This window comes from Phoca vitulina, unplaced genomic scaffold, assembly GCF_004348235.1.
Source record: "Phoca vitulina isolate PV1807 unplaced genomic scaffold, GSC_HSeal_1.0 scaffold5, whole genome shotgun sequence".
Taxonomy (NCBI): Eukaryota; Metazoa; Chordata; class Mammalia; order Carnivora; family Phocidae; genus Phoca; species Phoca vitulina.
The window spans coordinates 71,951,523-72,095,701 of record NW_022589708.1 but is presented as its reverse complement, the minus strand read 5'-3'; the positions used below and the strand labels follow the sequence as shown (position 1 = coordinate 72,095,701).

Genomic DNA, 144,179 nt, shown 5'->3' with positions numbered 1-144,179 from the left:
CACTGGGATGTACTTGGTACCCTGGGTTGCTTCGGTTGCCCACTGAATGTGCCATGGGGCTGCCAATTTGGGGTGGGGACAGCTACTGCCTTGCTCTGCCCCAAGATGCCATGAGGCTGTATCTAACCTTCCACATGTGTGCACCTGGGCCCCTCCCAAGAATGGAAGGTGATAGCAGAACATGGGCCTCCTGCTTTCATCTCCCTGCATGGAGGGCAGGAGCCATAGTGGGGCAAGGGTCGGGAGAGGGAGTTAGGCAGGGCCAGGCACCATGACATAGGAAATAGGTTGCTGAGAACATATTCTAGAAGGTATCAAGAGTTGGGGCCACACATGAGCAGAGGCTCCAAGCTCCTGACATGCTCCACTGTCCCGTTCAACTTCACCTACAAAAAACACATTCAAACAGAATTCTTAAGAATTTTAATATAGCAACTACAGGAGCATTTAACTCCAACCACCCAAGTACACATCCTGTGCAATTGCACTGGCCCCATCTGTCCATGATGTCAGCTCTTCCTCTTCCCTCCTCTCCTTAAAATCCTTCAGTAGCTCACATTCTTTTTTTTTTTTTAATAAGGAAAAAAAGTCCAAATGCTTTAACCTGAATTTTATCATTAGGCTTTCTGACATACCGTGCTCAGTATTTGGAACACATTTACCCCATTCCCATGTCCCTTGGCCTAACTAAGTCTTGTTCATCACTGAGATCTTGGTTTTAACACCACTTTCTCTGTGAAACTTTCCATGACCCTCTTGTTTAAGTGCTTCATTTGTTTGACCTCACAGCACCAGAATCAAACACAGAAGGAACTTCACATGGAAAGACCAGTCAAACACGTCATAGAACAAGGACTGAAATAAGCACACACTCGGAAATGGGACTATAGGCCTTGACTCAAAAATGGGTGGGGTTGCCTCTTGGACTTGGCAGGGCCTGGGATAGAAGGCTTTATGACTCTGCCATTATTAACCTGTTCCTCTCCCTGAGATTGTACTTATCATGAAGGGACAATTGCCTATAGGTCCAAGTCACATCTGTTACTTGTCATGTGTGACCTCTGTGGAGGTTGGGATGTTATTCTCATTGCCTCACACAATGCTTATGACCTGCTAAGAGCTTGAGAAATATTTTCTGGCTAAAGCAATGAATGAAAGAATTGAATATGTACCCTCAGGTTACTGTAGCATCCTAAGACTGAAAATCCTGCATTTTAATACTTGAGTTTTCCCAAATAATACAACCTGCCTCTAAAGGTCCTTAGGGATTCCCAGAGCATGCATGGATTAATCTGGGTGGAAGGACTGTAGATCCTGAAGATTGAATGCAAAATTTTATGTACTACTGTAGTTTGGGGAAGGAGATGATCAATACTTTTTATCAGAAACTCAAAGTAGCTTTCTGCCCAAAGTTAACAAATCTTTTCTGAAACAGTGGTTCTTAAAGTGTGGTCCCTACAGGAGTGTCTACAGCAACATTTGGAGACTTTATTAGAAATGCAAATTCTTGGAGCTCCTGGGTGGCTCAGTCAGTTTTAAGCATCTGACTCTTGATTTCAGCTCAGTTCATGATCTCAGGGTCATGAGTGTGAGCCCCACATTGGGCTCCATCCTCAATGGGTAGTCTGCTTGAGATTCTCTCTCTCTCTCCCTCTCCGTCTGCCCCTCCCCACCGCTCTCTCTCTCTCAAAAATAAATAAATCTTAAAGAAAAAAAAAAGAAATTGAATTCTCTGGCCAATGGGCCTAATCAACAGGTGCCTCCTAAAGTGAAGTCTTGAATCTGATCACCAGGAAAATCAGCCAAATTCAAACTGGGGACAGTCTACAAACTCATTGGCCTATACTCCTAAAAAAGATCAATGTCATGGACTACAAAGGCAGACTCAGGAACAGTTGTAGATTAAAAGGAGACTAAAGAAACATGACAATTAAATGCCTTGGATATTCTTTTGCTGTAACATATATTATTGAGCCAATTGACTAAATATGTATAAGGTTTGTAGATTAGAGAATATTTTATCGATGTTAATTTGCGGTTTTGATAATTGTCCTGCGGTTTTGTAAGAAAATTCCTTGAGTTGAGACAATATACTCTGAAATATTTAAGAATGATGAAACACCATGTTTGTGCCTTACTCTTAAATGATCCAGGAAAATAATGAGAGAGAGAGAGAGAAGGGGGAGAAAGAGGAGGCTTTCTTCATGAACAAAATCATGATTCTGCTAGCAAGGAGGATAGGAAGAATGGATGTTGGACCTCACAATAAGCACACAGATCTTAGTAAGTTGGTCTCTTATTGCTGAAAAAATAACTTGGGTAAATTCTACTCTAAACTATTAAAACATGCAATTATATGTAACAGAACATCCAGTGAAATTTTTCCCATGTCCTGGAACTAACCAGAGGCATTAAGCACCCCACATTCAGAGAGCTGCCAACAGCTGGGGTTATCTCTTCACCTCAGAGCCTATAAGAGGCACAAGTTCAGAGACAATCCTACTTTCCCACCCCACCCCACACCCAGTGACTATAAGAAAAAGTTTAAGAGGTAAAGGAGTCTTCTGCTTTTTGACTAATACAGTGTTTATGAAAAGAAGCTATTTCCTTCCATTCTCTAAAACCAAGGGTAAGACCCCAAGAGAGAATCAGCTATAAAGGCTTGGGAAGACTACAAGAGGAGGAGAGTTGTATTTTATTCCCTGGTTGAACATCAGCTTATCTAGTAGAGTTCTAATCTGCCCCTCTTAGTTGAGGAAGAGGAAGAGAAACTTCAAGATGATGGCAAGATGGAGAGAGGTCTCCGCAGTGGAACAGCCACACCCACCATCTGACTAGACAAAGATGTGTATGTTTCCAGCAGGTCAAACAGACTCCAGTGAAAATAACTAGGCTTGGGTCACATGGCTGATACCAGATCAAAGACAGTTAACCTGAAGGGAATAATAATCCCAGGATCAAGAGGTATGAGATGGAACATCTTTGGTATGGACAGGGGCAGTGAGATGGGGGGAGCGGGGAGGAGAAAGAAGCCAGCACAACTTACAGAGCCATGTGGTCTGGAATGTTGCCTATTAAATCAAATCTGATCCTGTCAGGGGAATCAAACCTGCTCTCAATCACACTTGTACAAACCACATTTAACCTCATAAGCCCCAAGAACCAAGACAGGTCTAGTTGGTACTGGGTAGATGAGGGGGAAAAACCTTGGAATGACTTTTGAGGTACAAGTTTGGAAATGAATGGGAGTGAATGAGTCTTAAATATTCAAAATGAGACTGTTCTAAGACAAGAATGCCTAAGAATTATAAAATTTGACAAAGGTATAAATAATGAATGAGCTACTCGTTGGTAAAGTTTGACAAGGCTGGTTGGACAAAATTATTAGAAAACAATTTTAAACATTTTCTGTTTTAAACACATGAGTTTAGACTCCTAAATAAACTGGTAATATATAGAAAGTAAAATAGGATAAAACATTGGTCTTGAGTCATAATCCACCCCGACGTACCTCATACCCCTCCCTTTCACCAGCCCTGCCCTGTGGTTAATCAACCACAGTGGAGAAATGCCAAGAGACCCTTCAGCTGTGATGGTAACAGGACAGCCACATTTTCCCAGGAAATTTCAAGGAAGTGAAGTCATAAAACCATCATCAAGTGGCCTCTGAGGATGTGTTCTCCAGTGTCTGCCACTGCCAAGACACCCTGATCAGGAGTAGCTGTCATTGAGCTGCTGGCAAAGCTGACCTTCTGTTCACTGTGTGACATGATCCCTGTGATCCCACTTTCATGGGGCTGCCATCTTATTCCAAATCTATTATTGGGGAAAAAAGGAAGGAAGGTAGGAAAAAGTAAACTAAATCTAACAACAGTCAGAATATGATTTCATTTGCCTTGGGCCTCCTTATCTAAATTTGAGTGAGAGGAGTGACACAAGTATTAACATATTTTTTGGTTGCAATTGTAATTACCATATTATACCTATTGTTTTCAGAGATGACATCGCACAGGAGAAGGGATGGAAGGAGAGTGCCTGGGTTCAAATGTCAGCAATCCCATCCATTAGCATTATGACCATGGGAAAATTATTTTATCTCTCTATGCTTCAGTTTCCTTATCATAAAAAGATTGTGGGGCACCTGCGTGGCTCAGTTGGTTAAACATCTGACTCTTGATTTCAGCTCAGGTCATGATCTCAGGGTTGTGAGATCGAGCCCTGCATTGGGCTCCCAGTGTGGAGCCTGCTGTGGAGCCTGCTTGAGATTCTCTTTCTCCCTCTCCCTCTCTAAAAAAAAAGGAAGGAAGGAAGGAAGGAAGGAAGGAAGGAAGGAAGGAAAATGCAAATTCTCAGGCCCCATCTTAGACCTGCTAAATCAGAAGTGTGGGATGAGGAGCCCAGTGGTCTTTTTTGGGAAGTCTTCCAGGAGATTCTGGTGCACACTCAAGTTTGAGAACCACTAAAGAATTAGAAGTAGAATGTTGTGTTTCCAAAGTTGCAGAGGTAAAAAGTGGGGATAAAAAATCAAAGGCAGAGAGAGCCCAGAAATAAGCCCTCGTGTATATGGTCAAATAATTGTTGACAAGAGTGTTAAGACCATTCAATGGAGGAAAAGATAGTCTTTTCAACAAATGGTGCTCGGAAAATTGGATATCCATCCATCCATGGAAAAGAATGAAGCTGGACCCTTACCTGACACCACAGGCAAAAATTAACTTACAATGGATCAAGGACCTAAATGTAAGACCTAAAACTCTTAGAAGAAAACATAGGACGAAAGCTTCACAATATTGGATTTGGCAATGATTTGTTGGTCATGACACCAAAGGCCCAAGTAACAAAAGTGTCAAAGTGACTGACCCCCAACAAAAACCCTGGACACCAAGACTCATGTGAGTTTCCCTAGTTAGCACTCCCCTCTGCGTGTGTCACACATTGTTGCTGGGAGAACAGGATGCCGTGAGCATGAATCCTCTGGGAGAAGACAGCTGGAGGCTTGTGCTTGGTCCTTCTGGACTCCACTCATGTGCCTTTTGCCACTGCTGATTTTAATCTGTATCCTTCCTCTGTAAAGACCATAACTGTGAGTATTACAGCTTTTCTGAGTTAAACAAACAAACAAACAAACTTTTCATTAATTAAAAACAGAGATAGGGAGGAAGCATGGCAAATAGAAAACAAAAATAGGGTAGTAGAAATAAGTCCAAATAGATCAGTTACCAAAATACATGTGAATATACTAAAGTCACCAGTGAAAAGATAGAGAGGCTGGCTGGATTGGTTAAAAACAAGGGGTAGGTCCAGAAAGGAAAAAGTGTTTAACAATTACAAAGTTACAAAGAGCCCTCCTTTTATATCCTGTAAGTTCTGTGAGGTCACGGGCTGGTCCAAAGTGCTAAGCCAGTGAGGAGCGGGGGGGGAGCCCCACACTCTTTCCTTCCCCCCAGCGGGGCTGGGACGCCTCTCTGCCATCAGTCCCTTCTCCAGGGGCAGCAGGGTTTAGACGTGTGTGCCTGATTACCATCCGGTATCCCTAGGCCAGCATATTAGTGCTCATTATGCCATAAAATTAATTCCCTTTTTTATGTGTGATTACTCATCAAAGGCATTTGGTTTCCTCTAACAGGTTTTTAACATAACCTCAAGTTACTGTTCGTTTATTTGTTTGTTTTTTAATAGCTTCAGTCTCCAGAAGCAAGCCAAGTGGAGAAAGGTCAAGGGGCCTCTTGTTACGAGCACAAGATAGGCAGCAGGATGTGCCAAAGGGGCGGCTCACGGAGCCCGGGGAATGCAGGGCAGTGGGCGGCGGGAGGTGCTACCTCCCTCTGGCCTGGTCCGTAGACAGAGATGTCAGCCGCGGCTGGAAAAACGGACGCACAAGTAGAGGCTGCTTTGACAATGAAAAGAAAGTGTTTGACCTAAGAACAGATGAGGTAACATCCCCAGGGGACTTTGAAGTTTGGTCTCTTTCCTGTGGCTGAAATGAGCTGGGATTTCTCCAGCAGCTCCGGGAGATGTGCAGGCTGCAGAAGATCTGACGCCAAGGGGAGGGCCTGCCTTAAAGCTGAAAACGAAGCAGATCCAGCTCTTTGAAGTCATGGAGACCAGACTTCACATTCGAGGGATGCTGAGTAATTGTTTAATTTCTCTGAGACGAAATTTCCTCGTCTTTCAAATGATTGTAACAAAACCACCTCACCGAGTTGCTGGGACGATGACATAAAGTGGAAAAGGACAGAATAGGAACTCCATACATACTATTTCTTCTCCCCAGGGTGGAGCAACATGGGTTCAAATTCATTTTATATTTCTAGATCTCCAGCAAACGCATTTAGTGTGGCACTATTTCGCTGGAAAAGAAAGCCTCACCTTGCATTGCAGTTGTCACGATATAATCTACTTGGTATCCTCTGAACTCAAAAACTCAGAAACATTTGGGGTGCGCCTCTCCCTCTGCACTGCTCTGGGATGTCCTGATTTTTTTTCTCACCCGCTTTCCCTTCAGTGGATCAGATATCCTCTTCATATTTCTGTCTCCAAAGTTCTTTCCCTAGGCCTGAGTTTTCTCCAAAGTTCTAGTGGCCCAGATCCAAACAGCCTGCAGGCATGTCCCCTTGGAGGGCTCGCCCTTACCTCACTGAAGACTCCGTGTTTGTTTTTCTAGCAAATATGTATGGAATGTAGCGAAGTGCCAAATCCTGGGGTGGGGGGGGGAGGACCCACCGTTTTCAGCTGAATTAGAAACAGTTCAACCCTCAAGGGGCTCCCCTCCAGGGGGAGAGGCTGATTGGATTCTGCAATGTGGGTAATATGGGACGTGCTGCATTCCAGGTGCCTGGGGGACGGAGCGGGCCAGGCTCTGCCTGAGAGGCGGAGGAAAAGCAATCCAGGGGAAAATGCGGCACCCAACGTGCTGAGGGCCTCGGCCACATCAGAGGGCCTGCCTGGCTGGTGAGTCCCCAGGAATGCCTGGCGGCCCCGGGCGCGGGCCATCCACTCCACAGGCAGCAAGTGAAGCAATCACAGCCCTGAGCAATCTGAGAGGCAGACGCGGGTTTCGGCCGCAATCCTGCGCTCGGGAACGGCGGGAAGCGCACTGAGTGCAGGATCAGGGCCACCTCAAGGCCTCGCAGACTTGCTTGGGAAAAGAAGGAAAGGTTTTGTGGACTGACACTCCCCAGGGATGGTCAGTGTGCACAGGGACACGTGGTATCTAGCACTTTCAGTTAAGTAAACGCTGTCCTGTGATAGGACTTGGCGGAGGGGAAAGCTGTTCACACTCAGACCCCCTGGCCAGGCAATCTGGAGGACCCAGACTCTGCCGCGCAGTGACATTGCAGAAACCAAAGTATTGAGAAGTCCTAAAAGAATGAATGGACTAGACATGGAAATAAACAGATATAATAGAACAGCAGCTCTGTAAAACCCTCAGAAATCACCGTTCTCGCCGTCACTTGGCAACACGATGGAGGGAAGGAAACATGGCCTTGGGTCAGACATGCCAGGTTAAGCCCCAGTTCTGACGTGCAGTAGCTGGGCCTCAATGTCCTAATCTGTAAACCAGGGCCGGTGTGTGTGTGTGCGGCGGGGGGTTCCTTAGAATTAATGGGTGAAAAGCCAAGTGCCTGGTACATATTAAGTGGTCAGCATATGGCTGTTGCTATGACAATTATTATTATCGAGAGCCGAGCAAGTGAGTTTTGCCCCCTGCCTCTTCTCATTCTGCACCAGATCCTAGACAAGTCCTTTGTAATCTCCCTTCTCTGTGTCTTCTGTCTTCTCCCTTCCCTCCTCTCCCGTCCCCTTCCCTTCCCAATGGGACAGCAGGTGCTGTGGGCTCCTGGTGGCCTCTCTCCCTGTTCCACTCTGCCAGATAACACGGCTGCGCCCTGCAGAGCTGGCTTCCTCGCCCCAGCTGAAGGGGGCCTCTCCCACCCTGAACTCCCTACCACACGTCGCGCACATGCTTCTCATGCCACGTGACACATTCTGCCTGGCACTGTGGTGTCCCAGCACCCGCCATTGCCTCCGTCCATACTGGACCAGGTGCCCTGAGTGTAGAGACCAGGCCATTTTGGCTGGTTCCCATTCAGCACCTACAGATTGCCCTGCGTCCACAAGTGCTCTTTATGTATGGAGTAGAACTAAAAAAACACAGTCGACTCCTACTGACTATGTTAACAAACAAATCTAAGTACTTTTACCCTACATGGTTTCAAGAGATGGGCGAATAAAGTTTCTGTAAGCCCATTTCCCATGGACAGTATCCCCAAATAGCATGTAGTTAGCATGTAAGCACCCATGCCACTTTTCCAAGCAGGCCACCAAAACCATATATTGGGGTCTTCAGTTTCCTGGAATTTGTAAGATAAATGGGACCTGATGCCACATTCCAGGGCTATTACGATTCAAATCCCAATACTACAAACTCAAAGAGATCATAAAATGCATCATAACAAAGATGACTTCCAATAAAAGAGTCTGGCTAGGTAGGGTTTGGAGAGGTCTTGGTTTGTTGAATAGATGTTATAATATAATTTCACTGGTGGCATTACCAACAAACTTTATAAATACCAAGGACGTTGTTGGCTGGGGAGGCAGATGGAATTGTTGGAAATGCTGTGGGGTGGAAAACTCACTGGAGATTAAGGAAGAATGTACAAAGGAACTGAGGAAAGGCGAGTCAAAATTGGGAACTGGATGAAGTTTTGGTGGAGCAGATCTCTGTCCTGTGCCTGAAGCCTTTCTTCCTCTTGGCTTCGTTCTTTACCCTGGCCTTGACAGACCCTAAAGAAGACAGGGTGATATGAAACATCTAGGACATGGAGCAGGCTGGTTGGGGAAATATTTGTTTATTGCCCCCTTGTGAGATTATTCCTATTCTAAAGAACTTGGAAAAGGTAGGACCTACTGATCTAAAGGAGGATTAACATCAGAAAAGGGTTTTCCTTTCCTGCCCATTTCTACTCATCTCAGTCTCTACTGAGATTCCTCCAAATCTCAACTAGTGATAAGCACATAGTAGTTTCTCAATAAAATACCTTTGAACTGATTAAAGTCATGTATGATCGCTTGTGGCTTTGGTTCCAGCTCTCGCCACATTAAACTGTGTGTCGTATGATGGAGAGTGAGATTAGTTTTACTTTCCAGATTGTTACGTGAGATGACGTGAGGACCAGCTCTGTAGGATCTGCATAGTTTCATGATAGAGAGGTTCCAACAGGCCATTATGTGTTTCTTGCAGCCATCCTGCTACAGGTCTGCTAAAAGAGAAAGATAAGCAGACAAAATTTTGCTCATTTTACCTTTAAAAAAAAAAAGGCCTTGATGCCCCAGGGCACAAGGGGACAGTCAATAAAATAACAAATACCAGTGAACCGCCAGGACACAGATAGAAACATATTTACGCCTAATAAACAAGGGATGATGAACCCGGTTCTATAGGAAATAGTGAGTAAGAGGTCGGAATGGAACACGGGCAGTGAAGAATATCTGCTTTTTAAATAACTCTTGTGGTTTAGGAAAGGTAGGTTATAATTACAAAGCTTGGCTTTCTGAAGGTCTGTTAAAGCTTTGCAGACACACACACACGCAAATCCTGTAACAAGCCTGCAACAGTTGGATGTGCTCGTATGTTAACAGAGTAGCGTGGGTGGGGGGATTTATGTAGGAACATTTGACACATTAAACTTCCGCCTCTGTCAAAACACACATTCTGATTAAAATGTTCATATCGAGTATTTTTGCCATACATGTTTATGAAGCTCTTTGATGATTCTTTTTACATGCTTCGTGAAGGGAACCATATTTAGCATGAGATACTGTGCTTTTCATACAGCTGGAAAACACCACGGTCCCCCACTGAACTAGATTCCATGTTGCTGATACCATCAGGTTTTCTGGCCACAGAGAGGCCCCTGCCGGGCACCTGGGGATTCCCTGGGACGTCAGCAAGTGCCTCAAGGCACAGGAGAAAACTAGAATCTGACCTAGTGGGATCATCGCTCCTGGGGCCTTAGCTGTTTATTTTCACATTCCTCCTGCCCACCACCTTATAACTCATCGTCTTCCCTCTTCTCTGACACTTTTGACACAAAGCAGAACTGGCAGAAATGAATAGAAAGTTACCAATGAAACGGACTGAGGGAAGGTTTGGGGACTAAGCCCTCCGCTAGGCGAGGCCAGAGCAACCCTGGCCTTATTGAAGTCCAGAGGTGGGACGGCTGAGCGGTATTTAATAACAGTCCCTGGGGCAGAAGAGGGGACACAGGGAGCATTGTCCACAGGTAAGGGAACAAGAGAGGTAGGTTTACATTCCAAGAGGAGTTAGATTCGACCAAGGAAAGGTTCACCCATCTTCCGGAAGTCTTTGGCAAAAGATGAGCAATAGGTTCTAGCAATCATGCCATATTGAAAGGCAGCCTCACCTGTTTGAGGACATCCACACATGTATTTCCTTGAAAAGCATTTTATCAAAAATGACCACTTGGACATGGAAGGTAATATGATGCACTCCCCTTCCTCCTTACACACACACACACACACACACACACACACATACACACACTAAATATTCCTCACTGAGGATCTCTCTCCACAGGTCTAGCCATGATTGCACACTGGCTTTCTGAGAAGGCAGAGGAAGACTGCTTTATGGAAGAAAGTATGTAAAATCATTTTAAAAGATTTCTAATACCTATCATTTCATCATTACAACTTCATTCCTTTGGATCTTTAAAGTTCCTATTTAAAACTTAAACACCGTTGGATCAGAAGTGGAAGGTACTCTGTAAGCCCATCAGTAAGTAAAGAGTAGTTGGTTGTTCTAGAGGTTGGCTTGGTAGTCTTTAGTTCTGAATTCTTTGAACATCTCAGATACCCTGGCCTGAACTTGTACTGTCCAGGGCCCCAGGCCTGCTGTTGCTGGGACTTAGATTTCACTGAGCTGAACTTTTCCTTCTGGCTGGCTTAGGTTCCAAGACATGAGCCTGGCTAGAGACTTACAGGACCTCAGGACCTAATTTAACCAAAATTAAAAAGCAAATAATATATTGGGAAAATACTTGCAATTGGTAACAAAGGTCAACCACCTTACTATAAAAAGAGCTCTTGAAAATCAATAAAAGATGAATACTACAATAGAAAATCAGCAACAAAACCAAACAGACCCAACAAAAAAATCGAAGAGAACATTCATAAGGGAAGAAGTACAACATGATAGAAAAGCAAAGAAAAATAGTTCACATTTACAAGCAGATAAAGGAATGCAAAATAAAGCAATGAGATAGTTCTTCACTTATCACATCAGCAAAAAAATGTTGTTTTGTTCTATTAGTGATAAAATTCATTATTGGCAGGGTTCAGGAAAATGCATCTCTTTTACACTGTTGGTAGGAGTGTGAATTGGCACAGCCTTTCTGGAGGGAAATTTAGGATATTTATCAGGACCCAGCATTCCTTAGTATGCGCACCACAGGAAATTGGTTAAATAGAATACGGTACATCCACATGTCACCATTTAAAAATGATGTAGGAGAAACATCTGTGTCACTGATGAAAGAGTAGATAACAAAAGAACATTCAATACAAACATAATTTTTGATTAAAAAAATATATATAGGCATGAAGAACCAGATTCTCTATGATATAATTATTAAGGCTATAAAACCTACTTATAAAATTTATATAAAATTACCATTATAATATGGTGCAAATATAATATAATGTAAATTATAATTATTTTACAATTATATACAATTATTAAGTTTGACATTTATTTTGCTTCCAGGAACGTGGAGGATGTGGAAAAGAGGGACCCCTCATACACTGTTGAGAGGACTGTAAATTGGTGCAGCCACTGTGTAAAACAGTATGTGATCCCTCAAAACATTTAAATTAGAACTACCGTATGACCCAGTAATTCCACTACTGGCTATTTATCCAAAGAAAACGAAAACACTAATATAAAAAGACACATGTTCCCCTGTATTTATTGAAGCATTATTTACAATAGCGAAGATATGGAAGCAGCCCATAGATGAATGGATAAAGAAGATGTTTTATATACATACAATGGAATGTTACTCAGCCATATAAAAAGATGAGATCTCGTCATTGGTGACAACGTGGGTAAACCTAGAGGATAATGCTAAGTGAAATAAATCAGACAGAGAAAGACAAATACCATATGATTTCACTTATATGTGGAATCTGAAAAACAAAACAAATGAATAAACAAACAGAAAGCAGAAACAGACCCATAAATACAGAGAACACACTGACGGTTGACAGAGGGAAGGGGGGGAGGGATGGGCAAAATCGGTGAAGGGGAGTGGGAGGTACAATTCATTCCAGTTGTGGAATGAATAAGTCACTAGAATAAAAGGTACAGGGTAGGGAATATAGTCAATGGTGTTGTAATAGTGCTGTATGATAACAGATGGGAGATCCGCTTGTAGGGAGCATGGCATAACACACAGACTTGTCCAATCACTGTGTTGTGCACCTGAAACTAATACAATGTTATATGTAAAAATATATAGATAGATTTGAAGAACCAGATTCTTTGTGATATAAAATTATTGTTTCAAATTTATTTTGCTTCCATGAATGTAGCTACTTAAAAATCTAACACAAAGAATCTCCCTAGCAGTAAACAGTTTCTTCTACAAATACTTATTAAACTCCTCCTATGAGCCAGGCACCATTCTAGGTGAGAGATACAAAAATATATAAGACAAAATTCTATTCTTTATCTGCCTTTTGGTAGGGAACATAGACAATAAGTAAAACATACATAAACAAGAGAGTGATAATTTCATAAAGAAAATAAAATCGGTTACCATAATAGAGACCATCAACAGGTCAGGGAACAACATTAGCTATGATGATCAACTGAATTATATTTCAGTTGAGACCAGTGTGGGGTGAAGGATTGAGCCACGTGTGAAGCATCACAGGCAGGAGGGAGAACAATCGCAAAGGCCCTGAACTGGGAACAATATTGGAATGCTTAAGGAACAGAATTCAGTGTGATAAGAATCTGCATGAAAGAGAGCAAGAGGGTGCTAAGAAATGAGGTCAGAGAATTAGGCAGGGACATCACATGGACTCTGAGGCCAGGTAAGGAGTTTGAGTTTTATTGCATGGCAATGGGAAGCCATGGAGGGGAGTTCAATTTATCGACAATTTTACAAATTGTGTCTTTTAAGGATAAAAAAAAAAGATGTAAAGGTTTGGTAATATGCAATTAATAAATTAACTTCATATACATGGTTTTATTTAATAAGACAATTCTGTAGGGTAGGTGTTATTTATTCTCATCACAGATCTTCTACAGAGGCTCAGAGGAGTTGAGCGACTCAGCCATGGTCATACAACTAGTAGGTGGCATGACTGGGATGAAAAGCAGGGGCCCCTGCATTCTAGGTAATCTACCAGGAAGGAAACTAAACAATAGTCTACAACACTGAATGTCAGGCAGTTGGTATGGCGGCTAAAATTCATACATTGCCATCACCACATGCACATGAGTACACTGAATTAGCAAGTGAACTCACCTGTCACCACCTCCCCCTAGTATAGGCTTTTAAGGAAGTAACTAAGGAACTCAGTCTGGGCCACCCCATGTTATTGCACCGGGATTGGAAAATCTGAGACATCGGCTGCAACATTTGGCACCTTGACTTCAGATCATCTTCAAGCCTCTTGAATGGCCTCAGTGCGCTAGATGCCGCCTGTCCTTTGAAGTGGCCTCCTAGCCCCGCCTCCCCGGGGTACAGGGCTGGAGGAGGGCTGAGTCCTTATTCCCAAGCTGGCTGGAGTCCGCTCCAAGTGAGGCTGGGTAGAAACATTTGTTCTGGACCTCACCCCGCTCTTCCACCATTCGGTCTTTGAGAAGAGGGGCTGATTTGGCAGAGTCCTCACTCTGAGCCTCATGCAGCTGTTGCTGACGGCACCCTGCATCTTTCTGCTCCCTAATGGTGTCACCACAGCCATCCCCGCTGCCTCTCTCCACGTGCGGCATTGGAATCTTCCTCCTCTCCCCATCCATCCTCAGCTCACGCCGGCTCATTCCTTAGGCAGCTGCAGGCTGTGGAAGCATCCCACCCACTCAGTGGTCTCTCTTTTATCTCTGGATTCCCAAAATGCTGCTCTGGGTTAGCTGCTGTTGCCCTCATCTGGGACTTGCTAGCCTGTGCTTGCATCTTCCCTGTGCAGTCCGGACAGTTTCTGTAGGGTCCTCCACACACATATCTAGCTCTCTGGGATCTGAGTTCAGCCTTCTTAAACAGGCAGGTAACTGATAGGGGATAGCTAGAGCAGTCAAATTCATAGAGACAGAAGGTAGAATGGTGGCTGCCAGTGGCTGGGAGGAGAGGGGATGGGGAGTTGTTGTTTACTAGGGACAGAGTTTTAGTTCTGCAAGATGACATAATTCTGGAAATCTGTTGCACAACAATGTGCATACACTTAATACTACTGAATTGTATGCTGCAAAATGACTAAGAAGCTATGTATTTTTTTTTACCATAATTAAAAAAAAAATAAGCAGATAAGCAGTGAGCTTGGTGTGCCCCTAGTCTGCTGTCCCCTTCTAGCTCCAAGCTGTTCACTCAAATATGGTGCTCTGCTTCCTTGTTTGGGGGTCTGGCCTTTGGTAATGAGACTCCTTGGCCTCTCATCTGGTGGCACGGCTGGAACCCACTATTCTGCAATCTCCATGAAGACACAGTCCATCTCCTCAGTCCACTCCATTGATGCCTCCATCCCCATCAATCCTCAGCAAACTTTCTTGTCCAAGTCACAATGATTTTCACTTTGCCAAATCCAAGGGTCACTTTTTTGTCCTTCTCTCTCTTAACCTTTCTCTTTGACACAACTTACCTCCTTGAAGTACACTTTTCTCTTGGTTTCAAAACTACCTTAATATCCTGGTTTCTTCCTAATTCACTAAGCATTTTAGATTCCTTTGGTGGTTTCACCTCCTCTCAGTGGTTAAATGTCAGCATACCCCAGGCTCTGGCATCGACTTTCTCTTTCCTCTCAGCATTTTCTTTCTAGATCATCTCATCCATCTTTAGATTTACATATAAGTCTATGTGGATAACTCCCAAATCAGTGCATTCAGCCTGGATTTTCTCCCTAAGCTCTAAAATTATGCCTCCAACTGCCTCCTTGACCCCTCCACTTGGACGTCTATACATTTATTGAGAATTTTCAATTCATTGGGGGCATACACATGAAATAATTTTATGTTTTCCCATGGCTACCCAATTATGCTGTTCTGGATAGTCAAGAATCTTGGAATAGTTCGGTCCAATTGTACAATATTGAGATTACTAAAGCTGTCTCATTCTAGATTTTAAAATCTCAGTACTGCCATACTTAAATATTATTCCAATGGCCAATTCTCTGTCTGGGACAGGAAATGTGTAAGAGAAGCCTCAAATATCTTAGAACACCAGAAAGCAAGGAATCAATCAAAGAATTCTGGGGCCATGCCAAAATAATTCGGGAGCCAACTTGAAGAGTCTAAAGGTGGAAACGTTTGATCAATACTAAAAAATAATAACTGTAGTAGATTAAACACATAAAAATTATTAAATCTGTTAGTTCATAGTGAAACTCAAAAAAAAAAAAACTCAACTCATTTGTCTTATTTTGAGGATGGTAGGGAACTAAGACATCGTTTTGATAACTTGTAAGTAGAGAGAAAGAACACATTTTCATGTTTAAAATGAGGCTTAGGGTAATAAAGTAGCGGATGAGGAGAAACTTCTCTTCATAGAAGCATTCCAGCTGATAAATGAAGAAGAACAGAATTGGAATATTGGAACCTCTGATGAAATAGTTATCTTGGCAATGATCATCAATGATGACTAAAAGAAAGAAGAAAATGGGGGAAAGCTGTACGACGTTGGATTCGGCAAGGATTTCTTGGATAAGACAAAATGCACAGGTAACGAAGGTAAAAATAAAGAAATTGGACTACATCAAAATCAAAAACCTCTGTGCATCAAAGGACACAATAAACAGAGTGAAAGGACAACTTAGGGAATGGGGGAGATATTTGTAAATCACATCGCTGACAAGACTTGAATAGACATTGAAAGATGGCATGCAGATGGCCAACAAGCACATGAAAAGATGCTCAACATCACTAAATCAGGGAAATACCAATCAAAACCACAATGAGATATCACTGCACACCCATTACATTAGAATGACTACAGCCAAAAATAATAATAATAAAAAGGAAGAGGAGGAAAATGAGGAGGAGGAGAATGAAAGAAAAGAAAAGAAAAAAGAAAAACCAGAGAATGACAAGTGTTGGCAAGGATGTGGACACATTGGAACCCTTCTGCACTGTTGGTGGGAAAGGAAAACAGTATGGCAGTTCCTCAAAAAAAATTAAAAATTGAATATCCATATGATCCAACAATTCCTCTTCTCGGTATATACCCCAAAGAATTGAAAGCAGGGTCTCAAAGTGTTATTTGTATACACATGTTCATAGCAGCACTATTCCCAGTAGCCAAAAGGTGGATGCAACTTAAGTGTCCGTTGACAGATGAATGGTTAAACAGAATGTGTACAATGGAATATTATTCAGCCTAAAAAAGGAAGGAAACTTGCACACATGCTACAACATGGATGAAACTTGAAGACATGATGCTAAGTGAAATAAGACAGCCACAAAAAGACAAATATGGTATGATTCCATTTATATGAGGTATCCAGAGTGGTCAGATTTATAGAGACAATTACCAAGAGCTGAGGGGAGGGAGAAGTGGGGAGTTGGTGTTTAATGGGCATAGACTTTCAGTTTTGTAAGATGAAAAAGCCTTGAAGATTGGCTACACAACAATGTGAATGTGCTTAACACTAGTAAACTGTACACTTAAAAATGGCTAAGATGGGAAATTATATATACATATATATGATTTTACCACAATTAAAAAAGACAGAGGCCAGGACAATTGGATATTACATTCCTCTCAGGGAAGAACATAGCATCACCTACAAAATAGTCTTGCCAAAAAAATCACAATAATTTAAACTTGACCAAGCCACTGGATCTAACTACCAATCTACAGAAAATGCAGGGACAGAAGAACATGTTCAACAACATCACATGGAAGCAATCAGCAAAATCCAGACTGTGGGAAACTACAGGAAAACAACAGAGTTTCTTCAATAAATAAGTTGCAAGAGAAAAAAGTAGTAGTAGGAGGAAACCATAGATTAAAAGTCTTAAAAGACATAAAAACCAATTGCAGCGTATGGAATTATTTGGGTCCTGATTCAAATAAACCATAAAAAAGTATGACGCACTCAGGGAATATGTGATAACATTCAGGGATCTAATGGTTGTTTTTAAGTTCTTATCTTCTAGAGACTTATACTAAAATATTTATGGGTGGAATAGTATAATATCTAGGACTTGCTTCATATATAATTGGGGGTGAAGAAGTTGGAGGGCATAGATGAAATGTGCTTGGCTGAGTTCCTAATTACTGAAGCTGATTGGTAGAAGCTACTACACTATTCTATCTTTACATTTGATATTTTGCACAATTAAATGTTTTCTTTAGAAAATACTAACCTTACATTCCATTCCAAGTCCTTCTCCTCTTCCCCCCGCAGTTCAGCATAAGGGATGGGAAGGCAGTCTGCAAACACTTTCACTCACACTCATCCAGTGACTTGGCCTATTCAGTGGGCAGGCAGGAGGTGGAGCAGAGTGCATAGGAGCAGCTCCTTGCTGGGCTGTCCAGAGTGAAAGGCAATCTCCTCTCTCTGGATTGCCATAGCTTCTTCACACAGTCTGACTTTCGTATGGTAGGGTCTGCATGCCAGGTCTCTGCTGGGACACATCTGTGGGTTCCCTGGATGAGTCTTCAGATGGCCTTCTCTGCCGTGTAGTTCCCTGGCATGGAGGTCTGGCTCAGGCTCAAGCTTGAGCTCTTTCTACCCACAGTCCCCAACACAGCACATAGAGTTGCCCCTGCCTGGAGGACACATCTCTGGGTGGGGTACCTGAAGATAGTTTAAGTCCAGCCATTTTCTGAACTGTATACAAAACCCACAGGAAATCCATGTGTCCCTTCCATGTCAAATGGAGGAAACACTGGCTGCCCAAGTGGCACGCCTTCTCTTGGCTTCTCTTCTACTCCTTTTTCCACATCCAGGGTGGCATCAGACAAAGTGTAGGCAACTTGTAGACAAAAGACAGAACTGGGGCTGGGACTGGGGTTGGATTGGGCCTGTTCACCCTTGACAATTGATTAGTTTGGGGTCTTTCTCTTTCATTTATTGAATGAATGAATAAATGATAAGAAACTCCAAGAAAATTATGGCCAGACTGAGCCTGCCATTAAGTTCTACTAGACCAAGTATTCCAAATAGGGAAGAGTCTGGATTTCACGTGACATATAGTATTGGCAACAACTTCTTGATTTTTTTTTTAATGACCCTGTGTCTCAGGTGAGAATCTCTATTACTTAATTGAATATCTCAACTTCTTTTGGGTTTACTTCACAGATAGAAAGAGCTATAATCATGCCTAGAAACAGAAAGTTAATGTTAGACAATCATTGCAAAGTGCAATACTTGAATAAATTTCTTGCTATGGAAACATCTTCCCTGGCACAAAACAAATGCACGATATGGAAGGGTCAAGAAACACATATAGCTTATCCAAACAAAGAAGATAATGGCAGATACCACTGACTCGCATAAGTACAATGCTAGGTACTTTATTATATGTTATGTCATATAATCCCCACATGGTGCATATTATTATCTCCATTGAGAGATGAGGCAGCCAAAGCTCAGAGAAATTACTTCAGTAAACGATGGAGCCATGATTCAACTCCAGCTCCATTTGACTCTAAAAGTTGGGTTCTTAATCTCCATGTACTACCTATAATAAAACACTAAAAATATTTACCTGGTTAGGAGATAGATATAGATATGATATAGATATAGATTATATATATTTAATATTCAAGTTAAAATTCATTGACCTTCTAAGATAGAGGATTTGCAAAAAGCTTAATCTATATAGTTATTAAATCCTTACATATTTAACACTGCTTCTAAATTGTCATAGAAATTACTTTCCAAAAAATGTTAGTTGCACCTGGACTGAAAGAGCGTTCGGGAAGTGTGACAATGTTGTTTATAGAAGTATACTATGTTGTAGGTCTACTGGAGATCCAATATCTACGTTTGTGGAATCTGAAACAAAGGAACAAGCAGCAAAACCTATTGAGATAAGCCCAGATTTAAAAAGAAAGAAAAAAAAAACACCAAAAAATTTAGCAAATGTGAAAAATAGTAAGAAACTTCTTGGCAACCATGTCAGTTACTTTACCCACCATAAGAGGCACCAAGAAAACCTGACATAGTCCCTAAGACAGCAAAAATCAACTCTTTCCTGCCCTAAGAGTAGCTGGTGAGTTATTTATTTAATATTTAAGTAGATGTAGCTGGATTGAAATGAAACTTGTGATAACACTATTACAGGAGAAAAGAAAAAGAAGAAGAAAGCCTGAGTGAAGAGGAATATGAATGAATGAAGAATTATGTTGGGGCCAAAGAGTTGAATAAGGACACAAGCAGCCGGAGCACCTATAAAACAAAAAGGCCCAGGACCATGTCTGAGGACTCTGAAGTAGGAATTGCTGGACCCCAAAATGCATCCTCAAAGCAAAAACAAAAATGAGAAAGAGTTGAAGTATCCAGCTTACCTGAAGGCAGAATGGAAAAGGAGGAAGAGAAATAGCTTTGAAAATGCACAATGCCTAGCTCTCAGATCAAAAGTCAAGAAAAGGGCCCAGAAAAACAATATTTAAAAGGAAGCTTCAGAAGCACCCAAAAAAGACAAAGATAGGACTACTCTAAGGTTAGGATTAGATAAACAAGGTTATATTCCATTCATTATATAGCCACAAATGTCTTAACTGGATTTTTAATTTCTCAAGATTTAGAAGTCTTTACTAAAGAGGAAACAGGATACTGGATATAAAACATGGAAACCACTGAAAAGCAAAAAGGAAACATGAAAAAAAACCCAGAAGAGAAACAAAATGAGAGAAGAGGTTATACAATTAAGAGTACTATCAAAGTAAGTCTGTGGTATAAATTCTATCGCTGGCAACTGACATACACTCCATGGTTAGGCTATTTTTAAAAAGTTTTTATTTAAATTCCAGTTAGTTAACATACAGTGTAATATTAGCTTCAAGTGTACAATATAGTGATTCAACACTTCCATACAACACCTGGTGCTCATCACAAGTGCCCTCCTTCATCCCCATCACCTATTTCACACATCCCCCCAACCACCTCCCCTCTGGTAACCATCAGTTTGTTCTCTATAGTTAAGAGTCTGTTTATTGGTTTGCCTCTCTCTTTCCTTTCCCCTGCCCCTTGCTCATTGGTTTTGCTTCCTAAATTCCACAAATGGGTGAAATCATATGGTATTTGTCTTTCTCTGACTTATTTTGCCTAGCATAATACTCGCTAACTCCATCCATACTGTTGCAAATGGCACAATTTCATTCTTTTTTTATGGCTGAATAATATTCCATTGTATATATACACCACATCTTCTTTTTTCTTTTTTTCTCAGATCCAGGGTTAGGGTTAGGGGCAGGGTGAGGGTATGTGCTTGGTATCCTGCAGTTCAGAGACCTCTCCAGAGAATAAAACCCCAAACTTCTGCTGGGGAGAGGACACGACAGTCATCTACTGTGCTGAGGTAAGGAGGGTATTTGGGGCCCTAAATATAGTTTAAATAAATATTCAATTGTTCCTTCTGTTTTTATTTCTACCTTCACACCCATTTTCAGAAATATTACCAATTCTTTTTTTTTTTTTTTTTAAGATTTTATTTATTTGACAGAGAGAGACACAGCAAGATAGGGAACACAAGCAGGGGGAGTGGGAGAGAGAGAAGCAGGTTTCCCGCCGAGCAGGGAGCCCGATGCAGGGCTTGATCCCAGGACCCTGAGATCATGACCTGAGCCGAAGGCAGATGCTTAACGACTGAGCCACCCAGGCGCCCCAGAAATATTACCAATTCTTAAATGTTTGGGGTCTTCTCCAGAATAACTAGGCTACTTCTCAACTTGTCATGTGTTCATGAACCCACTTTCTCAGATCGAGGGTTAGGATGCAGGTATATGAGGTTAGGCTATGTTTTAATAGCTATGATCATTAGCTTTGAAAGCCTGAGTTTTTAATATATGGGCAGATTTGATCATTCTGAAGACCATTTGCATTTGTATGCATTTCCTGGCATTATAAAAGAAGGCAGAGAGAAGTGGAAGGAAAAGCAACACAACACTGTATTGCCTAAATCTCGAATGACTCAATGCTATGTACTGAGAGCACATAATGTACCAAGCAGTAAAGTAGGATTTAGGGGAATTCCCAAGGGAATCTCCACAAACCATTTTTATATCTAGGATTTGTTTGAAGAAAATTTAGAAGTCCCCATGGACAAGCTGTTTAGCTAAATTCCTTAGCTCAGTATACTTTAAAATGTTTAAAAATATATCTCTTTTGCATAAAAATCAAAGTAAAGATTTGTTAGTTTCATTTGCTACAGGGAACTATACATTTCATGATGGTAGATATGTTTGGCTCAAAATATAAAATTTGCTTATTCATTTATTTCTTATTTTAAAATTTTTATATAGGGGTGCCTAGGTGGCTCAGTTGGTTAAACGACTGCTGTCAGCTCAGGTCATGATCCCAGGGTCCTGGGATCGAGCCCTGCATTGGGCTCCCTGCTCAGTGGAGAGCCTACTTCTCTCTCTCCCTCTGTCCCTCCCCCACTGCTTGTGCTTGCGTGCTCACACTCTCTCTCTCTCTCTCTTTTGCTTGCTCACTTGCCCTCAATCTCTCTATCTCAAATAAATAAATAAAATCTTTAAAAAAAAAAAAGAAAAAACATTTTTATATAAAAGGCAAATTACATTTCACCTCTAGGGAAAACATTTAGATTTGGTATTGAAGACAAATATATTTAATTTTTCTATGTAACCAAATATGACATATTAATTAATCCTTTGATCTCTTTCCTAAATGAAATTAGTAGGTAATTGTATTAGTTACCTACTGTTGCATTACACATTATCTCAAAGCTCAGTGGCTTAAAACAATAATAAATATTTACTATCTCAGACTTGCTGTGGGTCAGGAATTTGGGAATGGCTTCAGGGGTGGTTCTGGTTCAGGGTCTCTCATCAGGTTGCAATCAAGATGTTGGCTATGGCTGCAGTTGCATCTGAAGACTTAAGTGGGGCTGGAGGGTCTGCTTCTAAGATGACTCATTCATGTGACTGATAAGTTAATATTGGCTGTGGTCCAAGTATGGTCCAGTATGGCAAGTGGTCCAAGTAAGCAAGGCAAAAGCTGTAATGTTCTTTATGACCTTGCCTCTGAAGTCACATGGTGTCATTTTCACAATAACTTATTGGTTGCACAGGTCACCCTATTCAACATGGGAGGAGAGTACCTAGGGATATAAAAACCAGGTAGCCAGAATCATTGGAGACCATCTTCCAGACTGGCTATAACAGAAAACAAGGCACTCTAAGAACCCATAGTTCCAAAATAAAAAGCTGCACATGTGGGGAGCATGAAACATAAATAGCATATATTCTATAAAGTATGGTATGGTAGATTGTTATAGAAATACCAACACCTCCCTAAATTCATGCCATTGCATAGTTCCCTTTCACATTGACTCTGAGGCTGGCCATACAACTTGCTTGGGCCAACGGGATATTGGCAATGTGATGCAAGCAATGGTATGAAAAGCAAACATACATTGGGACTTGCCCTTTTATGCCCCTGGAGATTCTTCCTTCACCATGTGAACAAGTATAGGAGTATAGGAGGTAAAATTGATTACATGTCAAAATGATAATATTTGGAATATAGGAGGTTAAATAAAGTATATTATTATTTTTTAAAGGTTTTATTTATTTGAGAGAGAGAGAGCACAAGCAGTGGGGGAGAGGCAGAGGGAGAGGAACAAGCAGACTCCCCGCTGAGCAAGGAGCCTGATGCGGTGCTCAGTCCCAGAACCCTGAGGTCATGATCTGAGCCAAAGGCAGACGCTTAATCGACTGAGCCGCCCAGGTGCCCCCAAATAAAGTATATTATTAAATTTAGTTTCACCTGCTTCTTTTTAACAATGTTAAAAATGTTTTTAAAATGTGGCTCCTAGAAAACTTAAAATTACACACATGGTTTATGTTTATGGCTCACATTGTATGTCCATTGGACTATGTCTTTCCCAGCTACTGGGAGAACTTTCAACCACTGCCATTGTTCTGTGGCAAGTTCTGTCCCCACAAATCAAGAGAAACAGAAGCTCCAGACAACAAGGCTACTTTCTAAATCCCAGCTCCACCACCTCCACTCCCCACCCACATACACGCATTATACAGTCCTGTCCCTGGCCCCACCCTGCTGATCTCCTATCAAAACATCCTCTCAAGAAATGGTCTAAATTCATTCACACTGCTTGTAAAATGTAATGGTCGCTTTAATGTTTCATATAGTTTTCATTTTAAAATAAAAAGTAGATGTATAAAAATGTGAAGATCCAAGGGTGAAATCATCAGGAATAGGTCAAAAGAGTTGTTCTGTTTTCCCTTCCATGTCTTACCCCTCATCTCTCCACTCTCCAAGTAGTGGTTGAGAGGGAAATAGGCCTAGGAGGAAAAGACGAGACAGATGATAGACATAGCCTCATCTGGAATAAGCTACACTCCACCTGCATGCCCTGATGGTGTTCTCATAATCAGTTGCTCGTAGTTGGGGGGCAAAAAAGCCTTTCACTTCGCCTTAGTGGAATCTTCCCTAAGACCCTTTCCACTCTCCTGGACACTACCTGGATCCACTGCTACAGACTGCAAAAAATTTTACAAGCCCAGAAATGTGTAGAGAAAGGGACCCTTTAATGGATTTTTAGTCCATACATAGTAGCCTCTTATCCATCCCCAGAGCAATCCATTCTTACCATCATGCAGGCAAGAATTGGGTCACAAACTTATTCTTATGATCCATATGGCTTTTCTCTATGAAAATTCTACTTAGAACAATCACAAGGGGGGAAAAATGGAATGTCTACACATACTTCATTGTATTTTCTGTCTTTCTCGTACCTAAATGAAACTACTCACCCATCATCAGTACAATACATATATTGGATAAATTGTGTAGAATAGATGGATTTTCACTGCCATCCTCCCTCCCTTGTGATCAATGTATGCACTGAGAAAGCTCTGAGGCTCTGTCTTCTAAACAAGTATGGTGAATAGTACTACTTGCCATATATACTTAAGGAGGCCACAGGAACAGAGAAATTTGCACAGACATGAATTTGCATATTGGTTCTGGAACTTATGGTTTGATTTCAGGTGCACTATTGAACCTCTGAACTTTATCTAGAAAGTGACAACAATGATACTTTCCTCACTGGGTTCAGGTGAGAATCCCTAAGGTGCTATGTTTAAAGCAGGAAACACAGGGCAGGGCACATGAAAAAGGGTCTTAATGAATGTTGGTCTCACTCAGCTTTGCATTCCCTTCCTCTAGTTAACATGTGTGCTATGGGAGCGAACAGTATCACTTCAGTTCTGCGGTCTCGAGGGACTACAGGCAAGAACCTGAATCAAATCTCTCTGGTCTGAAAACAGAATATTTTATTTTATTTTATGTTATTTAGAGAGCACAAGCAGGGGGAGGGGCAGAAGGAGAGAGAATCTCAAACAGACTCCCAGCTAAGCACAAAGCCCGATGTGGGGCTTGATCTCACGATCCTGAGATCATAATCTGAGCCGAAATCAAGAGTGGGATGCTCAACCGTCTGAGCCACCCAAGCACCCAGAAAGCAGAACATTCTTATTAGTAGCTGTAACCAAGAATGAAAAGCCCCTTTCTTCTAGAAGTTCACAATGTAAGGTAGAACTCACTGATTCAAACTAACAGCTATGACCGGGCAAACCAGCCCCAGACAAATAACAAATGTGTTAGTGAAATGAAATGAACATAGGAATGGTGCAAGAGTTTTTGGTGTGGTTGTGTGGATGGCAAGTTCAGGCAAGATGGGTTTTGGTGGGGGGTGGAAAAGGGTAAGAAGTCACCATCTTGGTCCAGCTTATTGGGAAAGGTTTGGTGAGAAAAGTCTGATTTTAGGATTATTTGAATATCAGAAGAAGAGGGGTTTTGAGCTAGCCATGAAGGGGTGTTTCAGGTACAGGGTGTGGCCTGAGAGAGAGTTCAAAGGTCAGACAGAGAGGATCTCACTATAGAGGAGAGGAGATACCCAACTACAGCCAACATTATTCAGAATCGGTAGGGAAGGACTAAATCACTGACCTATAATGAGAGGCAGGTGGGATCCTTCGGTGAAGCTTCTGCAAAGTTGGCAGCAAAAGTGAGTCTTTCAGAAATGCACAAAGATGTTTCCATGGGTATTGGCTCAATTAGAGTGAGGTGCAGGAACTTGGAGCCATTCCAAAGGGGGCTGGGTTGAAGCCCTCATGAGGAAAAGCCAAAGGGACTGGGTACTAGTTAACTTGGACAGCAGATGGTTTAGGAGAGACTTAAATTCCCTTCATTTTTTTAAAGACTCCTGAACAGAAACTTCTCTAAAGAAGATATACATAAATGGCCAATAAGCAATGAAAAAAATGTTCAAAATCATTAGTCATAGGGAAATGCAAATCAAAAACACAGTGAGATACCATTTCACATCCACTAGGATGACTAAAATAAAACAGGTATGGGTGCCTAGGTGGCTCAGTTAAGCATCTGCCTTTGGCTCAGGTCATGATCCCGGGGTCCTGGGATTGAGCCCCAAGTCAGGCTCTCTGCTCAGCGGGAAGCCTGCTTCTCCTCTCCCTCTGTCCCTCCACCCCCCTGCTTGTGCTCTTTCTCTCTCAAATAAATAAATAAAATCTTAAAAAAAAAAGACAGATAATAGTGTGTTAGCAAGGATATGGAGAGTTAGAACCTCTTCCAAGGCTGGTGTCAATGTAAACTGGTGCAGCCACTTTGGAAAACAGTTTAGCAGTCCCTCAAATGGTTAAACATAGAGTCTCCATGTGACTCAGAAATTCTACTTCTCAGTATGTGTATACCCAAGAGAATTGAAAACATATAATGGGCACCTGGGTGGCTCAGTCCGTTAAGTGGCCGACTCTCGGTTTTGGATCAGGTCATGATCTCAGGGTCATGATCTTGGGGTCCTGGGATCGAGCCCTATGTCGGGCTCCATGCTCAGCAGCTCCTTCCCCTGCTTGCACTCTCTCTCTCAAATAAATACATCTTAAAAAGAGAGAGAGAATTGAAAGCGTACATCCACAGAAGATCTTGTACATGAATGACCATAGCAGCCTTATTCATAGTAACCAGAAAGTGAAAACAATCCAAATATCCAACTATTGATGGAAGGATATATTTATGTAGTATATCCACACAATGGGGTATTACTCAGGAATGAAGGACTGATACATGGCACAGCATGGATAAACCTTGAAAACATTATGCTATGTGGACAAAGCCAGTCAAAAAAAGGCCACCTAGTGTACGGTGCCATTTATATGAAATGTCCAGGTAAACAAATCTATAGAGACAGAAAGGAAATTGGTGGGTGCCTAGGGCTTGGAGGGGAAAGAGAAGACTAGGGGAAGTAAGGACTGACTTCTAATGGGCACAGGGTCTCTTTGGGAGTGATATATCTTCTAAAATTGATTGTGCTAGTTGTACAACTCTGTGAATATACTAAAAATCATTGAACTGCATACTTAAGTGGTATTTGAATTATATTCTATCATATAATTATATACTTCCAACTACAGAATGATGTTTTGCCCCAGTACAGAACAACCAGGCTGCTAGGAATAGACCCAATATTATGGTCCAGCAAACATTGCTCAGGATCTCTGTCTTATCCTCAGAGATCACTCAGTTGGGCTGCACATAGCACCCCAAGGCCTATGGAAACTTAAGCAAGTCTATTCCTAAGAGATTTCAGAAGGTCCCTTATGGTGGTACGCTAGTAAATGTTTAATAACTGACTCTCTGGTGGGAAAAAATTTCTAGCGCTGCCAATTTCCCTGGTGTAAACACTCCCACCGTGGGCAATTTTAAGCTAATATAGAAAGGAGAAGAGAAAGATGGTAATATACCATCATATATTATTTCCAGCATTCCAATACAATAGATGTAAATAACCTTAAAAGCATAAGAAATAGCAAGATGTAGTAAAATAATTAGGGAGTTACGAGTTTATATCATTTAATACCTTCTATAAACAAATAGTTTATCAAATTGTAAGCTTGTATAATTAATTTTAATAATGGACGTCAACTTGGCAAAATTTCCGAAAATTTAGCAACTGGCTCTCAAGAACTTGTCCAGTTGGCTCCAGCAGCCACTGGTCCCTTCATGTGTCTCAGTCTGTGGCTGGTCAGAGGAAGAGAAAGTCAGGTGGACAGTTTCCCCTCTCACCACTCCTATCCCCACCTGCCCCCACTGTTAACTAAACAGGATGCCCTGCCTCTTTAACCCAGAATCAGACAGTTCCTGGAAAAGTGTCAATCAATTGGGAGTTTTCTTTTTCTTCCTATTTAAATAAAATGTCCAGCTTTGACCATATTCACCGACACCCCCACCTAATATCCTGCCCATGCTCCCAGAAATAACAAGGGAACGAGAAGAAGGCAAGAAGGGACAGCAGCAGGTGTAATGCTCAGGTCTCTTCTGTTCACAATGAGTGAATTTCGAAGTCGGAAGAAATTTGGTTTGAGTCAACCACTGCCACCCTAGAGACCAGTGAAGCCCATCAGAATGGAATTTACATGGAAAATGCTATAGACATTTTCAGGCTGACAGCTTGAGGTAATATGTTTAGAACAGAATCCAGGCTTGTTTTGTTGGTCTCTTTTATTTATTCGTCAAAACAAATAGAACCTTAAAGATAAGAGTGTGGGCTGCCCAGGGCCTCCTAGGAAGGCAGGGGTAAGGGTGCTCTTCTTCCCTCTTCCCCTAGTGAGCTGGGAGTCCTCCTGGCCCCTCCTCCACCCCCTGCAGGACCCATCAGCTCCTCCTCTGTGCTTCCACGCCGTCGTCAAGTATGTACTGAGCACCCAGTATGTTCTAGGCTACTAGAGCTACAGTCATGAAATGCCCAACTCAGTCTCTGTCTTCAGGGACCTTAGAAATGTGTTGGAAGAATTCATCACCTTATTATGGCTCCTCCCGCACGTGTCCGTGCCCAGGACACCAGGAGCCCATATAGGACACCAGCACCAGTTCTCAGGTGCCGTAGATACTCAATAAAACTTGTCCAATGAAGAAACAGGTCCGTAGAGCCCCGACTATTCCATAGGCCCAGGCCTCTGAAAGCTTCTCATGAACATCTAGCCTAAAGAAAGCTGAAACTCTTCCATCTCTCAGAATTGGGACACAAATTCCCAACTGAACTGTCACTTCCCCCTGACTTAACTAACGTGTCCTTCAGCCATGAATTGCCTTCGTAGTCACAGTTGAATGAATGAATACATGAATCAGTAATTTACAAGCAGCTTCAATTTCTGGGTCAGAAATACCCTGAAGAGAAAGCAGAAGGATTATGCAAAAGATGTTTTAAGATTCCTGGAAGTTGCCTCTGATGACTGCCACGAGGGAGTCTATTTTTAACCAGACATTGCATAAAAATTTAAGAAATTCTTTTTTTTTTTTTACAAAATTGAACAAAGACAAAAGGGGAACCAAGGAACAGATGGGAATTTTCCAAAGGCTTTCAGCTATGCCTCTGCATCATGTGCGTCGCTGTAAATACACGGCACACAAAAACAAACATGCAGCAAGGGAAGCATAAACATTCCGCACCTAAGCACACACTCACAGATGTGCACAGCCACCGATGGCCAGGAGGACAACCGATTTCTTTTGATTTTAACAAATGAGCTCTTGAAAAGTGAAAAGTATTTCTTAAGTTACGCCGAATAATAATTCTATAGGCATAGCTCGTGTAAACCAACCGGGCTTTTGTTAATTAGATACATTCTCCTGTGGTATCTCCTTGATGACTGATTTTACACAAATTAAAGCCCCCTCCCCCCCATTTTGGAACATAGCTTATCTGATGCAGTGAACGCCTCCTTTCATCCGTAGAGAAATAAGATGGAAAAGTCAACTGTTTATATCCTTTCCCAAATAGCTCTACACCCAATAGGAAAAATAATCAGAAAACGTAGATACGAATTGATTTACATAACCCCGTGCACAATTCCATAAACTACTGTCCAACCCCAGATAGTCGATAGCAGTAACAATTGCCTTACCTGTAAGAAGTGTCACCTTTGTGGTCATTCAGAGATATGGCCTTAGATTCTGCACCCCAGGGTCCATGGGATCACAGAATGAGCTAGAAGGGCCCTCGCAGATCTCTCTCATTTCTTAGGTAAGAAACTGAGGCCTGGCAAAGGTTGTGACATTAATCAGTCCAGCATCACCTTTAATTAAAGTAAACAGGCTGTTTGCCTTTCCAGATCTCCTCTCCATCTGTCTTCCTGTTTGTTGTGAGAGGCTGACCAAATATGAGTTGCATTTCAAGATGTAGTCCCCAGACCAGCAACATCAGCATCACCTGGGAACTTGTTAAACATGCAAGTTCTCTGCCCCTGCCTTAGACCTACTGAATCAGAAACTTCGAGGCGGGGCTCCAGTGTACTGTGTTTGACTAAGGCTTCCAGGGGAGGCTGATGTTCATTCAAGGAGACACTGGATCACATCGGACTGGTTCCTTAAACCCCTGGCTTCCAGCTGGGCCTTGGTCAGGGGAGAATCCTGGCAGGAGATCCCAGAAAGAAGGAGGAGGGAGTGAGGGCATTCCCCCCACCCCAGGTCACCTCCCTGTGGGATTGTCTAGGACAGGCTGCATCCCCGCATCAAAGGTCACTGTAACTCTCAGGAGAGCCTCTGATCCCCAGGACTCATTCCTTATTGAGCCAGTAAGTGCTTCCTCCTCTCACCCGACAGGTCTAGGGATGGTAACAGTCCCCATTCCCTACAGATTCTGCTCTATTTTTTGAGATTCCCCACCCACATCCTCGTAAAGGGCTGTTTTATTCAGCCGCCCTCCAATTATCCTGATTTAGACCTGCCTCCTGAGATACTCACCTGATACAGATATAAAGGTGCTTGTCTGAGGGAGGAGTAAGGAATGTTGTGCGGCTCTATGGGACTTCGCTAATGTGGGATAAGAATCTATCTGCCTCTCTTCAGGTTCAATAGCAAGAATGAAGCTGCAGTAGTTCCAAATACCGTATTTACAGCAAAAGAGCATAAAACTTATTGATACCCAACATGACCATGACGTTCACCATGCCATTTTCAAGACAAAGTTTATTTCTACCCATCGATCACCTACTTTCCTGTCCTCTCCCTTCTTATTTCATATGACATGTAGCACAAGATTTGGCCTGACCTGACTCAAGACCTGATCTGCCTTTATCTGCTGATACATCTTTTAAGCCCTTTGCTCACAGACTCTTTATTTCTTTTAAATCTACTCTGCCTGTTTTTTTTTTTTTTTTTTTTTTTTGGGGGGGCTTTTTTTTGATAAAATACACATAACATAAAACTTACCACCTTGGGGTGCCTGGGTGGCTTAGTCGGTTAAGTGTCTGACTCTTGATTTCAGCTCAGGTCATGATCTCAGGGTCGTGGGATGAGCCCCGTGTTGAGCTCTACATCGGGCTCCATGCTGAGCATGGAGCCTGCTTAAGATTCTCTCTCTGTCCCTCCTCTCTCTCTCTCTCTCTCTCTCTAAAGAAAAAATTTAAAAAAATCTTACCACCTTATAACCATTTTTAAGTGTGCAGCTCAGTGGCATCAAGTACATTCACACTGTTGTGCAACCATAACCATCATCCATCCACAGAACTCTTTCATCTTGTAAAATTGGAACTGTCCCCACTGAACAATAACCCCCTATCCCTGACCTCTAGCCCCTGGCAACCACCATTCTACTTCCTGTATCTGTGAATCTGATGACTACTCTATGTATCTAATTTGAATCACACAGAATTTATCTTTTTGTGATTGGCTAATTTCACTTAGCATAATGTCCTCAAGATTTATCCATGTTGTAAGCATGGGTCAGGATTTCCTTCCTTTTTTAGGCAAAATAAAATGTCATTGTATGCATAGACTGCATTTTGCTTATCCATTCATCCATCAGTGGATGCTTGGGTTGCTTCCACCTTCTGACTATTGTGAATAATGCTGCTATGAACAAGAATGTACAACTGTCTGTTCAAGTTGCTGTTTTCAATGCTTTCAGGTATATACCCAGAAGTGGAATTGCTGGATCACATGGTAATTCTGTTTCATTTTTTTAAGGAACTGCCAGATGGTTTTCCAAAGCAGCAGCACCATTATCCATTTCTAGCAAGAGTGCACGAGGGCTCCAATTTTCCACATCCTCACCAACTCTTGGTATTTTCTGGAGTTTTTTTTGATAGTAGCCATCGTAATGGGTGTGAAGTGGTATCTCATCGTGGGGTTTTTCTTATGCTCTTTCCTTTACCTAGAATGCCCCCCCATATGCTTATTTAATATCTTGCCCAGTTGAAATTGATCTCTTCCTTTGTACTTTGTACTTTTATGTAGCACCCATGATGCCCTCCCTTCTGCTCTCGGGTTTTTTTATCTCCTCAACGCAGATGCAAGTTCCTGCAGGACTGATGCCTTGGACTGTTCATCTTTCTCTCTCTTATTGTGGTTAGACCAAGGAACTGCACCCTGTAGGCTCTAACATCCTGAATTATTTGAAATGCCAGCGGTCACCTAGTTAGTGGCAAAACCACAGCCAGCCCTAGGTTTCCTAACCCTCTGCCAGATGCTCTCTCTGCTGCCGAAGGAGAATGGAACCACATTCACAAAAAAACCCACAAAAAACAAAGAAAAAACATTGTGTTGTGTTTGGAAACAAGATCTGGCTTCCTGACATTAACGACTGTCTCTCAATTTCTAACTTAACATATTTACAATTATAAAAACCAACATTGTGTTCTGAAATACACAGAATTCATGCTGTGGTTCATGGAGACCAGTGACTGGATTCCTGGCAGTCGGCTCCAAATTACAGGGCCACGCGCTGCACTAACCGCCCGGCCTTTAGACCAGATAGAGGCAGATGTTGTTGTTTTCCCCATGATAGCTTGTTCTGGTGTGTTCTGTCTTGATCCTGATGGGTTTTAACGGGCTCTCTCTTTTCTGAGGAATTGGTGCTCATGCATCCCTCTTTCTTGATAAAGACATCAATGTTCTCACAGAAAACCCAGAAAGTTAAAGGGCAGGAAGGACATTTGATCTGGTGTTCTGAATTCTTTTGTGATGCTGTAAGGGTCTGGCCTAAGCATCTTTCGTGCGTCTGCTCATTTTCCTCCAATCTGGGGGATAGACTCACCCATTGTTTTGCCCACATGTCAACTCTTCACAGTTTTAGCCACAGGAGATTCCTAGAGATTATGACCTAGGCCCCTTGTCCTGTTAACAAGACTGCCATAGGCTCCAATGACCACTGATATCTTCAAGCAAGCAGTTCTTCTTATCACTTCAAGGAAGAGGCCCCCCTTTGGGCACTGCAGCACCAAGTGGGATGTAGTGAGATCACAGGATAAAAGCCACTTCCTGGCTTTAGTCTCTTTGATTTCTTCTTTAGAGAATCTCAAGAGGGAAGCAGATAGAGATGGGAAAGTCCACACCACTCCTTTAAAGGTCTTCTTGGGGAACTCGCCACTCTTAGCGGGGCTTGAGTTAGTCATCCTGAATTCCATAGTCTCTTTGAATTGGGTTGTAGTAGTGTTAGAGGTTACTTAGAGAAATCTAATGAACTTCCACTCAACCATTTCCTTCCTAATTCACATTGTGGGACCTGTATAGTGAGGCTCAGCATCAACAGCCAAAACATCTCCATTGTGTCCTTTCCATTATAAGCGAATGAATCATTAGCTGTTGTTTTTGGAGGCACATCTTGATCCCTATGGTGGGTGCTGCTGTCCTCCCTAGCACCAGAATTCCTGTCAGTTCTTGTCCCAGTGGGAGCATCACACATCTCATCTGTGTCTTGGAGAGATAGAGCATGACAGGGTTTTTCCAGAACTTGCCTGCCATTTTTCATGAAAATCTCCAGATGTTCCCTTGTTAGGAAAACTTCCTTTTACCACCAGGTTCCCTCTTAGTGAGGTGTACTGTCCTCAGTCAGTTTGAAGCCTCATGGGACACAGATTCCTTGTCAAAGTCTTCTCTCTAACTGTAGTTGGTTCTTGCACTCATCTCTATAGGCTCGACCCCAACCCAGAAAACAAACAAAACAAAACCATGGGGCAACTGCTGTCATTTGATTTGAAAATACACTGATTTGGGGTCAAGTGTAACTCAGATCTGAGGTTTAGTTTCTGTCCCTTCATTTGGCTGCAAGTCTCTACCACAATAATATCATCTCACCATGATGGGGCAGGAGGAGGAAGGAGGTATTTATGGTACAGGGGTTAAGAGTGAAGCCTTTGGAATCCTATCACTTGAGTTCACTGCTTGTGGGATCATGGGCAGGTTACTTGACCCTCCAAGTGTCAGTTTGTTCATCTGTAAAATGGAGACATCATCTCAAATAATCTCCATAACAGTCATGCTAAGCTAATCCAGGGAAAACATTCAGTGCAGTATCAAACATGTAGTAAGGAGAGGATACTGGATTGATCCGACATGACATTACTAGTGACTTAAAGAGTGCAGCTTTAATGATGTGACATGGTATGAGAGGCCATTTCTAAAGCACTGTCCCATGGTCAGCTTTGATCCCTGGAGCACCAAGCAGAACCCTCAGGTTGGTTCTCAATCGCTCAACCCTTTCCTGTTCTTGTTTTATTTATCTAGTTCCTCCATTACCCAGACCTGCCCTTGTCCAAGCTCAATATCCTCCTCTCTGTCTATCCCATTCAGGACCTGATGGGTGAAGCCATCAGATGGTGAAGCCATCAGATGGGGAAGCTGTCCCAAGAAGTGAGTTCATGCAGTACCTTGACAGCATGTGCCAGCTTCCATGCTAGATATTGTGGAATACCGCACTGAGCCAGGTAGATGTGATCTCTCACCGGATGGAGCTTACAGCTTGGATTAAAGGCTGACATGGTCACTCTGCTCTAGCCACATCACCTCCTGCTTCTTCAATGTCCTGAATATGTCAAGTACATTCTTGGCTCAGCGCCTTTGCACTGTTTCTGGAATATGTGTCCCCAGACATCTTCATGGCTTATTCCCCTGATTCCTTTGAGCTGATGATAAAATGTTCCCTTATCAGGATGCCCTTCTGGATCGCTTCATCTAAAATAACCTTCCCACCCCTATTTCCCTCTGTCTTCCCTGCTTCATTTTTCTTTATAGGACTTAACATGTGACCTATTATATAGCTGTGTCTCCACTTGTTAATTGCTCATCTCTTTCCACTAAAATGTAATTTTAAGACAGGGATTTTGCCTATTTTGTTCACTACCAGGTCCCTGGTACCTAAAATAGTGCCTGAGATATCATGGATGCACAATAAATATTGATTGATGAATAAGTAAATGAACACAAGTACTTAAAAATGCAATTCCAGGTTAATGAGCTAAGCATGAAATCAGAGATATACAGGATAGGATTCCCGGTAAAGGGTGCTAAACTCAGATGTGGGTGTCAAAGGCAGGGGCAGGAAGGAAGACAGATGAAACAGATGTGCAAACACCAGGAGGCAAAAGAGAGTGAACATAGTGCACTCAAGAGTCTGAAAGGTCTTCAGGTCAGTTGGAACATGTCACAAAGGGGTGAGAAGTGAAGCTGGAGGGACCAGATCATCCAGGGCTGAAGGGGTAAACTTTCTAGTTCTGGACTTTTACCTGCCATATCAGTCTCTCCTGGCAGCTGAAGCAGATAAAAAACAATCAAGGAGTGACCCGAAGTGCTGGGATTAGCATAGAAGCCATGGGTCTAAGCTAGAATGTAATGTAATGGAAAAAACAGGAGAATGATTAGTAGTTTAATCTTGTGTTAGACTAAGCTAGTAAATTCTATTTGTTCATTTCTTCTTTAATATTCATTTGTTCTTTTAATTTATCAAATATTCATTAAATGCCTACTATGTGCCAGTCACTGTGTGGTCACAGGGGTGATTAACCTGGACATATGACCTACTTCCTACCCACATAGAGCTCATTGCTCAGGGGGTAAAAGAAAACAAAGAGATAAAATCACTGCAAGTTGTAATAAAATCTGAAGACCGAGGGCACCTACCTGCAGCAAAAGGATATGAATCCAGTGAAAGGTACACTTAATCAAAGATGACAGGGTGTGTAGTGAAGGGTGGTCGAGGGGGTCATGAAAATGGTCAGGGTTGTGCCTCTCTCATCTTCGTTCCCAGTGCTGATGACAATTACCTAGAAATGCTTCGGTGAGGACCTGACCAGAGAATCATCATTGGTATGTTATCTGGGGGACATCCATTTTATTCTAAAACTTCTCCTGCCTTCCATCTAATCACTGACCATTCTCCTTCCAAGAGGTGCCAAGAGCCTCTCCTTCTGTGTCCAGGCCTTTCGCTGGGCAGCTCTGGGCTGCCTAAACTGTCCCAGCCTACTTTTCAATGTCACCTCTCTGTTCCTTTGCCTTCAGTTCACTTAGGGCAGTAGGTATAAATGTGCTATCTTCACAGACTGTGCAATGCAGAGGAGAGAGCCCTCCAAAATGAGGGGGCTCCCCTCTCCTGGGGTTAGATAAATACAGTCAGCTAACATCCACCTATTGAGGGCCTACCATCTCTGACACTGTTCTAAGCTCACCCTAAAATTCCCACAGGTCACTTTACAATGAAGAAGTCAGTCATGGGACCCCAAGATAAATGGGCCCCCTCATGAGTTGTGCTATTGCTCTGGTTAGGTTACCTCTCAGGCTGCACCTGTGTCTGGAATGTGCTTCCTCCCCCACACTGCACAAACGTCTCTTCTGCCACTGAAACAACCTCTGAAATTTTCCTTCCTTCCCTGGAATCTCTTCTGTAAGAAAGGTTCTTTCCCTTTCACTCCACCCTGTCCAAGTATGTTCCTCCCACGACCTGTTCCCTCAAATACACCTGCCTTGTGACTGACATCGAGCGAATTGTCTGCTGTTTGTCCTTGAGTTCCTCTGAATACCTGTGGGTGGGCTTATCAGTAAGCTTCCAGAGGTCAAGAACTGTCTGTTTATTTGCACAATTTTTATTACAAGGTAAATGTATGAATAAAGCAAATGGGAAAACATAGCACCTGTCCCAGAGAAGGGACAATAGAAAGTACTGATCAGCACTGAAGAATAGAAGAACAGATGGTTTAAAACTCTATTTACCTTTTTGGAGAAGGAATATATGAATACGATATGAAAGGGCGTATGGCAAATTCTCCTTCCCAGCCACACATTTCCCCTCTGCAGGTAGCCACTGTTGCCTGTGGCCTGTCCATCCTTCCAGAGGTTTCATGAACAGCCTCTTAATAAGTGAGGCTTCTCTATAGAGAACTAAGTACTAGAATCCAGCTTTAGTTACATGTGGAGATGGTCGTCTATCCTTCCCGTGTGCTTCCAGCCCATCCCTGGTGTCACCCTGACATTCTCATTGAGCGATTCCACCTTGAAAGAGAAAATGAATCAAAGTCACCAAAAGGGTTTGAATGAATGTAGACTGGCCACTGTGAGCAATGTTAGTGGGGAGCTGTGCTCAGCCCAACTGGTGGGGCTCTACCTGCTGCCCAGCTCTCAGCCCGAAGCTACTGGCCCGACGATGCAGTTGTTCACTCTAATTGTTTGCTAATGACAAGGCGTTCAGAGTTAGAACAGTGATAGGATAGTTATGTATTTTAAAGCCTACTGATAGAAAGAATAAATATACTAATGCTAGTATACCAGCAGAAACTGATAGATGGGAAGGTGGTGAGACTATTAGTGAATTGTTTTCTTTCTTTCTTTTTTCCTATTTTTCGAAATACTCTTTAATGTGCTTTATAATAAAAATATACACACTTTACAATTTACAATATGTTATTGGATCTCATTGTCTCTTTCTGGCATTCAGTCCACATGTGTATTTAAATATTGAATATTAGGTAATTAATAATATTCAATACATTAATAACATTAAAAGGGGAAAGGTAGTAAGCGCTTCCATTAATACAAATACACTGAGCAAATGAAATTCGATTCCATTCTTGCCTATATGCTCATTTCTTGAGAACACACAGAGCATCATATGAAGCGATGATTCTCTGCCTTGCCCGAATACTGGGATCACCTACTGATCTTTTGAAGAAAACTGGAGCTTAGTTCCTAACTAGAGACTGTGATGTGGGCCTGCTTTGGGGTTTTTACAAGCTTCCCAAGTAATTCCAATGTGCATCAAACGGTAAAAAATCTGATTTGAAAAAAGAAAACAGGAACACACTACACCAAAAACTAATGATGTACTGTATGTTGGCTGATTGAATTTAAATAAAAGAAAAAATATATATATATATAAAAGAAAGCAGGAATAAATCCCATTGAGAATTTATCAAAATAAAGCATCGAAGACTGTATAAATTATAACCCATCTTGTTCGAATCTAGAGAAAAATATAGTATGTTTGCAGTTCAAGAATGAAAAATATTCTAGTATTTAAATAGTTTATTAGAAATAATAACAATCCCCACTATTGAGCATATGCCTGGAATTTTATGTATATCACCTCTAATCTTCATAAGAGCTCTGAAAGAGAAGTAGCATGACACCCATTTGAAAGGTGAGACTCAAAGAAGTTATGTAATTTGCCTCAAAACACACAGACAGTAATAGTAGGGACTGGGGGCTTAAGCACCACTCTGATGCCCTGTACCGATCTATTAACCCACATTACTTCCATTCGCAAATAAAGATGTAATGTCACACAGAACAATGCACGGAGTGTGATGTAACTTCTGTTAAAACAAACACACAGCCCTCAGCGTGCATTCTGGGAAGAGGCCTGAGTGGATGTCCCTCAAACCGCTAAACCCCTTCTGGGGAGGCAGTCCTATCACTTTCTGCTTTAACTACTTTCGGTGTTTCTGTTGTTTGGACTTTTTCACAATGAACATGAATTATATTTGTAATTGATAATTTACAAAGGCCAATGCTGAGGTAACCATCACAGTAGTGTGGGTGCTAAGGGCAAAACCTCTAGAGCCTGACGGAGGGGGCGGCGTTCCCATCTCCCTCTGACTTGTCCTCCCTAAACATCTGTCCCCTCCTCTGTCAAGTGGGAATAATAATAGTACCTAACTCGGGGGTCGGGGGAGGGGGTTGAGGATTCTCACAAAAAGAATATCATGTATACTGTACCTATATTATATTATCTATAATCATTGTAATAATCATTACCTCGATCATTCTTTATACTCTTTACACAAATATTGTGAAATTTCTTCCTTATTTAAACCTGGCAGCCAACTCATGGTAACTCTCGTTCTTGTGGATGGGGAACAAGGTCCCAAATCACACAATACTTTAGCGTCTGTTCAACACAGCTCCAGAGGTCCCGAATTCCAAACCCCCTTCCCTCAGTGCCAGGCCGGCTTTGACTCCGTGCTCCCTGGAGGTTGGTGATTTCCCATGAAGTAACATTGGACAAACATGAGGTCATTTTAAAGATTTGTTTCTTCTTTTTAGCATGAGGGCATTAAAAAAAAAAAAATCAAAATTAGTCAAACAAAAACAGCAACCATATGTGTCCAGAGAGGTCTGTGGAGCAGCTAAAGATAAACAAGCCGCCATCCTGCACATCCTAACAGCGGTTTGCCTCGACGGGCTCAACAGCCACGGGGTGCCAAGCCCCAGGTTTTATCAAATCTCCTTTCTAAACCCTCCTCATCCAGCCCCCTGGTTCTACCAGGGCTCACTGCAGGGGACCAATAGCCCATCTTGCAGTCTCTAAATGTCAGGGCGGGCCTCGGTCAGAAACATGTTTTTGCATTTAGTATGAGAGAGAGAGTGAGCAAAAAAGCTCTGCAGACTGCTTTATCCTGGGTAGAGCTGATGAGGAGACACGCTGCAAACCACACAGACACCTGTATCTATCTGTCTATCTATCTGTCTGTCTATCTATCTATCTATCATCTATCTATCTATATCTATCATCTATCTATCTATCTATCATCTATCTATCATCTATCTATCTATCTATCTATCTATCATCATCATCTATCTATTTAAAATGTTAGGTAGTTAACATACAGTGCAATATTGGTTTCTGAAACACAGACACCTTTTTTTCAGATTTTTAAAAATTTATTCATTTGAGAGAGATACAGAGACAGAGACAGAGAGCACAAGCAGGGGGAGAGGCAGAGGGAGAGGGAGAAGCAGACTCCCCGCTGAGCTGGGAGCCCGACATGGGGCTCGATCCCAGGACCCTGAGATCCTGACCTGAGCCAAAGGCAGATGCTCAACCATCTGAGCCACCCAGGCGCCCCCCAACAGACACCTTTTAAATTAACAGGACCTACAGAAGCCAGACATAATTATACGGGCAGGACCGAAGAAAGAGTACCTGCTTCGGAAGACTTTTAAAACCCTTTGGCTTCTCAAATTAGAAGCCCAACATGTAATGGTCGGCCTGACTTCCCGAAGGAAGTGGACTGAAAGTCAAGGGGAAGGAGAGACTGACCTTATCTCCGCAGGAAGCAGGGGGATCCTCCGTGTCTCCATTGCCCTTTCATTGGAACACGTAGCTGTGGAGACGGGGCTTCAGTCTGAGTTAATGAACAGTGCGTACGAGGAGAAAGTTCCGGAGCAGGATATGGAGGTGGAAGGAGGGGCCCACCAGAGCACGTAGCACTGAACCGTCCTGCTGGGTCACTGACGACAAATGGCACGCAGGGTTCTAGATTAAAAAGTGGTTCTGGCATTTAAGAGGGAAAAACAGACGCGTTTGGGAAAATATACTTGCTTTCGCTCTAACACACACAGAGGACAAATGACCCTTCCGTGTAGCCCAGATCCATTAATGGTAGGAAGCATGAAGGAAAAGATCTGTGTCCCAACAGGAGCAAGATGGGAAAATGCTGAAGTGCTAGCCATCCAGTCACATACACTCAAGGCATTGGGGACAGCTGACATGAAGGGGCCAAAGAGAGAAAAATAATGGATGACGGGGAGTGTGTGTGAAGCTGGGAAGGTGAAATTCGCATCAACAGAGGAGGTTGTTTATCAGAGTCTGTGAGTGTGTGTGCGGACGGGAGTGCCCATGAACGCAAGTACTCATCAAAGAAAGAGGTCAAGGCCTAAGAGCAGGTTCTTGGATTTAGAAAGAATGAAGCAAGACTCGGAATCAGGGGAAATGAGAAGGTGACACAGGGAGGGGTTGGAGCAATAAGTGACACTTGGGGAGCAGCTCCTGTGGCTCAGGCAGTGTACCAGACCCTTCGGCTGCACCGTCTCTCTTCTTTCCATGAACTTGAAGGGCTTCTAGGGTTCTCCTCTACGGACAGGAATCCTGAGGCTCAGAAAGGTGAAGTAACACACTCAGCTCACACGGCCACTAAAGGAATGGAGATGAGATTTCAACTCATTCCACTTGATACCAAAGCCCCTTGCCCCATCCCCTCCACCATGTTATCATTCAAGGTGGGACAGACCACAGAATGCCTTCAAAAAACAACCTAAGAAAGGCGAGAGCAATAAGAAAGTATCACATCTAGTCTGACTGACCCTCTCAAGAGCCCTGACATCTTAAGAGGGACTGGCCTGTCCCGGGCCATGCGTGTTCTACGTGACCTAGTGCCTGAGTAGGATATTTTAATATTTTGGCATATTGTCTGTCTGGGTGTGGCACACTATTGTTACAGGCCGCACACCCAGACAACATTGTATGAGGGTTGCTGCTTACCTGGAAACTCCGGGCACGGGGATTTTAACTGCAAGAGTCAGAAGGCGTCCACCCTGTGCAGGTATCTTGCTATAATAATAGCTGGTGGCTGTCTGTGACCCAGGACTTCACGAAGATGACAAAAGGAAGTATCAAGAGAGCTTGAACCCATGCTATGAAATAAGGCCAATCCAGTTACTTCCGGTTAACTTATAATCTCATGCAGCGAGCTGTAGGTGATAGAGAAACGCACTTTGGCATCAACTTCCAAATCCTTCTAAGGAGTAAGAAAAAATCTTAGCCAGGGATGGCTAAGAGAATGTTCCAGTCTGGTTTGAATTCCTCTAGGTCTTGGATTTCCAAGTTCTGGTGATTCTCCTAAGAATATTCCATGTTGATCTTGTCATAGACCTCCAGTAAAGTCTATGTCTCTACAGTGGAACTTGTTCAAATTTCACGTTATGCCCTAAATATGTAGTAATAAGATTCCTAAGGAGGTTTGTTCTCTCCCATAGGCTCACCTGAATGCCTGTTGCTCATCACTTCTGCTTTGCAAAGGGCTTCTCTATATTTTCGAGGCCCTGCAAGTCTGCAAACCCAGTGTTCTGGCCAGTTGCATTTGAATTCTGCCCTTTCGTGTGGTCAGAAATGATTATATTCAGTTTCTTTTGGTGGTAATAGTGACATCTTCATTTGGGACCTTCCTCTGATCAAAAACAGAGATGCTGAGATCTTCTTGTTTAATTCCATTACAAATCTTTTGGGCCTAGCAGCTCAGGGGTGTTACTATTAACTGTTTCATCCTCAGTATTGTGTGGGCTGCACTGTGATAGGCTGCTAAAGGCTGAAATAGGTCTAGATCCTTAAAAGAAAACCATTCATGGGGCGCCTGGGTGGCTCAGTTGGTTAAGCGTCTGCCTTTGGCCCAGGTCATGGTCCCAGGGTCCTGGGATTGAGCCTTGAACCGGGCTCCCTGCTTAGTAGGGAGCCTGCTTCTTCCTCTCCCTCTGCCTGCCATTCCCCCAGAGAGCTTGTGCTCTCTCTCTCTCTCTCTCTCTCTCTGTCAAATAAATGAATAAAATCTTAAAAAAAAAAAGAAAACCATTCAGGTATTAATAATAAGGAACTAAATTTAGTGTATTTCATTTAATTAAAATGTGACTACCTCTTCTGGGCTAGTGGTATGTTAGGAGCTTCATATACTTCCTTTCATTTAATCCTTAGAATATCTCTATGAGGTGCATATTCTATGCCCATCCTACAGGATTTTTTTTTTTTTTTGATGGTGGTCGTGGTAAAAAGCATATAAAATTTCCCACCTTAACCATTTTTAAGGCTGTAATACAGTAGTGTTAACTCTACTCAAACTATACGTAGCACATTATGCAACAGATCTCTAGGAAGTTTTTCATCTTGCAAAACTGTAACTCTATACCCACTGAATGAGAACTTCCCATCCAGCCTCCCTCCAGCCCCTGGCAACCACCATTCAACTTTCTGTTTCTATGAGTTGACTACTCTAGGTACGTCATGTAAGTGGAATCATATGGATGGCATTTATCTTCTTGTGACTGGCTTATTTCACAGAGCACAATGTCCCCAAGGTTCTTCCAAGATGTACCACATGTCAGAATTCCTTTCTTTTTTAAGGTTCAATAATATTCCATTATATGTGTATACTACATTGGCTTTCAGATCTAGGATTTTAATCCAAGTCTTGGGAGGACGCAAGTCCCATGCTCTTTTCTTGTGAGTAACCATGTTGCCTTGTCAGCATCATAAGTTAAAGAGAATCGCAAACTTCTCCTTATACGTGAAATGAAAGTGAAATGAGATAGTGGTGTCCTGGCTCTGTTCTTAGCCTTCCAAGCTCAGAGATGGAGGGACAGAGGGCTGACAGGGCCCTTGGCTGACGTACACACTGGAGTCCCCGTCTTTCTCCCGGGCGAGAGCCCAGCTCCCCACTCCTCTGCTCACCTGGCACCACCCGGTACTGCCTCCCACCACCCTCCTACCCCAGCACATACCCTGGCCTTTCCTCTTCCCCAAGTCACGTACCAAGGGCTCCGGGACGTCTCCAGCTGAATGTAAACAGCCCTGAGACCTCAAACTCCCCACCCTTCCTCACCCCGCCTTCCCTGTTGCCCAACCTCGTCCTATGGGCTGTGCCAGGGTCCTGTTGCTCCTGCAAGTCCGACACCTCAGTCATCGTGGCCTCCTCTCCAGTCTCAGCCCTCACCTGCAGCTGCCAAGGGCGGCAGCAGCCCCCCTCCCAGCCCCTCGAATCTTTCCCTTCTCCACGGTCCCGTCCGAATCCCTTGACCCGGGCCGTGCTGGCTCTACGGCTGCAACATGGCGCTTCGTAGCCACTCCCAGCCCAGTCCCACCCTCCTCCAGCTACCCCTTCGCTCCTCACCCCTCCCCCATGCCAGCGGTCTTGAATGACTTACAGCCATTCCTCCCACAGGTTGACCTACTGCACTGGCCCCCTCTCCAGCATCTCCTCAAATCAGACTCCACACCGTCCTGCTCAAACCTTTCCCCCACTGCCTGCCCACCTCCTCCATCTTCACCTAGGCTCTCCTTGTCAGCTCTGTGCGGATCAAGAATATTTCCTGCCCCATCTCCACCCCAATCTGTGCACTTCACAATTCACCTCCAACCTGTGGGCGTTCACCTGAACCCCCTCCAGACCTGGGGCTCCTTTCTCTTCTATTGCTGAAGGGAACCCCCCTCTCTTCTCCCTCCCTCTCTTTGGATTGCCCTTTGCAGTTCAGATGAATTCCACCCCGTCCTGTCATTTGTCATTTCTGACCTTTCTCAGATTTCAATATAATTAATGTTCCTTTATACATATTTTAAAAACAATATGGGGATTTATATCTATCTAAAATGATATATGGATATATATCTTTTCACCTAGGTTCCTTTGAGGATTAGCCAGGCCTGCTCGTCATATGCCCAAGTGGCTCCCTCACTCTCACAGCGTATATTATACCATAAATAACATATCATAAATAACTTATACCATAAGCATCAGGGGAGAGGGGAGTCAAGATAACACAAGAGCTGTTTTTCCAGCCAAGATGAGTTTAATGGGGTCAGCGATGGAGAACTGGAGGAAATGGGGCTTGGGTCCAGACGTGGATGGGCTCCCGGGAAAGGGGCAGCATTTTTTAGCAAAACAAGCCCTGAGAGAGATCCCTGATAAGGTAGGGATGTTGGCTCACAGTGGACTCTGAAACCAAGAGCAACCTGCACAAGGTCTCTGGGCACCCTGTCAGAGCCCCCCACTTCCGCATGATGCCAGGGGAGCATTTTACAGGCCCCCAGCACCATCTGCTCCTCAGCCGGGGTTACAAAGAAGGGCCAAAGGAAGGAGGATGCCACGGGCAGGACATCACAATCAGGGGACCCCTCACCACCAGCAGGGACCGAGGGCCACACTCTGGACCCAAGAGGCCAGTCCCGGCTCACTGGAAGCCAAAGACAATCTCAGAACAGACAGAACTTGCTCTTGTCCCCTACCCCATCACAGACATGACAAAATGTTAAATAAGACTTCCTAATCCAGAGCCTATCCCGAGAGGAGGAAATGAAAAGACAAAAGAGAGGATTCTGAACAGACTGAGGGGTTAGCCCAAGGCAACAGAGTTTAAACTGGAAGTGACTGAGTTACTCAAATTGGCCAGATCCACGCTTCCACCATCCTGAGGAAATGGGGCTGATGAGCGGAGCTGCCTTCATTACAAAGTCTGTGGAATCCCTCTCCTCTATACACATTGTGCACCCAGCAAACAGCCACAGGAACGTATGACTCGTGAATTAGGTCCTCTGGGGTTGGTAGGGGCTTTGGAGGTGACCTAGGTGGAGCCTATCACTTTCGTGACAAGAACCCAGGACCCAAGGAGGAGCAGGGATGTGCCCATGCTCCTGCCTCTGGGGCCAGCCCGTCTCACCTCCCTGCCTGCCTGCTCAGCTCTGTTTGTCCCTGAATGCGGGAGATGCCATGGTGAGGGGAGAAAAGAAGACAAATCACGCTTAACGGGACAGTAGAGATTTAAATGAAAGGACTCAGTAATCCCAAGTATCATATTGCCCGTGTATGTATCAGGAATGTGGAATTTGGAGAGTAAAAAGAATCTGATTTTTTCTTTTCCTTTTTTTTTAGATCAGAATCAAGGTAGTGCAGAGGGGGTTTGAGGAGTGGGAAGGCTAAGGCAGCTTCCTGTCCTGCCCAGGCCCTGGGCCTGGGTGACTTGGGGTCAGAGGTGAGGTACGTGGAGCCATCATCCTGAGAGGCTCGGAGTAGCGGGTCCCTTGCTGGGCATCTCTGCAGCTAGGGTGTTAAACTCCCATCATTCCTCGCTCAACAGAATTTGCTTTACCTTTTATAGGGAGGGTGCTTTCCAAAAATGTATGCCCACTGTCACAATTATCTAACACTTTTTCATAGTTACAGAGAAGATTCAAACCCAACTTGTTCTTAACTTATGTGAGAGTACAGACCTGGCCCAACTCCCTCTCAGCTTCCAAGCCAAGAATAGAATATGTTAGTGTTGAATTAAGGAGTCACGGATCATCATTCTCTGATGATTAAGAATTCATCTTCCCTGTGCTAATGCTTCATTTCCCCCATGTGTAGCACAGAAGCAGAGAAATGTATTTAAAAGCTTATTATGAGTAATCTCATAAGCTTATTATGAGTACACTTATTCCAAGTAAGTGAAAGCAAATACATCTTTATATAGCGTCTAGATAAGCACGATGATGTTTTAAGAAGCACTTACTGAATGAAAAGTGTCTCCGTGATTTACAGGCAAATGTCACTATCAATTTCATTGGATGGAATAAGTCAAGGCTTATTATGTTAATCACATCTGACATTTCTATCCAGAGTGTAATTGTTCTTACATGATAAGGCGAGTTTTCAAGTTTGTGAACCTCATTTACCCAGTCAACTTGTTTCTTGCTGACCTTTTAGGGGGATGGTGGGGGTGGGGAGAAATGAAGGAAAGTGAGGGAGACCCTTGGGGCCTTTGGCTGTGGGATGATCATAAGCCTACGCTTATATCCATCCACAATAAACAGTCAAAAATGAATCCTGAGCTGTCAGGCCCTGGAAGCACAGAAGGGGTCCGCGCTCAGACTCACGCATGAGGCTGAGGACAAAAGAGCCAAGAGGGAAGTTTGCTGTCCTTTCTGCTTACAACCCCCCCAGATGATGTGACATTGCAGCAGATGAGCGGACCCGTCACCATATCCTTGCATTGCACGTTAAAGAATAGCTAATCATTCTCCAACATTTTTTTTTGTGCAAGAGTCAAAGGTAATAGTAATGTAATGACCTTGTGAATGTCGCGGCTGTGCTTAGCCCTTCACACACACTATCTAATTCAATGTTTCTAAATACCATGTGAGGGAGGTATGATGGACCACTGCTACAGACTGAATGCTTGTGTCTGTCCCAAATGCGTATATTGCAACCTAATCCCCAAGATGATGGTATGAGGAGGTGGGGCCTTTGAAAGGTGATTCCACTGTTAGGATAGAGCCCCCATAAATGGGATTATTGCCCTGATAAAAGAGACCCCAGAGAGCTCCTTCCCCACTTCCCTCATGCTGTCTATGAACCAGGTGCTGTTCTATGAACCAGAAAACTAGAAGGTGCTGTCTATGAACAAGGAAACAGGCTCTCACCAGACCCTGACTCTGTTGGTGCCTTGATCTTGGACTTCCTAACCTCAAGAACTGTGAGAAATAAGTTTCTGCTGCTTATAAACCACCCAGCCTGTGGCAATTTGCTGTAGCAGCCCGAATGGATAAGACAACCCCTTTTTACAGATGAGAGGCCTTTGTATGTGTTGTATAAACATGTAAGTGGGAGGGCGCCTGGGTGGCTCAGTTGGTTAAGCGACTGCCTTCGGCTCAGGTCATGATCCTGGAGTCCCTGGATCGAGTCCCGCATCGGGCTCCCTGTTCGGCGGGGAGTCTGCTTCTCCCTCTGACCCTCCCCCCTCTCATGTGCTTGCTCTCTCTCATTCTCTCTCTCTCAAATAAATAAATAAAAAATCTTAAAAAAAAATAAAAAATAAAAAAAATAAACATGTAAGTGGGGAGCTGAAATCTTAAGGATATACACTTGCTTTGTTTTATTTATTTATTTTTATTTGTTTTAAAGATTTTATTTATTTATTTGAGAGAAGTGTGAGCGAGAGAGCACAAGCGGGGGGGGGGGGGGGGGGGGGGGGGGGTAGAGGGAGAGGGAGAAGTAGGTTCCTGGCCAAGCAGGGAGCCTATTGTGGATCATGACCTGAGCCCAAGGCAGACACTTAACCGACTGAGCCACCCAGGCGCCCTGCTTTGTTTTATTTTTAATACCAACACAATACTTACTACGTGCCAGGCAATCTTCTAAATGCTCGACTCAGGCTAACTTGTTTGCCCCTCATAACAACCCTGAGGCCGGTCACTCACCCAGGGAGCTGGAGCTGGGACCATAGCCCCTTGGCGGTTGGTTCCAGTCTGTGCTCCATACCCTATGCCATGCTGCTTCTCTGAGGATCAGCAGTGCAAGCTCACATCTCCCCCTGTGCACCTCTCCTTCCTAGCCCTGATCACCTTGAGAGCCACGTGATTATTTGTTTTCTCCTTCACCACCCTGTGCACTCACAATGGTGAGCACTAGATCTTCTATACTCACCACCATCTTCAGGACCCAAAACAATACCTAGCACATTGTAGGCCCTGGAAGAGGGATGGCTGAATGCAAGGATCTATCTGTTCTATTCTTCTGTGATAATCATGCAGAACTGAGCTGACAACACAGTTTTATAATTAATCTCATTGGTTTGAAATTGATATATGCTAAATATATGAGACATTTCTAAAGCCTGAAAGAGTCTAAAAACTATGGTTTTGCAAAAGATATGGTTTTGCTTGAGATATCATCTATTAAAGATGGACTAGTTTCTGGGCAATCCATTAAGCATTTGACATGCATTTTCTCATTTACTTCTTGTAACAACTCTATGATTTAGGTACGATTTTGTCTATTTTGTTTTTTTTTTAATTTCAGATGCACTCCCACAACATTGTGTTAATCGTAATCTTAAATTCAGAATGCACTGTCATTGTTCCAGGCATGGCCCTTTTTCATTCATCTTTTATTCATTTATTCATATATTTCTGGAATAAAGTTGACACACAACATTATATCAGTTTCAGGTGTACAACATAGTGATTTAACAAGTTTATACATTATGTTCTGTTCACTGCAAGTGGAGCTCCCATCCTTCACCATACAACATTATTACAATACCATTGACTCTATTTCCTATGCTGTGCATTTCGTTCTTGTGACTTATTCATTCCATAACTGGAAGGCTATACCTCCTGCTCCCCTTTGCCCATTTTGCCCATCCCTCCATCCCTTTCCCCTCTGGCAACCATCAGTTTGTTCTCTGTATTGGGGATCTGATTCTGCTTTTTGTTTGTTTATTCATTTGTTTTGTGTGTTTTTTTGTTTTTGTTTTTTTTTAGATTCCGCTTATGACTGAACTTGGATGGTATTTGTCTTTCTCAGTCTGGCTTATTTTGTTTAGCATAATACCCTCAAGGAACTCCCGTGTTCTCTCAAAACCTTTACTTACATTTTAAGTAATAAAATGAACTTGCCAATGAACTTCCCGCCCAACCCAAGAACAAGAACGTTAATAACTTACGTCCATCTCTGTGCTCCTCCCATCCCCTTCTCTTGCTCTCCTACACATAACCACTCTCCAGAATTTTGTATTTCTTTTTATACTGTTTGCCTCATACTTTACTGCTGAGTTTTCATTATTTTTGGACTTTATAAAAAGAGTGGCACACTTTTCTTCACTCAGCATCATATTCCTTACATTCATTGATGTTTTCATGAGGCGATGCCGTTCCTTTGCTTTCTCTGCTGTGTCTTTTTCCCGCACATTCTTCTATTGATGGGCATTGCAGTTGCTTTCTGGTTTTGTTTTGACGAAAGGCTGTCACTGTTGGGTGTAATGCTGATTTTAAAGAGGAAAAAAACTGAGGCACTGAGAAGTTAAGAAACTTGCCCAAGGTCTCCCAATGAGTGGCTGAATCAGGATTTGAACCTAGATCTCCCCAGCTCTAAAACATGCGGTCTTTCAGCACTACATTACACAGCCATTATCGGTCTTCCCATGAGATAAAGATAATAGGAGGTAAAGAGCACATTTTCCTTCCTTATTTTACTGGTAGAAGGTTACCCCACCCTCTCTTTGTCTATAGGAGAAGAAAAACTTGTAAGTTGGGTTAATTAGCCATTCAAATAAAATCACCCTCTTGGATGCAGTAGCTATCCACTCCTTTCCATTTCAAAGTGATACTGTTGGGTACAATATTTTCTCAGAGACCACACACCCAATACTTTGGCTTTGCACCTGTAATCTGCTTAGCTCTCGGTTTGGGACCTAAATTCCCTTTGCAATAGAATCAATTGTGTGTGCATGTGTGTGTGTGTATGTATTTTTAAATCAAGTGTTCTGGGCGTCTGGGTGGCTCGGTTGGTAAAGCAACTGCCTTTGGCTCGGGTCATGATCCTGGGGTCCTGGGATCGAGTCATACATCGGGCTTCCCCTGCTCTGCGGGGAGGCTGCTTCTCCCTCTGCCTCTGCCTGCCATTCTCCCTGCTTGTGCTCTCTCTCTCTGTCAAATAAATAAATAAAATCTTTTAAAAAAATAAATCGAGTGTTCTAAAGAAGAAAACGATGAAAAAAATTAAGAAATATGTTAGTTTTTACAGCCTGTTATAATATTTCTAGAAGCAAGATAACTAAATTCACCTGTTCAGATTAAAAATAGATTTTACATGGAAAATAGCTCAGTAAAATAAAAGAAGCTCTGATCATATAAACTGTAGACCACAATTTTAAAACAGAAATGATTTCACTTATCTAGGAAGGAATTTTCCAAAAAAAAGCTTAGTTATTTAGAATTTAGAAAGAAAATAGGAATGAATGCAATATGTGTTTGTATTTATAGTTTATTCTTTGAAAAAAAGAGACATTTCTGTACTTCAGTGCTAAACAATGTAAACTCTGAGTTTAGGTAGATGTTAAATGTGGACCAGATTGAGGTCTGGTTTCTACAAGGTTATATCCTTCCACTCTTGACCTGCTCCCAAACTTCAGTGCCTCCTGTGTTCTCACCTGTTCTCCTTACAGCAGACTATTCTGGGGGCAGCCCACTTCTTCCATAGCTATTGCTTACGTCTGTTTCCAGCCTTCTGGGCATGTGGATTTGGGGCATGCAGATGTTTTCATTGCTGTTTAAAAATAGAAAACAAAAAAGACATTTAAAAGTCATATAACAACTTCACCGAAAGTTTAGAAGATAGAGGGGATAAACTCTAACGTGCTCTCACCATCCCCATTCAGTGCTTGCCATTGTGGTTATTTCCTTTTCCTCCTGGCCTGCCACACATCAGCCATGGTGGCAAAGAGAGCTAGTCTTCCTTTCCCTAGTCTGCAGGTCTTGGTTTGGATTTGCCCAGAAGCAGACCCTGAGAAATAGTAATTTCTGTGGGAAATGCAGGCAATGCTTGTTGGGTAGTGGGGAAGTACTATAGGGAGGGGAAACAGTCAATGAAAAGTGTACTTGGGAAGTGATAGAAGTGTATTCCCCAAGAAAATTTGGGGACATGATGCAAAACACACACCTCAGAATAATTCTACTCTAGGGTGATGGAGCTGGGCCCTTTATACATCAACTCCCCACAGTCATTGTTTGAGGACTGTTGGGGGGGGAGGGTGGAGAAGGGGAGCCAATTCCTCAGCTCTGGGTATGTCCCCAGGTGGGGGTGGTCAAGAAAGAGCCACCAGGTTCAGAGATGCTCAATCGGGCAGCTGGAACTTGGCTGGAAAGACTGAGAGCCCTGAGTGGCAGGGGCGGACCCAGAGCGTCTGCTATACTGCTCTGTTTCCTTAACATGAATTACAACACCAACACTTCTTGTTGCTACACAGCCTTTACATTGATGAGATGAGTTTCCGCATATTTCATAATGGAATCAGCATTTAACTCTCCCCCTAATATTGGATATGTGCGTTGCTTCAAAATGGAATGAGTGGGTTGGCAGCAAGTAGCTAACTCATTTCAGTCTGAACTCTAAAAGCGGGAGTATATGCCCAGGAATGGAAGTGTCATATGTTCTTAAAGATATTGGAAGATCTCTCGGCAAACGAGCCAAGCAGAACATCTCAGACGAAGACACCCTGAAAATCATGACCAAGTAGCCTATGCAGTATGTGCTCCAAATCGGATGCACTCGTATTTTAAGTGACACTTAAGTGACTGGTGCACGTTCATGGAAGAGCTGTACTTTGTTCTTCAGAAGTGCTAGGATCTATACATTTTTGTATATCAGAACTTTGTACCAGGGCCATGATAGTTCAGAAGCATGTAGCTATCAAATAATTTCGTACCAAAAAGAAATAGTGAAACAAGAGCCCTGGATTTTGCCACGGTTAACTTCCAAGGAGCTGTGCCCCCCTGGGGGGCTTCATGCTTCTCTGCGCCTCACTTGTACATCAAGGTGTGTGGCAAACACAGTCTGCAGCTTCTCCAACCGGCCTTACTACCTTCCATCTTTGTCCTTGCTGACACAGCTCAGATTTTCTATAGCTGCCAGGGGTGGAATGCCTGTTCTCAGGGAAAGCACTCCTGTGACAACACCAGGGGACAGTCATGATCACTTTAAGTCACTTGCAGTCATTCCTTTTTCCTTAGCTACATACCCATGTTCCCAGCTTCCTTTATAGGGAAGGCCAAGGTAAAATAATAATTCTTACACATTATGACACTTGCCATGGGCTACTCTTTAAGTACTTCATGTATACCTTAACTCACTTCATTCTCTCCACAACCCTTTGAGCTAAGTATATTATTATCACCCTATTTTACCAAGGATCAAAAATGTGCAGCAGAGAAGTAAGTTTGCTCAGGTCACACCTAGTAAATGATGGAGCAAGGACCCTTATGCAGACTTGTCTGTCTTCACCATCTATGCTCCTTTGTTACATGCAGAATACCCGGGCTTGTCTTTATGTAACCAGGAGTATATCAAAGCAGTACACCTGAATCAGCAAGGGTTGGCCTTGGCTCTCCTTTACAGCCTTCCTCATCACCACTGATTCCAACAGGAGTTACCTCCTGGCTTTGAACGATCAAAATTTATAGTTTCCTCTTAAAGGTCCCATAATTAAATGCAAACATTAGTCAAAATCACATTACTGAAAGGTAGCTGGTGAGAATGCTCTTTCTCCTAGTCTTTGAAGGTCAAGCTGTGTAGGTTAGACTGCTTGCAAAATTGCCTCCCCTCCAGTTCTGCTCTGTGTCACACACACATGCATGTGCGTATACATACACACACCTTCTGTGGGCATCCATATATATGGTACTTCAGGATAGGCTCTCCTATGTGCTCATTCTTCAACTTCCTATTTGAGGAAAACTTTCCTCACACCTCATGCCAACCTGCTCTCAATTCTTGAGGTCACTGACTTCTACTTTTCCTTTGGTTTTTCTGTTGACTCTCTTTTTGGTCAGAGACACACTGCCATCTTTCATGCTAGAAGAAGAATGGATTCTCCTCATAGAGTCCTTATTTTGTTTTAGCAACCAGCTAACACCTCTTCCAATTCCACAGAGCCCTTAGGTCCAGCTTACCTTGACCCCAAACCCAAAATCGCAACTTCAACTAGAGCTTCAAAGACTCCAGGCAGTAACTTCTTAACGCTTTTGGTTATCAGTGATTCAGTACTCTCCAGTGAGCTCTGCTCATCCTTCATTCCAGGTAATTATAACTATAGTACTGGGAAAAAATAACACGAGGTTTTGCCTGGAGAACCACTCCCAGTTCTCTTTGGGAAATCATATAGAATGAGAGTTTCCAAAGCACTGGTCATAGGAAAACATTGTCCCAGTTTTCAAATGGGTAAAGGCTGTATTACAGAAACTATAACACTTCAGTTGGACGTGACCATGAACATTCAGAAAAGGAGGCACCCCAAGAGTTGATATGAACTCACTAAGAACAAATCAGGCCAGGCTGAGCTTGTTCTCACTTTTGAGAGAGCTGGTAAATGAGAGAAGCAGATCTTAGCCTCAGCTCTAATACCCTGGTGTGTGACAATCAGTGGAAGGGGGTGGAGTAGGGTTATAATTTGCCCTCCAGGAATGATACATATATTCAATCTATATTAATCTGTTGCAGCCCCTTAAACTGTAAAAGAGAAAGCTACAAACTAAGCAACTGTTCCACTTAAATACTTAGAGGGCTGTTGTGTGGAGGAAGCATTAGGTTCCATGGGGCAGAACTAGAATAAGTGCGTGCAGATCGCAAGGAGGAAGCTCTGCACTCCATATAGGGAAAAACTAATGCTTAGAACGGAGTTTCTTAAATCTGAGTCATATACAGACCTTCTGATAGAGAAAAAATACTCTTGCAAATCCCCAAGGTTTACAAACATTTTTTCTATGATGTTTCTTAATTATAGGCATACAGCTAGGTACAAAGTCCTTATGCTTACAGTTACACAACTTTACAAATTAAAGGTACAAACTACATCTACAAATGTATAAATTAAATGTAAACAAAGCGATGGCAACAATATTTAAATAACCGTATTTCAACGTGACAGATTATTTTGTTTTGCTGAAACAAAATCACCATTCAGAACCTGACTATGGTATCAATGGCTTTGTCTTGGGCAGGTGCAGACCACCACATAAATTGTGATAACCCAAACCTAACATATTTCTTTTTCTGAACCGCAGAGAAACCTTCATTTAGGAGGCATGCTGTGATGCACTTTCTTTCACTAAAACTGACACCATTTGTTGCCTGTTGAATCCAATACTGTTCTTTTCTTATTCATCCCAAACAATTAAAGTAGAACTATTCTCGTAGCCCATAAACAAAATAAGCACTGACAAACATATTCTGGTGGTCCTCAGATAAAAAGATTTCACTACATTTGTCAAAGCGCATAGAATGTACAACACAAAGAGTGAACCTTAATGTAAAGAATGAACTTTAGTTAATAGCAATATATAGAGCGGTGCCTGGCTGGCTCAGTCAGTAGAGCACACGACTCTTGATCTTGGGGTCATGAGTTCGAGCCCCACATTGGGTGTAGAGATTACTTAGATAAATAAATAAATAAACTTTAAAAATGTAGCAAGAATTTATCGATATTGGCTCATCAATTGTAACAAAAGTACCACATTAATATAAGTCAGTAATAATAAGGACATTAGAGGTACAGTGTTTAGGGGTATATGGGAACTGTATACTTTCCGCTCATTTTCTCTGTAAACCTGAAACTGCTCAAAAAACAAAAAGTCTAATTTAAAAAAAAGGGTCACCATAACATGCTTATGTATTAGTTCTTTCTAGTTCATGGTCCAAATGAAAAGACAAAATTTATCGGTCTTGTATACAACTCTTAGACCTGCAGGAATATGTCTGTGTGTTCCAGATTCCCCACCATCGTTTAAGAAATGCTGAAATCAGGGGTTCAAGAATGGAATGGGGCATTCCGAAAAGTTGTTAGAGCTCTTTCCTCAAAGTGTTCCAGAAAATGTCTGGAGGGTCATCTTTCGGAGATGTCCTTCTGAGGAGTTTTGCTCTTGGTGGGAGGTCAGAAGACGTGATCTCCAATCCCAAGATTATATAATTCCAGTTTTTATGAAGTTTCACCCTGAATTAATTTGCTTTTGGTCCTACTTTTCACAGACTGCAGTGGCCTGATGCCAGAACCACAATGTACTTAAACTTGTAACTTTCTGTCTTTTTTTGAATTCCCACAACTCTGTCCAAAGAGTGACAATTTCATTTAGGCCAACCAATTGTCAATTTTTTGGTCCTGGGAAAGAATAACTAATAAATCCCACTTCATTCCAGGGAGCACAAATAGCATTCCTTCCCGATGGCCTATCACATTCCATTCTGAGCCAAGTACCATAGTTACAGTTCCATTTTTACATCTTTGGGCAGTCCATTTTCTAACTGTTCTCTTAGGCAAACCCTAGAAAACCTTTCTATTTCACTATTCCCCATGGAAAATATTTCCTTCCAGGAACCCGAGGCTAGGAGAGAATCTATAAAAGGACTCTTGTAATTGCAAACTTTTTTTTAAAACCACTTTTTATACTTTATTGCATTTACATGTGTACATCTTTGCTTAGTTTTAGCAAATGACACTGGCATGTTAGATGTTGTAATATCATTGGCATTAGTTTGTAAAATCCTTGTGCAAAGCATCAGTTGGCTCTAAAATACTGAATTGCTTCAGCTGGGGTAGAATTCCTAAATTGGGGTCTAATCGTTTTCTATTTGAAAGTAAGGAAGCTGGGTCCTATTCATAAACGTGGATACCTAAGGGAGGAGACAGCCATGTGTTCTGATTCCAGTCTGTCCCCCTCTCTCTCCTGGGCAGCTCTTATCCTCTATCCCATTACCTCAGACTTCTCACACTTTTGTCTTGGGACTTCCAGAAATGAAGGCTGGCTGAGAGACATGGCTTTTCAACTCCACCTACTGTCTGTTCCAAGAACTGCATTTAGGGTTTTTTTTTGTTTTGTTTTTTAAGATTTATTTATTTGAGAGAGAGAGAGAGAGAGAGAGGGCAGGGGGAGGGGCAGAGGGAGAGGGAGGGAGAGAATTCCAAGCCTATTCCCCACTGGGCTCGATCCCACGACCCTGAGATCATGACCTGAGCCTAAATCAAGTGTGGGGCGCTCCACCCACTGAACCACCCAGGCGCCCCTCCAAGAACTGCATTCGTATTTCAGACATCCCAGTCCCAAATCCAAGAGGGGAGATGGCTCTCCTAAGCAGAAAGAGGAAATGTATTGCAATAGAGAGAAAGGATAAAATGGAAGAGCAAGTGAAAAATCACAGATTCTTGGGACGCCTGGGTGGCTCAGTTGGTTAAGAGTTGGCCTTTGGCTCGGGCCATGATCCCAGGGTCCTAAGATTGAGTCCCACCCATATCAGGCTCCTTGCTCAGCGGGGAGCCTGCTTCTCCCTTTGCCTGCCGCTCCCCCTGCTTGTGCTCTCTCTCTCTTTCTGACAAATAAATAAATAAAATCTTAAAAAAAAAAAGAAAAGAAAAGAAAATTCACAGATTCTGGGGAATAAGCCTGAAAAATAAGGCACAGAGGGAAACCTGTTTCTCTCTCTTTTGATATTTCCAAAAGGGAAGACTTATTTATACAAGATTACAACCAAACTCCAGTAGATTGAAGAGAGATGATGTTTTCCATGTAGTAATATAATCTACTAATTATTCTCAAGTTGAATTAATATCAGTCATCTAATAATATTTCTAGTAAAAGAGATATAAATATATTTCTTTTTGTAATTGTTATCCCAGTGTGTTCTCTGTTTGAAGGGTATTACAGAGTTAGTATCAATGCATTTTTGAACACGGTTAACAGTCTAAAAAGAGACAAAACATGCCTCCCTGGGGCGCCTGGGTGACTCAGTCAGTTAGACGTCTGCTTTTGGCTCAGGTCATGTTGCTAAGGTAGGGCTCCCTGCTCAGTGGGGACCCTGCTTCTCCCTTTCCCTCTGCTCCTCACCTCTCCCCCCAACCCCCGCCCACCTGTGCTCTCTCTCTCACACACTCTCTCTCTTTCAAATAAATAAAACCTTAAAACAAAACAAAAAAAGCCTCCCTGATGTGTTGAAATTCTGCCTTTTTCTTTTTTTTTCACTTCAGTGGTATTTTTTTTTTTTAATACTTTCACCAGTTTCAGGAAAGGGTGGGTTGGAGTCAGGGGCTTCCTGAAACTTTTCAGAACAAGAATTCTAATGAAGCAGTGTGTTTAGAGGGGCCCCCTGAGAATCGTGTTTTGGAACATACCGACCCCACGTGGTATTATCTTTGTCACATTTTGCAGTTTTGTGTGAAATTTATTTTTAATCTTTAACAAAGCCTGCCCATGTTTATCTTATGTTATGAAAAAGTGTAATGGTTTAAAACAAAACTTTTTAAAATAATTAAATATACAATGAATGCTGAAACATAAAAGTCAGACAGAATGTTACCTTAACAAGAAAGAGCTTCCTAAGAATCAAAGGGTTGTTGTTTGTTTTATTTGCTAAAGACAAATAACAAGTACTTTCACTTTAAGGGATTCTGATGGCTCTGGAAGGAGGTGAAGAGAAGCTTGGATTCCCCACACCCCCCAAGACAAAGGCTTCCTACCCCTCATATTCACAGAGCTGAATACTTATTGACACAAAAAACTATATACTTTGTGTTTAGAGTGGAATGCTGAGATTTGATTGAAGACAGCACATGGATCAAGCAAATGGCTTTCTTGAGCATGCTTTCAATCATATTTAAAATTATGGGAGAGAGAGAGAAGACACCTTGGGCTTGCCTTATTTTGTGTATGGGAAGTCAGTAATCAGGGCAGCATGGAGTGGGAACGAATTGCAGGGGCTGCTGTCTCATTGTATGTAAAAGCTTCTGAGTTCCATCCACTTTTCACGTTGAGCTGATTTCAGTGCTACCTTTGATAAAGAAGGGAAGATATGGGCTTTTCAAGAAGGAGAGCCTTTTTTCTCTAAGTACCTACAGATTTGGGGTTTCTTTAAGTCAGTGATTACTTAAGTCAGTTATGGGCTAACGTCTCAGAATAGGACAAGATGGAAATATATTCTCAGTTTAGTTTGTGGTGGTCTGTAAGACATGAGTTTGAATAGTGGTGGTCCCTTTCTTTATGGGACCACTGTAATTAGCCAAAGCACCTTTGGATAGTGTAATATCTGGTCCTCCCGCCATCTGCAGCTATCTTAGGGGCCCTACCAAGTGCTACAAAAATGCTGTTCAAAGAGAAACAATGGTTCTTTTTCTTCATTTTTTATGTGTTGCCTGCAAACAGCTTCAAAATACGTTTGGTAATTTTTATGAAAGCTCTCAACAAGTATTTATTTTGCTTGTGGCTAGATAGTGATTTCTGTGTTTTTATGGAAGTGTTGCTGAATTTTCCACGCAGTTAGCATAGTAAAATGGTTAAGAGCTTGAGCTCTAGAATTTGACACACCAATTCTGTCACTTACTTGGCAAGATCTGGGCAAGTCAATATAGACCAAATTTGCTCATTCGCAAAATGGCAAGTAGTAATAGTATTTAATTTCAAAGGTTGTTGTGAGGACTGAACACAGGTAACGAAACAAGCTCAGCAAAGGACCTGGCATTAAGTGGCAACTCTTCTTATGATAAGTACAGATATATGTCCAAGAACTTAAATCAGTTACAAAGAACCTAATACATGTTCGGCAATAGTTGAGGGAAGTCTAACACTACCTCTCTTTTAAACTTGGTTCCTTTCTGTGATAGTCTCATGGAATGATACGCAAGTTCTTAGCAGAATGCTCATCTGTAGGCAGTCCACAGGCTTGTGCTGTGAGGAGGAAGGTCACAAAGCAAGGAGAGTGACCCTGATAAATATAGACATGACAGAAGTCATGCTGAAAAGGGTATTGTTGAACCAATCATTCTTTAAATCTCTATGTGGGACTGGATTTAATTGCAGTGTGTGTGATAAATGATATACCATGACTTCAGGAAATCTTACAGAAAACAAACAAACAAAAAAACCTCTCATGGTTGGGAGTGCAGTAATGCAAATATTCCAAACACCAGGTACTCCCTAAATCATGGCTTTGGAATGCATTGAATCAACAAATTTACTTTGTTTTGCTTAGTTTACTTTAATGGGAGGCAGTAGGGCAGAGTGGTGAAAAGAGGCAGCTCGACTGCTATTACTATTTTACAGATTATTTCACAATATTGTTATTAATAATTGCTTGTGATTGTTGATTGACATTTTATAATTATATACACATTAGAAGAGCTTCATATGTATTAGAGATGTATTAGAGATATGTATTAGGGATAATAAAAGTATGTATGTATTCATATGTATTAGAGATAATAAAAGTAAGTTTAAAAGTATCAAAGACATGAGGGCGCCTGGGTGGCTCAGTCGTTAAGTGTCTGCCTTTGGCTCAGGTCATGGTCCCACGGTCCTGGGATCCAGTCCCACATCAGGCTCCCTGCTTGGCAGGAAGCCTGCTTCTCCCTCTCCCACTCCCCCTGCTTGTGTTCCCTCTCTATGCCTCTGTCAAATAAATAAATAAAATAAAATAAAAAAGTATCAAAGACATGATAGGGGACTAGTTTTATACGGAAGGATTCGGGAAATAAGACTAATTATTTTGAGTAGGCTAATTCTGTTATTTCAGGAGTCTAAGAGAGTTGTTTTGGTTTGCAGAAAGACTTGAGTTTGGATTATGCCTATTGGATATATTTTACATACACTTTTTTTAATAAATAAAAGATTAATAATAAAAAGATTTTATTTATTTCTTTATTTGAGAGAGAGAGAGAGAGAGCACGAGCAGGGGGAGGGGCTGAGGAAGAGGGAGAAGCAGGTTCCCTGCTGAGCCCAGAGCCCAACCTCCAGGCTCCATCCCAGGACCCTGAGATCATGACCTGAGCCAAAGTCAGAGGCTTAACTGACCAAGCCACCCAGGCGCCCCTCATGTATGTTTTTATTTACTTTTCAATTGACTGAATAGGTGAGTTTTAAAAACCCTTTACTTCATCCACAGCATGATTAACATTAGTATTAGGACTGAGTCTACAATGTTTTTCCCAACGTTAATTTCATAGTTGTTTTCAGTTCTGGATGTGAAGAAGGTTAGACCTGAGGATGGCTGATTCTGAATGAACGTAGGCTCTGCTATAAGATGGCCCCATAATACCTCTATTGGAATGTTCTTTATAGCAACATCCTGATCTGCAAAATTGATAGTGAGTAGACAGTTGTAGCTTCAATCCCATAACTCTACCACAAAAATAGATTTTCAGATTCTTTTAATATGAGCGTTATCTAGATAAAACTATATCTAGGTCCTCTTTGACAAGTTACATGATTCAGTGCTTTGTTTCTATAAACTAAAGTTAGAAACTCAGAGTGACTCACTTTTCTTTTTTGTATGCATCTAAGTGTACAAGGAAATCGGACTGCTTCTGGTGTTGCTTTCTTTAAAAGAAAAAAAAAGATCTGCTCCTTCTCAAGTATCCTTTTTAGGTCAGCAATTTTGAAGTGTAAGACTTATTGATATCCGAGCGGAAAGGGCTGATGCTCTGCTTTATCACGACTCTGTGAGTAGAGCTCTTCCATAGCTGAAGAAAGGAAAACATTTGTTGTACTAATACTGAATGTGCTTCCTGTGTAAAATAACCTTTAACTCTGTGGAGATCCCCCATTTTAATGATCAGGGACATAGTGGAAAGAGAAGGAAATCCAAACACCCCACTGCAGCCATTCTCCTCAACAGCAGGTCAAGCTGCAATCTTCCTCATGACAGAAATGGCTGCTGGCAGAATGTTCAACTAGGCTCCTGTTTCTCCTATTTTAAGATATGATGACTTTAATTGTTTAAAAATGTGTGTGACATTTTGACCCCGTAAGAAGGCTGGGCCACATCAATCAAGGATCATGAGGTAGATGGACCAGTGGAATCCTCTTACTCGTGCATCTGTCATGGGGATTGCAGGAATCTGGTCAACTGTAGAGTCAGCTTTTAAACCCCAAGCATGACTGCACGTTTCTCGATCTCCATCTGTCTGTTATAGAAACGCTACTGAGTCTGCAGTGACTGCCCTGGCCATTGGAACAGTTCTGTTTATGCAGAAACTTAAAGTGGGATTTCCTACTCCAAATGAGGGGGAAATCCAGCAGTGTTCACCTAGGGAAACAAACTTCTCAAGTATATTTTTGTTTTAGAAACCCCCGCAGGAGCCCAGCTCCTTAATTTCTGTGAAAGTATGTCTTTGTGTTAGGGAAAGAAGGAGGTTAAAATATGAGTTCTGAGCTTCCCTGGTATGCTTGCACTATGCGTCCCACTGCAGGACACAATCACATTCTGTCTCAGCAAACTCACCTTGAGAACTGCATCTGGTATTCCCAGAATGCAGTTAGCATTGGATGAACATGAGAGCTTCCCACAGGTCAACCAATGTCACGTCTGCCTCCGAGCTCACTTGCAGATTGCTCCTTCTTAGAAAGATATGCCTACTTTCAAAAGACATCGGAACTGATTGGAAGAGAGAAGAAAAAGAGTAATGGGGACTGATTATTTTAATCTCCTTCCCACTCTGTATTTTCTCTCTCTCTCTGTCTTCCTCTCTCTATCCCACTCTCTCCTTCTCCTTCCCACTTACATGGGCAATCCCCTCAAGCCAGATCCTCCGATTCATCTTGATTTTCATCTGTTTTGTCTCCTAAGAATGAGTGATTGGTCTCTGAGTACAGATCAAACCTAATGACACAAGAGTTGTGTATTTCACATGCCTTAGATGGCATTACTGGGTTCTAAAACTCTAGAGAAGTCTGACATGGATTTATGGGGTAGTGGAAAGAACACTACCTCGATCTTAGTAGGTGTTTGATAACTATTAACTTTTGTTTGACATTTGATATTTCCTGATGGGTTAAACACTGGTTAGGAATCATGAGAGCCAGGCTCTGTCAGCATTCTGCTACTAATTTGATGTATAACCTTCGACAGTCTCCCATCCTCTCTGGGTTTACAATTTCCTGGCTTTCTAAAAAGGAATTGTACTTTCATGATTCTTGAAATGGGGCATCCATGCTCCCAGACAGAAGAGTTTAGGATTGTATCAGAGGATGTACATAGCCAGAAGAGAAATACCTTCCTAGAGTTATCAATTTCACTTGAGGGTAAAACCTGAAAGTTTTGTTTTCTGTTGTTATATGAAACCAAACAAGGATATATTAGGTACTCCTGAAATGTAAAGTGTGCCCAAATTTCATGCCTGCAGTCAAGTTTTGGGTCTTGACCACAGATTGCTTCTTATTCATATTCACTTTCTTCTGCTTTTAGAAGTTCTTCAGTGGAGAACTCTGAGAAGTCCTCTCAGGTGATAGGTACTCTCCCTTTTAGCTCCTGTTTCTTCTCCTAGTCTTAAAGTGTTATCTCTTTGAAGGATCTTCCTTGTGCCCTAGGCTTAGACTACCACTTACCTGCATCTATCCCTCTCATTTAGATGTCTCTTCTGGGCTCCAAAAGCCTGTATATCTAGTTGCCTACTTGGGATTTCCTTCTGGATATCTCAAACTCAACATGTCTAAGGCAGGACTCATGACTTTCCCCCCAAACCTGGTACCCTTCCAATGGCCCATATCTGAGTAAATGCTACTACATCCATTAAATTGCACAAGCTGGAAAATTGTGTCATCCTTGACACCTGCTGATTTCCAACAACCGATCCATCACCCAAACTTGTAATTATTGACTTCTAAATAGCTCTCAAATCCATCTTCTCTCCATCTTCAAGCTACTCTCATCCCTTGTTTTAGCCTCATTACTCCACATCTATTGTGGCCCCCCTGTGTAAGACCCTGCATTTTCCTGCCTGTACCCACCTGTAACAGCTTCATTTCCTGCTCTAGCCACACTGGCCTTCTCCTATTCGCTCATATACACCAGGCTACCTCTTCTCACTGTACCTTGCCTATGTCTATTTTCACTTTCTCCTTCCTTCACTCACTTAACTTCTACTCTTCAGACTCAAGAAGCCTTTTTTGACCTTGCTGACTAGTTCAAATCTCCTTTATTAGGACCACTTATTTCTCTTTTGTGGCACTTGCTGAAGCCATAATTTTTTGTTTATTTGATTATTTGATTGATAGGGCTTCCCTCTAAGGCTGAAATTCCATGAGGACAGGAATCATATCTGGCAGGCATTGTGACCCCACAAGCCATTAGTTACTTTAATAGTAGGCAGTTTAATAAATAAATATTTGGTGAATGAATGAAGTAGTTATTCACTAGCAAAGGAATGGGAAGTATGGATAAATGCCACCAATAACAATGAGTTAATATACACAGAAGAATTTTGGGATTCTAAAATGTTCAATTATTAAGTTCTGTTTGGAGTGATTAGTTGGGATGTTATTTTTCAAACATCAAGTGCTGATTATTTGAAATATAATGTGCAGATATATAAAGACAAAATGCAAAAAAGCATTTGGAGTCAAGCACTTAGAGCTTTTAACAGAATCCAATCTTTTTTTTTAAGATTTTATTTATTTATTTGTTAGAGAGAGGGAGAGTGTGCAAAAGCAGGGGCAGCATCAGGCAGAGGGAGAAGCAGGCTCCCTGCTGAGCAAGGAGGCTAATGTAAGACTCAATCCCAGGACCCTGGGATCATGACCTGAGCAGAAGGCAGACGCTTAACTGACTGAGCCACCCAGGAATCCCAGAATTTCCAATCTTTTAATTTTAATGGTTGCTATACCATTAAAACAAAAGAGCATTCAAACAAAAGAGTAGTTTTTATACATATCCATAAACCAGACTCTTCATTTCTTTTAACTAATAAAATTATTTTTCTGCACTTGCATGACTTTTGTCCAAACAAGACAAATATATTTTCACAGTGTTCCCCACTTAAAACAAATCTCCTTAAGAATTAATGGCATGACATGGGAATGCCAACAGCAGAAATAACTTTAAAATGATCTTCCTTTTACTTGTAAGACCTAAGATTTCTGTTTAAATGACAACATGAGTCACAACACTAAGTTTAAAAAGTAATCTCAATATATACAGATTTCCAAATAAATTTTCAATGGAAGGCGAAATCCTACAAGTTGTCTTTAATAAGTGATTAATCTTTTCTTACTAGTCATTAATTAAGGCATACATATGCATAAAAATAAAACAGATTTCTTCAGGTACATGATACAAAATGAGCAGTGGTTATTTGAAAAACATTGAGCGCTTACTCTGTTACAATGTTCTGTTTGCATTTCACAGGGAAAAATAAAGTATTATGTTTTAAGATTATTTTGGGGCCACAGACTATCTGACTAAAGAGTAGACATTAAGCAAAAAAGGCAATTATTTTTCTCCTATAACATGAAGTCTAGAGGTAGGCAATCTGTGTTCAGTGAGGTTATCAAGAACATGGGTTCCATTTCTCCATTCTTGTTTTTATCACCTCATGATCCTACAATTGCATTCAAAGAAAGTGGTGTTATAAGGGGGTAAGGATAGGCAAGGGTAAAATGTGACCATTTTAGAGTGGCCCTCCTGTTTTATCATAAAAGTTACCACATGCCTCAAAAATTCAAGGCAGGAGAAATAAAAAGGCATTCATACCAAGACACACTGTGGTCAAATGCTGACAAAAAGAAAATCTTAAAGCAGCCAGGGAGAAAAATACAGATTACCCACAAGGGAAAAACAGACTTATGGTATACTTATCAACAGCAACAATGGATGCCAGAAGGCAGTGGAACAATATTTTCAAAATGCAGAGAGAAAATAATTGACAGGCTAGACTTCTATATCTAGCAAAACTATCTTTTATGAGGGCAAAATAAAAACATTTTCCAACAAACACAAAATGAAAGTTTACTATCACTCACCAGAGAAATTTCTACAGGATGTATTCTAGGATGAAGAAAACTCATCCCAGAAAGTAGGTCTTAGATCCAGAGCAGATAGCAAAGAAAATAATAAACACATGGGTAAATCTAGCCAATCACTGTGGTAAACAACAATAGTAATGTCTTAATTATAAGATTAAAAAATATATATACAACTAAAATGCTGGTAAAAATGGCATGTAAGTTGGGAGGAGATAATCAGGAATAAGGCATCAGAGGTCTGTACTTTGTTCAGGAGGGTAAAACACTAACTTCAAAACTTATTAAATTACACACTTTATTAGTTACATACTTTATTAAATTACACATACACATATGTATGTTAAAATTATAGAACATCTCGTAAAATATTAAGAAACAAAGGTATAAGCTCCAAGCTAATAAAGAGGAAAATAGATTAAGGAAAATAAAAAACAACATAAAACAATCCCCCAAAAAAGTCAAGAAGATAAAAGAAGAATATAGAAAAGGCAGAATAATAGAATGCATAAAGTAAAATGGTAGAAATGAAATTCAAATAATTAAAATAACAATAAGGGTAAGTGAGCCAACCTTTTTATCAGATTAGATAGAAAGCAAAATTTTGCTACATGTTGTTTACATGAGACGTGTAAAACAAGTTCACAGAAGAGTGACAAGTAAAAGTAAACAACATTACTAAAGATAGAGGTTTATTACCTAAGGAAGGTCCAATTCATTAGAAAAACGTAAGCATTTCTAAACTCACATACTTCTAATAAGATAGCTTCAAAAAATGTCAAGCAAAAAATGACAAAACAAGAAAAAGAAATTGACAAATACACTATGATTGAGGTAGACTTGAACGAATCTTTGCCAGAAATTGACAAGATAAAAATATCAGTAATAATAGGGATGATTTGACCATCACAATAAACAAACCAGGTCTAATAAACATATATAGATGCCTGTACCCAATAAGTGGAGAATACACTTTCTGTTCCCAGGAACAGTTATAATTGACAATGTACTAGCCTAGAAAGTAAGTCTCAACAAAGGCCAAAAAATCACTATCATATAGAACACATTCTCTGACCACAATGCAATAACAAAAAATAACCCAAAAAACTTGGAAATTTAAATGTATAATTCTAAACTGTTCATGGGTCAGAAAAGAAAGCAATAGGAAATAAAAAATTAGAACCAACAATAACAATTCTATAGGAAAGCTTGTGAGATACAGCTAAAGTGGTAGATGGAGGAAGTGATAGCCTTATAATACATTAATAAAAAAAGTTGAGATTATAAAAAGAACAAAAAATCTAAATAGAATAGAATAAAGGAAATAATAAAAAGAGCAAAAATTAATGAAATAAAACATTCAGTAGAAAGGATCAACAATGAAAATGTGGATTCATTGAAAAGAAATTAATAAAACTGGCAAACCCTTAGCAAACTGATGAAGAAAGAGAACAGATACAATTTTAAGAAAAAGGAAATCATAAATACAACAGCAATTACAAAGATAAAATATTACAAGCAATTTTTAAATAAATTTAAAAACAAGTAAAATAGGCAAATTTCTGAAAATACAAATTTACAAAACTGACTTAAGAAATTTAAAATTGTAAATAAGCCTGATATTTAGCTTGTATGCAATTGTAAACTATTCTGTTTGCTTACGGCCAGGGTCAGTTCTGATTGATTAGTGTGACCATTCAAATTGATTGCTAAATAATTTGATTACCACCCAACCCATAGCCATTAATAAAAATTTTCCCACAAAGAAAACACCAGGTCCAGGAAGTTTTATAAGCAAGTTTACCAAGATTCAAGAAAGAGATAATTCCAATTGTAAACTCCTTTAGGGTGTATAAAAGGATGAACATCCCCTAACTGACTTATGAGGCCAGTATAACTTTATACACAAAACCAGACAAGAAAAAATTATAATCCAACTTCACTCTTCATTATGGATGCAAAAATCTTCAACAAAATATAAGCAACTGTATCAAGTGATATATATACAAATATAATGACCAATTGAGTCTACTCCAGGAGTAGAAGATTGTTGTACCATTAGAGGGACGCCTGGGTGGCTTGGTCGGTTAAGCATCTGACTTCGGCTCATGTCATGATCCCAGGGTCCTGGGATGGAGTCCCACATTGGGCTCCCTGATCAGCGGGGAGTCTGCTTCTCCCTCCGCCCTTTACCCCACTCATGCTCTCTCTCTCTCTCTGTCTCTCTCTCTCAAATAAATAAAATCTTAAAAAAAAAAAAAAGATTGTTGTACCATTAGAGATTTATTAACGCAATTTACTCTATTAACAGATTAAAAGAGAAAAATCATATGGTCATTTCAAAAGAGGCAGAAAAACATTCAAAAAAATTTCACAAGCCATTTATAATAAAAACAAGCAAAAAACTTGTAACCAAAAAGGAATAGAAAAGAACATCCTTAGCCTACCTAATAAAGGGTATCTGCAAAAACATCTCCAGCAAATATAATACTTGACAGTAAAAATGTTTAAGGCATTTCCTTTAAAAATAAAGACTAAGACAAGGAAATAAACTATTATAATTCCCAATTACTTTATGCTGGAGTTTTAGCCATTGCAGAGCATCAAGAAAAATAGCAAAGGAGTATTAGAATTGGAGAGGAAGAGACTATTTTGTCATTATTTACAAATTAAATAATTGTGTAAAACTCAAAGAATCTACCACAAATTATAATAAAAAATTTATCAAGATTACTAGATCTAGGATCAATAAATGAAAGTTAATGGCATTTCTATATACCAGTAAAAAGCAGCTAAAAATTTTAATTTTAAAGGATACCAGTTACAATAGCACAAAATAAGGTATCTATTAATAAATCTAACAAAAATATTTAAGAAACTTCATGTCGAATATTATAAATATTTACTGAATCAAGAAAAAGATAGGCAGACCACTATCACCATTATGTATTCAACATTATTTTGAAGGTTGTAGCAAGGAAAGGAAATAATATAAATTTGGTAAAGAAGAAATTAAATTATCTTTTTGTTGATAATATGATTACATATTTATAACCCCCAAGATATGCTTTCAAAAAGGGCCTACTAGAATTAACAAGATAATTGAGTAATGTAGCTGGAAACAAGATAAATATAATACAGAGACATATACATATATAAACATACATAGAGATGTGTGTGTGCACATTGTTCTCTATATGGTAGAAGCTCTCTTAATTCACTTCTACACAACTGCGGGATTTACACAAGTTCTCAACTTCATCTGTAGAACTTACAAACTATTACCTATGGCAGGCTAAATGCCCTCACCTTGTGAGATAACCATATATTCCACTTCACCAGTTGAGTTGTATGCTTACTAATATCCAGTTGTGCATTCTCCTAAACTTTTTTTATGACAGGTGTACTGCTATTAAAACTAAGTAATTTAAATAAGTATTACTGAATCCAATAAACAATAATGTGAAAAGAATGAATTGTTTTTATGAAAACTGTTAGTTGTCTGCTTTAGAAAGATTCAAGGGGCACCTGGGTGGCACAGTCAGTTAAGCGTCCAACTTTGGTTTCGGCTCAGGTCCTGATCTCAGGATCGTGAGATCAAGCCCCACATCATGCTCTGTGCTCAGCACGGAGTCCTGCTTAAGACTCTCTCTTCCTTTCCCTCTCCCTCTCCCTCCCCTACCCCACCCTGTACTCTCTCTCTTTAGAAAATTGTTTAGAAAGATTCAATAAAGGCAAGTTACAAACAATGCTGTTGGTTTTGGTGTGACAATTATAAAACAGGAGGAGGAAGTTGTAAGATTCTACATTTACATTTTACTGCAAGTATAGTTCTTGACCCATGGTAGAGAAATGTAAACTGCAAATTGTTTAGGATGCATTATGAATGTGGTTTATGCAAGAAAGATATCATGGTACTCCAAATCAGTGGACCCATACTTAAAGAAAAGGACTTTGTCCTATATAACAATATGCATAAATGAATATATATATGAAATATGAAATGAATATATATGAATACACACACATATGTTTGTTAAAATATTTAAAATATGTATGCTGTATTAGTCAGGATAGGCTAGGTTATGCTGTAGTAAACCCAAGAAGAACCCCACCACCCCCCAAAAAACCCTTAAATCTCAGTGATTTAAAACCACAAAGACCCTTCACCTGGTTAGCATCCAGGGCAACTATCTTCTCCATTAAGGCCCAGTATTCTAACTACTTTGGTCTTTTGACACTTCCATATCAACACATACCTCCATAATCACCAAGACAGGGAAGATATTATGAAGAATCATGCTCCAACTCCTCAATGCTTCCATGCAAAAGTGAAAAATATCACTTCCACTCACATTTTCATTGGCCAGGATTAGTCACACAGCTATATCTAATTTTAAGAGGTAAGAAAGTATAATCTTTTTTTTTTTTTTAAGATTTTATTTATTTATTAGAGAGACAGCGAGAGAGGGAACACAAGCAGGGGGAGTGGGAGAGGGAGAAGCAGACTTCCCGCGGAGCAGGGAGCCCGATGCGGGGGGCTAGATCCCAGGACCCTGGGATCATGACCTGAGCCAAAGGCAGACGCTTAGCGACTGAGCCACCCAGGTGCCCTAAAAGTATAATCTTCTTACACATTTAGAAGTAGAGAGGAAATGGATATGGTTGAACAGTGATGTCTATCACACACATATTATTTTCTAAGATTTCTCAATCTTAAAAACAAAACACTGTGACAGTTTGTATTACTGATCAAAATACTTGTTGTCCTTCCTGTTGGAAGATCATTTCAATCCCATTGGCACTGTGACTTGAAGGGCCCTTTCCTGTAAAATGATTATAGATCTCTTGACATTTCAGTATCAGATATGAACGTATGTCTTGCTTTGGCTTATGAAATGTGAGGGTAGGGGATGTGGGACACTTCTTTGTAGAAGCTTTAAGAGCCAGAAGGTGCTGTACCTTGATTTCCTTCCCTCTACTACAAAGCTGCAATGTGCTTAGCAGTTACTCTGTTAGCCTGGGTCCCACAGTGAAGATGGTGTGAAGCTGAGCTGCTGTCAGCTTGTGATGGACATGCAATATGAGCAGATTGTCAACACAAACCACTGAGACCTTCGGGTTCACACTGCAGCATAATTTACCCTAACCCGACTAAAATGCACACCATCTTTATGGCACCAGTAAGAATGCTGATGGGAATAGCCAGATAGAAATAAAAATGAAAGACATATATTCCATTTGTACTAGTGATAAAAGTACAGAATACTTGGGCACCTGGGTGGCTCAGTTGGTTGAGCGACTGCCTTCGGCTCAGGTCATGATCCTGGAGTCCCTGGATCGAGTCCCGCATCGGGCTCCCTGCTCGGCGGGGAGTCTGCTTCTCCCTCTGACCCTCCCCCCTCTCATGTGCTCTCTCTCATTCTCTCTCTCTCTCAAATAAATAAATAAAATCTTTAAAAAAAAAAAAAAAAAAAAAAAGTACAGAATACTTAAGGCTAAATTTGACAAGACAGGTTTAAGACATATGAAGAAAATTATAAAATATTACTGAAGGATATATAGCATGTGACTCTTCCCAAAATCAATGTATAAATATTATGCAATCCCAATCATAATCCTAATGGTTTCTTTTTAATTTGATAAAAGCATTTTAAAGTTCATGTGGACTGTTAGAATTGACCTATCATTTTGCTGCCAAGATTAAATGGGCTAAAATATGTAAAGTGCTTAGGACAGTATTTGGCACATACAGGCACAATAAAGGTTAGCTAGTTTTGCTGTTTGCAAAACTATTTAGATCATTAGAGTGGAGAGTCTCAAAATGTATCTTAGTGTAAATAGGATTTTAATATGCCTTTGGAGGAAAATAAAATTAGACTCCTCTCAATCTATATTGAAAAGTAAGTTCCATATGAACTAAAAACAAAGTATGAGAAATAGTATTTTAGAATAAAATTTGAGAATAAATTCATATACTAGGGGTTAGGGAAATATTTTCAACTGAAACAGTTAGCCAGGAAGTTATAAAGGAAAAGAGACATTTATTTAAAAATGTATGGGGTGCCTGGGTAGAGTAGTCCATTAAGCATCCGACTCTTGGTTTTGGCTCAGGTCCTGACCTCAGTGTTGTGAGACTGAGCCCCCATTGGGATCTAAGCTCAGCAGAGTCTGCTTGAGATTCTCTCTCTCCCCCTCTCTTGGCCCCTCTCACTTGTGCTTGTGCACACGCTCTCTCTCAAATAAATAAATCTTTAAAAAAAGAGTATAGGGGCGCCTGGGTGGCACAGTCGTTAAGCGTGTGCCTTCATCTCAGGTCATGGTCCCACGGTCCTGGGATCAAGCCCTGCATCAGGCTCCCTGCTCGGCGGGAAGCCTGCTTCTCCCTCTCCCTCTCCCCCTGCTTGTGTTCCCTCTCTCGCAGTCTCTCTCTCTGTGAAATAAATAAAATCTTTTAAAAAAAATAAATGAATAAAAAGAGTATAGCTGGAAGATGTCAAAAGAAAAATATTAGAGATTATGAAAAATATCTGTGATGCATAAGACAAAGGTTAACATTGATAGTATATGAGCACCTACAAATTTATAGGAAGATGAAAAACTCCATAGAAAAATGAGAAAAGGATGTGTGAATAGGCATTTCCAGGAAAGCAAATCTAAACAATAAACAAATATGAAAAACTGCTTTATCTTACCAGTAATCAGGAAGAATCACACTGAAGTAACAATAAGCCATCACTTCTCACTCATCAGATCAAAAAAAAAAAATTAATTGTTGACAGAAATGTGCATTTACACATTCTTAATCACTTTTTACATCTATTTAAGAAAAGGATGTCTCAGAACAATCCTTTAATAAATACAGTGGTAAAGGAAGAAATTATTTTATGTTACAATTAGTCACATACAAACTACACTATTTTGTAATTTCAGGTTCTCATGGAATGTATTTTGACAAGACTTTGACTTCTGTTGCTCTTTGTATCTTCCACACTGTAGGTCCCTCTCAGCTCCGAAGAATTTTGCAACTACTTTTGGTCACTGGACAGTGTTTTTTGTTGTTTTGTTTTGTTTTTTAATTTTAATTCCAGTTAGTTAACATACAGTGTTATATTCATCTTAGGTGTACAATCTAGTAATTCAACACTTCTATACATCACCCTATGCTCATCATGACAAGTACACTCCTTAATCCCCATCACCTATTTAACCCATCCCTCCATCCCCTGGACAATGTTTTTTTGACTTCATTATCTTTTTGGATCTGTGACTTGCATGATTCTTCGCCTAGTTTCTCACAGGTACTTTCCTACTTAACTCCTTACTCCTCCTCTACCACATTCTGGAATTTCTCAGCAGGGTGCTAGGGCCATGGCAGTCTTAATACTTACTGTAGGAAATAAATTAGACTCGGTGCTAACTGTGCCCTGGGGCTAATTTCACCCAGTCTCGACCACCAGAGCTTTGAAACATGCAGCCATTGTTCCTTGAGTCTACTGACTGTGATGATGATGTGGAGAATGGATTAGGGAACAGGTGAGCAAGGAGAGAGGCAGGCAGGCCAGCTGAAAGGCTATTACAATGTACCTAATGAAAGATGAGAGCTACAAAAGGATGCAATCAGCTCCAACAAAGATGGTGAATGGAGTTTACAGTCTAACAAGGAGAGGCACATGTGAAAAGAAGAAGGGCAACAACGTGTTACAGATGCTGTGATACGATTTCTGTATGTATATGCAATGGGGCACAAATCCAGTCTCCCTGGAAGGGGGAAAGCAGGACCATAGAGCAAGCCAGGAAAGGCTTCATTAGAGGAAGTGATGCTTGCCCTGAGACACTGCAATAGAGCCTTCTGGGAAAAAGGGGAAGATAGGAGTAAAAGTACAGGGCATGAAATTCACAACATTTTCAAAGAATTCCAAGTAATTTAATATGACCAGAGTAAAGGATTTAAGAATGAGATGAGGTTGGCAGTCAGATCACAAAAGTCCTGTTTGACACTCTAAAGAGTCTGGAATTAATCCTGTAGGGTGGGCAACAAGGAGCTATTGAAGGGCTTTAAGTAGTAGATTTGAATTTTAGGGGACAAAACATCTTTGGCAGCACTATGGAAGATGGTTTGGAATAAGGCAGGGAGCTCTTCCTAATGACCCAGGCATCAGACAATTATTCTGTTAACCATGATACCCTATTTGTCAGGCAATTTCACTGAGGTATTTGAGAAATAATACTTTTCTTTCTTGCTGATGTAAAAACACCTAACTAGAACAATAAACAAACAGGTCTTTTTTTTTCTATACTCTATTGTGCAAACTTAGTTGTACACTCTAATTTAATAAATGGAGTGAGGATGAACAGCCTTTGGCATTAATCCCAGATACTAAAACAGTGAGAAAACAACAAAACAGGGAACATAATATCTATCCATAAATCCAATTGTATGGTTAGGGTTATGGAGCACTTTAAGAGTTATGATTTCCCTGGCAAAGTATCAAAAAAACATACCTTTGAAAATTATTCGGAACAGCCATTTGGCATCCTACCATGCTGACAGAATGAAAAATGTCAAGTAAATAGCCTACGTGTAATTCACCATTCTTGAAGAAGTAAAGGAAGGATGTTTTCTAAGGCTTCAGAATGACATATTTTATTAAATAAAAACATGGTCATGAAAAAAGCCAAGCGAAAACTTCCCAACTCACTTAGAAAACAGAGTCAATCTATTTTTTTAAGAAATAGATATATTCTGTCATATAAAAGAATATCTGAGAGCCAATCTGTTCCCAATGGTTCTTTCTGCTCTGATTTCATTCTTTTTGCCCTTTGGTGTTTTCTAATTTTCTACAATGAGCATGCATTGCTCCCATAAGGAAAAACAAAAAAACTCAAATAGACTAACCATACAATCAGAATGACTCAGGCTGTCTTTCTCAGCTTTTAGATTCTAAATTCTGAAAAAGATTAGTGTAAACTGCTTTTGAGGTAACCTCCTAGTATGCTTTGAACATAGGCAAATTTTCTCTCCTCCAGTTTTTAACTGTCTTCAAGGAACAAAATTTTGAATTTTCAAAAATATAAAAGCTTCCCCTCAATTATTCATGCCACTGGAGGAGAAGATTGACCCTAGTATTCAAAAACAGCATCTGAATCGAAAATACCAGGTGTACATGCATATTTTATTTGGTTCTATATGCAACTATACGTTTTTGGCAGATCTGCCTTCTGAATTAAATTTTTCTTTAGCTAGTATTAACGTGACTCTGTGCTTCTACATGTGGGCTGGTAAATGAAGGGTAATAGAAACGGGGCTAGCACTTAAACTTTGTTGCAAATAATCTACAACTCCACAGATGAATAAAGACTCTTTATGATGAAAGTATAAACCACTTTTTCAAAAGCATAGACCTGAAATAGGGCTACAAAAGCAGGGAACATGGAATGCTAACCTCTGCTGTGTCTGATGCAATGCAGATGTAAAATAGTAAAATAAAACACCTGGATTCAAGAGTCCACTTTAGCACTTATTTTCAATACCCAGCTTTTCATATTCAGAGGACACTCTTTTAAAAGCAGCTCCATCTGAAATCATAGTCAGCAAGTATTTCAGAAGAAATATGAAACACTCATCTCTTAGGGTTAAGGAAAAGGGTCTGTCAAATAAACTGGGTGTAAAGTATTTCTCCATCCCTTAACACTTATGAAGGGACTTGCAAAGAGAGTTGTGTAAATATCATTTATCTGAAATTAAGCACGTTGAACCTTCCCCAACCCTACAAGAATTTAGATCATTTAAAGAAGAGTTGGGTGTACTATTTATAATTTATAGATTCTATTCAGGTCCTCTGAGCCATAGTAACTTTCTTATTAGTTGAGATTTGTACCACCCCTTCACAAAAACTCCCTCCCCAACCTCATAGGGGAACACAATATCTGAAACTTACACAGCCATACAATGTTTTAGTTAATAGGTACCTTAGAAAGAATATGATTTACAGAGTTTTTACACTAATTATTTCTCGCTCCCATCTTTCTAAAAAAATGGAGCTCTCATGCTTCTCCTATGCTAAACTCTGAGGGAAAACCATTGCCACCAACCCTTGTCGCCAGACCCTCTCCAAATCCCCCCATTCTGCTTTCAGAGCTCAAAAGAATCCATCTGGCTAAGAACTGTCAGAGACAGGGAGGAAAAAAGACCAAGCAGGATTGGCCAGACTTTGTAGCTGGGAGGGGAGGGGAAGGCTGGGCACGTTGTGCGCGCGCATCTGTGGCTCTTAAAGTGAGTGGATGTCAGAATTGTAGACTTTTTGGTGAGGTGCCAGTTTTTGTTGAGTCTAGCGCTGAGGCAAAGGAGATAATTGGAACCAGATAAGGATTTAGGGCCTTAGCTTATAGTGCTGAGCTTTAAGGTTGGGCACCAGGCCCAGGAAAGTGCTTCTGGAAACTTCTTCAAATAAATTTTCTTGGATCACCCATGTCCACCTCCACCTATTTCCCAACCATATTAGCCTAGTGTTGTCTATTAGCCACAACTATCCATTCATCTGTTCTTTCCCACACTTTTCATTCAACAAACATTTACTGGTGCTTTCTGTGTGCCAGATACAGATACAGTAATGTGTAAGGCATAGCCCCTGACTGCAGAAGCTTGTTGAAAAGAAATAGATAGATGTGGAAATAGATCAACACAACTAAGTGCTAAAGGTTATGCTAGTGTATCGGTCACATCAACTGCATAAAGGAGAGAGCCTTGACTTCTCTACCCCCTGTACTCCTCTGGTACCATTAAATGCTCAGCCCCTGAGCCTGCTACTCACTGGTCTTCCTTCCACAAAGCCTGCTACTAAGCCCCTTGGAACATTCAACTAGACCTCCCTAGTTTATTGCAACTAAATTTCCCAGTATTTTTAAATTTGTCACAAGTTCTCTTCCCACATCTTAGCCCTAACTGAAACGTATCTTTCTCATAAACGATGCCACTTTCCTCAAAAGCCTGTCCAGTGATGTCTACTCCTTCTCCCACTTTCCCTAACTCAGAGTAAGAAAAATGTCAACACAACTTCTTGCTCCCCACTTTACTGCTTGATCATTTGTCACCCAACTACCTTTTCTTTGAAATGCATGCATTTGTGGGGCGCCTGGGTGGCTGGATCAGTTAAGCATCTGCCTTCTGTCTTGGCTCAGGTCATGATCCCAGGGTCCTGGGATCAAGCCCCCACATTGGGCTCCCTGCTCAGTGGGGAGTCTGCTTCTCCCTCTCCCTCTTCCCCCTGCTCAGGCTCTCTCTCTCAATAAATAAATAAAATCTTTAAAAAAAATGAAATGCAGGGCGCCTGGGTGGCTCAGTTGGTTGAGCGACTGCCTTCGGCTCAGGTCATGATCCCAGGGTCCTGGGATCGAGTCCCACATCGGGCTCCTGGCTCAGCGGGGAGCCTGCTTCTCCCTCTGACCCTCTCCCCTCTCATGCTGTTTCTCTCCTGCTCACTCTCTAATAAATAAATAATCTTTTAAAAAAAAAATAAAAATAAAAATAAAAAAAATGAAATGCATACATTTGCTTTACACCATCCTTTCTTTACTTTTGAAGGGATGAGGACTCAACCAATCCATGGGCATTTTTCAACTCAGCATGCTTTTACACCAACCCGAGCCGTTGCCTGGCTACCTTCATGCACCTGCTCTCACCCATGTTTCAACAGCAGCCTGCATTCTAGATGGGTTTCTTCTGCTATGTTCAACAACATGCATTCAACAAATATTTTTGCCAGAAAAGCTTAAGAGTAAAGTCAAGGAAGACAACAAAAAGTAAAGTAAAATAGAGTACTTGTGCTACAACGCACATGAGCCTGTTTCTTATGTAAAATGTGGATAATAGTAGTACCTACCTCACAGAGTAATTGAAGATTAACTGAAACAAAAAGAACTAAGAATAGGGCCCGACATATAGCAGATGTCTATCCTCCAAACCATATTACATAAAGCCTAAGCGAACATATTAAACCATTCTGATATCCAATCTAACTTAATTCTTTAAACTACTTTAGCACACTCAACACTGACTTGTATTAGTTAATGCTGTAACAAACCTTTTTAGAAGGATATAAATATGGGTGTGTGTATATGGCTCAAAATAAGGCAATTTTTCTCCTTGCTCTTCTACTGAAATTACCTTCACAATCAGTCACCAAAGATCTATTTTTGAGACTTCATGGTCTTTTAAAAGCTATCTTAAAACTACTTTCTAACCTTTCTTTTGAACTATTTTTCAACCGCTCAACACTTTCTTCCCCTTTGGATTCTATGATAGCACTTTGATTGATTTTCCTTCTGATTCTCTGACCATCTCTTTTTTGTCTCCACAGCAGGCTCTCTTTCCAATGGTTGCCTCATGAATTCTAGTATTTCTTAAGGTCCATCACTACTTTTCACTGCTTCTCAAAGTCTCTGCAATGTGCTGTGATACCTTTCTACCCTTATCTCTTCTGTGGACTACTGCAACACTCTAAATGGTATCTTGGTTCCTAGTTTCTCCCAATTCCAGTATATTCTTCATGCTGCCACCAGAATAATTTTTTTTAACGTCAAATGTTTGTGAAAAGACCTCCATTATTGCCTATTTTCTCCAAAAAAAGAAAAGAAAAAGGAAAAAAGGGGGGGGGGGAAAGCCCCAAGCCTCAGCACACCATACAGGCCCTTTATTTTACCCCCAACCAATCCTTCCAATCTCATTTCATCTTGTTCCATCTACTCCTCCAGAACTCCAAACACGTGGAAATCCTCATTGTTCGTATTACAACATGCCTTTTTGCAAATCTCTGCCTTTCCACATTTCCTCTTCCTCAAAAGCCTATTTCCCGTTCCCAACCACTTCCTGATCCAACTCCTTTCTCTATTAAGCATTTACCACATTTATTTACCATGTCTATTCCCCCAAGAAAATAAAAGCATCTCAAGTATAGGGAAATGGCTTTTTCTTCTCTTTAGCTCCAGAATCATATGCTCAACAAAAACTTAATAACTAAATTGTGAGGAATCAACAACATTAAAATGATTTCTTTTTAAGAGTTGCAGTTTTAAAATTTCTCCTTAGGTGGAACTGAGTGAAAGGAATAAGATGCAAATGAAACATTCAAACTCAAATCTCAAAGTAGATATGGAGAGACAGAAGATAAGGACAGCAGTGCAGAATATTCAAAATCTGGGCTATCCTGGAACTTCAAGGTTGTAGGACCATGGCTGTAGATATACAGAACATGCCTGACCTTATCGCCTCCCTCCTCAGAAATCCTTCAATGGCTGTTTAAAGTTAAAGCCTCATCCTTAATTGGCACAGAGGCCTCCATAATAAACTTGCCTCCATCTACTTACAGCCTCATCTCCCACTACTCTATACCGTACTTTCTGAACTTCAGCCACACAGACCTCCTTTCCCATTTTTTTACCTAAGCAAATGCCAGTAATGTTCTTTCATATATTCTCCTACCTCAAACGAGTTCATTCTATCCCTTCACTATCAGCCCAAGGATTCCTTAAGTTACCTCCATTATACGGTGACAAGAGTATGAGTCCATTTTATCACATTATATTTGGAAGACAACACAGTATACTGTTATGACAATGGATTATGGGTTCTTCGGCATATTTAACTTTTGTCTTGCTTTCCTTGACCGTAAAATTGAGACAACAGTAGTACCTACTACATAAGATGATTGAAGGGATTAACGGAGATAGCTCATGTAAAGCACTTACAATTGTGTTGCTAAAAATAGAAGCCCAATCTATGTCTGTAATTATCAACCGTACTTCATTCGATGTCACCCTTCCCCGCACCCCCGACGGTTCCGCTGCTCCTCTAGCCCAGGAACCGCATCAGCCTGATTCATTTCTGTATTCTTAGCCTCGGCACAGGATTCTGAACATAGTAGGCCTTCGACATATGATTTGTAAAAATAAACTGGCAAAGCCTCGTGTTCTACTTTTGCCTTACTAGCTGAAAGACTGCAAATTATTCATCCCACCTATGCTTAGTTTACCCTCACGAAAAATGTAGTATCTACTTCAACGAGCTTTTGTATTAAATAAGGGGATGCATCTACCAAAGCACACTGCACATCTTCAAATACTGTACCAACGGTAGATGTTTATTATTAATCAAGCGGAGGTCCGCGTCTTCCCTCCTCTCCGGCACGTCTCGTCCCGAACCCGCCCTCCTCGCAGCCCACACCCTTACTGCGCCCTTGGCCCCGGGTCCCTCGGGACTTCAGGCGTGGGAGCCCCGGCCCCGCGCGGCTCCCTCCCGGCGCCCCGCGCCCTCCTTCCTTCCTCGCCCGGACGGACGCACTTCCGGCGGATGTGGGGGGGCAACCCCGGAAACGGAAGTGAGCGGCGGGGCCGGCTGACGGTAACGGGGCTGAGAGGCCGTTCACAGAGCAAGTGAAGATGGTGAGTGAGACCCTGAGCGACCCGAGTTCCCGGCGGGCTCGGGACCCTGGCCCGGCAGGAATTGTCCGCCTCCCCCTAGCTCGTCCCGGGGTGGCGGCGGCGGCGGGAGGATGAGGCCGGCCTCGGGCGCCATGATCTGTCGAGTCACGGGGTTGGGGGTTTCGTGGCTGTCGTCCGGGATGGGCTCCAGCGCGCGTCCCGCGAGCAGCGCTTCGGCTTTATTCCCTTCACTTGTTTCTCTCGATTTGCGCCCACTCAACCCCAAGTCCCCCAGCACGCCCCGGCGCCTTCCCCGTAGTTGGCGCCGAGCTGGCAAGGACAAATCCGAAAGTGTAGCGTCGTTCCGTGGTGTGTGGTGCGGCTCAGCCAACTCCCTTCCCATGAGGGGCGAACCTTGGGGGCCCAGAGCCCTCGAATTCCTCACTCACCCCTGACCTCGGAACTGCTTTGCTAACAAACCCAACTATAAAGTCTCCTTTTTATCTCTCACCTTTACAGACATTTTGGGGAACTTGTAGTATTCCAGAAGTTGGAGGGGGGAAAATCAGACAGTTGTAATCCCTGATTGTTAGTGCACCCCCTTTCTCTCCTTTTAACTTAAAAGTTGTGATGCTTGGGAAAGACTTCTGAATGGCCATGGCCACTGACTCTGATACTAGGCCATCTAAATCTAGAAAGTTTCTGTTGGTAATATTGTTGATTATTGTGAAGAAGTTTTATAAACACTTTGAGGTCTAGTGGTACTTAACTTTTCATAGATTTATTTTCCTCTGCTGCTTTAATAGAAACATTAGGTACCAATCCTGATATTTTACCCAAGGAAATTGGGGGAAATCATAACAGTAAAACCCAGAAATCCGAATTCTCCTTTTCTTTGTGCATAGAAGAAACTTTTCTTCTGTTACTTTATAATAAAGCAGTCGGGAGGAGGAGAATGTTTATGTGGGAAAGTACCAGGAGATGCATTTGGAAATGTACAATCATATAATTCTAGATCTGGAAAGAGTTCAGGCACCTGGAAGGATGAGTAAATGGGGGCAGAGAGATTGTATGCTTTGATTATAGTCACATAGTAGGTTAGAGACAGTCCACACTAGATTCCAGATTCTTTTCCTGATCAACCTTGACTTCTGTATAGGGGAAACTCTTTTGCAGGTTCTTGAGTTGGACTTTATTTTTCAGAGAAGACATTGGCGAATCAGTGAAAGGTTTTATAACAGCTTGGTGGGGGAAATTATATGTTTTAGGAAAACCTTGATATGCAGAATTGGAAAATGGAAAAGTCTAGAGACGGCAAGACCCAGTCAAGTGCTGTTAAAGCTATCCAGGTGTGAGATCCTGAAGTAGAGTGGTGGATTGAAGAAACTCTGAACAGCATAAAGGACCCGACCAAATAAAATACACAGATAAATTAAGAAATCAATTTAAAATGCTGGTTTCTCAGAATAGTTTCTCCTAGAATAGCGTAAGGTGGATACCAAAATACCTGTAGCTGTTTTACATTTTTCTGCAGAATGACAGTGATATTGTACTTGAGCAACAAGTGATTAAAAGTCAGCTTTTGTGTTTTACTTGTTGTAATGTTTATTGCATTTTATTTGCTTAATTTATCTTCATTAGACTAAACCCTGGAAGGTAGACATGTATCTGCAGCATCTACCAGAGTACCTGCCACATAGTAGATGTTTAATAAATATTTGATGATTAAATGTTTTATGGTATAGATGTGTAGGGTATAATACACCAGTACCAGATATACTGTGAGTCTTTGTTTTTGTTTGGTTTTGTTTATACTGTGCTGATTAGATTTATTTTTCATAGGGAGAACCCTGTTATAGAAACCAAATACTTTCTGAATGTCTCTTATTTCCCTTAGCTTCTGTGACCACATTCGTCTAGCTATTCTGTTTGTTCTTAATCCCACTTCCTTGTTCTTCATTAAGGAATAGTATTCCCCAGGATTCTGTCCTCAACTTTTTTCATTCTGTGCTAATCATTCCATCCTAAGCGAGGGATCTTTCCAATGAAAGTAAATCTGATCATGCCATAACCCTCAGAGGCTCTCTATCAATCTCAGAATAAAACCTGAATTTCTTTGCATGTTTAAGCCTTTTTGTTTTTTTTCATTTTGCCAGCCTTGCTTTATTTTTGCCTCACTAGATGTGTAGTTAGCTGGTCAGGTCAAACTACTTATAGCTTGTTCATTTATACTTTTGTACCTTCTTTACCCATGTTCTTTTTTCCTGGAATGCCTTTCAATATGACAATATTCAGAGATCAACTCAGGAATCCTTCCTATGCCCAAATTTGATATTATTTAGTGTACCATGTATAATCACTCTACCATAATGCCAAGGCTCATCATCTAGACTGTGAGCTCTTTGAGGGCAGAGACTTTACTTTTTTTTGTCTAGTGCTTAAACTGTTTTTTATGTAGATGTTCAGTGTGAGTTTTAAAACATTTTTGTATTTAATAGTGTTATTATTTGTGTTGTAGAATGCCAGAGGACTTGGATCTCAGTTAAAGGACAGTATTCCAGTTACTGAACTTTCAGCAAGTGGACCTTTTGAAAGTCATGATCTTCTTCGAAAAGGGTATACGGGGGAATTGTGACTTTGACTTTGTTATAATAAGATGTTTCTGTGAATTTTTTCACAGTATTCTTTAAATATTTTGATAGACCATAAATATATATTTAATTTGGGACATAGCAAGTAATATACCTTAGACTGGGGGAGGATGGGAGTGGATGTTTTCTATAATGGAAGAAGTGTCTTAACAGTAGTGGGTTCCCAGGACAGGGCATCCTTCAAGGAGCTGTTACCCAGTAGCATGATTTGGTAGGATGCTTCTTTTTGATACTGCTAACTTGGAAAGCCATTTGTCTCCTTATCTTATTAACTACTGGAATAATTCTCTGGGAGACACTAGAGCACAGCAGTTAAGAGCCTACTCAGGAGTAGGCTGCCTGGGTTTTGATTCTGGCTCTGCTCTTCACTAGATGTATGACTTCAGGAAGGTAACTTAATTGCTCTATGTCTCATCTCTATATCTGTGAAATAGGGCTGTAAATAGTATAAATCTTACTTTGAGAAATAAATGAGTTAATACATGAAAAATACTTAGAATAGTACCTGACATTAATAAGCTCTCAGTAAGTGTTAGCTGCTGTTACTTTATTTTTCTAGCTTCAGCACACAGTTGTACCCCTTCCCTTGATTTCTTCCATGTTTCTATATGTTCAGGTCTCAATTTCTGGTACTTTTTGGTAGGTTGCTTTTCTGCTTAATCAAATAAGGGTAGTGTGCCTACCCCTGTAAACATCTGTTTTGAATTTTTGAATTTTATATGTAACTTTAAGGTAGTTTGGTCTTACTATAATAAAATGTCATTCTAATACTGATGTCTGGGGACAGACATAATGCTTCATTATTGTCTTTCCATTTTCTAGTGAAAGGTGCAGTTTATAGTCTTTGGATTTGGAGATATAATTAGATTTATGGTATAGTATAATCAAATTCATGAAACTAGTCAGTAACCAGGTTCTGATGATTTCTTATTTATTTATTTTTTTCCACATAAAATGCTCCTTTTTCTTCCTGGTTAGACTTTAATAAGATTGCCATGAACAGAACCATTTTCAAATTCTGCTTCTAAGATAATGTTCTGTACAAAGACAATATTCAATAAATGATTGTTGCAGGTTCCTTTCAGCTCTCAAATGCCATTTTGGCAATAAGGATAGTCATCTTTAATATATCTAGAGTGTTAAAGACCAGTGGTCTGGTTCTAGCAATATATAACCTTATATAGTAGGTATTCAATAAATGTCAAACACATTTTTCAGCATGTATTTATTAAAGATACATTAAATATTGAATATGTATAGACCTAAACAGAAGAGGTGTAGATTTTTTTTAAGATTTATTTATTTATTTGAGGGGGTGGGGCATGCGAGTGCGGGGAGGGACAGAGGAAGAGGGAGAGAGCGAATCCTGAAATAGACTCTTCACTGAGTGTGGAGCCTGATGTGGGGCTCAATCCCAGCACCCTGAGATCATGACCTGAGCTGAAACCAAGAGTTGGACACTCAACTGACTGAGCCATCCAGGTGCCCCTAGATTTTTAATATAATACAGGAAGCATGTTATCAAATAATAGTAGTTTCATTTTTTTTTTTTTTAAATTTTATTTATTTGACAGAGAGAGACACAGTGAGAGAGGGAACACAAGCAGGGGGAGTGGGAGAGGGAGAAGCAGGCTTCCCACGGAGCAGGGAGCCCGATGCGGGGCTCGATCCCAGGACCCTGGGATCATGACCTGAGCTGAAGGCAGACGCTTAATGACTGAGCCACCCAGGCACCCCAAATAATAGTAGTTTTAAACATATTCTATTAAATTTCTTCTAGATACAGAGCTTCATTTAACACTGTTTTTTGAAGGGCTCACCCTAGTGAATTAACCACTAGTATCTATAATCGGTACATTTTTTAAAAAAAGATTTTATTTATTTATTTGTAAGAGAGAGAGCGCACAAGCAGGGGGAACGGCAGGCAGAGGGAGAAGCAGGCTCCTTGCTGAGCAAGGAGCCCGATGCAGGACTCGATCTTAGGACCCTGGGATCATGACCTGAGCCAAAGGCAGATGCTTAACCAGCTGAGCCACCCAGGTGTCCCTATAATCGATACATTTTAAAACCGTTAGCATATATAGTAAATCTGACCTTTTTTTCATGTTATATAATTCATTATGTTATAATTCATAGTAATATGAATTTTAATACATACGTCAGTTTCTACAACCACTGCCACAATCAGGCTACAGAAGTGTCATTGTCCTAAAACCTCACTTGTGCCGTTCCGTTGTAGTTACACCTATTGATACAATTTTGAGCTTTAGGTATTGAGTGATTTATAATCTCTCTCTTAAATATTTTTCTTTAGCCTTCCTTGTGTGAAAAATGAACTTTTGCCCAGTCATCCTCTTGAATTATCAGAAAAAAATGTAAGTATATTACCTATGTTTTTATTTTTATCCTCTAGTAGAAGAATACTTTTAGTAATACTTATGTGGTTTCATTTATTAAGACAATTTTAATGTTGAGCATTTGACCATGAAGAATATGAGGACTTATTTTCAGTATCCTTGTAGAGTAGACTTTTGAATTATCATTAAACTGCTTCACTAAAGCCTTTTTCTACACGTTGTTCTGTTGCCTTTTTTATGGACCAATTTAACTAGGCTCCACTCCCAACATGGGGATTGAACTCACGACCCTGAGATTAAGAGTCGTATGCTCTACCGACTGAGCCAGCCAGACACCCCTTTATGGACATTTCTAAAGGCCAATCCCCCTTTCCTTTCCTCTCATAATATTTCCTTATTTGATGACCCTGTTTTCTTTTATATTTTTCCTCTGCCATTTTTGCTGTTGACCTCCAAGTCCACATCTCTAGCCTTGACCTCTTTCTCAAGCCCTACATCTCCAAGTTACTGAGGGACATATCCTCTTGCTAGGCACAGTAGGTACACAGATGAATGTGACATAATCCTCATCTTTGAGGGGCTGGAAATTTAATGGGAAGACAGGCAGTGGATAGGGGCTTCATAAAATGGTATAGAGGACCAAGATGGAGCAACCACCTGTGCATAGGGCTAGTGGGAGGCTTTGTAGAGGAGCATACATTAGAATGGTTTTAGACCAGTATTAACCAGGTTAATAGATAGGGAAGGGTCACCCCCAAAGAGGGTATATAGCCTGTATACATGTTCTAAAGACAACTTAAAAGACTTTCTAAATACACGTTCAGAGCAAGAAGAAAGGTATCTTAACACTACTTCAGGAAGATGGTGCAGTGTTGTTATTAATAAGATGGGTCTCAAATCAAGGGAGATTACAGTCTCACTTTCCCAAGTATTAGCCTGGCCATTAGATTTGAAATATTGATTTAGTTCTGAGCAATACATGTTAAGAGAAACTTGGACAAATCTGAGTGAGACAGGCCCAAATGGTGAAGAGTTTAAAAAATTGCATAGATCATTTGAGACTCAGTTTACATCAGCTGCTTCTGTGTGGTCTCCTTAATCACTTAACCAGCTAATGGCAGTCTCTCGAAATTCTGTGGCACTTATTAACTATTGTAAGTCCTTTAGCGTGGGTTACATAATTGAACTATATAGGTTTAGATTCTTGACACCATACTTAGCAGCTATATGAACTTGGGCAAGTTCCTTAATCTCTGTTTAAGTTTTAGTTTCCTCATCTGTAAAATGGAGTTAGTAATAGCCCATGCCTTGGCATATGCTGGCTTATAGTAGCTCTCCATGATTGGGAGCTGTAGTAGTGATAGTGATGGAAGATGAGCATCATTATTCATACCAGTGGTTCTCAACTAGGGATGATTTTACCTTCTTCAGGGGACATTTGGCAATGTCTGATTGTCACAAGTAGTATTGGGAGAGAAGGGTCTTTGGTCCTGGCATCAATTGGATGGGGCCAGAGATGCCGCTAAACATCCTACAACGTATGGGATAGTCCCCATCCACCACAACAAATAATTACGAGCCCAAGATGTCAGTAATGCCAAGGGTTGAGAAGCCCTGATCTATATGTAATGTCTTCCCAACTAGATTATATAACCTTCTCCATGGTAGACAGTTTTGTGGTATATTGCCACAGAGCCTGATTCTAATTTTGCATGTGGTTGCTAATAATTAAGTACATGTTGATTGATAATTGCAGTTTGACATCATATTACAAGGTGGGTATAGTCATCAAAGTTCATAAAATTGAGTTTTTTACATAAAACTGTATTTACTTATAAGAATAACTCAATACTTAAAGGAAACTTTCAGTGAGAACTTCAGATTATATACCCATAGTAAAATATTGCATGTTTTCTGTAAGGACGATCTGTTAAAATTTTATACTCAAGCTAAAGTAATTAAAAACCATATCGCTGGGTATCTGACCTCAGACTTCATGTATATGGCCCCAGGTCATGTCTAAAGTGGTTACTAATCTCGCAATAGGTTTTTGATCAAAATTATCCCCCCCATGACCTAAACTCTTATCAAGAGAATGTAGTGTAATGAAAAATGATCACAGATGTCACTTTATCTTACTATAATAATCTTAATTCAGGCCTTTGTAGCAGTCTATCTGCAAATCGTATCCATTACATTTTGGGAAACTATGATTAGAATTCATGGGTCAAGTTGATTCATTTTGCCTGAAGTACATTAAATGGCAGTAAAAGTTTTTTAGAAGTAATATTAGTGTTTAGTAAAAGTGTGATTCCAGAAAAAAATTGCCTATTAGCACCCAATACAAACTGGACAAACTTTAGAGTTTTGGGTCCTCCTGCCATCCGGGAATCTCTTACCCCAAAAAGTGGAGTGTAAACTTTGTAGCTTAATTAACAGGGTGGTATCATGGGTTTGACTATTTCTTTTGTGAAATCTTTTGAATTATATACTTGCATTCTTAGAAATTCAGTATTTTTGTCACTTGTATGTAACTGTTTCTAGATCTCATTTTATTTATACCTTTTCTTTGTTTCATCAGTTTTGTGGTAATTCTAATCAAAAGCACTGAAATATTTTGTAAATATGCTTTTGCAATGTAAAAAACATTCCTTAATTTATCAGTTTTGTAAATTCAAATTTTAGGTGGTAACTTTATGTTGGTGAAGTACACCTGCATGCTGAATAAAACATAGACATATATATTCGAAGAAATTAATAAAAGTACTTTGTTTTTATTTCAGTTATGGATATTAAAATTCTTTTAAGTGTTGTGTTATATATGTAACCGTGCTGTTTTGAAAACAATGTTGAGTGTAACATTTAAAATTACATTGTCTGCTTTTGTAGTTCCAGCTCAACCAAGATAAAATGAATTTTTCCACACTAAGAAACATCCAGGGTCTGTTTGCTCCACTAAAATTACAAATGGAGTTCAAGGCAGTGCAGCAGGTGAGTTTATGGATATCAGTTATAATACATTCCACACGTATGTTGCTATGGATTGGAAGGACTCTTTTCCAATACTAGCCCTATAACCCTTACTTTCTCTTCTCCTCTATAGCCTATTCTGTTTTGCCCCTTTTCAGGGTATGACCTTGATTTCTACTTTATAGAGAAAAAAGAAGACATTAAGTGGAAAACTTCAAATTATGAGCTCAGTGCCAAAACTTACCTGCATCTACTTTCATTTTTTTCTCTTTTTGGGGAGTTACGTTGAATTTGAAATGCCTCTAGGAATATCCATGTGGTGGTATGTTTGTATATAGGCAGTTTGTATATAGCTGAGTGCACCTGTTGGTTAGGAATAAGATCTTCAGAAATGTCCTTCCAAGTGTGTAGGAACTGTCCTTGACCTATGCTCACACTATGTCAGGGAATTCCCTTTTCATGGATCCTTTCTATAGCTGATATCTTCATCCTCTTTCTACTTGCTCAGACTCATCAGCAGTGTTTACATACATTCTAACCTTTTTTGTCTTTTAAAACAAAACGTCTGTCAGTCTCTTTATAGCACCTTCTCTCTCACTGAGTGTGCTTTTGCAGGTTGAGCGTCTTAAAGTTGCCTCCATTTGCTGTATATGCTGTATATGCTCCTTTACCTCCTATGAGTGCAACCCACTGTTTCTGGGTCCCATCACACCAGTGAAACTGCTCTTGAACAATGTGGACATCCGTATGCCCTCTTTTGTTTGATCTCCCTGTGGTATGTTACACCAGTGACTCCTTCCCTGGGCTTTTAGGACACCACACTTTCCTGATATCCCCTCGTCTCTGAAACCTTGCTCCCAGGTGTTTCTGCGTAGGTTCCTTTTGCTTTCTTCTGTACCTTGAAGTACCTGTTTTGTTAGTTCCCATCTCCAGTCCTCTTTTCATCCTGTTATTTCCTATCTATGCCTATGACTTCAGGTATCATTTATATGTTGATGACTGCCAAGTTTTAATTCTCATGAGCTGTAAACCTATAGACTTCTCCATTGGAAGTCCACAGGCACTTCAGATTTCACATGTATAAGTACAGAATAACTCATTCCTCACATACTCTGAGTCATGTATGAATAGGTTGCTTCCTAAGGCAGAGATTGGAGCATGAGCTTTGGTTATCTCACCCTGCACCACATCCCTACCCCCGAACCATACCTCCCACCATCTAGTCAATTAGATCTTCTCACCATTGGTTTTGATCATCTACTGTACTTCATCCAGATCACTGCGACACCCACCCCTACTGCCCTCTGATCCATTGTACATGCTGTAGCCACAGTAATTTTTATAAAATACAGATTTGACCATGTCATTCCCCTCACTTTGCCCTCAAATTAAAACTCAACACCTTAATGTGGCTGTGTCCATGAATTGGCATCTCCTTGTTCTCCACCATACTTCATAGCTCCTAAAACTACTTGCATGTCCTGACTAAGTTTTTTTCTCACCTTTTGGCTTTTGCACATGTTCTTCCTACTACTGTGTCTTTTTCAATAAATTCTATTAATACCGTCAACTGTATTGGCCAAGTCATTGTGGAAGCTATTTCAGAACTTTTTTCTAACAATCCAGTTCTAAAAGAGTGTGTGTGGCTCTAAGTCAGAATAACCTGGATGTGAATCTTGGCTCCACCATCTACTAGCCTTAAGAACTTAAATAAATTAGTGACCTTTCCGAGCCTCAGGTCATTTGTTTGTTTTTAATGTGAAATGGAGTTAACCGTAACAACAGTGTGTGATTATTAGGGTTATTCTGAGGATTGAAATAACGCAAGCTTGGCACAGAATCATTAGCTTCCTTTTATTTTCCTACTGCTCACATTCCAGCTATGGCTTATATTTCAGGCCTAAAATTTTAATCCCATTTAATTCAAAAATCCTTGCCCAGAATTCTGCCTTACCCTTTTTTCCCCTTATCCCTGTACTATTACAGTTCTTGCTTGTTGGGATGTATAACAACTGCCTGCTCATCCTTGCTTTTGGTACTTTCTCAGGACTATATCTGATCAAACTGTACCTACCGGGCCCCTTACTGTCTGGTTTAACTTAAAAGCTCCATTTTTGTTTCTTCCTCTATCCTCCCTACTTTCCTTTTAAAGAAAGGAAAAAAAAAAAAAATATATATATATATATATATATATATATATATTTATAAATATAAATAAAATATATTATTTTAATATATAATTATTATTTTATATATAATATTTAAAATATATATGTGTGTGTTTTTTCTAATTTTGACAACCTAAAGAAATTTTTTCATCTTAAACTCTATAGGCCATTAGTAATTAAAAATATTTTAAATCTGGATATATTTTCTTGGGGGAAATCTTTTTTTTTTTTTTAAAGATTTTATTTATTTATTTTTCAGAGAGAGAGAGAGAGAAAGCACAAGCAGGGGGAGCCGTAGGCAGAGGGAGAAGCGGGCTCCCTGATGAGCAGGGAGCCTGATGTGGGACTCGATCCCAGGACCCTGGGATCATGACCTGAGCCGAATGCAGATGCTTAACCAACTGAGCCACCCAGGCTTCCCTGGGCGAAATAATCTTAACAGCACCCTTAGATTTCAAAGTTAGGATTATTTTATTTATTTTTATTTTATTTTATTTTTTCCACTGAGGCATTTTATTTGCACGTATGTATTACATCCCTAGAAAAAGAATCCCAGGATTTTCCCTCCTGTGTGTTTCCGTCTTGCGTCTTCATGGTCCATGATGCCAGCTGAGGTTGTCAGTACAATGAAACCAAACTGGCGGGATGGGAGCAGGTTATTCTGCCATTTTTCTAGATCTTTCAGTTGTACATCAAATCTGGGGCTGATCACTCCACACTTGTTTAACCTGCCCGTGAGGTTCACAACAATTTTCCCTGCTCAGTGATCATCTGTGATTTCAAATTTGCCAATGTAACCATGCTTCATCATCACAGAAACCGGACAATGACTTTGGAGCACGGCCTAATAAGAACCTGACGTTTGCCTCTCTTTTCAGCAGTGTTAATGCTCATGAGAGCATCTGCCAGGACATTCATGCACACCATTATGGTGGCACGGAAAGATGGCAGAAAGAAGGGTTATTTTAAAATACTAGTATCTATAGTCATGGACCACCTATTACTGCTCTTGGCATTCTTTTGTCAATATCCAAAATAATCTGCATTGTTTCCAATTATAATTGCTAGACAACTAACAAAGAACACAGAAAACTGAAAATTTGTTTTGGCTATATAAAAGTTTATTGAATAGCAAGTCTATGCCAATGACTATACTATATTACATACTTTACACCACATCATCCAGCATGTTTGAGAGGAAGGTGGTATTATCCTGTTTCACAGATGAGGAAACTGACAGTGAGACAGATCAGGTGACTTAAACACAGTCATAGTATTGTAAGTAGTAGAAGAGTTTGAGTCCAGGTCTCTGACTCCACAACCCATGCTTGCTCCACTATATACTTACGTACCAGTCTGCAGTATATATATTTAATACTTGAGAAAGGTAGATACCACTAGTTGAGAATAGTATTGTGTTTTTTAAAGGCCCCACAAGTGACTTTGGTCTTCCTTTCTGGTTACTAGTACTGTTTTAAAGGGTCATAACTTACAGTTTTACAATGAGCAATACAAAACAACATACAAAGTGAAGTAATCTCAATTTACTAAGTAGAATAATGCTCTTACTGAGTTGGAATTTCTTCAGGAATTTGATCATCCCACTTCTATTAGGAAGTAGATATGACGTTAGGTGCTTGGGTTTTTGCATTTCATCACATGTATGCTGTGGTTTTCCTGGGACAGAAACAAAGCCCCAAAATATATGCAAAGCTGATGGGATTATTAAGTGTTAATTAAAACTATAATTTTCAGTGTCTTTATATATTTTGAGTAAAGTTTTGAGGAATTTTAAAAATTTTGGTTTGGGTCTAAAATATGAACTGGTGTTTTTTTCCACTGGTTATATTGGTGTTTTATTTATAGCTTTGTGAATTTTACAAGTAAAGAATGAGGAGCATGAAATTAGATTTTGTATTGTTTCTTTCTCCCCTTGGTTTTCTCTAATCTTGCCCTTTCATATTTTTCCTGAAGGTACAGCGTCTTCCATTTCTTCCAAGCTCAAACCTTTCACTGGATATTTTGAGGGGTAATGATGAGACTATTGGATTTGAAGATATTCTTAATGGTGAGTGTCATTTAGCACCTTTTTTTGGAGCCCTAATAATGTACAAGGCAACGGAAGCAAATAAAACAATAGCATCCTCATCCTTACGGAGCTTATAGCTCATTGGATTGATTCACTTATGTTTATTCATTGCAATAAGACAAAATTTAATGATAATAACTGTTCTTTAGCTGTGTTTTTTTTTTTTAAAGATTTTATTTATTTATTTGACAGAGAGATAGGGAGAGCAGGAACACAGCAGGGGGAGTAGGAGAGGGAGGAGCAGGCTCCCCGCTGAGCAGGGAGCGTGATGTGGGGCTCGATCCCAGGACCCTGGGATCATGACCTGAGCCGAAGGCAGATGCTTAACGACTGAGCCACCTAGGCGCCCCTCTTGAACTGGTTTTAAAGGTGAAAGTTACTTATGGAGTTCTGAGGTTATAGTCATTAGCAGTCAACTAATGATAGTCCTTTATTTCATGTCCTGCGCTTATAGTCTGATGTGTGAGTCTAACATAGTATTATAAGGGTAGCTTAAACGATTTTTGTTTCAGTATTCAAAATATTTGTGGGTTATGACTAGTTTTTAAAATGACTAGGAAAAATAAGAAACGTTTTCTTTAAAAAAATATCTCCCACCCCCAAAGAGTTTTTGTGCTTCTATATGTGGTGAATAGGAAAGAAGAATCTGTCATTTTTAATAAAGTTCCTTGGATAATTTTATTATATATAAGATAAATAACTTTTAAGTAAGAACAATCCAAACAGCATCCTCTGTTTTTCTGGTTCTGAGGAAGATAAGCAAATATAATTCTATTTAGTATTGCATCTACTCATTATGCCCCAGCAGTTCAGGAGAAACAGAAAAACCCAACAGGATTAAATTATGTTAGTTTTGCTTGGCTGCTGATGTCCGGTAAGGAAATGCTGTGGACACAACGGAAGTCTAGTGAGCCTCCCCTTTGAGAATCGTTCCTGAGGGAACTTTCTGAATGCAGGGAAATCTACAATGCCTAAGCTTTTTACATTGAACTTATACCTCATTTTAAATTAGCAAGGTGATAGTTCATGTCTGTATATTTTTATCTTGAAATTAGTTATAAAAATACATTCATTTAAAAATCAACTTCTGGAATTGTGTATAAAGAAAGTGAGAGGTGCTTGTTAAGCATTTACTCAGTCAGATATTTATTATGTGTCAGGCACTGGGCTAGGCTCTAAGTATACAATGGTGACAAAACAAACTGCTTTCTACCTGGGGAAGTAAACATTAAACAGATAAATGCAAACATATAATTACAAATTGTGATAAATTCTAGGAATAAAAAGGGATAGTGGTATAGTTTGTTGTTGGATGGGAGAGACAGGCACTTCTGGGAATATGACACATAACTTGGTTCCTAAAAGATGTATGAATTAGTTAATTAAAAAGTAGAGGGAAGAATATTGTAGGCAGAAGAAGCAATATGTTCAAGGTCTGTAACCTGAGAGAACAGCTGAAGAACTCTGAAGGGTTTTAAGATGTTTTCTTATCTATAAGCTAACAGGTTAGCTTGCCACGGTTTCATAGATCCTGGCAGAAGACAAGACTCCTAAAGTCAAAGGATAGTTTATTACTCAGCAATAGCAGTAGCTGGAGTGTCAGCTTTCCTTTTGGTTCCCTGAGCCCCAGCTCCCACAGAGTAGCAAGAAGAGGGTCAGGTGATGCCACATTTACGGTGTATTTTGTTACAGGTAGAGGAACCCCCAGATAAGGACATCTGAATCTTTTATGATAAGCAATAAGCCTTTCTTTTTTTTTTAATTTTTTAAAGATTATTTATTTATTTGATAGAGAGTTAGTGAGAACAGGAACACAAGCAGGGGAAGTGGGAGAGGGAGAAGCAGGCTTCCCCCTGAGCAGGGAGCCCTATGCGGGGCTCTATCCCAGGACCCTGGGGTCATGACCTGAGCCGAAGACAGATGCTTACCGACTGAGCCACCCAGGCACCCTGGAAATAAGCCTTTCTGTTCTGGGCTCCAGAAGAGTCATGATCTTTGTCTTAGGCTATTTACTTTAGAAACAATTTTGGAAAGAGTCTAAAACAAAGGCAGGCAGTGTATCTAAGACTTAGAGAATTTTGAGACCCATGGAGAATTGTCTCCCAACACACAGAAGAGTGTGTTAAGAAGGCCCATATGGCTGGAGGGTTTTGAATTAAGTGTTGGAAGTGATAGGGTTTTGCTTGCTCTTCAGGGAAGTACTTGGCCAAGAAAAATCTGCACATTTTACAAGGAAAGGAAGGGACTATGAGGAGGGCAATAGTAAAGTCTAAACTAGAATTTTAATGCTGAAAGGGGTCTTCTGTTTACTCCAGTTCCCTGACTTTAAGTAAGGCTCAGTCCTTCCTCTCAGTCTCACAGCAAGGTAGCGGCAGAGAAGGCTCTGGAACCACAGGCCGTTGCCTTGCTGATGTGGTCTGTTGTTTTCTGGTGTACGTGATTTATTTAATAAGCATGCAGTTTATTAAAGTCAAAGCTTAAAATAGAGTTTAAAAGAAAGTTGTATTATTTGTTTAACAATTTAAAACATTACAGCTGAAACTCGGGTCCTCCATGATTATCCCCAAGCCCATTACTCTCCCTTATTCTTCAGTTACTTGCTGTTTTCATTTAGTATATTTCCTTCCAGACTTTTTTCTGTGTCTTCATATGAATATATATCGTCAGAAATATTGGGCATTGCTTAGTGGTTGTTTTTTTTCTTTTTTAACACAACTGGCATACTGTGTATCTTACAGTATGTATGATACATCAATGCGTTTATTGCTGGATGCTTTTTTCACTTAATTCTTACATTTTAATTTAATTTTTGAGAGAGCGTGTGTGTGAGTGGGGTGGGGGGAGGGAGAGGATGAGAGAAAATCTTCAGCAGGCTCCATGCTTGATGTGGAGACCGACACTGGGCTCAATCTCATGACCCTGAGATCATGACCTGAGCTGAAATCAAGAGTTGGAAGCTCAACCGACTGAGCCTCCCAGGCGCCCCTCTTTTTTCATTTAACACAAAACAGTGCTGTAAGCAAACATCTTTGGCTATCCTTTGTACTCTTGTGGAGGCATTTTTTTTAATAAGTTTAGATTTTGAATGCCTATTATATACATAGCAGTTACTCTGCTATTATTAAGTATAGCAGTGTCAATTGTTGCTAAGGCTACTTTGTTGTGTGATGAGTGTGGAGAGTATATAGATTGCTGAACTGATGTGACACAATAATCTCTAGTCTCTTAGGAGATCAGTGAGGAAACATCCAGACCTGTAATCATTATTTTAATGTGGATGATTATTTCTTTTTACAAACTGATTTTATAGTTCATTGGGTTTTTATCCTAATAGGAGACAGAAATGGAAAAATGCTTTGTTTTTTGGAAGCTTACTGTTAGCATTAATTTTAAAAGCTCTTTTATATGTACTATAGGGTTAAAATAAGACTCTTGTCTGATTGCTCTCTAAAAACAAGATAGTGAAGATTTTAAAGATTTTCTTGGTCCTAAATTCTGATTTATGTTTGTGTATGTGTATATAACAGAGCACAAAACAATAGAAATAAAATGTTTTTGCAAACTAGTTTAAGGGACTGCTCAATCTTTTAATTAGAGATTGTTTCCTAGCGTCATCTGGGAAGCCATTGGAAAACTTAAGTTTTGAAAAAGGAGAACTTTTTTCAGTCTGTTGTTGTTGGCTTTTTTTTTTTTTACAATCAACTGTATTGAGGTATAGTTGACATACAATAGATTGTACTCATTTTAAGTGTACAGTTCTGTGAATGTTAGCAAATGTGTACTGTTGTGTAAGTGTCCCCCCAGTCAAGATATAAAATGTTTATCACCCTAGAAAGTTTCCTAGATCCCTTTGCAGTCAGTCCCCCACCTTTGGTCCCAGGCAACCACTGGTCTGTTTTCTGTCAGTTTTGCCTGTTACATATTTTCATGTAAGTGGAATCATTGAATTTATCTTTTCTTTGAGAATCTTTAATATGTTTGTTTTTGTTTGTTTTCAGACCCGTCACAAAGTGAACTAATGGGAGAACCACACTTGATGGTGGAATATAAACTCGGTTTACTGTAATCTGTTGTGCTGTTCCTGAAAATAGAGGGGCTGCATGTTGTTTATAGTCATCTTTTTACTATAATTTGATGTACACAACATTAAAAGTACTGACACATGAGAGTTTTTGCCTAAATAGTATCTGTAATCATTTGAAGTTATTTGGGTCTTTGGTTTATGGCCATGTGACAATTGAAAGCACTAAAGGGAGATGATTTTAAAACTCCCAATTATAGAAGACAATAGCCTTCTACGTCTTTAAAAAATTGTTGGTAATGAGTATTTTAAAACTATCTACAGGTTCAAATTCAGCCTATTTTCTGGGTATTCCATAAATTTAATTTTGAATAACCATTATCAGCATTTGAGTTTGCAACCTTCATAGTAGCATCTTTCAGAATAAACATCTGTAATTGATTTCGGTGGCAACACTTCAAATTAAGTACAGAGTAAGGTATTTATATTTAACCTTGTTTCAGTATAGCCTGTTGATACTCATGAAAATAATACTGGATTTATTGATGCTATTTTAGAGTTGTAGCTCTTCTTTGATTCTTTCAGGTTGAAAAGTATAATAAGTTCAAAGGTTTTGATTTTGGTCTTATCTTTAAAGTAAAAAATTAAATAAAGCAACCAGCATATGTTGATTAAACTGTTGTACTGCATAGATGTATATATCACAAGATGATTAGATTGAAAAGAAATTAGAATATTCATGTACGCACAAATTCCATAGTTATTTAAAAATAAATCTTCACTATAATTCTTATGAGATATTTTTTATGAACCTGGTATACAAAAATTCGTGAACTTTAGATTTAATTAGTAAGTGGGTCATCTTTCACTAAGTAAAAAATATTTTTTATCAATTTTTCGGGAACATCTGAATTGGATAGTTCACTGATTTGCAGCTGAATGCCATATTGTCCCTCCCCTTTTGGGGGCCAGGGAGGGCGGCATTTAACAATATGTAGAGATGTTTTTGGTTTTCACAACTTTGAGGAAGGGCTGCTGCTCACATCTAGTAGAGGCCAGGGATGCTGCAAAACATCCTGAAACAGAAAGACAAAGAGTTATGGTCATGTGACAAAAGTACTAAAGGAAGATGATTTGAAAAATTCATAATTTATATTGAAACAGCCTTTTCTGTCAAAAAAGTTATTACTGAATAGTGTAAAAACTGCTTACATTCAGAGTTTGCTCCATGCAACCAAAAATCCTTTGGTTTAAAATGTCAGTAGTGTCAAGGATGACAAACCTTGAAATAAACAATGTGATACATTTTTTAAAATTGCTCCAAAGTGTTGAGATTAAGTTTAAAACATTTTTGCCACTACAATATTTGCCAAATCATTTTATACTTGTTATAAGAAAATAAATAATGAAGGTTCGCTAATTGCTTCTAGACATATTCTTTCAACTAATTAATAAAATGGGAGATTTCTTCTGTACCATAGTTCTAAGAATAATATATATCCTTCCTGACCAGTAGAGGGTACTGTGAAATTAATGAGCATGATTTAAATGGAAAAGCTGATCCTTTAAACAGAAGTTGGTAATTGTGATTAGCGCTTTCTGAAGGTCTTTTTGCCTCCCTTTTATACCTTCTTTGTATTTATACCAGTGATCCTCACTGCTGGATTCACAAAAAAATCACCTGGGAATCTTGTGAAGAAATTTTGGTATTGGGTCTGAATCTCAGAAATTCCAATAGGACTAGTTTGGGGTGGATCCCAGGAAGTGTACGTTTGAAAAGCTCTCCAGGCTTGAGAATCTTTGATTCCTATGCTTGCTTTCTTCTTGGCTTGCTTTTGTCTTTGTATTAGCAACAGTCATTAGCATCAGTTAATTTGTCTGGCCTATGTCTGTGCTGAAAAGTTTGCTGTTTCTTAATCTCTGCGGTCTTTAGTGTGTGCTTGAAGTTGGTGTTACTTGGGTTCCTTCATAAGAGATACAGATCTGAGTTACTTGCCTAGGTGTCAAACTCTAGGCGTTTTTTCTTTCAGATGCTGTGGCTTTATTGAAGAATTAGTTTACTATTTCCCTTGTTTCTGTTTTGCTTGCGAAACAGCTTTGGGTTCAAGGGGAGCTTCCTAGATTGGTGGCTGATTAAAATTCATTTTATTAAGATTAAAATGATAAAGTTCACAATAAAGGATAGAAACATACCTAATGAGGGTGCAGTCTAATTCTGTATTAAGCCTTTCAGTAGGTATGAGAATAAAGGAATTTATGGGTTTTACTGTCTGGAAGTGTTGGGGGGTTGGCAAAAAAGTAAGCACTATTTGGCACACACCGTGGGATGGCTTTCACTAAAAACACACCTTTTGGGGCACCTGGGTGGCTCAGTCGTTAAGTGGCTGCCTTCAGCTCAGGTCATGATCCCAGAGTCCTGGGATCGAGTCCCACATCGGGCTCCCTGCTCAGCGGGAAGCCTGCTTCTTCCTCTCCCACTCCCCCTGCTTGTGTTCCTGCTCTCGCTATCTCTGTCTCTGTCAAATAAATAAATAAAATCTTTTAAAACAACAACAACAACAACAAACACACCTTTTCACTCCTACCCTCTGTGCAAAATATAGGTGAAACGGTTACCGTTTTTCATAGTTTTGTCCTTTGCAGTATTATCCCTTTTTCAGGAGTACACATAAGTATAACCCAGAGCTCCCCTGTATTTTGTTACTCCTTTGAGTGCATACATTCAAGAATGTAAAAGATGATTTGAACAAGTAGATTATTTTTGAAAAACAGACTGTGTTGTGTATAATCTTCCACTGGAATTTATAATTGGTTAATTTTTTTTTATTAAACACATAAAATCTAAGTATATATTAACTAAATTTTGACTTGCTATTTCAATAAAGCAAAGCCAAAAATGGTGTGACACTTCATGGGACTTATCATTTAGCTCATGATTTCAAAACTGAAATTTAGATTCCTTCATGTACAATACATGCTTACTTAAGAACCTATACTTTTAGTTTGTTATATTGTAGATCCTTAAGTCATATTAAAGAATAACATACCATTCATTAGTTTTTGAATCTAATTTCAGCAGGGTTTGTTTTATTTCCTGATTGAAAAAGTAAAAGGGACTTTAACATGTTTTTTCTTTTAAAGATAAATCAAGTTTTGAAAAGTTAGAGTTTGCTTCCAGATCTCGAATTTATTTCTGGAGCCAGTGGACGTGCTTTGTCAGTTGTACTTTGTCTTTTTGCTTCTCTTCAGTGTCTTGACCTAGCGGAGACAGGAAAAAGCTATATTGTTCATCTCTGTGACAAAATAGAGGTCACAGAGGATATGGCTTTGGGTCAATGAAGGACCAGGCGGAATTCTGCTTCAACTTTGCCTGGGCTTTTTTACTTTTGGAGAGATGGATTGATTTTAACCCAAGACTTAAACGACCCTTTTTATTTGTTTGTTTTCTGTATTATATGGAAATGTTACAAACATAAGTTATATTCTCACCAACTTTTTATTTTGAAAACTTTCAAACTTAGAGAAAAACTGAACAAACAATACAAAAACACCCAACATAACCTTCATGTAGGTTCACCAATTATCAGATTGCCTTGGTTTCTCTTGGGTAGATTCAGGATGAACATTTTTGGCAAGAAGTCTACAAATGTAGTGATATGTACTTAACTGTATCACATCAGGAGCCATAAAATGTTAGGTTGTCTCATTTACTGGTGTTGCTAAGTATGATCGCTTGGTTAACAGGTGGTGGCTGCCAGAACTCTCCATTGTAAAAGTACAGTTTTCCTTTCATAATTAAATAATCTGAAGTAGTAATTTGAGACCTTGTGTATGCCTTGTTCCCCAAGAATCTTTCATCTAGGGTTCGAGCATCCATGAAAAATCTTTGTCTCAATTACTTAATCTGGTTTTTGGGGACGGGAGGACTGAAAAACCGTGTCATTATTTCATCTACATTTATCAACTGACAAATTTTTTTAAAACCAAGTTTCTCCCCATTTATCTTTCTGAGGTATCCTTATGGATGAGATTCTTAAAGTTTTATGATCCTTACCTGTCATTACTCTTTGATGCCCTAAACCAAACCATTTTTTTTAAGATTTTATTTATTTTAAAGAGAGAGAGCACGTGAGGTGGGGAGGGGCAGAGGGAGAGGGAAAGAGAAACTTGAGCAGACTCCGCACTCAGTACAGAGCTCTGTGCGGGGCTCAATCTCAGGACACCAAGATCATGACCTGAGGCGAAACCAACAGTCAGACACTTAACCGACTGTGCCACCCAGGTGCCCCTAAACCTAACCATTTTAATGAATACATAGACCTTTAATATGAAAAGAAAATTATACAGGGGTTACAGTACTAGATTTAATTTTTAGCATTCCTAATTTGTTATTTCACAGAGTATTAAATATACTTAAGATACTTTAGTTATCATAGTTACCATAATCATAGTTATCAAAGAAGTTATGACCAAAGAAATATGTTAGTCATAGGGGAAACACTGCTGGACTTAATTACTACTGATGTTTTGTCTGATCACATGAGAAAGTCATGAGACCCAGACAGGCAAGGGCAGCCATGCCTAGTGCATACATCCATTTCTTTATTATGGGTTGCAAAATGGTGATTCTAAATCTGTCATTCCCTCTTCACTTTTTTAGCCAGAATATTTCCTTAGAAGGAAACTTACTACCACCTACCATTTGGTTACCCAGGGGTTGAGTTGATACAGGAAAGACAGGAAAAATAATGCTTTTAGTCATTTTGAAAATAAATGACTTTTTTGGTTTGTTTTTTAAATATTCTATAACAGGGTTTGGCTTTGGGGAAAGATAGGCCAGGCTAGCTTTATTCCGCATTCCATTACCCTTTATTTCATCTTCCAGTTTGTAGAATTCATTTGTCTTATTTTGGCTGTCTGGCATCCACTCTGACTTTCTGAACACTCTGAGTTTTTGTTTTTTTGGTTTGGTTTTTGGTTTTTGGTTTTGTTTTTATTTTTTTTATTATGTTCAGTTAGCATATAGTACATCATTAGTCTTTGATGTAGTGTTCAGTGATTCATTAGTTGGGTATATCTGAGTCCTTGAGGCGAATCACCGTTCCTCCATTGAGCGTTGTCTTGAGGGAAGATCCTGAGTGCCTCTCTAGAATTCTAAGAGGGCATGCCTCTCTGCTCCTGGTGCCTCGTGGGCCAGGTATGTGACCTGAGTCGGCCAATTAAACTTCTTTCCTGGACTTGGACTCCAATTCACAAGGGCATGAGGAAGACAGTGAGGTGAGTCATCACTGGCAGAAGCAGTGCCCTTTTGTGCTGCATGATTATTGCTGTGTTGCTATTGCTTTATCTCTGTAGCTTCCTTTGGCTCCTGATTGTCTTCTTACCTGTTCTTTGGCTTTTTATTGAAGCTGTGAACCTCTACGAGCATTCCAGTAAATCCAGTGTGCTTAAGATAAAAAGTACATTTTGTTGCTTCTGGTCAGGATCTCTGAATGCTACAGTAATTGGCATCAGATAGTTGGTGTTATGGGGAGCACAACCCCAGAGAATTTTGGGAAGTAGGAATTAGTTATCTGAGCTAGATTAGGCAGTGAATCTAAGTGGGAAATCTAGCTGGCTTCTGCTGGCAGTTGTAAAATAGTTATTCTGTCTGGTCACATGAAATCATATGCCCAATTTACAGCAAGGTTCTGGGCAACAAGAATGTGAAAACGCCAGGATGGTGGAGTGGCTGCTTCTGGCTGTATTGGAAAGTTTAAAGTAAGTAAATAACAATTTCAAATCCACGAACCAACCTACAGAAGCCTAAAGAATGCCATTTCTTACAGGTATAGTGCTTAGCCAAAACAAATCTGAGGCTCCAGAATTAGCACAGCTGTTGAAGTCACTGCCTTACGGGATCTGATGTATGAAAGTTGGAGCACTGATTAGGACCCTGAGAATTAAGTGGGTATATGATTGAGGAAGGAAGCAATTTCTTCACTTAGAAGAAGGGTGTTTTTTTCTTAAGACATTTTCACCTGAGGGGGTCAGTTTACCAGAAAAAAACACTCTCTTGCCACTGCACTCTATTCCCAAACCCATAGCTAATGTTAAGAGCCCAGCATGCCCCCTGGAGGCCAAATCCAAAGAAACCTAGCCTGTAGGAAGAATTTGGAGACTGCTAATTTATACCTTCAAGAATTTCAGGAACATGTGAAAGAATGGATTTTGAATGTGCTTTTCGAATATCAATACGATCCCCTTATACAAGAAAATTTTAGATACATTTAACTCAAGAGGATGGATGTGGTTTTAATAGTTTGCAAAATTAGATTCAACACAGGCCCACACTAAATAAAGCTGAGATGCCAGAGGTCCTTAGTATTGTGTAGAGCAGTGGTTCTCAAAACTTTTTCCGTGCATCAGGATCATGGGAGGGCTTTTAAAAACACAGACTGAGCCCCCCACCCCCAAAACTCAGGAGGTTTGAGTTGAAGCCTGAGAATTTGCATCTCTAACAAGTTGCTTAGGTGATGGTGATGCTGCTAATCCAGGGACCAGACTCTGAGAACAGCTGGTATAGAAGGAGGAAATCAAAGACTTTGAGAGACAGGAACTTTGGATTTTTTGGTTTCTTATGTAAATCCCCTATTCACTGGCCATCTAACTGGCTTTCCCAAGATAAGCTAGGTAATGATACCTTTACCAAGGGCCTCAGACATATATTAGTGCTGGCTTCAAAGCATCAATTTAGGCTTTTTAAGGTTATTGAGGTATAACTTACATAAAATTGATGGATATCCTTGCCTTATTCCCAATCTTGTGGGAGAAGCATACAGTCTTTTTACTATTAATGCCCTCTATCAGCTTGATCCTAGTTTCTTGAGAATTTTTATCATGAATGGGATTTTGGATTTTGTTAAATTTTTCTTTTGCATCTATTGATATAGTTATGGGGTTTTTAAAAATTTCCTTTAGTCTGTTAGTATGGTGCATTAAATGATTTTCAAATGTTGAGCCAGCCTTGCATTTTCTGAATAAATTCCACTTGGACAGATGTGTTATCTTTTTCATGTATTGCTTGATCTGTTAATATTTTGTTGTGAATTTTTTATGTTCATGGGAAATATTAGTCTGTAGGGTTGAAATGTATCTCTGTAAATGCCCTTCTTGACCAGAAACACAGTATATCCAGGCAAGCTAACTCTGGGCTATTTACTTCTTGTTCTGTACTCCTTTTTCTATAAAAGCTTTCTGCCTTCCACCCCATTTTGCCACTCTCCAGTTGGAGACCTATCTTCATGAAGTGTTAAAGTGTGTGTCATCTAACTTGACTTTTTTTTTTTTTAAAGATTTTATTTATTTGAGAGAGAGCGTGAGAGAGAGCACAAGCAGGGGGAGTGGCAGAGGGAGAGGCAGGCTTCCCGCTGAGCAGGGAGCCCAATGCAGGGCTCGATTCCAGGACCCTGAGATCATGACCTGAGCCAAAGGCAGCCGCTTAACCGACTGAGCCACCCAGGCACCCCACTGACTTCTTTATTTTTTTAACGGTAGTTCACTTTTCATGTACAGACAGTCCCTGACTTAGGATGTTAGACTTAGGATTTTTTGACTTTATGGTAATGCAAAAGGGATATGCATTCAGTAGAAACTGCACTTAGAATTTTGAATTTTGATCTTTTCCCAGGCTACCGATACACAGTAGGATCCTGTCGCCATGCTGGGCGGTAGCTCCCAGTCAGCCACGTGACTATGAGAGTAAACAACCAACACAGTGACAACCATTCTGTTTTTCACTTTCAGTACAGTATTCAATACATGACATGAGATATTCGACACTTTATTATAAAATAGGCTTTATGTTAGATAATTTTGCCCAAATCTAGGCTAATATAGCAGTTCTGAGAACAGTTAAGTAGGCTAGGCTAAACTATAATTTTAGGTTAGGTGTATTAAATGCATTTTCAACTTAGGGTATTTTCAACTTACGATGGCTTTCTTGGGATATAACCCCATCATAAGTCAAGGAAGTTCTGTAATTTCTTTGTCTGGTTTTGCATCAGGATAATGCTGACCTCATAAAATGAGTTGGGAAGTGTTCCTTGCATCTGTTTTCTGGAAATGCTTGTGTAGAATTGCTTTGTTTATTCCTTACATGTTTGGCAATGAAACCACTTGGGCTAGGTCCCATCTTGATCATATTCTAGCTACATATCATCCCCCAAGAAAGCAGTCCCTAAGTAATGATTTGAGGCTGTGTACATCCACAAACTTACTTCTGTCAGCACAACCAGAATCCATCTGGCTCATGGGACTGTCTTGAGCTAATCAAATGAGACTGCTCTTTTAAGCCCCCACTGAGTCAGGAACTGTACCAAGAGTTATATATTTATATTATTTTATTCATTCTCTGATTTCAAATGCCAATATTTACAATGAAGGACATGGCTCTCCAGTTTCCAGTAACCAGAATATGCAGAACAGGGATTCTGCACACTACTGCCAAATGCAGCTGGTTGCTTGTTCTGTTTATTGGGGTACAGCTCTGCACATTCATTAATGTATGGTCTATGGTTGCTTTGTGCCACAATGGCAGGTAGGTCATTGTGACAGATTATATAACCAATAAAACCTAAAATACTTATTCTCTGGCCATTTACAGGAAAAGTGTGCTGACCCCTCATCCAGAGCTATCATTCTCAACCCTGGCCACATCTTAAAATCACCTGGATAACATTTGAAAAAATACTGATGTCTTCCCTCCCCTCCTAGAAATTCCAGGTTAGTTGCCCTGGACTGGGACCTGGGCATTGGCAGTATTTAAAGCTCCCTAGGTGATTTTCTGTGGCAGCCAAGACCGAAAACCATTGGCCCATGAAAAGGCTTGTTATTTGTATTTACTTTACTGCCCACCCCACATTTGTTATTCTAATGTGCATTTAGAATAGGGCTGAGAAGCACCTCAGTAGTGCTTCTGGAACTACTGGAAGCCAGTAGTTTCCAGATCTGGATGTGTATCAGACACCTGGAAAGTTTAAAAAATAGATTCTAAGACCCCACTCCAGACTGACTAGATCAGAATTTCCAGGGATTTAAAAAAAAAAAAAAATGCTTGGGTGGTTCTGATATGCAGGCATTTCATTAAAAGAGAACTGAACCTAGAATACCCTATTCTCATCAGCAGGATTTGGGGACATTGAATAATCAGAGGATTAAATTTAAATTCAATTAGCCAACATATAGTACATCATTAGTTTCAGATGTAGAGTTTAGTAAGTCATCAGTTGCATGTAACACCCATTGCTTATCACATCACTTGCCCTCCTTAATGTGCATTACCCAGTACCCCATCCCCCATCCACCACCCCTCCAGGAACCCTCAGTTTGTTTCCTATAGTTAAGAGTCTCTCATGGTTTGTCTCCCTTTCTGATTTCTTCCCATTCAGTTTTCCCTCCCTTCCCCTTTGTTCTCTGCACTATTTCTTATATTCCACATATGAATGAAACTATATGATAATTGTCTTTCTTTGATTGACTTATTTTGCTCAGCATAATACCCTCCAGTTCCATCCACGTTAACTGTAAATGGCAATATTTCATTTTTTTGATGGCTGAGTAATATTTCATTTTATATATATATATATATATATATGCACATATACATTTTATGTATCTATATATGCCACATCTTCTTTATCCATTTGTCGATGGACATCTGGGCTCTTTCCATAGTTTGGCTATTGTGGACTTTGCTGCTAAAACATCGGGGTGCACATACCCCTTCAGATCACTACATTTGTATCTTTGGGGTAAATACCCAGTAGTGCAATTGCTGGGTTGTAGGGTAGCTCTGTTTTCAACTTTTTGAGGAACGTCCATATCGTTTTCCAGAGTGGCTTTACCAGCTTGCATTCCCACCAACAGTGTAAAAGGGTTCCCCTTTCTCTGCATCCCTGCCAACATTTGTTGTTTCCTGACTTGTTAATTTTAGCCATTCTGATTGATGTGAGGTGGTATCTCAATGTGGTTTTGATTTGAATTTCCCTGATGGCTAATGATGGTTGAGCATTTTTTCATGTGTCTGTTGGCCATTTGTATGTCTTTGGGGAAATGTCTGTTCATGTCTTCTGCCCATTTCTTGACTGGATTATTTGTTTTTTGGGTGTTGAGTTTGATAAGTTCTTTATAGATCTTGGATACTAGCCCTTTATCTGATATGTCATTTGCAAATATCTTCTCCCATTTTGTAGGTTGCCTTTTAGTTTTGTTGACTGTTTCCTTTGCTGTGCAAAAACTTTTTATCTTGATGAAGTCCCAGTAGTTCATTTTTGCTTTTGTTTCCGTTGTCTTTGTAGACGTGTCTAGTAAATTCATGCAGCCAAGGTCACAGAGGTTTCTGCCTGTGTTCTCCTCTAGGATTTTGATGGATTCCTATCTCACATTTAGGTTTTTTTTTTTTTCCACCCATTTTGCGTTTATCTTTGTGTATGGTATGAGAGAATGGTCCAGTTTCATTCTTTTACATGTGGCTATCCAATTTTCCCAACACCATTTGTTGAAGAGACTGTCTTTTTTTCCATTGGATATTCTTTCCTGTTTTGTCAAAGATTATTTGACCATAGAGTTGAGGGTCCATTTCTGGGTTTTCTATTCTGTTCCATTGATCTGTGTGTCTGTTTTTGTGCCAGTACCATACTGTCTTGATGATTACAGCTTTGTAATAGAGCTTGAGGTCTGGAATTGTGGTGCCACCAGCTTTGGTTTTCTTTTTCAACATTCCTCTGGCTATTCGGGGTTTTTCCTGGTTCCATATAAATTTTAGGATTATTTGTTCCAGCTCTGTGAAAAATGTCTATGGTATTTTGATAGGGGTTGCATTGAATGTATAGATTGCTCTAGGTAGTATAGACATTTTAACAATATTTCTTCTTCCAATCCAGGAGCATGTAATGTTTTTCCATTTCTCTGTGTCTTCCTCAATTTCTTTCATAACTGTTCTGTAGTTTTTAGAGTACAGATCCCTTAGCTCTTTGGTTAGGTTTATTCCTAGTTATCTTATGGTTTTTGGTGCAATTGTAAATGGGATCGATTCCTTAAGAGAAAAGGGATTTCTTGAGGCTGTGCAATGCAGGGTATAAATAATCCTATTGAATAGTCTAGCCTCATAGAAATATCCCCTCTGTAGTGATAAGAGTATTCCTTTCTATTAGATATGATATATCTAACCCCCCTTGTACAGTGCTGGATAAAAAGGAACTTGACTTTCCTCTTTGTTCCCTTCAAATGGACTCCACAGAGACAAATCATTTCATTAATTCTTCCTTCAGGTAATTAGGTCACATTATGGGAGATTAGGTGACAGCATTTTTTTCTTTTTCATTTCTGTCTTGACTCTATACCCCGATCAGCTTACAAGTTTCTCTAGTCTTCATCACATTTACTAAACGTATCTTAGGATATATATTTTGGAGATGGCTAAACTCCTTTATGCTCTATTTTTACTCTGGGCCATCTCAATCCAGTGCCCTGATATACTACAGCTCAAATAGTTTTTGCTCAAATACAAAACCATCTATTTATCTCTTAACTGTATGAAATTATACCATCTGTGCTCTCTTCAGTTTAGATGAAGAGTGTAAAATCGTGGAAGGTTGAGCTGAAAGGGACTTTATAGACCATCATGTCTAACCATAAAAAAAGGCAATATTGTAGGCAGTTTAGTTGGATACAGTAGTGCTAATGTGTTTTGTTGGGGTGCACTTCACCTTACACAATTATTGTTATCGGATTTACAATCTGTAACATGTACACCTTAGCTATGAAGAATCTCAGCAGTGCCAAGACCATCTCTGTGATGCTACTGCTTAGTGATAGTTGAATAACCATGGTCAGGTCTCTCTGAGACTTAACTTCCTTGTCTGTAAAATGAGGAAAATGAATATCTACTTTGTCAGAGTTATTAAGAGAGTATACAATAAGTTGATATAGAGGAACACTTTGTAAACCATAAAGTATTTTTTGGTGTGGAAAGAGCATTGAACAGGAAGACAAATAAATAAATATGGAAATCACTCAGTTCTTACATGGGCTTCCAGCCCAGAAGACATTAGATAGACTTAAAAGGAATAGTCTTGGAAATAAAATTTGCAATATTTTACATTGAGTGCTCTTGGCTAGTCCAGCAATCATTGATTACCCTACAGAAAAAAGTTGTAAGCAGTCCTGTCAAATGGAAAACTCTGTGTTCAAGAAATTATGAAGAATCATCTAGTTGTACTTCAAGGCATTTGCGTTATTACATATGGTAACTTAGAAAATCAAAGATATTGAAGGACCGGTAAAAATGCTGTAAACCAATTTAAAAAGTGTACAGGCTAGCATATTTTTCAAGGCTGGCTTAATGGCTGTGGCATCAATATCAGTGGTTACTCTCATAACGCATTAAATATGTAGATTTAAATTCTTTTTACAAGTAAAAACAAAATTTTGTATTTAGTTCAACAAATGTTTATTGAGGATAAAATGAGGAATCAAAGATTGTCCCTGTCCTCAAGGTGCTTATTGTCAAGTAGGGAAAACAAACATGATGAGACAATGGAAAATGCTAGGATGGAAGTATAAGGAAAGTGCTATGGGCACCCTGCAGGGGTGGGGGGAAGTATAGGAGTGGGGAAGAAATGCCAAGACTATACAGAGGAAGCAGTGTTTTGGCTGAGACTCTGAAGTTTCATTGTCCCGAGGGAAGAAGAGCAAATGGAACAGTGTATAGAAAGACAGGCGGCATGAAAGAGTGTGTTTTCAGGGACCAGGGTGGGTCTCAGGATGAGTTTAAGGCAGTAAGAAATGGCTATCCCTTGATAAAAATAAGGAATGAATATTGGCTCTATAATATTACTTCCTGATTGGCTGCTTACTCAGTTTTTTTTTTTTTTTTTTTAAAGATTTTATTTATTTGACAGAGGGAGACACAGCGAGAGAGGGAACACAAGCAGGGGAAGTGGGAGAGGGAGAAGCAGGCTCCCCACCGAGCAGGGAGCCTGATGTGGGGCTCGATCCCAGGACCCTGGGATCGTGACCTGAGCCGAAGGCAGACGCTTAACGAATGAGCCACCCAGGCGCCCCTGCTTACTCAGTTTTTACATTTCTTTATAAACAATTTTTTATGGTATTTTTTTTCCAATCAGCCGGTTTACCTATCTAATTATATTAGGAAAAGTAAAAATATATATCATTTAAAGTGATTCCATTTTCAGGTTTTTGCATCTATTAAAAGCTTTCACTGTCAGTAGCACCCTGTTGGGCTCTATAAAACAAAGCATTATCCAGGCAGAGGTACTATTGTACTAGAAATATTTGAAACTTCTATCATTTTCCTATCAGTGAATGATTCATCATAATTTTGAACAGTTAGGCCTTCAAAATCTTCAAGAGGGCAGAAACCCATTTTGCAGATGAAGAAACTTAGGTATAGAGTTAGTTCTCCTTCCTTAGTTGCAGTGAGACTGGAGTATGTTAGGATTATTGGATTACCGGATTATTGCTTTTGATTTTGTCAAATTTCTTAATCCCTGTTTATACTGTGAAGTTTCAGTTTCTGTCCTAAATCCAAAAGTGGGAAATGTTTTGAGATTTGTTCTTCTGTCTATGGAAATCTATCACATGATATTCATAAAGTGCTCGAAGTGCATGATACTGTAAGAAGCTAGAGCGAGGAGCTAGTTCTCTCACTGTTCAGTTTAAAAGAAAGGACATGTAGCATTGATTATTCATGAAATATTGATTATGGAACTAGTTTACATTCCTCAGAAGTCAGAGTATATGATATGTGCTTTCAGTTTTTTTGTTTTTTTTTTAATCACAATTAATCATCTGTCTGAAGTGTCTTCACTGGATTCCTCTTGTGTAAGAAGTACATAGCTTCCTTCATTCCAGTTGGTGCACTTGACCACACTGCAAAAGCAAACAAGATATTTTAAAATTGTGATGAAGGCAATACATAAATAACCTGTATTCTATCTTTCCCCTGACTATATGGCTTCCAATAAATTATGCAAATTATATGTAGAAGGAATATAGTAGCATTTTGAATACAATTGACTCACTGTGCATAGCATTCTGAAAATAATAAAAAATCTAGTTTTTTTCTCTTCCAGGTACCTACAGTGTCCATCTGTCCCACTGTTTATTCTGTAGTCCACAAAAAGTAGCTGTGACTATAGATATGGCTGAAGTTCATGTTCAATACCTATAACTGAAGCTGGGACAAGAAGACATCTAGAATTTAAAAAGCAGTAATGGGGGGCACCTGGGTGACTCTTGGTTTCGGCTTAGGTCGTGATCTCAGGGTTATGATCTCAGGGTGGTGAGATGGAGCCCAGTGCTGGGGCTTGGTGCTCAGCACAGAGTCTGCTTAGGACTCTCTCCCCCTGTCCCTCTACTTTCCCCCACCTCAAGTAAATAAATAAAATCTTAAAAAAAAAAAAAAGCATGTAATTATATTTTAAAGATTTTCTTTATTTGAGAGAGAGAGAGCACAAGCAGGGGGCAGGAGGGACAGAGGGACAAGGAGACTCCCCGCGGAGCAGGGAGCCTGAGGCAGGGCTCGATCCCAGGACCCTGAAATCATGACCTGAGCCAAAGGCAGACGCCCAACTGACTAAGCCACCCAGGCACCCTGCATGTAATTTTATTTTTTAAAATATTGAACAGTATAGGGTTAAAAAAATCTCAGAAGACCATCTATATTTACATTAGAAACATTATTAAAAGGATAACTATCTTTTAGCTAGCTGCATATGTGTTCATAATAGGTATGTATAAATATATGAAGAATAAAATTAAAATTACCCATTAATCTACTCCCCAATTCTTTTTTTTTTTAAGATTTTATTTATTTACTTGACAGAGACAGCGAGAGAGGGAACACAAGCAGGGGTAGTGTGAGAGGGAGAAGCAGGCTTCCCACGGAGCAGGGAGCCTGATGTGGGGCTCCATGCCTGCGGAGCTCCATGCATGGGGGACTCAAATCCCAGGACCCTGGGATCATGACCCGAGCCGAAGGCAGACAGTTAACGACTGAGCCACTCAGGCGCCCCCTTCCCCAATTCTTATTAACATTATGTTTCATGCTATGGATGCACCATCATTTATTTAATCATTCTCTTGTTGGACATTTTGGTCATTTAAAAAAAATTTTTTGTCTTAATGAACGTCTTTATACCAGTGGACCCTTGCACAATGCAGGAGTTGGGGCATCCATGTCGTTGGAAATGTTCATATCACTGTTGACTCCCTAAAAACTTAACTACTGATACCCTACTATTGACCAGGAGCTTTACCAGTAATATAAAGCAGTCTATTAACATGTATGTGGTATGTTTTATATATATATAATACTGTATTTTTATAATAAAACTAGAGAAATGTTACTAAGAAAATCATAAGAGAAAATCCATTATAGTACTGTATATATTGAAAAAAAATCTGCATGTTAAGTGAATCCATGCAGTTCAGACCTGTGTTGTTGTTCAAGGGTCAACTGTATATAAATTTTTTACATTACTGACCATTCCCTTAGGATATGTTTGTAAAAGGAATCACTGGGTCAAATACTATGAACTTCTTAAAAAAGCTTTTGATACATGTTTATGAATTGCCTTCCAAAAATGATAGTGCCAAATAATACTACTACCAGCAACGTATAAGATTGATTGTCTCATCGTGTACTCATTAGCACAGCGTATATTTTTAATTTTGCCAGTTCAATAGGTGAATGGTCTCTTTTTAAAAAGCTATCTAGTAAAAATAACTTTTCATCAAAATTACAGAGGAACTGCAAATATTGTTATACTCTTACACAGATCTAGGTATCAAAATTCAGTAGAGACAATATGTACTGAGGTCCTACTATGAATAAATGTAGGGCAGTCCTTTAAGGAGTTCACAGTCTTGGCAGAATGCGTAAAGCCTGGGTACATCGGTACTTTTCACCCTTACTCACCCCACCCCAGCCCAGTGCTCAGGAGAAAGCAGAGATGCCTTTTGTGCCCCACCTTCTACTGATCCCCATCACCGCGCTATGCTCTTAGCCATGTGGAATGGGCAAAGCCCAGCAAAGAAAGGGCAGTGTGCCCTCAGCTCAGTGTGCTGGCCCCATAGAATGTGTTGACCCTGTTTGCCTGGGCATTTTAGCAAACACTTACCTAGTTAGATCATACTTTTCATTAACCAAAAGGCAAAGGGAGAAATAAATATTTCTCTTACATGTCTGACTCTGGTCTTTATACTCTACGTACTATTCACAAATAGAATTTAGTACTTTGTGTTTATTTGGGTATTTACCTTTAAAACAGGAATCATTAAATAAGCCAACTCTCTGGAAAGAACATTCCTGATATTCAGTGTTCACTATTTGCTCTTGTCATCAACCCAAGACTCCATATTAAAGTCTATCTTCTTATATAATCTGACCCTCAGAGGATATTATACTCTAGGAAATCATAGTTTTTATCTACCTATCTATCTATCTATCTATCTATTCTTGGATGCTAATTTAATCAGTTGTTCACATTTAAAGAGACAGGGGGTAGCTATTCAGAGTCTGACCCAATCTTTCTTTCTCCTAGTTTTGGTCAGCCTTGTCATTGTCTCTTTCTTCTTAGGTTTTCAACATTATCAATAGATGTCTTCATGTCTAAACTTTATTGAAAGGGGCACCTGAGTGGCTCAGTTGGTTGAGTATCTGCCTTTGGCTTGGGTCATGATCCCAGGGTTCTGGGATCGAGCCCTGCATGGGATGCCCTGCTCAGCAGAGAGCCTGCTTCTCTCTCTCCCTCTGCTGCTCCCCCTGCTTGTGCACACACACTCTCTCTCTCTCTCTGTCAAATAAATAAATAAAATCTTAAAATTTATTGAGAAAAGTACATTCTGAGGCAAAACTTTGTTAAAAAGAAAACCACAGGCCCAAAATGGCATCAGGTAGGCCAAGTTATCAAACCTGGACTGAATATGTAACTTAACTGCAGTTCCAGCCTTCCCCAGAGACAGAATCTTCACTAGTCAGGCAAGAGTTTTCTGATCAGCACCAATGAGTCTGCCCCACGGGCCCCCTCCATCCCGCAAAGGAAGATGGGATCATCTACCTGATAAGACCCCCTGCCCTTCTCCTTAAGGGAAGGTGACTTTGCCTGAAATAATTATTTCTTCTCTTTTGCTTCTTGATCCACCCTCCATCCCGTGAAAACCTTCCACTCAGCACAGCTCCTCAGAGCTCCCCTCTACTTGTTAGATGGGATGCTGCCTAATTCATGAATCAATTAGTTAAAGCCAATTAGATCTTTAAAAGTTACTCAGTTGAGGAGTGCCTGGCTGGCTCAGTCGGTTAAGCATCCAACTCTTGATTCTGGCTCAGGTCATGATCTCAGGGTTGTGAGATCGAGCCCCACATCCAGCTCCATGCTGAGCATGGAGCCTGCTTAAGATTCTCTCTCCCTCTGCCCCTCCCCACCCACTTGCTCTCTCTCTAAAACAAAAATAAATTAAAAAAAAAAAGTTACCCAGTTGAATTTCTTCAACAACTTTAGCAGTCTATGTAATTTTACCGGTGAGGTTAGGGAATTCATTTAATCCAGCTATCCTTTGATAAAATGATTAAAAATAATTACATACCATAGACTGATGGCTGGAATTAGTAATAGAACAGCAGACAGCAGAAAGGTGAAGCCTGGGTACCAAGCAACGGTCGCTGAATAAATTCCATTAAAAGTAGAAACTGCAGCAACTCCGCCAAGTGTTTCCAAGAAAGCAATGCAAGCAAACAAGGTGCCTGTTTGGGGTCAGGGTGTGCAGGGAGAAAAAGAAATGGCTGAGTAACAAAACAATAGACAAAACAAAGGGAGAAAATTGTTCCTCGCTGAAAAAAGCAAACGTGGGGCACTGCTTGGTGAACAGAAGCTATTGCCTCTAAATCCCTGAGAAGCCAGTAACCCATTTTGCAGGTGAAGAAACTGAGGCCACCGGTTCTCCCTGACCTGATGTGAGGGAAGCTGAAAACACAACAGTTTGGATGTCAGTCGGGCAAAGGTAAGAGGCTCCAGCAGCTGACACATTCGAAATCCACAGTCTCCTCTCCCTGCACAGCCGCACACATAGCCACAACTACCACTGTCGTTCCAGATTATCTCCCACTCGGTCCCTAAGCTGGGGACATCTGTGACACACCCGTAAGTGTATGTGCCAGTGGCTCCCTCCAGCAAAGGTCCTATCCCGGGGGCCTTTTGAAAGTTAAAGCAATCCTTTTCATCTGCTTCTCAGCTCTGGCAAAAGTGACAGCGGCAGACAAAGACGATCGCATATGGGTTCCGCAGTTTGAATTTGAGCCCTCCCTTCAAAGTGAACAAATTCAGTCCACACGCTTCCTCCGTGTGACTCTTAAGTAACTCTCTGTGCTCTCGTTATGCCATGATTTGATGTTGAGTGATTCTTTTCTGCCTCCCCTACTGGAAACCGCCTCCACTGTGAGGTGGCTTGCAAGACTGAGTGAGTGGGGATCCCGCTGCTGTCCGCTACACTTGCTCCACACCACGTTTGGGAGAGGGCAGTAGGCCCTGGAGCATTGTTCGAGAAACACAAAGTGGCTACGTGGCTAGTCCAAGCTCATGATCAGAGAAAAGGGCTCATTAAGTCTACTGATTTTTAGTTTTGTCTGGAATCCAAGATCACATTGACCAAGCAGTTAAACCTCTAGACAGGATGTACTTTTCTTCCTCTTTGTCAAATTTTGCATCACCAAAGTTCTGTGACAGTTTTCCACTTTCCATGACGTCCCCAGTATACGTTCCTATGGAGCTTCTGCAGACTCTCGCATTAAGCCATTGTGCTTCTTCCTTACTTTGCCAAGTTTACCTTTCCATGGTAAATGATAATGTATTTGTCTTACAGACAATGCAAATCATGTAAATAATTGTATTTGATTGGACTGATAAGAAGGAAAAGGCGAGCTTGAGGGTCACCTTTCATAACTGGATTATGGTTTACATGTCTGTGTTTTAATTTTTCCCATGGTCTTGGTCTAGTAGACTGTGTTGTGTGTTGATTTTTATCTATTTAAGCTTTTTGCCCTAGTATATGTATTCTCGTATGTTGCTTCTCATTCTTCATTGAATGACAGGTCACATATTCATAAAACATAAACATAGCTCTGAAGAATATTGTATTTTCACGTATATGTCTTCTTTTAACTAAAACAAAAGCTCTGTTCATGTCGAGTGCACATCTACTTTGTTTACTGCTGTGTCCCAGGGCCTATCTGTCCTGGCACATGGTAGATATGTTTAATCCTTATTTGTCAAATGAATGAATAAAAGCTTAATTCAAGAGCCCAGTTATCAATCAGCAAGTAGCATAAAGACCTACTGCTTCCATGTTTTATGATAAGACATGAAGTCAGTTTAATTGGAAGTACTCCTCACTATCTAACTAAGCTATTATTTTCTTCTATTTCTGATCCCTTGCCACAGCTAGGCACAGTGCCATGGAAGACAGACTGGATTGTTCTAGTCCTTTTATGCAATGGCTTAAATCCATTCTTGATGGCAAGTTGGTCAGGCGGTATGTCTGTCTGGCATAAACAGCCATACTATTACAAAGTAGGGTTCGCTTGTTGCTTAACTTCCCCAAGCAGTTCAACTTGTTTAATAGTTACCAGAGATAAACTGGAGTAAATAACAAGTGCAGGTTAATTTACTTCCTATACTTTTTTTAATTCAATAGACCTCAAAAGTCAAGTCTGTTTTTACAGTGTTCCGATTTGTAATCAGAAGGAGTATGCAGGTAGTGATCAGGTAAGAGGTCATCTGGCGTGGCTTTAGCTGTGAGCTTCACAGCTGTATGGAGCGCAGAAATTCCAAAATAATTACCCAAATCTAGTTTTGTCTCCTCTCTTATTCAAGATAATAGGGATAGTGAGAGGCTAGTGAGACATTATGCAGTGTTTCCCTTCTCTGATTAAAGTGTATAACATTTTCACAAAAATATCCCATTTTTAAAAAGTAATGGAGGATGGGAATATATTTAATATGGAAATTCTGACATCACCAAAAGGATTTTGTAGTTTGCAGTTAAAAACAAAGTAATTATCCTATCCTAGAAAAATGGAATCACGATTCACGAAGTTATAATTCAGAATATGGAATGCCAAAAAGTAAACAAAACATTTTGAAATGTCACTATATTTAACAGTATGAAATGACTTTTAAAAAGCCATTTTATAAATAAACTAAACCAAATATAAACAGAAACAAACTATACACCCCGACAAGTCTATGTTCCAAGTTAAAGCAGGTAGATTTTTCTATTTTCGCTGAACAGCTTTATTGAGATATAATTCACATACCTTAAAACCCACCCCTTTAAACTGCACAGTTCACAGAATTGTGCAGCCATCACCCCAGAAGAAACTGTATCCATTCCCAGTCACCCCCTATCTCCCCAGCCCGGGACAGCACTTCTCTGATTTCTGTCTCTATGGGTTTGCCTTTTCTGAACATGTCATCTAGATGGAACCATATTTATATGATAGTATGTGGCCTTTTGTGTCTGGCTTTTTTCATTTAGCGTCATGCTTTCAAGGTTCCCCCACAGTGTAGCAAGTACCATCAGGACTTAATTTTTATTGCCAAATAATATTCCATTGGGCAGATATACATGTGTCTATCTGTTCGCCAGTTCATGGGCATTTCCATTTTTTTATACTTTTTGGCTATTATAAATAATGCTGCTATGAACATTTGTATATAAGATTTTGTGTGGGTATATGTTTTCATTTCTATTGGGATTTCAATTCCATTCTATTTCTAGGAATAGAATTGCTGAGTCATAAGATCACTCTATTTAACTTTCTGAGGAGCTACCAAACTGTTCTTGCAAAATGGGCACATCATTTTATGTTCGGCCAGCAATGTAAGAGGGTTCCAATTTCTTCACATCTTGGTCTGTCTTTTTTCATTTTAGCCATCCTAGTGGGTCTCATTGTGGTTTTGATTTGCATTTCCCTGATGGCTAATGATGTTGAACATTTCTTCATGTGCTTATTGGCCATCTGTACACCTTTTTAGAGAAAAGTCTATTCAAATCCTTTGCCAAATAATTGGGTTTTCTTTTTGTTGTTGAGGTTTTTTTTTTAATTCCAGTGTAGTTAACATACAGTGTTATATTAGTTTCAGGTATACAATACAGTGATTCAACACTTCCATATATTAGTCAGTGCCCATCGCGCTAAGTGTATTCTTAATGTCCTCCGCTTATTTCCTCCATCCCCCCACCCACCTCCCAAGTTCCTTATTAGACATTTGATTTACAAATGTATTCTCACATTCTGTAGGTTGTCTTTTCACTTTCTTGATGGTGTCCTTTGAAGCACAAAAGTTTTTAATTTGGATAAGTTCTAATTTATCTATTTCTTCTTTTGTTGTCATGCTTTTGGTGTCATATCTAAGAAACCATTGCATAACCCAAGGAAGCAGGTAGGATTTTACATACTATAGTTACACATTTTTATATCCCAAAGTGGTTTTCCAGTTGGTCGTCATTACATAATCTATAAACAGCTGTGTGCATATACAGCTGCATCTTATGAGTAGAAGAGAACCAAGAAATATATTTTAAATGTAGTGAATTATGCAGTCTTGCCCAGTGTTGACTAAACTGCCATAAATACAATAGCATAATTATGAATGATCCATCAATAATTAATATGAATATTTGCACCAGGCTAAGACATGAAACAAAAGAAAGCTTCAAAGTCTAACAGTATTCATATGATACAGGGAGGAAGAAGGGCAACCCCATATGCCTAATATCTAACTAGTAACTAGTTCCAACCAGAAATTTAATTTTTTTGTCCTTTGTATTGGTCATTCTTTGCCTTCCCTTTCAAACTGTTTGATCTCCTGTATCCTGCTCTGTGCTTGGGGGGCTGACCCTTCGGATCATATGACGTGGATTTCCTTGCTAGCCTGACTTTCTGTTGTGCTTGGTCAATGGGATAAAGGTGGAGAGAAAGGTTGTGGTGTTCTGTCTCTGCTCCCTTCTTACTGGGCCATCTTTTCTGGGTGCCTTCACCAATGCCCACCCCCCATACTGCTGCCCTTCTACTGAACCAGCTGAGTGGGATCCTGTTTATGCTAGGACTCTAATTCAGGCCCAGCTCTAACATTTGTGGGGTCCAGTGTAAGAATACAATGAGAGGCCTATATATTATATTCTAAGTATTTAAAAGTTACAGTTCGAATAAACAAACTTAACTAAGATATATTCTGTCTCCTCTCTCTGAGAAATATACTATATTATATACCGTCACGATGATTTGGAGGGTCAGGAACAAACTTAGAATTCTCAGACATTTTAGAGTTCTGTGTAGGAAAATGACAGCACTGGCAGAGCTAGCTAGCCCTTGGCCCTCAGTCCCCAGCTGTAGGGTGCAGCCCACCCATGTTGTGTTCTACCTCTTGCTCCATCCTGCTCAGAAAGGATCATTTACACATGGCTGTAGACACCCCACTCTGCAATTCTAAGGTTGGGCCAGATCTCCTATAAAGAGTCATGGCTTGGCTACCCCTTTGATCTAGAGGGGAGCACACTGGGGTCACAGTCCACCCTCAGGCTAAAGGGTCTGAGGAAGAGTACCATCCAGGCACTCATGGATGTGAACCCAGAGCTGTCTGGTGGGGAATTACGGGGGTCCAGGTAACCAGAGTGTAGTCTAGAAGGGGTAGGTGTGGTGGGCTCCCAGTGGGCATCTACCTAGCTCTGAGCACTGCTCTCCTCTTGGGGCAGGGTCTGGCCAGAGCAAGCTTCTAAAGCAGGAGACCCTGGGCAGGGGCACCCCTGCCTGAATATAAGCCTCTTCTGAACACAGAACTTACCACTTAATTCAAAAGGGAGTTCTGAGCAGAAAAACGGTTGTAGAATATTCTGAAGAATCAAACATTGGTTGTACATAGATTTGAGTTGATACAGATTGTAGATTCATTATTTCCCTTCAGCAAATTAAACTCACCTTGTTCAGTAGAACGAACCACTTTGGATACCATGGAGCGTAGAACAGAGAGTGGCACAACAGTGAAAAGGAACGGCAGCCTGACTGTAAGAGAAATGGTGGGAAATCATGGGCTAAATCAGAAAACCAGTGGTCAGTTTTTGATGTGAAATGTTTTCTCTCTAAGCATCCTAACTCATTGCACCTAAGGACTGAAGTAATTAATTATAGACTTCTGTTTAATGAATACACAGATACACTGCAGACAGGCCAGCTCAAGGTTCGTTTGCCCTCTTATTCCAGTGCTAAGAACAAGAGTTCAGGGAGGTTTGAGGTCCAGATCTATATATTCTGCCAATTGGGACTGATCTGCTATTTCCCTGATTATTGTAGAAACCTCTCATTTAGCAAGGTGTGACTTAGCTTTCCACATTTGTTTTCTGTTTTTGCTTTTTCAGACATGGCATTCTTAGTGTCTGCATTCTTTTATCATATTGATGCACGTATTGATAAATTGATTCTTTATCTTTATGCTTCTTCATCTTTGTGTGGAATAATTTCATGAACACAGATTGCCTCTCCTCTTAAATTATGGACCCCTAATAGTAGCATTTCTAGTTATATATGATAAAATAGCAATATATTATTTTTGCAGATGACTCTAAAGTTTTCAGTGTGATTTCACATATATTAACTCACTTGGCCTTGGCAACTCTAAGGGAGACAGGGAGAACTGACATTTACTGAATACGAGGCATTGTGCTAAGTGCTTTACAGTGATTTCTTCTAATATTCATTATAACCCAGTGAATTCGGTGCTACTGTGCCCATTTTATGGATGAGTAAATGAGGGCCCAGAGTAGTTAAGTAACTTGCCCAAGATCACCTGGTACTATAGATGGACATTAAGCCCAATTCTATTTGGTCATCCTGCTTCCCTGCAAGGGAGCAAGAGGTTGACAGTGCCTTTGTAAAAAAGATGAAATTAGACCTTTCTCAAGGTCCCACTTTACAGATCCCTTAGCTCTTTCAAAGGCAGCATCTCACTCAAGCCCTACTGAAACCACTTATGGGGTAGGTAGTTAAGGAAGCAGTCTAGTTTGGCAAAAAGTGATTTATCAAAAGCCAATTAATGAAATGACCAATTTGCAAAAGCCTATCTTAAAGAATTTTCTTTTTGAATATATTCAATAAATATGAATTTTATAAATCTTTTGAGTCTACTTTATATAATGCTCTTTAAAATTTTTATGGAAAGTAGCCTTCTTAGCAGCACATTTATGGGGCAGAGGGAGAGGCAAAGAGAGAATCTCAAGCAGACTCCCTGCTGAGCAGGGAGCCTGAGTGGGGCTCCATCTCATGACCCTGAGATCATGACCTAAGCCAAAACCAGGAGTTGGATGCTCAACCGACTGAGCCACCCCAGTGCCCAGTGCCCCAACCTTCAGCATTTAAGAAATATGCAAGTTGGCAAAAGTTGTTTTGAAGAATTGACTCACAAGAAGAATGTTCCTCAAAACAATTTTTTGTCAAGTATGCAAATTTGGAAAATTGTGCTTATTCAGTGAATTGCTTTTTTTAAAGCAAATTGGCTTTCAGTTTCTGGCAAACTGGCTTTTAACAAAGTGCCTTACTTGAACTAGAATGCATTAAATAGAGAATTATATATTAAAAGTTTATCACCCAACAGACTAAATTCATTTGATATAAACATAAATACATGGTTAGTTCTAAGGCTACATTTGTAACTTACCTAAAAACATCATCAATGTTGTTTTGGCAAAAGCAATCATAACCATTCCTGCCATGGTGGTAGAGATTCCAATGAAGGCCATATGAATGTCTTCCATACAGTAAGAAAAAAGCCATATTCCTAGGAAACTACTAAAAAAGGTGACACTACCCAGAGCTGATCCATAACCTATAAAAACTTCATTCCAGCAGAGTGGTGAATCCAATTCATAAAGGATAAAGATGGGGGAAACGCCAACTATCACAAAAAAGTAAGTGATCATTGTAAAAAGTAACAAACAGAGATAATACCGTCGCCTACCAGAAGTATTTTTAAAAAGCATGGAAGTTCGGTACAATAGGTTTTTAAAGCCTTCACTACATGACATGGAAACATTCTGAGATGAAGATTCTGTCACTGAGTCACCAAGAAAAAATGAAATATAAATCAAATTAACAGTAAGAGCCATAGCAATAATTAAAAAAGACCACACAAAACCTAATTCTCTGATAAAATAGCCAGAAGACAGTCCTGTTAATCCAGTGACAAGTCCAAGTATGAAGTCGATTATAGCTATTCGAATTGTTCTTTGTTTCTGTTCTGTACATTGATCAACTATGTAGGCAAAACAGGCTCCTAAAAATGTGGTGTAATTGCCACAAAGTGCACCGATGAAGGTAGATGCAATCAAAAGCTGGAATGGAAAAGCAAAATAGGAAAGCAAACAGAGCCAAATACTGGTTGCAAGAGCACCAACAGAAGACAAAATCAAAGGGAATTTTCGTCCTCGATGATCACTATGAGATAGAAGTATGAATGTAGACACCAGACCAGGAATTAACCCACTTATGTCCATCTGCAGATTGAAAAGAGACACTTTCTTCTGAACTTCCTGCAAAGAGACAAAAAGAAGACAATGTGTTTACAGAGATATAGACAACATGCACAGAAATAATCACAATGCATACTTTTCTTTACATTTCCAGTAGGTCACCAACAAGGAATCTCTGGTGCATGGGTTTGATACAGCCTGAATCTTCATTCAGTTCATAAAGCAAGTATCAAGAGGCAATATAGTAATTGAAGCTCAGGCATAATATGCAAGTACCGTGGTGGGGACTTGAACTCATAAACAGACAATTGTGTATTGGTGCGTGTGTGTCTTATATAGAAGATCCACAGACCCCAAGACATCTGGGACTGGTCATATAATGATTTTTCTTTCTTCTATCAACAGTTTAGCACTGAGATCATGCCCACTGTTGTAAAGCAAGAGCAATACCCTTTCCTGTGATAGATCTTTCTGTCTACTTAAAGGGGAATGAGTGTCACATGTAAATGTCATATTTGATAGGCCTTTATTTAGGAAGCACTCAGTTGCTTTGTTCACATGTGTCTCCACAAATAAGTTTCTTCTATTTCTTTACTTACTAAAAAATAAGATAAAACCCAAAGAGCAGCTTTGCACTGACTAAAGATGGTAGCATGCCATGAACTGAGGAGTAAGATAAACCCAACTCCGGAGGACCATAATCACCAGGTAGACACACACATTGGAAGATGTTACAATCATTACGCTAGTTATTTGATGGGAAGAATTTTGGGTGATTTAAAAGCATTTTCTGTTTGCCACTTCTCTCTGTATTTTCCAAATTTTATATAAAGAGTATGTCATTTTTATACTAGGGATTACTAAACTCATTTTTAAAAATAGATTCATGTAATATTTAGGAAGACCCTAAAACAACTGATGAACCACAAAAATACCAATTTCTGAAATTAATTTTTTTAAAGAGTGAGCCTATGTTTATTTTTATATATTCAAATAATGCAAGCAATTTCAGGTTATCAGGAAATGTTCTAGTCCCTCAGACTCAAACCTTCAGTCATCTTTGTTTCTGGCATTTCCCTTCATCCATGCCCACCTACACCTAGTGCTTCTCGCATCCTTTACCTCTTTATAGTCCCTGAGCTGCCCCTGGAAGGACAGGGCTCAGAGTTTTCACCTGGACTGCCCTGGCATCTAGCTGGCTCTCTCCTCAATGCAGTCTGTGATGCCAGCCCCCTCACTTTGCAGATCATACACGCTAATGGTGGCAGCATCTTACCAAAACACACTAGCAGCATGTCTCTCACCTGCTCAGCCCACTGCCTGCTAGAGAAAGCTCACACTCCTAGTCTGTTGTGTAAGGCCACCGAGATGCGGTCCAACCCCACTCTTCTGCATTATCTCCACTCACTCCCCCCCCCAATACTCTGTTACAGGCACAGTCCATAGTCAAGTCCCACGTGGATTTCCCTGAAATGCCCAAACAGATGTAATCTCTCCTTCTATTGAAACTTCTCATATGGCAATTATCATTCCCCAGTTACATTCTTTGGTGTAATGATTAAGAGCTCTGGAGTCAGATCAATCTAGATTCAGATGTAGTCAGTTTTTTTTTTTTTTAAGATTTAATTTATTTATATATTTGAGAGAGAAAGAATGAGACAGAGAGAGAGCATGAGGGGGGGAGGGTCAGAGGGAGAAGCAGACTCCCTGCTGAGCAGGGCGCCCTACGCGGGACTCGATCCAGGGACTCCAGGATCATGACCTGAGCTGAAGGCAGTCGCTTAACCAACTGAGCCACCCAGGTGCCCCATAATGTAGTCAGTTCTTTACACAGCAGTTAGAGTGATCTTTAAAAACAATCAGCTCACGTCACTCCTCTGCTCAAAATCCCTCAGTGGCGGGTGCCTGGGTGGCTCAGTCGGTTAAGCTTCTACCTGCCTTCGGCTCAGGTCATGATCCCAGAGTCCTAGGATCAGTCCCATGTCCGTTCGTAGAGCTCCCTGCTCTGGGGGGAGTCTGCTTCTCCCTCTGTCCCTCCCCCCACTCGTTCTCTCAATCTCTCGCGCTCTCTCTCTCAAATAAATAAATACTTAAAAAAAAAATCCCCCAGTGGCTTTCCTTACGCTGGAATAAATCCGAATTCCTTGCCATGGCATGGGTGGCCAGACATCATGACTTCTCTGATTTCATGTCCACTTCCTCACTCCCCTCAGCTGCAAGCCATTCCTCAAACACTCTGTGCTCATTCGCCTTTGTACTTGCTATTCCCTCTGCCTCCCTCCTGCAGCTCACTTCCTCAATTCAAATGCCACCTCCTCAGAAGGCTTCTGCGACTCATCACACAATCCAAAGCAACCCCACTAACCCTCACCCAGCGCTCTATGAGCTTGTCTGGCTGTATTTTCTTTAGATACTTGCCACCCCTCGACAGGACGGGTTCCTTTCATTGAACTGCTCAGGTGTGCCCTCTCCACTACAGCATAAGCTCCAGAAGGGCTGGAACCCTGTCTTCTCCACCACAGCATCACCAGTTCCAACAACAGTGCTTCACAGGGCGCGCCCTAGATATTCATCCGCGCCTGGTTGCATGGATGAATAAGCAAGTAAAATGGGCCTTGTAACTTGCTAGCTGTGTGTGATCACCAAATCATTTATCCCTATAGCTTCATCTGACAAGAGGGGGTAACCCGAGTCCCTATCTTGCAGGCTGTCGTGAGAGTTGCATTTAAAGTCAGTATGTCAATATAAGGCACACCGCACAGATCCTATTACGGATTAGTGCTTAATCAACTTCGGCTGTTTTCATTTTTACTAGGTCAGGCTTCCTGAGCACATCTCTGTATCTCTAGGGATATAAAAGCCATCAAGTAAATATTTACTGAATAAAGAAGTAAATGAAACAATTATCTTTTAATCAACTTGTCAACAAGATGTTCCAGTTTGAGATTCCTCCTCCCATTTCCACCCCTCCCCCATATCCTGTCTTCTGTCTACCGTCATTCCTAACCCAGCCTTTTACACAGACTACTCTCCTCATCTGCAACCTATACCTTTTAAACTCTGGAGAATTATAATTATATATTAGGTAAGGAGATGGGAGAAATCAGAGTAAAAAGTGCTATTCCCTGTGCAAGTTTGAACAGAATGACAATGTAGAGAGAGATATAACTTAAGGAAAGGAATATCAATTTTTAAAAAGTCACAATTTCATAGGCTAAAATGTATAATTACAATTGAGCAGAAAATATTCTCTATCTGCTGGTAATAAGGGATTGTGTTAGTTATTAAAAGGTTTATAAATAAATTACTGAATAAGAACAACTTCATGATCTGGTTAATGCCAACTTGTCCCCTCAAATAGCAGCATCCCTATCTTGAAAGTACCTGAAGAGAACAGACCACAATGGCCAATTTAATACCTCAAAACCAGTCAGTTAACCTGGGAAGTAATGGGTGGGAAGGAGGGGGTGACAAGGGGCTTAAAAATTCCTTCCTCTGCAAAAGTCAACAAACATGCCTAGAATTCCCTACCTCTTCTCCCTCAGCCAAGACCTTCCTTCCCACAGCCTTGCCATTTTGTTAAGACGTCCTTTAGAGACTAATCTTGCCCAAGAGAAGTATGTGGGTGTACCTTATAGTCAAACTCAAAGATTTGAAAAATAGGTTAGATCAATATTTATTTATATGGATATACATATTAATCCCAGTGGATTTGAAAAATAAGACTTTTATTCATATAGACTTTCAAAATGGTAAGTGTAAGTCAAATAGCTCAGTTTATTCTTATATCTGAACCCTGAAATTCATATTATCTTGCATTCCAATACATGTGTCCACGTGTGTATTTGTTTTATAGAAGGATAAATAAATATGGTATAACAGTAAGAAGTTCAATACATTATTGTGTTATGCACTTTTCTTATAAGTAATTGGTCTTTTGGGGGAGTGGGAAAGAACAACCTGAACTGAAAAAAAAAATCATTTATTTATTTTATTAGGGACTGACCCTGTGCTATGAAATTTTGTTTTTAGGGTTATAAGAACAGTTCTCAAACTCCTAAACTTCTTTTAGTCAGCAAGTGGTCAGCACCCACCAAGCAAAGCTGGGAATTGAGAAGGAAGCTCATAAAACAGGCAACATTTGTCCTTGGATTTAAAGGTAAAAGGATATTCTTTCTTTTTTTAAGATTTTATTTATTTATTTGAGAGAGAGAGAGAGAACACAAGTGGGGGGCAGAGGGAGAGGGAGAAGCAGACTCCCCGCTGAGCAGGGAGCCTGATGTGAGACTCGATCCCAGGACCTGAGCCCAAGGCAGATGCTTAACTGACTAAGTCACCCAGGTGCCCCAGGTAAGAGAATATTCTTATACTGAGCAGGAACAGTGTCCAGAAAAGGGGCCAGAGGGAAGTGCTGAAGGTGATGGTGGTGCCTCCTGGGAAGCAAAAGTGTTCCTCCTTCCAAAGGAGCTAAAGGTGAGTGGCCCACCTGACCTGTCTCGGTTATGGGTGGAGACAGAGGTGCTTTCTAGCTCCCCAGTCTGAGAAAAAGCACCTGTAGCTCTAGTGCACCAACTTTAAGGGAAGGGATCTAGGGCAGTATGTCCTCTTGAATGTTAATCTAATTAAAAAACAATGAAACAACAATCAACTTAAACATTCGGCAAAAATCTTCAAAATGAGACCACTGCTCTGGGCAGTGGGGGGCTCTCAGCAACTAGGTAAGGCCAGAGGGGGCCAACAGTCATCACCTGCACAGTCACAGAGGCCACCAAGGTGACTGAACCACAGCCTGTCTCCCTTTACTCTAGGAGGGCAAGGGCAGCAGATTTTTCCAGACATTCAAGTCCTCTTCCCCTCTGTTCCTCCCATTGCTCCCAGGTGTCTGGTAAAGGAAAGCACAGAATCCAATATAGAAACTGATGAGCCTTTTGAACCTTTTCACTCCCTGGGAATGACATATATATATAAAAGGAAACATTCTTGAAATCAGGAGACAAAACCACAAGGTGAGACCCTTGGCCCTTCTATTTTTATGACCTCACTTTAGGCCGGAACCTTGATGTCTGTATGTGTTCCCAGTAATTATCAGTTCTAAGATAATTTCTCCCATGGAAATGAGAAAATGAGGAACAGCAGAAGCTGTGCCAAACAGCCAGGCCTCAGCCTAGCAAGGTTATACCTGACACCTCGGGGAACATCTCCGGAAATGCTAGAGCCTTCCTTCTCGGCCCTTTGCCATTTCTTCCAGGCCTCAGACTCATCTTCCAGTCACACCTGAATTCTCTTCTACTGAGGAGAAAAATCTTAGAGCCAGCCAGCAGGTGATTCGAATTCCCTTAAACTCTTCTTGTCCTTTGGGGAGGCAGTCCCACTCTTTTGCCATCACTAAATATCCTCTAGGGAAATAGGTCAATGTTTCTAAGTGTGGTCTGTTTTTAAGGCTTTCTGGGGGGAAAAATTCCAAATCTGAATGCATCTCCTTTGCATCTGGACATTGGCAGACTTTGATTTAAAAAACAAAACAAAACTGAGGGAGCAGGAGAATGGCGATGTACCTCCTGTTTTAAACAAAAAATTGGGGGAGGAGGTTGGAGAGGCAGAAGTAATCTGTAATATCTGGCTAAACATTTTCAGTGCCCTCAGCACCAAAGTGAGTGCTCTCCTCCGCACGTAAGCTCACACAGTAGCTCCTCAGCATTTGAGAGTCAGAGCTGATCTGAGAACAGCAAATGAGGAATGACACACTGCTTCTCCATCAGCCGATGACGGACCCCGGGGCCCATCGTGTTCAGTGATGGGCTACGTTCTGGGGGTCACTGAAAACTGGGTCATGTACATGCCGTAGAAGGGGGGATGGGTAAGGCCAGAGGGGAGGGAAGGGAAAGGCAGAAGCACCCTGTTTGACCCCACTGAGGTCACCCAGTACTCATTCCAGCTGGCCTTGGTCAAACCTTCAGGCTTTTGTGTGGGAAGGAGGAAGGGCACAGCCACTCAGGAGATGAGATTAGGCTGAAATTTTCTCAGAAAAGAGAACAGCCAGTGTCACAGAAGAAGAAGGGGATTTTACTTAGAAGAAGCAGATTAGAGGTGTCAGGAAACTTCAAACAGGAGAACTGAATAAAGGCTCTTGATTTGGGATTTAAGAGTTTTAAGGTGACCCTTGAGGGATCAAGGGATGATGAGTGCAAGGCCCTCTTTCATTGAAAACCCCATTATACATTCCCCTTTTATTACATTTTAGGGATATTTTAATTTCTTACCTCCTGGAATGCAAAAATGGGGCTGCTTTTGTTTTTTCCACACTCAGAAGTATTGCTATCAGATACAAAACTGTAGTTGCTCGTTTCTTCCCATATTCTCCTATACACATACTGGGTTGTCAGTGGGGTAGCCAAAGTCATAGCAAATGCACTAAGGCAAATGGCAGGTTCTACAAAGAAAATCTTCATATTGCCTGGGTAGGTAGCTGAATTCTATGAAAAAGAACGGGGAAGTTAGAGGAATTTTGTGGAGTAAACAGGCAAACTAGGGAACAGAAAGCAGTAAGCACTTCCTAAGAGATTAATTTTTACTTTGGAATAGGGTACGCAGTAAACCCGAGACTGTCGTACTTCCTATTTTTAAGAGTTACGACCTTTTAGGACTCACGCCGCCTTAAAATAGTTTTATAAGTTGTCACCCATTTTCATTTGGAATAATCTCACTACAGTCCCCACCTTGTATACTGCCAAGCGGTTTTCATAAGGGAAACAGTGAGGTTCCTCTGAGAACAGGACAGTTGCGCAATTGTTTGTTATTGTTATTTTGCTGCTTGTTAATAGGACAGGAAGGAGGCCTTCAAAAAGCAGCTCCCAATCGTAAAGGGATTTTTTTTTTTCTCGTTTAAACTCACCCCACGGTTACAGTCTTCCTGCCAGGCTAGGCGCGGGTCCGATCATTTTCGGGGCCCGGAATCTCTGGGGGCTGTCTTCTCTTTGGGGGGGGGGGGTGCCCTGCGCTTCCTGGGCACGTGCCCAGCAGCAAATGCTCCCGGGGACACTGGCCGCCGTCTGGGTCGGGGGCCGGGTCTGCACCGCCGCGCTGGGACGGGGAGGGGAATTTCCGTTGAATTCGACCAAATGCACCTGTCGGGGAAACTCAAGCTCCCATTTTAAAGCAAACGACTCCTGCGTCCAGAGTCACGACGGCGACAGTTCGCTGCGCAGCCCTCGCTCGGCTCCTCGGCGGCCCTGCGGACTCGGTCCCAGGGAGCTGCGGGAGTTGCCGGCGCAACGGGCGGCTACTCCCTGCGCGGTCGGCAGTCTGTCCGGGGGTCGGTGGGTGGGTCTGTGGGTCCGCGGCCCGTCCGGTGCTCGGGCGACACTGGCCCCCGCCCGCCGAGCACCACCGCCCGCGGAGAAGGTAGGGCCGCTGGGGTGCGGGTGTTGCCGCGGGCGTTGCTCTCACTGTCCTGCCAGGCTCTCCTGCCATTGGGCCCCGTGGCCGGCGACCTCGCGGGGATTGGTCCGCTTGACGTCACTCTCGTGAGCCCGCCCCCAGAGGCCCAGGCTGATCCCACATTGCCAGGTTGCCGGCTCCCGGCTGCTGGGCAGCTCCGTGGGCTCGCTCCAGGGCTCTGCAGTGAGAAAACGTTTCTAGGCCCGGATACCGTTTTTCACAGAAGTACACAGGAGATCAGTTGCAAAAGGAACATATTTGGGATGCAGCTCTCCGTAGCATCCGGGTCACAGGGCAAGTGCCCTAAGGAACGCAGAAGATGGGGACAGAGTAGGGAGCTCCCGTGGAGGGTGCGGGAAAGAGAGTGCTCCTGGCAAAGGGCCTGATTTGTGGTCTCTGGCTCTTCCTGGGAGTGTGACCTGGGGCAAATTATTTCATCTCTATGACCCTCCATTTCTTTGTCAAGTGGACGTCACAATCCCACACCTAATGAGGATTTCTAATGAAACCCTCAACATGTGTGTGTACACCGTAGCCCTGGAGCAAAGGAGGGACAGTACATGCCTTCCAACAAGCCTACCAGCAACACACCCGAAGTTGGATTTATTAGTTTTGGTGAGGAGGGGGAATGCATACATGAGGAACAATGGGGTATCTCAGTAGAGGCATTAGAATTTGTTACCGGATTTGGGTTTGTACAATTGTGGGAAGCGTTCAAGAAAGCAAGGCCAGGCACTGCATTGGTTGCTGTCAGGAAGTGGGGGTAATTCTATGATTGGGTATCTTAATTCTTAGTAAGAAGGAGTGAACGCTAGATGGAGGTTAAAGCCATTACTGATAAAGAAGCAGCTTGTAGTAGACATTTTTGGTCATTTTTGTGGTTTCAACAATGTTCCTGATCTGTGTTCAGACAAGACTGTGGAGTGGTCTTGTTTTTGTCTTGATCATGGTCATAGAATGGCTTTGTCTGATGTTATTCTGTGAAATTGTTTTTAGTCCACAGAATGTGGTCCCGACGAGCTCATAGCAACATCAAGGACAGTACCCAGATGTCAGAGCTGCTTTCTCTTTCTCCGTGCTCAGTAAATGATAGTTAAGTCACTAGAACGTTGAGTCGGAAGTCTTAGATTTGAATCCTAATTGCTACTTGTAACCTACGACTTGCCACTTAACTTCTCAGCTTCTTCAAATGAGCATTTATGAAGCACTTGATATGAGTATGAAACAGTGGAGCATGGATGTTGGTTGGAAAGAAGGTATACAAAATTGAACAGGACACAGTCGCCTAGGAGGACAGATCATATTTTAAAATTGTAGTATACTGTACTAAGGGCTAAATTAGGGGCACATTAGAAATGGGATGGGCAGTGAGAACAGCCGACTGACCAAGGAATGTTGGTCTGGAAGGGAGAGGTAGAGACCTGACCACTTCCCAAGATCACAAGGGAGAAGAAATGAAATAATCTATGCAAAAATGCTTTTGAGAATTGTAAAGCACGGCATAGTCTTATTCTCACTAAAATAATATCTATTTTTTTTCCTAGCTGCATCCACTTTCTAACTGTTTTAGCCAGCTCAGACCCTCTTGTTGAGATAGGAGGAAAATGACCACTTCAGGTGATTGGCCCCTGTAAAATCAAGCAGGTCAAGGTCATGCCCCAAATCTCAGTATCTTAAAATGGCAAAGGTTTATCTCTTGATCTCCTGCCCGTCTTAGGTCACTGGAAAGCTTTACTCCCTGTCATTTTTACTCATGGACACAGATTGATGGAGCCATCACCTTAATATCATCACTGGCATCAAGGCAGAGAAAATAGAATATGGTGAATCTGATACCAGCTTTTAAAGATTTCCCCCTAGAAAAGATACATACCACTTCTGCTCACATTTGATTGGTGCAAACAAGCCACAAGGCCATGTGAAAAAGTGAAATCCTATCATGTACTCAGAAAGAGGAAGTAATATCAGCAAATACCTCTAATGACATCCTTGTCCCCAAGGCCATGATTTCTCATGAAAATCAAGAGAAGGGAAAAGGCATTTAAGAGATGCTCTGTCTATGGGCAGAAACAATTAGTAGCCAATATATATCCAGGCTTTGCTGTCCCTGCTCTTACACATGGAGAGAGCCAGGCCTTCTTAATTTACTCTCGGCTGCATATCTCTATGTGATAAAAATTGTTATGCAAGCCTTTTTCCTTTTTTCCCTCCAAATAATATTAAGTGCTTGAGTATGTATTAAGCTAAAGAAGCCTTAACCAACCATCAATTGGAATCTGTCACTCTACTAGGTGCTGTGGATGAAACAAAAAAAGTTAACATACCACAGTTAATTATCAAAGAAATGCCCATTTATTTTTTAGGAAAAGATGAAAATATATGAAAGGAGTAAAAATGATTCAAAACAAAGTCTATGGATATCATCACAGACCAGTAATTGTCATTCACCTACTGCTGTTGTTGCTGCTCATGGGTTCCCACTCAAGCCTTCTTCCCTTAAAGACAGAAATCAAAAATAAAGTCTAGGCAGGAAAGGAGGAGTGCCCACCGATTGGGCATAATCTCCCTGACCGTGTTTCTGAAACATGAGTCACCAGGTCTCCAGGAGGATTTTGAATTTTTATGTTTTCAGTTCAGTGAACCTAGAAATTTTAATGTAAGCATATTCTGAAATTGTATTGACGCTTGATATTACCTGTATTTATATTTCTGCTTATGATCACATTGGCTCCAAGTAGAAGTACTTTAATAATGTCAGACTAAAGAGAAAATAAGTGGACTAAATATATAAATGAGATGCCCAAGCTAAGTGGAGACCAGACCACATTCTATCACATTGTTCAAAATGTTTTGATAGTATTCCAGGAGAAAGTGTGGGAGAATTGAGTCATTACCTGACACGTGAATAGATATACCGAACTCGGAAGAACCCATGCTGTACAGGGCAGTGCCCTTGTCAAGTGGCAGAGCCAAAACAGAATATAGTAGTTACTAGATTTTGTTGATTTCAAGAGGAAAGTGGCTTTTTCACTTTTGATAAAATCAGTAGAGTCAGATGTGATGAAATGACCTTCATTATACCAATTACTACTTAGCAGGTGATTGTCAGTACTGCGCTGATAAGAGTCTAATTATACAACTCTGAGCACAAATTGTTGAAAGGGAATGTAATCCGATCATATGACCTTGATCGATAATATGCCAAAACAGACCTGAATAAGTTTTATCTATCCGAGAAATTCATAACCTGACTTCAGTCCTTGGCTTTTTCACTGTTACCTTGGACACTGTTGAACAAATTCCTTTTTGAAATGTTTTCTCCCTTTGGGGTCTATGACATGGCTGTATCTTTCTACTACCCTAAGAGCTCCTTCTCAGCTTCCTTGGTGGGCTTGCTTCTCAAACCGTACTATTCCTCAGGTTCCATTTCACATCCTCATGTTCGCAATCACATCCTCACTTGTGACTCAACTACTAATACAGCCCTCACTCCCAAATCTCACCCACTACTCTTGAACTTGACACCCAGAGTTTCCACCTGAGTATTTTTAAAGACCACTGCATAGTTTTAAATGTCCAAAACAGATATTCTCTTCTTATAAATCTTGCAAAGGGACTAAGGATTTCCCTAGTAAATCAGAAATCCCGGCTCTTTCCCTTTGGAGTTTCAAGTTATGGTAACCCTTCCGATGTGCTGGGATGGTTCTAAATGAGCTAAGTGTCAGAATGGACAATAATGGCCCTCAAGAAGAAATCCACCAAAATGATGGTGGTGGTGGTGGTGGTGGAGGTGGAGGGAAAGGGCTGGGCTGGTAAGCCAGGCCAATGCCAGGGCCTGTCTGGTCTTAGGGGGAGGTCAGGTGGGAACAAAGTAATGATGTTACATCCTGTCCTGACCCACCATCTTGGACCTTGGGGTTCCTCAAGAGAAATGGTTGATTATCTGTCCATGAAAATGTTTGTCACTAGAGTTGTAGTTGGGTCTGTGCAGTGGCTAGGCCTCCAGCCCTCAGGTGTGAGAGCTGGATGTACTGTTTTCTGTATCAGCCTCACAAAAGCAGAAGTGAGAAACATAGGCAGTCAGATCAGACTTCTCAATTTTTTTTTCCTGCATAACAGAAGTAAACAAGACTGACTCATTTGGACAAAGTATGCACCCGAGAGGTCTTACTTTCCAAGGAAGGGAGAGCTCAGAGAATGATGAATGGGCTTCTCATAAATAAAATTTGCTTTATTTATGTAGTAACTTACGTATGGCTTTATTTTTCAACCACAGCAGGTGAAATAGGATATATGTGAAAGCTTCTAGAACACAGTCTCACACTTGGTGGGTATTCAATGATGTTTGGATTTGAATCTAAATCTTGTTTAATAAGACACACATCCTGCTGTGTTTGATAAATTACAGGGAAGAACCTGGCCACTGCTTCAAGTTGACATTTCCTTCTGTGACCCCACAGAGCAACTGTCATCTTCTTCTCTTAAGAGGAGTCAGTCCCATTTTTAATGGGGTTGGATATGGGAAGGATTTGGAGTTAGCAGAGTCAGTTAAATTCATGCACGTGTGATTCCATGTTTCTAGGATTAGTCCTCCTCCTGTGTCCAGCTCCTTACCCCAGGCCACCATCTTCTCTCATCTGCATTGCTGCAACAGTTTCTCACTTTGGGCACTCCACCTCTCCTCTTTATCTGCATACAGCAACAAAGCATGATCATCTTTACATAGATGTAGGAGCACATCATTCTCTTGCCTGAAACCGTTCAATAGCTTCCCTATTGAATTCTGAATAAAGCTCAGCCTCCTTGCTGTAGCCTGAAAGGCCCCAAATTATCTGGCCACTATCCATCTCTGTGCCCCTGAACTCCTTCCTACCATCAGGGTTATTACACTTTTCCTTTAGGTGTTAACTTGAATGTCACCCTGGAGAAGTCTTCTCTGATCATCCTGCCAAACTAGCAAAGTGTGTTCTCTTCTGCTATGCTCTAGCTCAATGGCTTCTTGTTTAAGACTTCACATTCTATATTATTTATTTGCATGTTTCCCTTTTTTGTCATCGATTCCTTGCACTAGAATTGTAAGCACAGAACCATGACTGACTCATGCAAGACTGTCCACATCTACAGCAGTGGTTGGAACTCAGTAAATCTTTGTCAGATGAATGAAATGAGATGATTTTGTTCAGTGCTCCCAAGTTATGGAATTGTACACAAAATCTGCCCTTGTGAACCACAGAGAATGATTATCTGATATATTGATTTTTCTAAGGGACTGAGTTTATGACTACATGCATTCTTGCTGAATCACTTAAAAGAAATATGTACCAGAGTATTCAGCAAACTGTGGTTATAAACAATATTCAAATATATTATGTAATAATGATGGAAATGAAAAGGTTTTATTCATAAAACCAGTCTAAAATGTGTAACTTCAAAACTAATTGTAATTCTATCTGAAATGTTATTCTTTACCAGAAAAAGAGGGAAAAAATGTTCATTCCCACTAGTAATCAAATAAACTCATATAGGATAAAATTAAAATGTCATCTTCCACATTCAAAATAGGCAAAGATTTTATTTTTAAGATAAAATTTATTTGACCAGTCTGAGGCAAAATGAACACACTGTCATACACTGTTGGTGAAAAGTCAGTGGGTAAAGCTTTTTTCAGAAAAATAATGTAACAATATGCACTAAAATCATTAATGTTTTGGATCCACATTGTCTGCCCAGCAAGTTCTATTGGTAAAATAATAATGAATTGATAGAGAAATTGAGCTACTTGGATTTTTACAAGGTTGTTTATAATTTGAAAAGTCCTAAATATATAACACTATGTAACTATAGCTATGTTGTATAAATAAAATAATAGAGGAATAGTGCATATATATAATGGTGTATTTAGAAAGGCTATTATACTGAAAATTTAATGAAAATTTTTCATACTATGGCATTGAGACAAAAAGGAAATTAAAAGGAGTATATTGCAATTTTGTTTAAAAAGTGTAAGTATACATGTGAATACAGAGAAAAAGGCCCATAACATAACATACCAAGTACTAATAGCAATTATCTCTGAATGATGGGATTACTAACAATTTTTATTGCGTATTAAATACCATAGACAGTATAATTTTCTGTATTCTCCACATTTTCAACAATGAACACGTATTAATTTATAATCAGAAAAAGTTTATTTTTATTTTTTTAAGAGTTTACTGAAAAAGAAACAAGAGAGGGAAATGATTTAAAAAAAAAAAAAAAAAACCCATGCAAAATCACCTATATTTGTTACAAAGCTTTAGGAAAAAAACCCTCAGGACTTCTCAAAAGTTGATTCTTTTCCAAGCAGTGCTACAAGCTTCACAGTTGAATCAGCAACCACATGGCAAACTGACATCCTGGGCCTGTCGCATGTGGTCCAAGATAAGACAGGATGGAAGCCAACTCCTGACAGATAATCAAGAGTTCTTTCTCCGGAAAAGTTCCTTGAGAAGGAGAAATAACTAACTGTTGTGGAATGAATGGAGGAACCAGGGTGAACTTTTGGGTTGCCTGGGCCAACCTCTTGAAAACCAGAAGCACACAACAGTGGAGACTCAAAGAACATGAAACGCTCTAGTCCAAGCCTTTAACTCTACCCATAAGACAACTGAAGCGAAAGTGAGTAACTGTGTTATTCTTCCCACACTGTTTTTGCTGTTCGATAGTGCTGTGCTCACAGAGAGGTGGAAATGCTCCTCCTGGGAGTTCCCACCCAGCTGCCGACGGTCCTTCCTCCATTATTGTTTTAAACAGAAAATGAATGGAGTCTTTAAGGAGGAGTGTAAGAAGGCAGTTAAGAAGTTTAAGAAGGAGCTTTCAGCAGAAGAGGCTCCCTGCCCATGCCTGTGCCCCAGGAGGTAAAGTGTACTATCTTATCTTTCCACCCCAAGGCTGCTCCCAGGTCCCTCAGGTCATACTCTGTGCCCTCAGGTCATACGACTGCACTCCGGAGGTTATGAAAACAGGGCAGTCACACCACCTTGGCAGACACTGATGGGGCGGGGCCCACACCCGTGGGTATCTCCAACAAAAGGAGATGTCTTGCCGGCATTCACACCAATCCTGAACCCCTGGATTATGGTTTAGTTTATTTCTTCCCCCCCGTAACTCTGATAATAGATTTGTAAAATGCAAACCTTCAGGTAATCGGAGCAAAATTTCCAAGTATGCAAAACATAACTAAGCAGAACTCTCTGTTGTTGTTGTTGTTTTTAATGATTTTATTTATTTATTTATTTATTTATTTATTTATTTATTTATTTATTTTTTTTTAAAGATTTTGTTTATTTATTTGACAGAGAGAGATACACAGCGAGAGAGAGAACACAAGCAAGGGGAGTGGGAGAGGGAGAAGCAGGCTTCCCGCAGAGCAGGGAGCCCGATGCGGGGCTCGATCCCAGGACTCCGGGATCATGACCTGAGCCGAAGGCAGACGCTTAACGACTGAGCCACCCAGGCGCCACCGATTTTATTTATTTATTAGAGAGGGGGAGGGAGAGAGAGAGCACGAGGGTGGGGAGGAGCAGAGGGAGAGGGAGAAGCAGACTCCCCACTGAGCAGGAAGCCCAACCCGCAGCTGGGCTTGATCCCAGGACTCCCAGGATCTTGACCTGAGCCGAAGGCAGATGCTTAACCCACTGAGCCACCCAGGAGTCCCGCAGAACTCTCTGTTAAGGGTTTTTTTTTTCTTTTTAATTTCCCTTCCCCAAATATCTGCTATCCCACTGTATTCCCTATCTAGTGTTCTACTTCTCACCCCAGCCAGACCCTGGCTTCATCCTTGACTCCTCTCTCTAATACATTCCCTTCACAAGTGTTCATTCAGACCTTTTACTGTGCTTTATTCATTCAACAGAAATGTACTGAGGGAGTTCTGGTTTCAGCTCCAATGTGTAAAGAGCTTGCACGTCATCACTCCATCCTTAGAGCAAAACAGCTGAACAAGCTGAAAATCAATACCTTCTCTTAAACCCAGCAGAGACGGAGGTCACAGGGCAGAGCTACATCCCACAGTCTGGAGAGACAGGCCAATCCAGAGTCACAACCAAGATCTTATCTGTAAGGAAGACACTAGAACCATAAGCTGGTGGGAACACTTAGTTGACAGTTTTGATAAATTCCTGGAGGCCCAGTTTGGACTAGCCTGAGAGTAAGAAATTCCTGGTGTCTGCCACCTTTTTTGGGGTTTTGTCTCTAAAAACCTCACCAGGTTTTCAGGCTGAAGAGCCAAGAATGATCCCCATATGGCTCTGGCAGAGGAAGGGGAATATTTATCTTTTAAAAATATGCCTAGGGGCACCTGGTTGGCTCAGTCAGTTAAGTGCCTGACTGCGGCTCAGGTCATGATCTCAGGGTCCTGGGATCAGAGCCCTGCATCCGATTCCACACTCAGCAGGGAGTCTGCTTCTCCCTCTCCCTCTCCCTTTGCCCCTCCCTCCACTAGTGCTCTCTCTCTCAAATATATAAATAAAAGAAAAAAATATATGCCTTGAGCATTCTTACAACAAAGGTCTGCTTTATAAGGGAAGGGACTGTCCTACCTGGGGAAGGACATTTCCCTGCCTCCAGCCCCCTCTAGCCTTCCTGTCTCACCTGAGGGAAGGAAAAAAAAAGTTAATAAATATTTGTGACAGTCACAGCCCAGGAACACAGGTCCACTAAAAGACTGATATTTAATTGTAAGATCACATAAGAACACTTTCCCTTGCCCACACTTGACCAGCACCAGCAGAGCTCCAGTAGAATAGCAGTGGATCCCAACTGAAAGAGCTGTAAGGCACAGACCCTATTTACTTTGAAGCCTTTGGCACCTGCAACTACAACAGAGATTAAAGACAGCCTAAAACCCTAGCTAGATTAACAGAAAAGCTCATAGTAAAGGCCTGCTTATGTCAGTTCCTATTACCTGACACGTCATGTATGAGTTTCAGCAAAAAAAAATTGCAAAGCATGCTAAAAGGCAAGCAAAAACACAATCTGAAGCGCATCACAACCAGAGGCAAGTATGGCGGAGATTTTGGAATTGTTGGGCGGGCAATTTAAAATACCTATGATAAATATTTTAGGAGCTATTTTGGGAAAAGTAGACAACTTGCGAGAACAGTTGAGTCAGGTAAGCAGCAAGATGGAAACTCTAAGAAAGCCTTGAAAGAAAATTGTAGAGGGCGCCTGGGTGGATCAGTCGTTAAGCGTCTGCCTTCAGCTCATGTCATGGCCCCAGGGTCCTGGGATCAAGTCCCACATCAGGCTCCCTGCTCAGCGGGAAGCCTGCTTCTCCCTCTCCCACTCCCCCTGCTTGTGTTCCCTCTCTCGCTGTGTCTCTCTCTGTCAAATTTAAAAAAAAAAAAAAAAAAGGAAATGCTAGAAATCAAAACCACTGTAACAGAAATGAAGAGTGCCTTTGATGGGCTCCATAGATTGGACATGGCCAAGAAAAGAACCACTGCACTTGAAGACAGATCAAAATGTACCGAGTGCCTCTGCGTGCCAGACACTGTTTTGGGCAGTGAGGAAGAAGACAAGTGGCCACGTCCTTCTAGAGGTGCCTCACTTACTGTAAGCCGAGAATTCAGAATACATCCATTCATCTCAAGTCTGTCCTGTCCTTCCCATCTTTGCCATCTACTACCCTCCCCATCCTGGCCTTTGCCTTTTTGAAATCTCCCAGATGACTTACACTTTCACATTTGGTCTTCTTACCTTTCAGTCCTGCTCCATTCCAATTAATTCTTGGCCCTGTTGCCTGTAAAAAATCAATCTCAAATGTAAAACTGGCTGCTTTCTCTCTACTTTAGTGGTTCTAGGTTGCTGTTGGGATAAAGTCCAAATATAGCTTCAACTTCTACCACTCCACACCTAGAGTTTCATGTATAGACACACTGAAGTAACTTAATGTTCTGATCTGCTAAGTTCCCTCCACTTAATGGAATGTCTCTCCTCTTCCCTTTTCTGCTTTGCCAGGGCATCTCATTTATCCTTCAAGACCCAGTTCAGGAATCAGTGGCCGCAAGGAAGCCTTCCTTCCTCTTCCAACATATCAGTTAGGTACCTTTTCTGTTTATCATAGCACTTACCACTCTGTATTGTAATCATCTGTTTCCTTGATGGTTCTACCCTGGACTAGGCTGTGGTTCTTTAAGGATAGGGGTCATGTCTTAATAGGCCATGTTTTCCAAACACCTAGTATTTTGGGATATAAAAGCAATGAGTAAATGTTTGATGGATGAATGAATGAACAGATGAATGCGGAAGGTTTACAGCAGAAAAGAAATAGGTAAATACAAGAAACCAAGCTACAATAGGCATTTGGCTTAAGAACAAGTTCCAGTATTAGTCAGGATTTATGGGTACAAATAACACAAGTCGACTCTGGTTCACTTAAGCAGAGATGGAATTTCCTAGAGGGGTGTGAGCTCACAGAATCAGTAGGAAGCCTGGAGAGTCATGGAAAAGACCTAGCCAAGAACTTGGCACAGGAATGGTCCGCTGAGAACCGAGGCTGGGCAGCTGTCTTGGCACGTTGGCTGCAGTGCATCGTCTGCATTGTCACTGCCACAGCCACTGCCGACAGTCACAAATTGGTGACTTAGTCCCTTTTTCAAGATTCAGAGTCTCAGAGGGAGAATCTGACTTGCCACACTTGGGTGAGGTGTCCGTGATGTAGTTGTTGGGGGTGGGCAAAGGGAATAGCTTCTCTTCAGTTTCATAAGAATGCTGTTCACATGCTGAGTAGCCCGAGTGACAAAATGGCGACCGTGCAGATTTTCCTGAAGAGCTATGTGTCAGTTTCCTCGGGCTGTCATAACAAGGGACTACAAACTCGATGACTTACACCAGCAGAAATTTATGTCCTCACAATTCTAGAGGCTAGAAGTCGGAAATCAAGGTGTTGGCAGGGTTGGTTTCTTCCAGAGAGTGCCTTTCTCTTAGTTTCTGGTAGTTACTGGCAATTCTTGGCAACATTTGGCCTCCATATGCACTACTGTAAGAACATCAAGCAGTGTTCTCCCTGCGTGTCTGTGTTTCTGTGTCTCCTCTTTTTATATACGGATACCAGTCATATTGGGTTAGGGGGCCACCTAATCCAACATGACCTCATCTTAACTAATTACCTCTGCAATGACCCTTTTTCCAAATAAGGTTACATTCTGAGGTACTGGGTGTTAGAACTTCAACATGCCTTTTTGGAGGACACAGTTCAACCCATAACATCCTACATCTTCTACATCAATGTTTTCCTTCTGTTCCATGGTTTACCAAGAGCAATGAAGGGGGAGTCTTCTGCCCCAAGTATAGACAAGGGGCACATTGTGAAGGATGTGAAGACATAATAAAAATGACTAAAAGATGGTTGCCTTTTGTTATCCACTTTGGCCAGCAGTTCTAAACAACATCAGTGATAAAATAATTTTCTCCCCAAAATCTATGTGTTGGCTCTAAGTAATTTCCATATGTGGCAAAGATATGTTCACAAATTCTTCAGTATTCCTCCCTTCAATGTGTGGAGCCCACTTTCTCTCTCCTGAGTGTAGGCTGTGCTTAATGTTTTTGTTTGGCTCATACATGATGTGTTTACAGAGTTTGAATTCTATTTTTTTTTAAAGATTTTATTTATTTATTTGAAAGAGAGAGAGCACAAGCAGGGGGAGAGGCAGAGAGAGAAGGAGACTCCCCGCTGAGCAGGGAGCCTGATGCGGGGCTCCATCCCAGGACCCCAGGATCATGACCTGAGCCAAAGGCAGACGCTTAACCGACTGAGCCTCCCAGGCACCCATTGAATTCTATTTTTAAATGGAAATTTATTCTTGTTTTTTTGTTAGTTGTTTTAAAACTAAAGAAGGAATCAAGCAGACAAATATAAGATTAAGTATAAACATAAAATTAGTTTTGGTAATTACTGAAAATAATTTTGTTGTTTATAGTTAAGGGAAAATGAAAAAATGACTTGTCATAGTTGTCAAATATGCTAGGTATTATGGCACTGCTTTTATGGCATTTGACCTTGAGACTCAGAATTTTCTGAGGCAGCATAAGGTCTCCAATGTGTAAAGAAGACAGCATATTCTTCATCATGGCTTTTTCTGATGTTAGGGAGTTAGATCCTATGAAGAGTGAAGTCATATCCCTACTTAAGCTGATGAAAATTTGTCAGACAAATTCAACAAAGGTTTCTTGTGTACCCACTGTGTGCTTGGAATACATCTGTGAACAAAACAGACTCTTGCCTTGCTAGTGGAGGGAGACAGCAAATATGAAAAGTATACAGTAGGTTTGGGGGGGAAACAATAGGGCAGGATGGAGAGCCAGGTGCACTGGGGTGAAGTGGAGTGGGGCAGGTTGGAGGATTGTGCAAGTGGATGGGGACAGGTCTCACTGAGAAGAGAGACAGGAGCAGAGACTTGGAGGAAGGGCAGAAGTTTGCCATGCGGGTAGCTGGAGAACATTCCCACAAAGGGCCCAGCTAAGCAAGGCACTGTGTGGCTGTGTCCCTAGCCTATTTCAGGGGAGACATGGAGGCTGTGCGAGCAGAAGGAAAAAGCAGGGGCTGCCCCTGGGGTGGGGTGTACCTTGAGTGAGGCAGCTCTCTTGTGAAGGAGAAAGCCTGAACTGCCAACATGCCACAGCTGGGGAACGAGGACTTCAGGCCTGCAGGGGTTCCGGGCAGGACTCCCGGCAGCCCCCACAGGGTGGGGATTTACCGGGCTTGAGTGATTTCATATGGACAGGGAATTAAAGGGGAATCCAGGTTAGCATATTGGGAGCTGTCCATGTAATCTCAATGCTCTTAGTTGACCAATAGCAACAGAATGCAAAGACACAACATTGACATACAACAGTTTTGCATAGATCAGCCCAAGATAGGGACTAAAGATGACGTTAAAGAAGGTAAAAGTCATGCACCAAGGAAACTACAAAAGGCCTGAAGTATTTCCTGGCTACTTTTTTTTTTTTTCCTGTGTCTGAGAACCATGAGTGGATAGTAAGCTATTAGTGAGAAAGAAGTGGATCTTATACTTGTTTTGTGTGTATATTAGTCTACTCGGGCTGCCATCACAAAATACTACAAACTGGGAGGCTTACACAGCAGACATTTATTTTCCCACAGTTCTGAAGGCTGCAAGTCCAAGATTAAGGTGTCAGTGGGCTTGGTTTCTGCTGAGACCCCCCTCCGTGGCTTGTAGACACTGTCTTTTCACTGTGTCCTCACATGGTCTTTCCTCTGAGTGGCAACATTGCTAGTGTCTCTAACTCTTCTTACAAGGACACCAGTCATACTGGATTAGGGTCCCATCCTTATGACCTTGCTTAACTTTAAATACCCCCTTAAAGGCCCTATTGCCCAGTAGTCACATTTGGGGTTGGGCTTCACTGTATAAATTTTGGGGGAACACAATTCAGGCCCTAGCTATCATATTTCCTTATATTCTTTTAGGCGTTTAATGCCATAACATTTTGGAGTTAAATGGGTTATTTAAGTATTCAAATTTAATTTTCCCTCAAGTCAGAATCCCTGGCAAACAGTTATTAATTGACTGGGGAACTGAACTTTTCTAGTTGGCAAGTTTGATATATACGATTAATAATGTATACCAGATAAAAGTACAGGGAGAGAAGTTGGGGGGGGTGCTGTTTAGGCAAGAATATTAAATTCCAAGGCAAAATTTATCTGTAGTAATAAAAGGAGTCTATAGGAAGAAGCATTGATAATAAAAATAGAAATGATAACACATTAAAAGCAGAGCCCAGAAAGGTAAGCATAGCCCTGAGTTTGGGGCAAGGATCCCGGGGTCATCTAAAGTCCATACCCTGGCTTCCCTGGGGAGGTGCCTACCACCCCCAGGAAGGGTGTGGGGTAATTCTGTAGCTGAGATGTGGAGGAATAGAATGTGCAAGCAGAGTTATAGGATATGGAAAATGTCACAATTCTGAGGAAGGTGACCATATATTTTCTCTTCCAAACATGGGCAATTCTTAGAGTGACAAGGATGCTAGTAGTAAATGTGCCAAGACAACAGGTGCACACCAGGAAGCCAGGATGTATGGTCACTCTGATGGTTATGGGGTTATTGCCAGGGATGGCTCAGTGGATAAGCCTGGGAGTGGGCCCTGGGGCTGTATGATCCTCCCTGACCTCTGAGAAGTGACATTCTACATGGGATTCCACAACCGTTCTCCTGGGCCAAGCTGGGGCCCAAGGGAGAGGAAATTAATGAGATACACCTTTGAAATGTCAGTCTCTGTATTATTCTGGCAACCCCAGAAAGGCCACCAGTACCCGTCCCCCTCCTTCAACTTCGCACATTGAGTTTTAATTCTTCCTGAGCTTTCAGATGTGTATTTTAACCATTCAACAGTCAGAATTCAGGCTTATTATTGATTCAAATAGAATTGAAACTTGTCATCAAATTCTGTGCCTTGGTGGTAGATTATGCAAAGTGTCATTCCTCTCAAGATATAACATAGAATCTAGAAAACAGAACTAGTAGAATATCATATTAAATGTTTAACAAGGGGTGCTTAGGTGGCTTAGTTGGTTAAGTGTCTGCCTTCGGCTCAGGTCATGATCCCAAGGTGCTGGAATCGAGCCCTACACCGGGCTCCTTGCTCGGCCGGGACCCTGCTTCTCCCTCTCCGTCTGCCTGCTGCCCCCCCACCCCCCGCTTGTGCTCTCTCTCTGTGTCAAATAAATAAACAAAATCTTTAAAAAAATAGATGTTTAACAATTTTTTTAGAAGTAATCTCTACACCCATCATGGGGCTCGAACTCATGACCCTGAGATCAAGAGTCACACGCTTGGCTGACTGAGCCAGCCAGGCGCCCCTCATATTAACTGTTAATAATCAGCACAAGGGTGGCAAAAGCCACATGCTAATCCTACATGTGCTGAAATAGCTTCCTTGGCAGGGGAGAACAGAGGTAAAACTCAACTGGGAGCAACTGTCAGATGATGGGAGGCCAAAGGTCATAGTGTTAGAACATGTTATCAGCAAACTGCACATTTTGAAAACCTGGAACAAGGGAGGCTGCTGCAGATGGGTTCCTCTTTCAGTCCCCACCCATCCCCACCACATACACATTTTTTTTTAACCTTGCTGTTAGAGCTTGAGTTTTGTTTATATATTTATCTCCTCCACAACAGCCCTAGGGTAGGCCTACCATCTCTAGTCCCAGCAACTGAATCATTATTGATCTCATTCAATCACTTCCCTCCCCTGTAATTACCTTAGTCATGGGTGTGTGATATAATCCTGGCCCATGAAGTGTTCCCAGTCAGCTGGGATGCTTCACTGGTAAAAGAGGCTATGTGGAAACACATCCTCTCTTCTTCGCTTCTGGAAGTTGTGTGGTTGTGAAACCTGGAGCAGCTGCAGCCATTTTGTGACCATAAGGAGAGCTAGTAGAGGAAAAACAAGTGGCTGAGGATGGTGGCCAACGTAGAAAGATACGAAGTATTTAGACCCCTGAATGAATTGTTGAGTTGCTGAACTGTGCAACAGTGGAGCAAACTTTCCTATGGACTTTGCTTATTTATTGAAACACAGCACTATAGTTGGTTTACAATTTGTATCTGATACATTTCTAAAAGTTTGTGTAGGTTTATTTCTGCTCTTTCTTGTTTCTTTTCTTTTCTTTTTTTTTTTTTTTTAAGATTTTATTTTTTCATTTGAGACAGAGAGAGAGAGCACGAGCAGAGGGGAGAGGCAGAGGGAGAGGGAGAAGCAGACTCCCCGCTGAGCAGGGAGCCCAATGATGCGGGGCTCCATGCCAGGACCCGGAGATCATGACCTGAGCCAAAGGGAGATGCTTAACTATCTGAGCCACCCAGGCATCCCTGCTCTTTCTTGTTTTTCCTGGCTTTTTCTCAAGGAGCCTTGTTTCCTCATTTGACATTTACCTTTGTGCAGAGGCC

The 144,179-nt window shown here is 40.8% G+C and overlaps 2 protein-coding genes, 2 long non-coding RNA genes and 1 pseudogene across 5 annotated transcripts; 2 read left to right on the top strand and 3 right to left on the bottom strand.

Moving 5' to 3' along the window:
* Positions 1-48,559: 48,559 nt before the first annotated feature.
* Positions 48,560-78,851, bottom strand: LOC116631756. 2 transcript variants are annotated; one of them, XR_004299256.1, is made up of 4 exons: positions 78,762-78,851; positions 61,020-61,172; positions 50,197-50,312; positions 48,560-49,029 (listed from the first exon to the last, which is right to left on the bottom strand). It is a non-coding gene; the product is annotated as an uncharacterized LOC116631756 (long non-coding RNA). The 2 variants fall into 2 exon arrangements; XR_004299255.1 differs by having other exon boundaries at positions 78,660-78,778.
* Positions 78,852-78,879: 28 nt separating this feature from the next.
* POMP (proteasome maturation protein) lies at positions 78,880-95,884 on the top strand. Its single transcript, XM_032403278.1, has 6 exons — positions 78,880-78,973; positions 81,471-81,568; positions 83,918-83,978; positions 86,850-86,951; positions 91,073-91,166; positions 95,186-95,884. Exons 1-6 carry the CDS (start codon positions 78,971-78,973, stop codon positions 95,251-95,253), a joined length of 426 nt encoding a protein of 141 aa, XP_032259169.1. The 5' UTR covers positions 78,880-78,970; the 3' UTR covers positions 95,254-95,884.
* On the bottom strand, positions 89,637-90,988 carry LOC116631755 (annotated as a pseudogene).
* A 13,160-nt stretch (positions 95,885-109,044) lies between the features above and the next one.
* SLC46A3 (solute carrier family 46 member 3) lies at positions 109,045-128,196 on the bottom strand. The gene is made up of 6 exons (XM_032403277.1): positions 127,682-128,196; positions 127,050-127,262; positions 119,979-120,849; positions 118,247-118,330; positions 112,858-113,014; positions 109,045-109,140 (listed from the first exon to the last, which is right to left on the bottom strand). Exons 2-6 carry the CDS (start codon positions 127,236-127,238, stop codon positions 109,056-109,058), a joined length of 1,386 nt encoding a protein of 461 aa, XP_032259168.1. The 5' UTR covers positions 127,239-127,262; positions 127,682-128,196; the 3' UTR covers positions 109,045-109,055.
* Positions 112,921-127,041, top strand: LOC116631753. Its single transcript, XR_004299254.1, has 3 exons — positions 112,921-113,271; positions 124,822-124,948; positions 125,167-127,041. It is a non-coding gene; the product is annotated as an uncharacterized LOC116631753 (long non-coding RNA).
* Positions 128,197-144,179: the final 15,983 nt, after the last annotated feature.

What these genes read in the sequence shown, in the direction of transcription:
- POMP (XM_032403278.1), top strand. An exon ending in TTGAATTATCAGAAAAAAAT is followed by an intron (nt 83,979 to 86,849) that starts GTAAGTATATTA and finishes CTGCTTTTGTAG; the next exon opens with TTCCAGCTCAACCAAGATAA. An exon ending in ATTTGAAGATATTCTTAATG is followed by an intron (nt 91,167 to 95,185) that starts GTGAGTGTCATT and finishes GTTTGTTTTCAG; the next exon opens with ACCCGTCACAAAGTGAACTA.
- SLC46A3 (XM_032403277.1), bottom strand. Translation starts at nt 127,238, where the DNA reads ATGAAGATTTTCTTTGTAGAACCTGCCATTTGCCTTAGTGCATTTGCT. An exon ending in AACATTGATGATGTTTTTAG is followed by an intron (nt 118,331 to 119,978) that starts GTAAGTTACAAA and finishes TTTCTCTTACAG; the next exon opens with TCAGGCTGCCGTTCCTTTTC. An exon ending in ATTCCAGCCATCAGTCTATG is followed by an intron (nt 109,141 to 112,857) that starts GTATGTAATTAT and finishes TTGCTTTTGCAG; the next exon opens with TGTGGTCAAGTGCACCAACT.